General features: G+C 40.1%; 2 protein-coding genes across 2 annotated transcripts; one reads left to right on the top strand and one right to left on the bottom strand.

Moving 5' to 3' along the window:
- The first annotated feature begins 14,544 nt into the window (after positions 1–14,544).
- LOC137914705 (protein unc-13 homolog C) lies at positions 14,545–79,392 on the top strand. The gene is made up of 33 exons (XM_068758203.1): positions 14,545–18,586; positions 22,849–22,871; positions 23,480–23,526; positions 25,166–25,244; positions 27,376–27,381; positions 27,687–27,758; positions 31,679–31,898; positions 33,163–33,390; positions 35,287–35,428; positions 37,435–37,604; positions 38,768–38,883; positions 39,151–39,314; positions 41,050–41,206; positions 41,494–41,562; positions 45,917–46,006; positions 46,876–47,004; positions 51,326–51,459; positions 53,376–53,461; positions 62,962–63,088; positions 64,063–64,159; positions 64,676–64,819; positions 65,032–65,109; positions 66,885–66,962; positions 67,720–67,746; positions 69,493–69,581; positions 69,776–69,913; positions 71,060–71,183; positions 71,565–71,624; positions 72,476–72,556; positions 74,234–74,381; positions 76,484–76,576; positions 77,989–78,148; positions 79,107–79,392. Exons 1-33 carry the CDS (start codon positions 14,548–14,550, stop codon positions 79,390–79,392), a joined length of 7,701 nt encoding a protein of 2,566 aa, XP_068614304.1. The 5' UTR covers positions 14,545–14,547.
- Positions 79,393–100,185: 20,793 nt separating this feature from the next.
- Positions 100,186–132,875, bottom strand: LOC137914709 (immunoglobulin superfamily DCC subclass member 4-like). The gene is made up of 20 exons (XM_068758206.1): positions 132,809–132,875; positions 120,609–120,920; positions 114,598–114,739; positions 112,831–112,964; positions 110,058–110,192; positions 109,202–109,354; positions 107,659–108,069; positions 107,412–107,576; positions 106,565–106,702; positions 106,105–106,287; positions 105,450–105,662; positions 104,879–104,980; positions 104,585–104,771; positions 104,318–104,445; positions 103,563–103,733; positions 103,261–103,395; positions 102,129–102,231; positions 101,719–101,950; positions 101,484–101,612; positions 100,186–100,722 (listed from the first exon to the last, which is right to left on the bottom strand). The coding sequence occupies exons 1-20, from the start codon at positions 132,873–132,875 to the stop codon at positions 100,186–100,188; spliced, it is 3,777 nt and encodes a 1,258-aa protein (XP_068614307.1).
- Between the last annotated feature and the right edge of the window lie 1,842 nt (positions 132,876–134,717).

Below are 134,717 nucleotides of genomic sequence, written 5' to 3'. Positions count from 1 at the left end.
ATCTTTCAAAATAAAAAAAACAAAATCAATTCAATAAAGGTCCTTTAAGTACAAAGTAACTTGTTCCATTTGTGGTCGTGGCTGTGCATGTTTCGGTAATTCGTTTTAGAGTTGTTTGTTGAGAACTCAGCAAAGGAAGATGATTTGATATATTTCATTAGAGATTTATCTCTAATAAAATATATGGCTCCATCCATCAGTGGTTTTAATTAGATGCAAAGATCTTCTGAATTGAATTGAATTTACTACAGCCAGTTAAATTAATAATAAAAGTATGGAATTGGAATGGTGGAGGTATTTTAAAAAGGAAAATACCATCACAGGGTAATTATTGCCTATAATGAACTGGCGTCTCATCCCAAGTGTGCCGTGCCTCTCTCACCTGTAGCAAAATGTACATTTTATCTTCATACATTAATGTGTTTACATGTGTTTCTTTATCATAAGTGGGTCGGTGTTTCACTCAGTGTGGGTTTCTAGATTGATGTCATGCAGGTGTATCTTGCACCTGTATTCATCTTTGCGATGTCCTTGGAGTCGGGTGTTATTTCCCACTGCAGCAGTGACTTCTTTATGAAGGTTACAAGGGCAATGTATACGGTCACGCATGTCTTGATCATTGAGCCACAGACATTCCTGCAGTCAGTCCAGGTGGTGCTGACTGTGTTCTGCCTCGCATTAGAGTCTTGGTTGACTGTGATTGCTCTATCAACCAGTTGCAGGGGCTTTTTATGCTTTGCCGACTGAACTCAGCTGCTATGATGCCGAAGGAAAGATTTCTAATTTAAACGTTTCAATATTTCTTCGTGAATCTTCTTCATGTATTGAATGGGGGTGGCAACAACTATGAGTAATTGTACAATCCTATTTTATAACCACAAAAAAACATTGTGAATACATTGTTCCTCTAACAAATCCACTTGTGATTGAAGATGACAGGTAGCTCCGTTCCGTCTTCCTTCGACTCCCCACAGTAACAACTTCACCCAGTCACTGAGCTGCTGGTTTAAAAAAGGTGCCTTTTCCTGGGGTTTTCTCTAAATAACTGCAGAATGTGCTGTATTGTCATAACAAAAGGAGAGAAAAGATTTATAACACAACTAAAAGATATATCACAAACTCTGTGATAATTGCTCTCGGGGGGGGATTTAACTCTGTGTGTGCTTGCGCATGTGTGTGCATGTGTTTGTAATAGAGGAACCGAGAGAGCAGATGTAAGTAACTCAAAGCAGAGCAACATTTATCACCAAGACAGAAACATAATTAGCCGCATGTTGTAGCAAGAGCTTATTGACATACGCATATACATTTACAGCTTCATCTTAGGGTATATGTTACTGAGGAACACATCCTTTATCTTCTCGATGCTTGAAAAATGTATGTTGTTTCTCTCTGAAATATTGTACTGTGTGTGTCTTTCTGTGCACGTGAAGGGTGTGAGTGTGTGTGTGTGTGTGCTAATTGGCCTCTACACTTAAATCTGGCTCGTTTCTGCAAAGTCAGGTAGTTATGTCTAGAGAGGAGTAAACGCCGCACTTCGGGCATGAGGTGTAGATGTTTAAGGTTATAAGGTTATAAGTCATATGAGTAAATTATCAAATCTAAATAAAATTGTCTAGTGTTTTGTAAAAACTTTAACCAAACTTAAAGGAACCAACATTCAAGAAGAGATCTCATGGGGTTCTTCTTTTTGTTTTTCTTTGAGACAAATTATTTTTGCTATTGTTTTTAATATATTATCCTCCAATTGTCATGATATCATCTTATCTTTTTGGAGGATTTAGGAGGAACAGTGTAGACCAAATTAATTTCATTATTAAATGTCACTATATTCATAAGTGTTTAAGACTAAATATGTTTTCTGAGTCACCTCAGGACATGTTGACTGTATCACAAACACATGTCTCTCTTTCTTCCCTGATTTCTCAATCAATCTCTTTCTCACTTTAACAGATTTCTCATCTCAACATGCAGTTATAATGGCCGGTGCCACATCAGGCAATGCCAGGTGCTTTGGGAGCCCCAGCACATTGTGTGGCGCTTTTATCTCGCTGCACTGCATGCTTTGTGCTGGTGCTATCTATCTTCTGCAGCCTGCTGCGAGACTAAACAGTAAATAGGAAGAACTGTGCTGACACAGCCATGTCGCCGACGCTCTACCGTAGGAGGCCTTTGCGGCGCTACGTGCTAATTTTAATGATAATCAGCTATCCTTTCATTATTGACTCAGCAAACATCCACTCCCAAGCAACTCTGCATGAGTGCGTATGACACACACAAAAAAAAGATGAAAATATGGGATGGATGAATGCTATGGAGATGTTTACCTCTTATGAGGGTTTTGTTCATTCTCAGAATTATGACCAGTCTGTCCATGTTAGGGTTATACATCTATGTGTGTGTGTGTGTTTTGCAGTGACTCATCAATGAGTAAGAATTAGGAATAGCTAACAGTAATGGAAATTAGCAGGTTGTCAGGTCTGGACTACTGGCTGGTCTCTGCTGTGGACATAAATGTGTTTGCACATTCCCAATGTGGGACTTCCTGATTCGGGGGGGGAGCAAAGGTGAAAATGGTCAAATAAGAGCTGAGGGTTTTATTTTTAGATCATATCAATTCAAATAAATTTATTTTGCCAAACCATCAAAATACATTGTATTAGACTGATGCTGTATATTCTGATAGTCAGAAAATACCCCCACTGCCATCAGTATCACAAAAGAAACAACACGAAACACACAATCCAACCAAAAAACAAACTATGTGTTGCATATTTATAAATGAACAATTTTTGGATATATGCATCTTTATTTGAACTGAAAATTAGATTACATGAGCCACATAATCATTTACATCCATTGAACATTAAGGTTTTGACGTTAGCTGGTTGTCTTATATAAGCATGAAGGCAAGCTGCAGCTTTAAGGAGTTACGTCCTGAACTGTTTCCTAATGAGGAGTAGTGATTTTCTGGCATGCACGTTGGTTACCTGGAAGTCTCTGCCTTAAATGTCTCATTTGTAATTAAAGCACGAATCAGACAGGGGAACACAGATGCTCTGCTGCCATTAACAAGAGCTGGACCACTAGTATAATATTATGTCTTTAATGACAGGGAAGTCTTACATGGAGAAAATGTTACTGAGAAGGACACCGTCCAACATTTAAAACATCAGATGACAGTCTATCTGAAGGGTTTTTGAATAAATCCACAATTTTGCCAGCTTTCTTATCTTTGTAATTATACATTATCAAACATTGACGCCAAAGAGTTAAACAATATATCAACTTTCCTGGTATAATAATCAAAAAAACAACTATGAGCCCCATGGAGGTTACACTTTTATTTAGCATTGTGCATTATAGCCTGATAAATCACCTTCAATTTGAAACTGATTGTTAATCACAGTTAGATATGGTTTAAACAGCAGCAGTGATTGTGACAATTTTGCCGAGAGACATCTTGAGCTGCATGAATAATATCAGCTGTGAAATCTCCACTCAAAAAAATCCAGGGTTTCAGAGGAACAAGACAGTTTTGTCATCTGGGCCATGAAATGCTATTTACCACAATAAGCTCTCAGCTCATTGAGATTTTAAGTGTAGAGCCTCTCTCACTAAAAAACCAAAAAACCTTTACCCGTCACCATCATCAGCTAAGATGGCAATTACCCAAAGTAGCACGAAAGCACAGACCTGCAGGTGAAAATTATTTTGCCACATTGCAGCATAATCCAGTAAGTAGCACTTTGAGTAAAACATGTCATGTCATTATGAACCCCAAAAGCATCTTTCATGAATGGATTATTTTATGAGTAGTATTTTGTACATCATCATCATCGTCATCACATCTTTATCATCCCCCTGACACATAATTATGGTGAGTTGCAATGATCAGTGATCAGTATGCACATCTGCCTGCCTGCCTGTCTGTACATACTTAATAACATTAGTATATGAGTAAATGATCAAATCTAAATAAAATTGTCTAGTGCTTTGTAAAAACTTTATAGTAATAACATAGTTTTTAGGGTTTTCCATGAATGACTGTGGGGTGAATTTAAAGATTGCTTTTGTTCTCCACATTGTATGTCCAAAATTATATATACTATGCTTGGCTCACCAAAGGAATGTCGGATGTGTCGAAATCATGTGTACTCCAAATCCAACACTTTTGGTCTTTTTCTGATGAATGTCAGAAACCCCAACAATTCAAAGTGCCTCTAAGGACAAATTGTAACAAGTCTTATAAAGAGTCTTGGATCACCATCTGCCAGAGTTATCAGTGTAAAATGACAACACATTATCATCTCCACTGGGTTTAATCCAGTGGAAAAAATACCTGAAATTCATTCGGTGGTTAAAGAAACAGGTGTATCTACAAAGAGAAAAATGTCTATAACAGGAGAAGTCGTGAGACTTTTTATTAAAATAAAATAACATCTCATTCTCATAGTAAACAGGATGGCCCCTCCCTGCACACAGACCACATACTGGAGGGCAACATGCAGGCTGGAATGTCATTGTGCAGTCAGACAGTGTCAATATAATTTAAAACACGCACACTACATCCAAGGGCTTGTTTGCTTCAACAGAGAGAGAGAGAGAGTGAGAGAGAGAGAGAGATGTGTGGGTGACTGACGACCAATCAATGTCAGAGATGTTGACAGCAGGGCACAAGCCATGGGCGAAGAGATGGTATCAACACTGCAGCAGAGATCCAGGGCAACAAAATGAAAAAATAAATAAATAAGAAAACTAAGCTTCAGCTTCACTTGCTGGTATGTCGAAGAAACATTTTTAAACTTACATTTTTATTATTATTATTATTATTATTATTATTATTATTAGTAGTAGTAGTAGTACTGTTGTTATTGTTGATGCAATATATTATATTGCTATTTATGTATATATACACAGCCATGGGAGCTCAGGGGCACCATATCCAAATTCCACTTCGGGCAGCAATTTTGATGGTGACCCAGCAATTAAAATCTAGTAAATATTAATTTAAAGGTATTGTAAGAAATCTTTACTTAAACTATCAAAAGTAAAATGAAATGAAACTAATGGAAATGTTTCACAACTCCTGTGGCGTACACTTAAAAGGTCATATTTTAAGTGTAATATGTGTCTAAAAGCTGCTCAAAACTACTTTGTGTCCAGTGGAAGACGGCTGCACACCCTGGGGATGTGTGTGTGTGTGTATTCTCATCATGATTATCTTTAACAGGCTCATGGCCCATAAAAAAAGGAACACATACAACAACACAAATGACAATTATAAAAGGCCCATATACCAGCGCTTCCACAGAGCTGACTGGTACCCCACAGCACTGACACTGGGGGACACAAGAGTCCAGACAAGAGAGTTCTTACAGTCATTTAAACGGCACATGAATCTGTACAGCAGAGTCCTCATTAGAGCATGAAACGAGTTCACATGAGCTTGACAGAAAAGCAGGCTAGCACTGCTGGACCGGGGCTTTTTCAGCAACATTCTAAAAGCCTTTGAGCTTTTGCAGTGTGCCCTTCATATATTTGCACCACAAAGGGGCCGTGTACAAAGGTGTACAGTGTGTCCTAAGCAGTTTGATTTTAACATTCTCGGTGCACATGTAAAACATTCGCACCAAGGTATTCCTTGGTATTCCTTGGTGCCAATAGGCTTGTGCATACAGACTGCAGCATTGACGATTAATGTCATCATCATCACAAAGCTGCTCCGTCAGAAAGTGACCCAAATATCTTTGTTTTACTACAAACAGTCAGCTTTTGCCCAGACAAATGAAAGTCAGGAAAACAAAGGTCCTTGTCTGCTTTCATTCGACAGACTAGTACAACACTCTATTCTGCATTATATTTAACATCATATTTGAGTCGAAAATCAGAGCATACATTTAGCAGCTGCTGAAAGCCAGCGCTGCTTGGAGAAAGGATGGCGAGATCATCGCCGTACATGAAATGATTGATCAGAGTGTTACCAATCACACATCCTGTTCTACAATTATTCAGTCTCTGGGACAACTCATCCATGTACAGGCATGTGTGATATATAGAAATTGTTAACCTCCGTTGGATTTTCTCTGATTCACCAGGTGCTAATGAAAGAGTTAACCCTCTGCTATAATTATGAAGACAGCATAAATTGATGCCAGCTGGGTGTCAACAGCTGCATGATCTGAATACACTCCTTTAATTCTGTCTCTCTTCTCAACACAAATGAAAATATGTTTTGCTGCAAGCAGATGGTCATGTGCTAGACTGAATACTGCATCAGCCCTTGGCTATTTAATGAAATATTTTTTTTTTAGCTACTAAAAGGCTATATAATGGCCAGCTGCCTTTTTCATTAGTGCCAACTTTTACTTGTTGCTGCCTCCAGAGGACAAAGGTCTATTAAAGTTATGCAAAGTAATGTTTGAATTATGTGCTATTTCTGTCAAGCACTGCAGCTGCACGCCTGTGTAGACAGGTGTACATAGGTTGAAAAACAAAATATCTTTGGGAAATTCTTTATTATACTATAATACAAATTTGAATTGTCATTTCATCATATTATTGAAATAAAGCAACATCAGATAACAACACGTTAAAATGGTGTACAAAATTGCAAGTACAATTGGATCATTTAAACAGGCATACAGATGTTGCTTATATAAAAAGATTGGTACAAGATTTTATCCTTGAAGTACATCACTAAAAATAGCTACTAAAATACAGCTTTATTCATGATGTCCGTGGAATATATATATACTTTTACCCTTTCCAGAAATATCAAATGCAAATGTCAAATGCAGCATATTGAGTAAACGACCATGTAAAAGCCACTAGAGTTAACCCACTAAATGTCATGATAATGTCATTTATGGTACAAAGAATGGTGGTATGTGTTAAAGTAGCAGCCATCGATCAATAGAATCACTCCTTTGTATATTCATCACATATGCAGATTTTACTTAGAAATAGAGACAATGATAATTATAAGACAGTGACAGCATTAAAGAAAAACTTGTTAATAGAGGTGCATCGGTAGCTAATCGTTTTTGGAGAACTCTTCACATATTGCCAGTAACTTTCTTTCAGAACAGATGATGGTGCATTGCCAATTAGCTGGAATGATGGTTTTCTAAGGTGTGTCTGATAATCCCCAGGGGTCATTGAAGCGGTTTCGTTCATCAGCTATACAATGACAGGTCATATTTTGGTCTTGGGTGTCTTACATTTTCTGTAATGAAATATCTAAAAATGACGTTTGGTTCAGATCGGGGGAAAAAAATGAGAGCATTTAAGAGTTTAAGGTCCTTGGTGAGAAAAAGTGAGGAAAGTTTATTAGAATGGATCAAGTGTTATTAAAAACGCATTGATAAACTGATCAGATATCCTTGATTCTGTGGCTGTGCAAAGCCTGGAGCTATTAAAGAAATAACACCATGCATTTGTTTGTGCCTGCTGTACTTGGCCTGGGTGATCTTTTTCTTATAATTTCATGAAAATAATTGAAAACTGTTTTTAGCAGCACATTGGAGGTTTGAGACTAAGAATAAATGCTCATTAAATGTGCTTATAAGGGTGGACATATATTATTTGGGGCTACTGGTTGGCAACTCAGATAATTTTATAGTAAATTTAAATTCAATGCTACCTATTTTCATTTAAAACTTTAATAAAGATGAAAAATTAATAATCACATACAATGGCTTTGTTGAACATGTATTCATGTCTAAAATAAAATCACATTATAAGTGATGATCATTGCAGAAAGAAAACCAGACAAAGTGGCGGATGATATATATAGGCTACAAGGTTTTGAGCACTTATAGGGATGGGAAGAGAATGGAAGATGGGGAAAGATGGGGATAGATATGTAAACAGACCTCAGGAGTCTTGGCTGGTATTCCCTTGGCAGGTAAAGGTAACAGCAAAAACAAGAACAAGGATCTGCTGCAGAGAATGAGTGTAAATTAGACTGAAATAGCAAAATGGACAAATGGAGAGTGGTGGAGAAAAGAAAATGCAGCATGAGGCTTTTCTAAAACAGTATAAGTGTTTCACAAATTAAAAACGCTATAATAATTCCTATGCATGCATAATTTGCTGAATTAAACACGTCTTAAATTACATTAGGCGTAACTAAATCATGTCCAAAAGGATGAAATGAAAGAGAAATTCCTCAGCTATTTTACCTGAACATAAATGCGTACACTGAAATAATTGGACGGAATTATTTGGGTCAGGCTTTTCCTAACACAGGCCAGCTTCCAACGTTGCAGTTGCTTTTATCACCAGCAAGGGGCGAGCGGGACGCAACATCAGTAGCTGCACCCATCTGCGCACACACCCGCAGAGAGAGAGAGAGAGAGAGAGAGAGAGAGAGAGGGGGCGCTGTCGTTGGAATTTAACACACACATCAGAATGTAAAGACAAGGTTTTCAATATTTACATCCCTGCTCACCACAGACGCTGAGGGAGATGAAATGCTGTTATGAGACTCTCTACCTGCCGTGTTTTCATTCTGTTCGTCTTCATTTGTCTCTGCCAAAATGAAATTAAAGCCTCAATTAACGAAATGTCACACAAGGACAGGCAACAATTTCCCGTCATCCACTTAGCCTGCAATATTGCAATGAGGCAAAGTCATATTTTCTCAGATCTGCGGCTGCACCCACAGCGTGGACTGCTGTGATGTACAGATTACAATGATCCTCTGGAAGGCTGCCTCAGATTATAAAGTGTGTTTAACGGTTGGAGATAAAACTGTGCTCCTTGTTCCCCACGGGCATGGCAATAATCCCGGGCACGCGCATAAAGCAGAGACGCACAGTGCACACGCACTAGCCTTTATGAAAATTAGGTCTAAGACTAAGTGGTCATTATGGGTGCTCGAGTTTTATTGGTCTATATATAGGCGAATATAAAGTTTTTGGATTGATACACCTTAAAAATAAAAGTTATACATGCGTACGGAGAGAGAGAGAGAGAGAGATCAGAAACAAGGGAGGAGAGATAGTTTTGAATAAAGGAGAGACAGAAATCCTTCTTCAATCGGAGAACATTGCCTCAGTCCCGGCAGCGGAGCGACCACCGCCCGTCTGCATCCCAATTTGGACGAGACGCCCCGGCCGTGACCGTGTCTGCGACCAGGGGAGTCAGTGTGCGTGTGTGCGCGCACACGTGTGTGTCTGTGTCTGCCCAATCGTGGTGCGAATCAAACCCGTGCAACTCGCGGCTTTAAAGGCAGCATCTTCCACCACAACGCGCACATTGACGCGAGAGGCGGGTCCAGAAGGCGGCATGGAGGAGAGGCGTGTGCGTGTCTGCGCGGAGACAGTGCACTTGGATGTGGCGTCTGACGGACGCGGAGAGTTCCTGTGAGCTCTGGTATTAGCAGGCAGGCGGCTGCGCACCAAGCCGCTGCCCCCCCCCCCCCCCCCCCCCGCCCTCCCCAGCTGTTCTCCTCGCTGAAACCGGGGAATCGACTCCTCAAGGTTCGCTGTGATCCACTATCGGCGTCCTGGATTAGGATTTGACAAAGGTATGTGCGGCGGCGGCCAATTCTGGGGGTCTGGATGCGTTTTTGCGCGGATTGGCGAGTGTTTGACTTCATCTTGTAGCGTGTTTTTATTGTTGCATCCCTGCCCTCTTTTTTTTTTGTGGCCCTGCCAGTGGATGAATGAAAGGTTATTTGGGACTAACGCAAATACATTCGATCGTTTGTCGATGCAGCTTGGGTGAAAAACGTGTACAAATGGAAAGGTGGTGATGTTTGTGAGTCCTTTTGTTGTTGCTGCGGGGTTTTTTTCTGTCCAAAACACATCCGATAGAAATACTATCTATTCTACAAATGTGCTACAGCTTTCATTCAAACCTTCCCCATGTTGTTTTGCGTGAGGCTCAACGTGAGCGCATGCGGGCGATGCTGTTATTTCACCATGAGCAAAAGGGGCGAGAATGGTTCCCGCCATGCCGCGCAAAGAAATAGTAATATTGTGATTTATGAGGGCTATAAAATCAAAATGTTGTGATGCTGCCTGGATTCTGCAGGAATATATTTCAATGGTGGGAAATACACATCGTGGGTGAAAGGAGGATGCTGAGCTTGGGCATGATGGCATTACGATCTGAAGATGCACACACCCTCACATCCCCCCCCCCCCCCCACCCCCATACACACACACACACACACTGGCACGCTTCAATCTTTTCTCAGAATACACGCTTAAAAACGACCATTAACGGAGGAAGGCATGTCGCGCATGTGTGTGCGCGCACCACTGCTCACACAGACGCCCAGGCATGCACACACCCACGTGCACAAATTCACACCATTTCCATAATCATGTGTTTTAGAGCTATGACGTAACACATTAACATCGCTCAAAGGATTACACTATATTCTTTAGCGTCACACAGACTGTGTAGAGAATGAACGCGGCGCGTAGTTTCATTGCTTTGCGCCTAAATAACCTCAAACTGGTTTAACTTGCGTTTCCATTAGAGAGGGCAGATTGCGCGTTTGTGAGAAACAGGTTAGCGTGCCGCTAACTGACACTCATTTTCATTAAAAGGAGAGTGGAGTAGATTTTTAGAGTTCTAATCTCTAATCCAATGCAGTAGGAAAATGGAGAAACTAGTCCCTGGGCATTTTATTCGACTACAGGGGGGGCAGCACCTCAGCGCAGGGGGGAGTAGGTGTGGCTGAGGTGCTCCCTGTCTCTGGAGGTGTCTCTGGTCTGACTCATAGATGGGAGGGCCAAATAAATATACACACGGGAATTCCAAGATTTTCTTTTGACACAACCCCTTTTGGGAAGTCTTCCTGTCCGGGAAAGTTGATTATTATTTATTTTACAACATCCCAGCCATACAGATGTTGAAGTTTCAAATGGAGATACTGAAGTGGTTGGATTGGTTATGACTATGAGGAATGATTTATGTTGCACTTCATCCTGTATTATGCTACCTAGCAATAGTGATCTTGCTGCAGATCTGAATAATCTAACACAATCGCAATACAGATGTGTGTAATTTCTGGGAGTAAAATTATGGAATTGATTAAATGAGGAAATACAGATGTGCAATTCTATGTTAGTTTTCAAGAAGACTTTAAAATCTAAAATGATCAAATGTTACAATGATATTTGATGACATTTTATTTAAGATATCATGTGTTTTGTAATGATGTAGTACTGATGTTTTATTACAAATTACTCCTATGATGATATAGGATAGGCAAAAATAAGCCTGGGGGCTTCAGCCTATTCCTTTTTTGGTTGTTGTCTGATAAATTATGTTGTAAATATGATTTTATTTACCGGTAGTTTTTTTTAAGCCAAAATAAAGTATTCATTCATTCAACACGAAATGTCAATGTCACATGCTCTTGTACTTTTAATTTGTAGTAAATCTTTCAGTGGCTCTGCTCACATAATCATTTCTTTGGAAGTCCTGTGGTTATTGTGATATAACATACAAATGGCATTTGGTGATCTAGTTATTTTTGATGCTTTTCTCCTAATTCTTGCATCATTATGCTCTAATGGGACAATATAGACAATCCCTCGTGGGCGTTATTATGTCATTTGCATATCAACATTAACTGTGGAAAAGGATGAATGCTTAATTTGTCAAACCTTAACATGCAGATGTCAGGATGTTGGCTTTATAAGAAGAGAGGCACCTCCCTCATTGGCAATAAGGACTAATTATACACCAGCCTCTCTTTTATTGTGATTTGTTCAGACAGTGTGCAGACGCAAAAACTACTCAGCCATTGTCAATGTATTGTCTACAGTAGATGTCTGTTGGTACACCCGCGGTGTGGATAAGCAGACAGGAGCAACTGACATGGGAGATAACCAATAAACTGCTGCAAATGAGTGCAAGAACAGTCCATATTTTACCTGCTGAATAAAAACTATACCTAACATAATCAATAGTTATGTTTAATATGTATATTTAGAATATTTTCCCACCTTCGCTGTCTCAAGGCATTGCATTCCAGCCATTGTCATCTAGGTTTTACATAATGTGGAAAATAATTTGGTTATATTCAACCTTTGTCAACATTTGATGCTAACCTTTTAGAAATTATGTTAACAACAGAAGACACATTCAGTCTATTCATTCCGTAGCATCTGTCCTTCATGTTTTGTTTCTGAAACTTCAATCAAAGAATCTCAAGCATTTCAATTAAAAAAAATATTTCTGGCTCTTTCTTCATTTGTAGGACTCTTGACTACAACATACACGCTGTTATATTGGGATGCCATGCCATACCATTGAAAAATAAAATCTAACATAGAAATGGCTCATTCACTTGTACATCATGTTGGAAAAAACAAATGATCCACTGCTCTCCAACAACTACAGATGCCCTTAAGCAAGGCAATTAACCCTCAGCGGCTCAGTGATTAACACCAGTTGACTGTGATCATGTTGTTGTACAGTTCAGTTTTTGCTTGGAGACAGGAATTGAAACAATCATATATGAGACAAATGCCTGTGAAAGTAGTTGAATCAATGTCAGGACATATTTAAAAATCAACTCCTGTGATGTAATGATGGGCGAGGGCGATTTGGGTTGTGATCCATCAATTACAAAAAGTCAGTCTACAAGTCATACATCTTCTCAGTCGATAAAATATGCTATAGTCCTTTTTTTAATCTATCTACATTTCTATTGTTTTTCTGTTAATATTATTATTTTCTAATATTTAATATTTAACTTTTATGACTGAAAATCATAGTGGCCTGTGTTTGGATTGTGTTTAAGAATGTTTTTACATTTACATAACTATCAAAGATTAAATGCATTCTTAAATACAAAAAAAATGAAATAAATAAGCTCACCAATAGAGATACGTACTATTTCAAAATACTGTTTACAATGGTTTAGCAGATTAACAATTTTAATTAAAATAATTACTGTAAATGTTTGACAGCATCAAAGCCATTAACTTAATTAAAATTTTGAAATCACAAACATTATCCTCCATTTCAATTATCTATAAATTAAATGTGCTATTTTGTCTTCTCTTTGAATCTAATTTTTGAAAAATGCTAGATTTAGCCTCTTCATAAGATGTTTAATCAAATTCCATCTGTTTTTTGTAAATCCATATTTTTTTTATGAAACAATGTTTATGTATAATTGTGATTCTGCCAATTTGGTGCTCTATTTTGTTCACATATACCCTGAAAAGTTTATTGGATTATTGAAGTACCGTATTTTCACGACCTTATGACGCACCTGGTGATTCGCCGCAGTCTCATTAACAGCTGATTTTTCGGTATTTCAAACATACAAAGGGCGCGCGGATCAAAAGGCGCCGGCATGATAGGTGCGCAAAATAAAGCAGGAGAAAAACTGAGCTTGGTACTCACATCTTTAATCGTCATCAATCAAACAAGCATACTGGTGCGCGTTTTAAAAAATAGAGCCGGAGCAAAACAGAGTCATTAATCAAACCCATCAAAGTCCTCATCCTCCGTTTCTGTAGTGAACAGCTGCGCTAGGTCTCCGTCAAACATGCCGGCCTCTTTCTTCACTGTCAGTCTCTTTTCGTGCCGTGCGGCGGCTTCTGTGAAGGCTCGAACAACAATGCTAGCAGACAGTTAGCCGAAGCAGCTACAATCCAGTCACACGGTGGCGCTGCGCTGCCTTCCACTCTGAGTGGAACTGTGTTCTCCTTCTGTCGTCCAGCGCTCCCACGCAGCCCGCAGTTTAACGTTGAACGGCTGGAGTTCTTTGGTTAATCCACCGGGGATGACGATGATAAGCTAGCTTGCTAGTTAGCCCGTTAGCGCGTTAGCTAGCTTCACTCCGGTTTAGACCGTATCGGTGAGATCGCAGGAACCGAGTTGCTGCAGGTCGTCTTCTTGCTTCCTCCTCTTCCTCCATTGATCCATTAATGCTGGATTCTCTCCCCGCTGCTCTATTCCCGTGTTCTGCTGCGGGACCGGCAGCCTCGGCACCCACTTCCGTCAACACGCCATAATAGTTTACTGTGGTGATGCGCGTTGGAGCGTATCACTCCGCCAGGCGCCTGACTGAGTCCGCCTTACAACAACAAATAGGCCGCGCGGACCAATGGACGCGCTGCACATTTTGAAAAAAATCTAAGACTTTTAGGTGCGTCCTATGGGTGTGAAAATACGGTAATTAGAATAATTGGCTATCAACTGGTGTAGAGGCTGGATGTGACACATCCAATTGCTCACCTCTCAGTCATTTGAAACACATGATTGTATAAATAATTCAACTATAACTTGCTTAGTGAACTCCTTTGTTGGTTGGTTTGTATGATTGTATTCTATTCATATTTATGTTTAAACAGCATTTATACTGCTAGATAATCATTTTTTTTTTTTCTTTGTCTTTCAGAGAAATGTTCCTTTTCTCGAGGATGACCACTGGATTTACAAGTATTAGCAAAACTCTAAGTGGACTGGGGTTTTTGCCATCGTGAGCTGATCTGTCTGTCAGGGACAAGTTTTCATCCAACTTCATTCACTTGATGATAAAAATAGTCAGGATTGCCATCCATGGTTTCTGCCCTAATAAAGACTGTATCATTCTACATTAAAAAGATTTGCAAAGGAATGTTTACAAAGAAATTGGCAAACCCAATAAAGAAGAAAGAGAGAAGCGAAAATAAAGAGCCTAAATTGACCACTGATCTGCAAGCAAACAATCTAACTCTCTCGACAACGCTGAAGACCACAGTTAAAAAGATTTCCAAATGCGCTTCGGCACGTAACATATCACTCGAGGAAGACGACGGAAAGAACGACTGTTCCTCCCTGTCACCCACTTTTAGTTATCGAGTAGCTATTGCAAATGGACTCCCAAAAAGCTCTCTGTTTTTGAATAATAATGAAAGCATCTTTCCTGAGGTTCTCTCAATTGACAGTAGTTACTCTGACTCTCTGAGTGAGACAAAACTGGTCAGGCGACTGGATGAGCATAAATCTTACACAATGCCAGTAAGACGAAACCGGAAGAGCTTAATCAGTTTGGCTCCTTCTGATGGAAGTTCTGAGGGTGAAAGAGTGGAACGTTCTAGTCTACACACACTTAGACTAGGTGCTTTACGCAAATTAAGAAAATGGAAAAAGAGTCAGGAATGTGTTTCTTCAGATTCCGAAGTTAGCAATTGGAGGAAAACCTTAGGCATCCGGAGCAAGTCCTTGGACCGTGCTGGAAGGCAGCAAAAGAGCACAACCCTGGAACCTGGATCCTCTTCTACGGGTTGCATCAGTCAGACCCAGGATGTTATGGAGATGATCTTTAAGGAGCTTCAAGGAATTAGTCAGATAGAGACAGAATTGTCAGAGCTCCGTGGCCATGTAAATGCTCTAAAAAGCTCCATTGATGAGATCTCCAGCAGTGTGGAAGTAGTCCAGAGTGAGATTGAACAACTTCGTTCAGGATTTGTCCAGTCGAGGAGGGAAACACGAGACATTCATGATTACATCAAACAAGTTAGCCATCAGGCTAATAATTCAACCTTGCGGTTTCTCAATGTTCCTGAAGATAAGTCAGAGAAAACAGAGAGCCTTATATATAAAATATTAAAAGACAAAATGGGTTTTATTGATGCCCATAAAACAATAAAAATTGAACTTGCTCATAGATTAGGCCAACAAAGAGAATGTTCTAATGCTAAGCCCCGCCCTATTATTGTTATTTTTGCAACACCCCAAGAGAGGGATATAGTCTTGAAAAAATGCTATAAACTTAAAGGAACAGGCATAACAGTCTCTACTGATAGTTTAACACATGATGGAAAGGAGAGAAAAGACAAAACATTGTCTTCCTCACAGACCTATGAAAGCATGGATATAAAGGTCCCAGGAAAGGATAAACCAATGGAGGGTGATGACTGGGACTCAATGGATAGTGATAAGGAATTAGATGAGTTAAGCAGAAATAAATATGCAATGGTGATTTCAAAACCGGTTCACAAGAGCAAATCAGAGAAGAGGAGATCCCATGACCACAGCCGGTCAGGAGAAGAAGCAGGCTACTCAGGAGCAGTTCACTATGCTGATGACTCTTACTATGACCCAGACAAGCATGCAAAAGCTTACTACTCTGATCTGACCCCTGGTTGGCTGTCTCAGAGTGACTATTCCACCCCAAAACTCAGCCGCTCTGAGTCTGACTGCTCAAAACTTTGCCAGTCATATTCAGAGGACTTTTCAGAGAGTCAATACTTTACACGGGCTAATGGGTGTTCCCTGCTGTCCTCCTCAGATCAGGAACTGTGGCAGAGAAAGCAAGAAGATATGGCCTCATCCTGGTATGCGAGCCCCAGTCACCCACTTGACCATGGGAATCAAACCTATGAACACAATGAGGTTGAGACGACAGAAACTATTGATAGTGGGGTGAGCAATGGTCTTGTTTGCATGTCTGGGGACAGAAGTCACCACAGTGGCTCCCAGCTCTCTCTGCAAGGTGACTTGTCACCCTGGAAAGACTGGCATAATCTTGATCAGGGTGCTGATTCTGGCTTGGAAGCATCCATAGAGGTTAGCAGTCCCTTTGACCCATCAACCATCCCTGGATTTCCAGAAAACATTACTAAATGTCAGGAAGTTGATTTACAATTTGAAGGAGATGAGGAATTTATGATGCTTGACAGGGAATCTCCCCTACCAGCCATAACCACCCACATTATTCCACCTATCACAGAACGGGAGTCTGTCATCAAGACATCATCTGCACAACGGCAGTCGAAAGAAGGATGTAAAGTGGTCACAAAAGAAAGCATGAAAATATCAGCTAAAGATGCAGTGAAAGCAGCTCCAAAAGTGCCACATAAACAAACTAAATTAGCTCATAAAGAAGAAACCACCAAAATACTACCAAAGGAAGAACTGAAGATTTCTGCTAAGGCTTCGTCTAAAGTGACCTCTAAAGCAGCTCCTAAGGAATCACCCAAAGAACTTCAGAAGTCATTGGCTAAACATTCCTCTCAAGCCTTGCCTAAAGACATGTCTAAACTCACAGATAAAGATATGACAAAGACCATTGTTAAAGAGGTATCCAAAGTGACATCTAAGGTAGCTTCTAGTGAGGGTGCTAAAGAACCTCATAAAGTCATTGGAAAAGATAGTCCAACAAAAATTCCTAATGAATGCTCTACGGAGTTAATTAAAGAGAGTCCCAAAGTAACACCATTTGAGAGCCCTGTCTCAACTCCTAAAGATTCTCCTAAAGAATCCCCTAAAGTCATTACAAAAGAACCCCTTCAAGCTCCATTAAAAGAAGGTGTTATAATTTCTCAAAAAAATGTTACAAAAGAAGCAGCAAAACTACCCCCAAAAGAAGTACCTAAAGTAGCATCTAAGGAGACAGATAAAGTACCCACTAAAGAAGTTTCTAAGATTCCATCAAAAGAAGTCATGAAGGCACCCCTTAAAGAAAGTATGAAGGTGAGCTCTAAAGAAATGGCTAAAGTCCCTCCTCCACAAGCCCCTAAAGAAACACCCAAAGTAGCCTCTAAAGATGTCGATAAGGAGCGCTTCAAAGCAGCTGCTAAAGAAAAATTTCCAGAACTGGATGTAAATCATAGTTTTCAACCAACACAGAATAAAACTTCTTCTATGTATCGCAGTCAGAGTGAGATTCGAACAGACAAGGTAGAGGAGGTTCCAAAGTCTTGGAGTAGTAGGCTCAGCATAGATCTTAGTGAGAAGTCCTTTGGGTTTGGCTTTGGGTCAACACTACAGAGAGCAAAGTCAGCTCTGGAAGTTGTTTGGAAGTCTGGTCCCCAGAGTACCTCTGCTCCTCCTCCTGAAGAACCCACCAACTCCTCCTCTTCCTCATTTATGGGGCGTTTCCGTACCCTATCAAGTTCTACTGCAAATAACGCTGGTAGTACTATTGACTCAGAGGTCTGCGCAGAGACTGTACTCTCCAAGGCAGAGGAAGAAAAAACAAGTGAAGAGGCAGAAGCTGGGGAACAAACAGTTGACAATGAGACTCACTATGTTGAAGTAATGGAGCAGGTACTAGCTAACTTGGAGAACAAAACTAGTGCAAATGAGGAAGAGGAAACAGATAAGCCTGCACAGGAGTTTAAGACTTCTCAGGACTATGATGCGTCTGATGATCTTGAGGCCTCTCAAGACATTGACGATTCTCAGGATTTTGAAACCACAGAGAACAATGAGGAAAGTAAACAGAATCGTGTTTTGGAGTATGATTGCAGCTTGGGCGGGCAGTATGATTACAGTAAGGACCTCGAAACCCAAGTCACAGAGGACACTACTGAATATGATGCAATGGTGGAGTATGTAGATGTAGAGGAGCCAGATGAGGACAATGATATGTCAGAGGAGACGGAGGAGGGTGACGACGATTTAGAGGAGGGAGATGCAATAAGTGAGGAGCTCACTGAAGTTTTTGAAATTTTGGCGCAAGAACAGGAGGATGAAAACAAAAATGTTCCGGAGGAGAAGCTCACAGAGCCCCCCCCACCCAAGAAACGTGTTCGGCCCACATTCAAGGAAGCAGCACTGCGGGCCTACAGGAAACAGATGGCTGAACTGGAGCAGCAGATCCTGGCTGGGGGTATGGCGCTTCTTTTAGTCTGTCACACTGTCATTTGCTATTGTACAAGGTTTTACACTAAAATGACAGGGCAGGTCATATAGTCAATGTGTGCATGAATCATATATGAAAAAAGACAGTAAATATATTTGCAATACTGGAAATTTAAGAACCATATGCTTTTATTCTACATTATAAATACTTTTTAACATCTCAGTTACAACTGTGCACTGTTGGTCTTGGATATGGTTGGATTCTGTTGATATCAAGATATGTTTGTGAATTTACTTGAATGTTGTGCACATTTAAATGTTTTCTGAATAAGTTATAATATGATTTGGAAAATGATGTGCATTATGCTGAAGTATGGTAAATACATCTCTACGTTAAATATTGGATTAATGTGTTAAATATGTCGTTGGCGGAGGTGTGACCACAAACCCTTATTCCTGTGGTTGGTCTGTGCAAAGGTCCATGACTCATAAACATAGAGAGGAACAGATGTACAGAGAGTTCAGTTTAATGAGCAAATTATGGGCTATGATTGCCTTAAACAAAAATACAATCCTTTTGGTGTTAGTGCAGTGTGACATTTGCCCTGTAGTTAAACTGGTGCTTCATAGTCATAGATGTTAGCACTACTTGGGCTCTGGTCATTCAGGCACTTCCCAGCAGACCCATTGTGTCCTGGGATGATTATAGAGGATTCTGGGATCAGTGTACCAGACACCAATAATCTGTTTATGATGCTACCTTGTTAACCATGATCTCTCTAAAGGTGGATCGCAGTGATAACAGGCGGCATTGACTGTGTATTGGTGTTTACATGGCTCAATGTTAGATTCTCTTGAAGCACAGTGCCTGACACGATACAGCTGTTAAACATATTTCCTGGAGATTTACAATTTATCATTGAAAGTTAACAGACGTCAACAATGACATGGGGATGGGCCTCCAATTTTCCATACATTCTTTACAATGATTTCAATCATGAAAAAGTTATCATGGCCCAATTAAAGTAAATATAAACATGGTGTCTGTATGTTGAGGATTCACTTTAAAATCACAATGTCCGTATAGATTTTAAAGCATAGTTTAATGGAGGAAAAGCCTTCTTCCAAGCAGAATAAAAAAACTAACCCGGGGATTTCCAGTCCTAGTTAAAATAAAAAAAAAGCTTTTGACCTACATACAGTGTGGTACTCCAGTGAGATAGTCACTGGCATTCAGGAAATACAGGACTCAGGAAATTGGCAAATGTTTGCACAAACCTGTTCAGAGATCAAATTCAACAAACACCCTGCAAAGTACATATTTATTTGTGTTATTTACTGGAACTCATACATAAGGAGAACTTTGCCCTCTCCTGTCTGGATTTATGTGACCATACCAGCCTTTAAGACCAAGAAACAACGTCTTACAAAAGGTATTATTAGGCAAGACAGAAAAAGGAGGGAACACATCTTCAAATTGCATAGACCATGGATCATTCAGTTCACTCTCAAGTGATTTGAACCTGTGACCTTCTTGCTATGAAGCAACAGTGCTCACTACTGTAACATCGTGTTACCCGCACAAATCTACATACTTTATACAACTCCCACCTCTCATTTACGTTATGCCTTCATCTCTATTAGCTGTTCTGTGTCCATCAGGCTCACGCTCTGAACGTGCTCACTGCTTCGTGTTGGAGCGGTGAAGGGAGTCCCAGTAGTACTGCCACTCTTGCCAGGTCTGTCTTCGACTGGCTACCGCGGCGTCTTTATTCAGATGTTAATTCATACCCAAGGGCATTCTATAACCAGGTCAGCCTTGCCTGGAATATTTATAGAGGTCTGCTGCTCGTGAAGTTTGCTGTTTATTCCAGCGGGAGCGATGGAGGTAGACCGTCTTTATGCTTAGTGTACTGTTTCTCCAGAAAGCGTAGATTATAAAAATAATACCAGAATAATATGGATTAAATTATTTGTAAGTTAAATTCTCAACATCATTAAAGTGTAAATGTTGTTTGATAATGGCAGATGAGCCATTTTACCCTCCGCTCTATTCCTGGTTCTTGCCCAGAGGGATTTTATTTTTACTCTGAAACTGAACTACATAAACTTCCTGACATCAGAACGCACCACCTCACCCATTTAGTCATAGCTGGAAAAAAGGGGCTGAGGGGAAGAGTGGGTGATAACATTTAGTGTAGTTGATATGTTGGGTTAGGGTTAGGGTTAGGGTCATTTAGTATTGTCTGAGTCATCAGAGGAGCAAGCGGTTAAAGAATTGGTCACACAGGCTCGCAGAATATTAACATCTCACTCCGAGTTACCACATTTCATACACTGGAGGGCTGTAACATTTTGCAGCACAAATCTCCTCTTTGTCCTCTTGTTTAATCACAAACCTGCTAACCTGTAAATAATATGTGTTATTATTAACAAAGCCTCTGTGAATTTGCTGAATATATGCTCAAATGAAAAGTATTTATTTCACAAAAAAACTCCCTGTCTTGATGAATTTTACAAGTTATATGTTATAAACTGTACAAATACTCAATGATCCTGATAGCAAGACCTAAACAATCAGTAATATCAATTATTGCATTGTTACAAACGAAAGTAAATGGTGTATTCTGTTAACATCCAACACTAATACACATACATAAAATGAATCAAATAAAAAAACAAGCACATTAAAAATATAACAGCACATCAGAATAATCAGTAGTTTATTTATAGTATTTTGGTTTTTGTTATTTTAGTTTGTTGAAATACAAACATAAAAAAGTTATTTAAATTAAAAGTATATAGTATATATAAACTAACTGTCAGCTGATGACCAGCTCTGTTCCAATCTGAACGACCTAAACCAGCCTTGGACACATATTTCTGTTTTGCTAGAAATTAATTGATAATCACAGGAATATGAAAGCTGACTTTTGATCAGACAAATTGTCACTATTTCTATCATGGTTTATGTTTCAGTTATTAAATTAATGAAAAGGTTCTTTGGCGACGCAATTGCTTTTGTGATGACGGTACAAATGTAAATGTAATAAAAAAATAAAATAAAATGCACTTCTGCTTTTCTGCTTTGGCATTTTATTCTGCCATCAAAACAAACATGTGTCGATGTAATAATTTTCATTTACTGAGTAAAGCGTTATTAATTTCTTGGGTAACTTGATCAACTTAATCAACTCACTGGTGTGATGATGATACCTGTGATCACAACATTAAAAAAATCTATTGAAACAAGAGCCAGGTGACATCTGTACTGATGTCTTTATTTTATATATATTATCTTCACTGAAACAACAGATATTTTTCTCTCACTGTATGAGCATGTTTCTGCTAATGTATTTCTGAATGTCCACATAATAGCACATGTTCCTGTCTTTTTTGCTCAAGAGTCTGGTCTTACTATCAGCTCTGTGCAGACTTTTCTCCTCCAGTGAGATCTGTGTAGGATTTACTGCTGTTGTTGATATCGCTATACTTTGTCTTCAGTGCACCCATGCAGTGTAGTTTCCTACCAATCAGTTACACGTTAGCACACAGATTTAAGGCACCTGTGAATTTAGGTTTATATCAGCGGCCAAAAGCTCATCGCTATCCACTGGCTTTATCTAGAGCAGCTGCAGACCCATTGGCAGATGCGTGGCCTATCTTGTGTAACTGTGAACCTGAAGGCAGCTTAGCTGATCTCTGTCCAAGTTACCCACTTGTGGCACCTCTTTGATTGCTGTATCTCTGCATGTGTGCAGCGTTTGTTGTAACCTCACCCAGTGACAATTTATCCTCTCAGCAGTGACACAAGCACTTTTCGGCTTCATGTTGACTGCAATGCCTCTTCAAAGCTTTTAAAATATCAGTGCCTCTATGAGAACCACCATCATGAATAGATGCACTTGTGGTGAACACTAATGGCACTCTAGTGTCTGAGTAATAGTATCTGCCAAACACTGTCTTCTCAGTCAGCGCGTATGTCTGGAATTATTGATATTTTAGTGCTTATTAATTAATGTTTTCATGGTCGGATTTTTTAACTGGTGTCAAATTTCAAGTATACTGAAACAAAATTACATTAAAATTGCTGCTTCAGCTTTCCTTCCACATTACTCTTCTGGTCATTTAGACGTCCTGCCTGATGCACATGTTGACTCTTTCTCCATGTCACCTTAAAATATTTGTCAAAACAGACAGTGATAATAGATGAGTGACTGCTCCTTCCAGTGAGAAACTAATACATTTCCCAACTCACCACCCTTCTGTCATCTTTTTTCTTTCTTTCAGACAGCACTGCTTTGGATACACAGGTTTTAAGTCATTATTTCTAATCCTCCATGTGAATATTTGTGGAATCATTGCATGTGCATGTGTTTTTTAATGTATTTTGTACAATGTGATTTGATGGTGTTGTGCATTTTGTTTCCCTCTGAGTGTATCTGTGAGTCTGTCTTTACGCTGTAAGATAAAAGAAGTGGTAAATGTTATAGATATGAATGCCGTATCTGCCTTTGAGTCATCACAATATGTGTTGGTTGTCCTTTTACTGCTCCCTTTTTTTCTAAGAAAATGATTTGTGTTTCAATTTTGGTCAGTGAAGTGGGACGGGGGGTGTTACATAATAGTCAGATGTGGCCTGTAGCACCAAAAGCAGCAAAACTCCCAGTCTTGAGCCCACAAATTACATTGATGTGGAATAATTTGGACTTTTGCCTGTGGTACTTCCCTCTCTTCTCTCTGCACTGCACTTCCCCTCTTCTGTCATTCATGTTATCCTGAACTGATCTCCAAATGTACTATTTTCCCATTATGTTATATATAAATGTAATTTGTTTAAATCTGCTTCTACTTTGTTTTCACTTGTTTGCTTTTACCTTCTACTTTCATGTTTTACATCCTGTTTTTCATCTCTCTGCAGCCTCGAAGCGTTTTGGATCCCAAAGTGCTCGGCTTGCAGACTGGAGGGTGGGTGGTGGCTCATGTCCTGATCTGATCATTGCACAATTACACATGTCTTTGCAGTGGTGCTGTTTTGTACTTCCACACTGAGACTCATGTACGGTAGTTTAAATATCACAGATATCGCAGATCAGGGGCATGCAACCCCCAAGAAAGATCATGTGCCTTGTTTTGTGTCTTGGCAAAAAGACAAAACGAACCTAGAAAATGCCTGATATCCTTGCAACATCTGCAAACATGTAAACTAATGTAGAACTAGAAAAAGACAATCAGACATTGCAGACCCTCGCCTCCAATAGACTATTCGATCTTGTGGCCAAACCTGCGCTAGCTTGCTGCTCCGGAATGGGAAAAGATACAACTACAACTGTAACATATATGAAACTAGAATGAACTATGCGTGTGCACACCAAATATGAAGTCTCTAGCTCCGAAATTGAGGTCAGGATGGACTCGTGAAAAATACCGATTTTAGAATGAAAATTAGCTCTCAGATCCAGATTGTGATCCGGATCTGGCCGAAATTAGTCATGGTCATAGACCTTTAAGGAGACTTATGTGTGATTTTTTTCAGATCCATACCACCATATAAGAAAAATGTCAAAAAGTGCCCTATCTCGCAATGTTAAAGAATCCTTTAAAAAATTCTAGAATCTGGATCCAGATCCGGATCAACGCCATTCTCGGGGAGGACCGAGCCACGGACAGAACCTTGCTTGTGTAAAAAGTTCAAGTTGATTGGGTTACTAGTTTTTGAGTTATGCGCATGGAGAGACAAACAAACAGACAAGCAAACAAACAAACGGACCCAATTGCAATACCCTCACCTCCTCTTCAGCGAGGGTAATAAATGGTAAACATATGAATACAAGATTGATAAAGTGAATTTGTGTCACATGGGAAAGAGCTAAAAATCCTATTTAGCACCATTTACCCTAGCATGCCTATGTAGTCATCTGCAGCATGCAGGCAGTGAGAGGCAAGGGCCATAGAGCGAGGCAGGAGCCATCGCAGCTTGTCACGTTGAGTATCTTTCGGGTCATACCACCAATGTTGCTGAGAGGCCTGACAGGAAAGTTCGAGGAGCTTTATCTTTGTAGAGGCATTGGAGGTCTGATGTCATGTTGAGGTCATTAGAGAGGCTTTGAGTGACAACGGAGGTGATGCCACTGAGAGCCCTTTTGGGAAAGGAACAAGCCTTGGAATGCAATGAGAGGGCTGTGGAGCATGCACAAGGGAGTTTGAGGTTGGAGAGAGAGTTAGAAAACTGGAAATGATGCGTTGCAGAAAAGAACTCCTTCTGAAGTGTCTATTTTTGAGGCATGAGCTCTCCTATTAAGAATACACGCATAATATGGACTTGGTATCATGTGCATCAATTAAAAGCAACAGTGGAGCAGAACCCAAAGGCAGATGCCATGGGTCAGTGAGAGGCTTTGGGAATAGCAGATGGCGAGAGGGATCACATGGGGCTCCAGAGTGTGGGTTTTCAGCATCATGAAGAGGAAGGGGTGAGACAAGTTAGAAAGGAAGCGTGATCCATGGCCGACTGTGTAAATCAAACCCCCCTTTCACTGCAGTAATGTCTCTCCCAGCATAGCATTATTATGATATTAACCCTCCTTATATCTGTCTGCTTCTCCAGGGCTGGCAGCATTCTTTATGGTATTGACAGCATGCCAGATTTACGCCGCAAGAGGACAGTGCCTCTTGTCCGGGACCTGGTGAGTCATCTTCCTCAATAAGGTTACGTGTGATTCATGTGAAGTTTGAAATCCCAGTGACTGCATGTTATATCACACGTGCTCTGTGTGAGTATAGATCTCAGCTGGAGACAATACAAAGTTTATTGTGAGCGGGATAAAATGGGTTAGGGCTACATGATGACTGGGTTTGTTTCTTTTCATTAGCTAATACTGCAAGACAGGCCCATATATAACCTCAATATTGTTTTACTTGACATTCAGGCAAAAATAATGGTTATTAAGAGAGAATTTTATTTATGATTTTAATTCCATGCTTTTTAAGACAGCATCACACTGATGCTCACCCATTTTTTTAATTTATTGGAACATAATGTGTCATAACAATCCCATGGAGAGGCCCGTTGCAGTACAGCCCACTTTAGCACTATGCCACATGGTTCGGCTTTGTGAAAGATACAGACCATGAGGATAAATATAGTTTGATTTGAAATGTTAGTCCATTATATGCCTCATATTATGTGTTTGTCTTGTGAATGTTTGTCTCTCGTCTTTGTGTATTTTAAAGTAAAGGATGAAAAAATATACCCAAACTCTTAAAACCAACATGTTTAATATCTGTGTAATAACATGCTGACTTAGCTTGATGTCATACACCTAGATACTGATGATTGTTTATATCACGATGAACAACATGAGTTGATGCTTTATTTGTCCATATCTCTCATGAAATTAATAACCAACAATGTCTTGGTAAGTATGGGCTGTCGTTTATTATGTATTTGGATTTTGCGTGCATACTTGCCATTTCTACATAGACCCATAACAGCTATGGGTCATATTTTTCAGTGAGTTGTCAGATTTCAGCCTCGCCAGTGCTTGGGCCCTTTTCTTCTTTCCCTCTTTGTTGATCGGCAGATGTTGAAAATTTGTAGTTAACTTGAAATGTTGACAACTCTACCCAAAAATATATCTGAAAGACTTCATTGACTTCTGATTTAACTGTGTGAGGCTTTTAAATCATGTAAAAGTGACAATGAGTAAGCCTTTTACACGTGGGATGAAGTCAGCAGTCAGTAAACTAATTGGTGCCATGGCTCTCCTTTGTCAATGTTCCCCAATTGCTGTGTGATTGCTTCAGGGCAGCAACAGCGCTTGATTGGAACGGACAGCAGGGTTCCCCCATACTATGGTGGGATACAACATTCTAGACCAAGAAAAAGAACTAACGTAGGAAATGGATTCACAAAGCATTTAACATTTAACACTATATATTGAGGCTTGACAGATACGATCTGGACACACAGGTTCTTATTGTAATGCCCGTAGCATCCTCAGCAGTGCTGGTGCATGTTGATAAACTGACATCAACGCTCACCGTTCATGGCGAGGTCACGCGCCCTCCTACATTCCCCATGGCTTCCATGGATCTTTACCATAGCTGGGCTGTGCAGACAAGAGGGTCGTGGTAAAGACTAATCCAATATCGTCAGCTGTCCATGTCTGCATTTCTCTGTTATGTAACTTCCTCCAGTATGAGATAAATGTTTAACAATCTCCAGTCAGACAAACTCAGTGGATATAATACAAAAACTAATTTACATTTGTGTATATGTGCTCTCTGTGTGTGTGTTACTAGTGTGTGCTTGAGTGGGACTTGGATGAGTGTGATACCAGTTAATGTTTGAGTAAGTGTTTTTTTTTTTAGTGTGTGAGTAGATTTATGTAGGTTTTCAAAGTATGTCTGAGAGGTTTGGTGTCGTGCAGTTCAGCTGGCTTCACAGGCGTGTGTGTGTCTTGTGTTTCCCTGTTTGCGTTGCTGTAATGTGCAGAGCAGACAGCAGAAAATATGGTCAAAGCTTCATCCAATAGAAATCTGAATATGCCAAGCATGACTGCAGTTTAGAAACGTCCAATGCATGAGGGGATAAAGACTCATGCAACGGCCGTGCAATCTCTCTTGATGAATAGTTGAACCTCTCTAGCTTTGTGCCCCAACCAAGCAGTCCTGCATGGCAGTTGAGACACCTGTGCGCTCACTATGGATAATAAATACAAGTCCTCTCCTGTTGTGCTTTACATATTTGCCCCCCTTTTAATTCATTTACTTTATTTCTGTCACCCTCTAACAATTGGCTGCTGGAAATCACAGGCTTTGGTAAGATTACAAACTTTTAGCTTTTCTGCACAAGCTAAGAACAACAGACTCATTATTTGTCTTTAGTCACATCCATTATTGAAATTTAAATGTCTAGCTTTGAGTTTATTTCTTTATTTAATCTATTTAATCTCTTCCAAGAGTTTTCCCTTCCTTTTACAATATATTATTACACAGTCACAAGCTGTTTAACTACTTAGACATTTTTAAATCTATTAAGATGCTGCATACATTTGTAGAAAGATTTAATGAGTTGGTGAATTTTCCCCTTCATTGTCTCATTTCCTTTCCTTTTCTTCTCTCAGACGCTCACTGCTCGAAAGGCAGGCATCTCGTTCGCTCTGGTGAACAGGTCCACGCTGAATAATGAGGACCTGGTGAGTATTACCATTCCTGCAATGCCTGTTTGGAAAATCATTTCATCGTTTGTTGTGCAGTCTAAGTGAGTAATGAGGGGCGGTGTGGCCGTTGGGCAGTGTTCAGAGGGAAGGGTTGGACTCAGACAGTTTTATAACTGTGCTGTGGTGCATCAATTATACTTCAGGACCAGGTATCACATTGCAGGAACACGTGGCATTAAAATTAAATTGAGTTCATTTTATTCTGATAAAAAAACTTTTGTTTAGTCACAAGCATTGCGTCTCAAGTAAGACGGAAGTACAGAGGCCCAAACAAAAGGAAGAAAGTCTCAGTCAGTGATGAGATACACTTTAGTGTTGACCTCCAAATTTTCCTCTGCATTAATTGATTGCAATTATTCCATCCCAGAGGGAAGAGAGCCTTAAAGTGGGCAAACAGCAGGACAGAAAAGTTTCTCAGCCAGACAAACAAGGAGACAACATCAAACCCATGAATAATAAGGGCCTGTCCTAACCTGCAAGAGGAGTACATTTGAGTATAGGATTGTTTGTGTACTGATTTGTGATTTGTGTCCATATAACTTATCCATTTCACAATTTGACTAGGTCTCTATGGTCTAGCTGTCCAGATGCTCTAAAATACAGTCTTGATTGCTTACTCATGGTCATGGTGCTGATTAAAAGGGATAAAGGGATGAAGAGTGCATCACGCCATTTCTCCCTCATCTGGGAGAAATTACGTGATGCCCTGTGATTAATGTGGAAGTTGATTCAGAAATTGCACCACAACAGAAAGTAAATAATTTAACTTTATGAATAGTCTAATGTTCTTATTTGGAACAAACAAGCACGGGTTTATTGCATGCATATATGAGTGGAGCCGATTTCTGAGTTCTGAGCTCGGCTGCAGCTTGTGTGGTCTTGGTAAGTAGGACGAGCAGCTGTCAGAGTTTTATCTGCTGCATTAAGTCCAGGAGAGTGCTTTCCAGTAAGGATGGTGAGAGCAGTCAGTATGAACATCTGCTGCTGAAAATCGCAGATGAGTTAGGGGAAGAGAGCAGAGAGGAAGAAAAAGTGAAGGGAATGGTGGGAAAGGGAGCGGGTGAGGAGAAGATCAGAACTGAGAATGTTTTGTCATTGTGACCAGATGGACCTGATGTCACTGATCTTCCCTTCTCTTTCTGGAGTAATGTTTAATCCTTCCTCCATCCTCTTCGTCTGTGATCTGTTTGCAGTCTGTTCCATTTTCCTCTCTTTTTTAGTTAAATTAATATTAATCTGATTAAAATTCTGTCATCAGTCATTCCTGATGTATGGAAGAGTCCATCCCCATGCTATGCTCCGTTTGCCTCGTGTTTCCCACGTGTCTGCTTTTCAGAGCATAAAGAACATGATGTGTGGGCCAGCTAATCGCCCCTGTGTCTGTTCAATGTTCTGCGTTGCGTGTGATCTGAGCGCCAGAGCGTTTTAACGTGATGATGATGTGACAGTCAACATAAACTTACCTGCTTAGACAAAGACAATGGAGAAGAAGATGAGAGCCAAGCTCTGACATAGAGTCAAGCTGTATCTGGACACAGGATGTGATGTGTTGTTCCAAGTCAGCTCAGATATCATCAGGCAAATTAGCAGCGGCAAAATATACTAAGGCTCTGTATTGATTTTTAGATGCTTGCTTATTCAAATCATCTCGATTGGTTCTGTGAATCCTGCCAGAGAGTGTTTGGTCATGTATTTTGCAGAAAATCACCACAATACACTGTTATGGATGAAATGGTATAAATGTTCAAGCTAAATATGATAGTTGGAGGAGGATGGCAGTGTCAGTGAAGGGGCAGGCAAGGGCAATAGGTGGTAAATTGGAGAGGAGGGGTGAGAGGAGGAAAGGTTACGTTTTTCTCTCAGGCAGAGGCCGTGACTGCAGCTGTCAATCAGTCCTAAGAGAGCCTAACACATGATGAGACACAGAGATGGAGGGAAAACTAAAGAACAGGGTCAACCTGTGTTAGTAAATTAGATAAATAGTGAAATCCTGGTCATGCAATGATCAAATACTTAGTGTCATTTCTAAAACATTAAATCAGCTTGTAGAATAGAGAATGGGAAGCTATATTCTTACCAGCCATGTCAATTCACAACAAAACTAGAAAAGCCCTCAGAGAGCGCAGACCTCTGCCGAACAGCTCATTCTCTTCGTAATTGCCTTTACACCATCCATCCGCATGGTGGTCTGGATCATCATCAAAATGTTATAAATTGTTCACTGTATCTTTATACACCAACGAAAAGTTAAATTGAATATGGGTTGATGTGTATCCGTAAATGGAGTTTTCAATGTTAAAAAGTTATATTTTTTACTGACCTCATTCTGGATCCGATCTGGATGAAATTCGGTGGAAAGATAGAGGTCCCATCCCTACATGACTGTCATATTCCATAGAAATCGGTCAATAATCAACCAAGATATTGAGGAACAAATTCTGAAGCTCCATTGACTGCAATGTTAATGAAAATTTCAACGTGATCCATAATCAAGGATCTCTTCTGGATCATCACCAAAATGGAATCATCTGTTCCCGGTAACATTCCCAACATTTCCTAAAAATGTCATCAAGATCCGTCTGTAATCGTTTGAGTTATCTTGCTAAAAGTCAGACAAACAAATGAGCAAACCAACGCCGGCGAAAACATAACCTCCTTGGCGGAGGTAATAAAAGATTGTGAGGACTGAGAGATTTCCCACACTCATCTCCTTCAGGCTGTTCAGTATTAAATCATTTGAGGAGCAAGCTTCAAGGTGTAACCCCCGTCTGGCGCACATGTAAATTATGGATAAATCGTTCTTCATCTATTCCCTTTTAACGTTAAAACGTAAATCTCTGTCTCCCTTTGCGTTTCATTAAATCTCCTCCAGGATTGAACAAACCTTCCTGCTGCCTCAACAAATGTTTCACAATGTTAGACAGCCTTGTTAACGTGTCGTCGGGTTTCTTTTAATCACACTTGCAAAAGTTCGCACATTTGGAATTCTCTCTGCTCGTACGTTTGAGTGTGCTTTGTGGCAAAGTCGGAGCTACTCCTCATGTCAACACAAAAGGGGGAGCTGAAAGCAGAGCAGGGGAGGAGAGGGCTGGACCAGAGTGGAGAGGAAGTACCACTTTGAGATTTATTTAATCACCATACATCTCCTCTCTGTCACTTTGTCTCCTCCTTGCACTCTTGCTTTCAATCTGGATAATGCTCACTTTTGAAAACCTTATTTACAATAGCCATTGATTCCACCCTGAAGAATTGGCAAGTCTCAGCTTATTTTCAGTCCTTGCAGATGGCAAGGCTTGCAGCAGTAAAGCATTCAGCTTGAAAAGCTTTCTGTTGCACAGCAATCAGTCCACACAGGTTTCATGCAGACTTGGTCTGGTGGAGTTTTAGACAGTAAACAAGTCAATGGGTACAAAGCCACTGGGTGCTAAGGATGCTGTTAATCTAAGTTTAATGAGATGTAAGGGTGAGCTGACCTCTCCATTAATGGTAAGAGGATTAGAAAATGATTAAAAAAAAGAACCCCATATAATTATCCATTGTTCTAATGTAATCTGTTACAGCCCTTTAATGAAAGAAGCTGAGGAATACGTATGGAAGGTAGCTGTAGGCTCGCCAGCTCATACACATATTTACTGGGGTTTTTGTTTGGCTTAGGGTTTAAAACTAAACCAGATGTTACTATGTTACCAAGCAAACGTGTTCCCCAGGCAGGTAAATGTTTCCCTCTTTTTTAACACCAATTTCAAGATACATTCAAACTTTTTGAAAGCGATTGTTTCGTTTGACTTTTGAGGCTGGTTTTTCAGCAGCATCAGCCATGTTTTCTGTCTTCTCACATTCCCATCACATTTCCACAAGCCTTACTATTCTGTTCTCTATGTTCACTTTCTTTTCAGAAACTGCACGTCTTCAAGAAGACTCTCCAGGCCTTGATTTACCCTATTTCATCAACCACACCTCATAACTTTGAGGTGTGGACAGCGACTGCGCCCACCTACTGTCATGAGTGCGAGGGGCTGCTGTGGGGCATTGCCCGCCAGGGCATGCGCTGCTCAGAGTGTGGTGTTAAATGTCACGATAAGTGCCAGGACCTGCTCAATGCAGATTGTTTACAAAGTAAGGAACATAATTCTCACCATAATGCTTTTCTATGCAGATCACTTATATCATTATTATCTTCAATGGCTTCCATTGGATTGACATTGCATTCAAAGTACGTTGTATTAATTATCATCTCTTACATCTTGTGAGTCTTGACTGATGAGTGCTGTCTAATAATCAAATAATTTATAAAATGCTTAAAATCAGTTCAATCTAAAACCATGGTATGCCGGGTAAGTGAGCGTGATGCTAGCGTGGCACCTGCTTTTATCTTAGGTTTATCTCGAGCTTTTACGTCTTTAGAAATACCAGTACTGAACGGAAGCCCAGGTAAGGTCGCCTGCTTGACATTCCCTCCAACAGCAACGCTGTGCTTGTTGCAGGGCCGTCAACGAGTCACCTTTCACACATGTTTTGCACTGTTAATCCCGGAACATCTCTAAGGAGTGGAACAACAGATGTACGATAAGGTTGGATTTTGAGAGCCACAGAGTCGACATGTTTCCTTCGAGCCATACCCTCTGTGCAGGTTCGGGGGACTTAAGGATGATGCCATATAAGGCCCTGATCAGGAAGCATAGCCTTGCTGGAGACAAACTTCACATATTTGCCGCGGCTGATTACAGCTTCCCAGTTGGGCTCACAGTTCTGATTTTGTGGCTCTCCTCTTCATCTTCACCACTGATGTCGCAAATCTTTTCCTTTCCTACTTTGCGGCTTTGGACTACATGTTGTGTCTCCTAGATCAATTGCCTGGTTTAATGCCTCCATTGCAGTTCACTTTCATCTGTCATTACATGTAAATGCTGTTATGGAAATTTGTGTGTCACTGTTCTTGTCCTTACATTCACTGCTTCAAATCACATGGTGCATTCGCGCTGCACACTCATCACAGCTTCCAATCAGCTGTTTCAATCATGCACAACCCTGTAGTAACAGTAAAGACTAATTGGAAGAATGCAACATGCAGACTATTTAAGTGGATTAGCTACAGTATGGCTATTATAAAAGCCAATACTCTATGGTTCCAGCTGTGATTTGTCTTTATCACGTTTCAATCTGCACTTAAGAACACATTCTGGTTGCATGATACCGATCAGATACAGAAAATGTGTGTCTTTTGCTTTACAAACATATACATACAGATACTAATGCATTGATAAATATGGTCCACCTAGACATAGGAGGCATTCTGACATTGAATAGATCAGCTAATTTGTTTTTTTTAACATCAGGCTATTAAACAAGCAGAAAATTGGGACTGAACATTTTGTTTCAGGGGCAGTGGAGAAGAGCTCCAAGCATGGAGCAGAGGACAAGACCCAGAATATAATCATGGCTATGAAAGAGCGCATGAAGATAAGGGAGAAGAACCGTCCAGAGGTGTTTGAGGTGATCCAAGAGATGTTTCATATCAACAAAGAAGACTTCAACAGCCATTTGAAGATAGCCAAGCAGGCCGTTTTGGACGGGACCTCCAAATGGTCTGCCAAAATCAATATCACAGGTCAGCCTGGCTCCCCTTGTCATATCAGAAAGTTAATTCTTCAAATGAACCAGTAAAATCTTAATTATGAAACTGTCCATCAAAGAGTGTTTTAATTATGATGGTATTTTATTAGCTCCTATTCACAATGTAGTTATCAGTCAATGGAACGGTAATGATTTCCTTCAAACTAGTATCACTAGTTTGAAGGCAATACCTCTCCTCCTCCTCCTACTAATTCTACTACTACTACTACTAATAATAATTATTATAATGGTGGTGATGATGCCTAATCATTATCTTTAAACACATTTCATTATTAAAATGTTCTTCTTTATGCTTTACAAACTGTTTACTGTCATTAATCACGGCAAATTACTTTTTCCTAGTTAACCAAGAGAAATAATTCAGGAAATCCACTTTGTAACCTAACCCCCCCCCCAACTCCAAGCCATCCCTTTGGTAACTGGTGCAGGCCCAGCTCATTTATTGCACACCTTGCATTTCTCACAGTGTCAATGCACCAGTGAAAATTGAAACGTGTGGGAGGGAGACAAAATAGAAAGGTGATTGGATAGGGAGGGGAAGTGTGCGAAAAGGGAAAAGACAACATAAAAAAGACAGAGCAGGGAAAGGGAGTGAGAGAGACATTAAAAACACCCAAGGTTGCTTCAGTTCATATTGCCAGCGTCTTATTGAATGCTCAGTTTTCAAATGTATTTGACACCTTATTATTTATTCACCATTCAATAAATGACTGACTGGAATGGCCTTTTCACCACCCTGTCAGTGACCATGAGTTATTCTGTATTTTGTTAATGTTCTTCGATCTTACATTATTATCAGCTAATTTGAGCAACAACAAAAAAAAAAAAGACTGCTAATGCAGTACTTGCCTTTCGGTATGATAAAGAGCTTTATCATACCGAAAGGCAAGTACTGGATTAAAAAGCTACCACAACAAGTGGCCTGTGAATGCCCACAAGAAATCTGCAGTGGACGGAGGGGCAAATATCTCACCATCAACCTTTTTTGACAGCGACTTCTTTAATATATTCATGTTGCTGTGGTTACAGTTATGATTGTTTACTCGCTGTTTATTTCTGTACATTGAACATTGATTTGAAGTGGCATCCAGGAGTGAAGGTTTACTGCACAAGGATACAAGCAGCACTTTGGTGACCTGTCTAAACGTACTTTGTTGTCTCAGACTTCTGTTTTACCACAGTAGGCGTTTTGCTTTGAACACTCCTGCAGCAAGCAGGCCATGACTCTTCAGACCTCCATATCCTGCAAACCTACCTGTGTCAGCATTGAACTGAGGATATATATGTTCCTTGAATTATTGAGAGAGTCACTTATGCATATTTAATGCCACAGTGTCGTTTTTCCCTTTTATGGCACTGTGAAATACTACTGCCTCTCATTCTCTGCATCTACCTCTGCGTGGAAATAAGATTCTGAATAACAGACCCGTCTTTGAAGTGAAGCCTTAGCTCGTATAGGAATACTCAAATAGGTGGCAGCATCACAGAGATGAGACCTGTTTGTGGCCTAGATGCAAGAATATGTAAATCACACCTATATTGAATATGGTACATGCACGCCAAGATAAATAATAATTTGAGCTCATTGCCTCCAATGCATGCAACAATTTTGCAAATTGGCTGACAGAGGCCACAACATGATTTCATTAAATATTTGTGAATACGATCTGAGAAAGATTTAGATCTAATCTGAAATCAAATCTCATCCATCAATTGTGCTAATGACTTCTAAAGGAATAAAATTACAATGAATAATACATTTATTGATTGATAATCATCATTCATTCCAGCACCAGTAAAATCAAAGCTCTAAATTGCATTTGGTATGCACATGACTTTGTATGTTTCTCCATTCCTGTCTTTCCTGCAGTCATGAGTGCACAGGGCTTACAGGCCAAGGATAAAACGGGCTCCAGCGACCCTTACGTCACCGTCCAGGTGGGGAAGACCAAACGCAGAACGAAAACTATCTTCGGCAACCTCAACCCAATTTGGGATGAAAAGTTCAATTTGTGAGTGTGCTCTTTTAATTCCCCCCCCAGCAACTAGATAATCCCCAAAAAGATTGAGAATCATCTGTCAGTGAATAAATTAAATATATATATATATATATATATATTTTTAATTCTGTCTAACTTAATAGCTTAGGAACTTACTCTCATTTAGGATATGTTGCCCACCAGCTGCAGCACAAAGATTTTGGAAATTCAGACTCTGATAAGAACAGCTTTACAATGACATCCATCAGCACACACAACACAGGTCTTACATCTTTAAAGCCTTCTGTGCTTAACTGCTTTAGAAGTACGTGACTTCTCATTTTTTAAGGACTTCTGCATTGTGCTGACGAGGCTTATGTGTCTTTTTCTTTAGTACAAGCTGTTCTCCTTTGTCAGCTTGGATGTGCAATAACCACTCAATGTACTGGTTACCTCTCAGCCTCTGGCACTGTTCAGCTACAATGATAGTACAAGTAGTCTTACTTTTAAAGCAGTTGGTATTTCATCCCATAGTCCTCTGATGAAATGCAGTACACTTGCAATATCATAAATAATGTGAAGTGATTTTTTTAAAGAGATTACATTGGATGTTTATGCATGTAAATTTGAAGAACCCTGCACAAGGATTGTTTTATGTCAATAGCCTTTACACATATTTGTTAGTGGTTGTTTGGCTTCATCTTGTTTGCATCAGGAGCAAACGAATACCAACTTTCAAATACTTAATACGCTGTCTTATGCCATATATAGTTTTTCTCGGTGCATCTGTGAGAACCCCCCCCCCCCCCCCACACACGCATCTAATACAGATATATAACTTGAATCAGGCACTGTATTTTTTTTTTTTGAAACCCTATATCTCTCTGGAAGGATAGATCACTAAAATAAAAGACACTGTTAAAGGCTCAATGAGAGTTTAACATGTTTACATAGACTAGACGATGATGCCATTTTTTTGACGAATGCAGAAACAATTTTTCCAAGTTTATCCAGTGGAAACTGTCCATATCTTAAGCACCATTAATCTTAGAAACCATGTTTGGTTTTCTTCAGAAATTACACATTTGAGAAAATTCTCTTTAACTGTTGTATAAATACTTTTCCTTTACAATTACAGGAGTCATGTTTTGCATGATATGCACACTGTATATGTACGTTTGTGTGTGTGTGTGTCTCTGTCGTCAGTTACAAACAAGACTCCACATCTGTTATGAGGCTCCAGTGGTGGCTGTAATAAAACTCCTGTCCTATTAGTCCCAGACTTGTAGATTAATAGAGCGATGCATTACTGTGTGCTTAGCTAAGAGAAAAGTCCAGGACAAGAGCAGCAGCAGCAGCAATCACTGCTTCCCTGGAAAGAGATTACTGTAGTTAAAAATAAATTACGACGTTTTTTTTCTCTCTCTCAAGCTTTTACACCTAAACTGTAATTAGAATAAGAAGTAATCTGTTGGTTTTGATTCCAGAGCCAAACTGCCTGACCCCATCCGGAGATAAAAGGTCTACCCACCTATGTCCTATTTAGCAGAGTCATTATTATAAAATGTCTGTAAGCTGCACCGATGCAAGCATCAACAAAGCTTTCACAGAAATAAAATCATCGCCATGAACCGTACGCAGTCTTCCCTGTGACATATTCAGCTCTTCCCTAGTGGTTCGAGCTTCCATTGGGAAAGACAGAAGTCTAGAGAAGCAGACTAAAGGTCATGCAGTATCTTGAGGTAATTGTTCCTTGCAGGCAGCCACCTCCTCTCCACAAATTGCACTTACTCATACATCCATGAACGTGCACAAAGATACTTGATTTCGGGCAAGAATTGTTCTCTGTATATCGCTTAGAAAATGGTCAGGGAGTGCTTCTGTGTGGCTGAACTTGTGTTTATGCTGCACATTTCACCGTCATTCTGCACAGTACAATACACCGAGCTGATGAGCGGTCTTTCAATATGCTGTTGCTCCTGCTGTTTACTTGCTGTGATTGTTCTGGCCTGGCAAACTCATAATCTCTCAAATTGCAGTGAATGTCACAATGCCACTGACCGCATCAAGGTCCGCGTGTGGGATGAGGACGATGACATCAAATCGCGGGTAAAGCAGCACTTCAAACGCGAATCAGATGATTTCCTGGGCCAGACCATCATCGAGGTTCGGACTCTGAGTGGAGAAATGGACGTTTGGTACAATCTAGGTACATCATGTTAAACTCACAGTGTTCGTACAGAATATTACAGTGGGAGGGGCTATTACAGATAATAATACTGTATAGAGAACACATTTTATGATTGACCACTGCATTTTTGAAGCAGATTTTTTGAGCTTGATTTCATTTTTTTATATAACAGATATCACAGTGACACTGGTAGAAGAAGAAGATGCATTGTTTGAGTGTTTTAGCATACTAATTCTCAACACTTCATTCCACAGGAATCTTTTATTTTGTTGTCAAATATATAATGTATGTAATTATTTAGATCAATTATGATTATGACACATTTTAAAAGACTTACATAACATATAGAGTACATACTAAAGTAACGATCAGTCACACCATTCATTTCTTCCCATGCACATTCTCATTGCACTGGAAAACAGTGCTGATAAATGGATGGTCTGATAGCATGTGAAATCATCATTACTGACCATGCATTTAAAATCCATAAAGATCTGTGGTTCGGTTGCTGCAATTTATTTTTCCACATATCACTGGTTTGTCCGTACTACACGAGGGAGGGCTTTGCGGCAATAGTCACCTTCTGTCCACCATTTCTGCTCTATTCCTTTTTAAATATCCGTAATGAATGTTTAAACAGATACTACATCGGTCAGGGTACCCACTCCTCCAGCTGCTTCACCCTTCAAGCCTCTTCAGCTTCTCTTCAATCCGTGCTTTTTGTGCATACAGCACTAGTCTCTAACTTTGCATGTTATTATTTTTCACTTGATTCTTATGACAATGATGATGAGACTCCCACTCATTTTAGACACTAGAGATTAATTTACATGAGTGCGCAGACAGAGTCAACAGTGGAATCATTCCGACCTGCCACATAGTTGCTTGCCTGCAGTTTTGCCAAGCAGTTTTAAAATCTGTTCCATATGTGGCATAAGGAAAGACATGACCATGGTGGAGAATTATTCTTATTTATTGATATGTGCAATTTTCACCATCCATACTCAGTCCTCATGCACCTGGCATTCTATTTTTTCCCCCCAAAACCATTATAGTTTCTGTGGATTGTGGTTGTCTGCTCAACATGGATCTAACTAAAGGAAGATGTACATTGTAACTGGTAATTTAATAATCAGCTCATTGGAAGTTCTAGAAGAATCCATCTAGTTTACATGTTACAGATAAACGGACCGACAAGTCTGCAGTATCTGGTGCCATCCGAATGAAGATCAGCGTGGAGATGAAAGGGGAAGAGAATGTGGTTCCACCTCACGGCCAATACACGTGTTTACACGAGGTAAACGTCATGACATGATTCAGCAACAGGAAAAATGTGTTTCGTCACGCAATTGCTATAGAAAACATGAACTGTGAACTGGTGGCACTTTCAATGACAATAGTAACAACATAACAAAACAAATAAACGTTTATATTGGGATCAGAAATGACTGCCGCCATGATAAGGCTTTCCTCTTGCTGCCATGTAATGTCATTCTTTATTGCTTGTTTTGACAATGTGCTCCATCACCACAAGTTGTTCCGTTATCTTTGGTGCCACTTGCAGAATCTGTTCCACTACCTGACAGAGGTGAAGAACAGCGGGGTAGTGAAGATCCCGCAGGTGAAAGGGGACGAGGCGTGGAAGGTCTACTTTGACGACGTGTCTCAGGAGATAGTGGATGAGTTTGCCATGCGATATGGAGTGGAGTCCATCTATCAGGCTATGACGTTAGTACCACCCTGATCTATGACCTTTTACTTCACCAATCTGTCAATGTCCCATTCAGCAGCACGGAGAAGACGCGTCGATGAGAGGAGAGTAGGTGGAGACGTGGAGTAGTAAAAGATGTCTCCCCAGCAGCACCAGGGCAACCGAGCCCCTAAGTTAGACTGATAAATGACTATTTGTTGAGCAGTCCCTCTCTCACTGTGTATTTAGCTGTTGTTTTTGTACATCATATGTTAAATACACTGGGATTTTACTGGTATATGTAACATAAATCAAAGCCTATATGTTGGTAAATGAGGCCACATGGGTCCCGCAAATAAAGCAACAGAGAGAAATGTTATAGCTTCTATGGTTTTACTGAGAATTTGGACAAATTTAGCAACACAAAGTACTCATTACTTGTACTGATACGTCAGGGCCTGTTTCAAGGGCCTGTTTCAAGGGCCTGTAGCACAATGAGAAGAATGGATCCTCCAATTAGTCCTTAAAGGTTAGTTTACTTTATACTTGCTTCTGGTTTTCTTTCAGTTTTATTCACCACCAGCCCCCAAGCATGTTTGATCCTTCAACCTCTACTCTTCCATTTATTGCATACCATTGATCATGCTTCAACCTTACATGCTCCAGAGCAGCTCCTTTAATAACCCTTAGTTGTTCTGGAGGGCAAGGGACATCAGTGTGTTTCTGTTGAGTCCTGTAAAGCTTGTCGTAGCACATAAGGAGCAGAAGAAAACAAAACACAAGTGTTCCAGACATATTGTTTTTGGTGCTGCTGGTGAATGTGGTGTTATTTCTCACGGGCAGGGAGGTACTGCAGCATATGAGGGAATGCAGGGTTCTTTAAGTGCAGACGAGTGAAGCAGTAACTGGGTTTTTCAATATCCTCAGGTTGATTTAATTATTCAGTGCTGAACGTTCATTCAGGTTGGCATTTCCTATATCAGGAGTTGCATAAATCACCAAAGCTGTGACGTCTCTTTCTCCTTCATGTGGCTTCCCAACGTTCAACAACCTCTTCATCATGTTACATTTTCTTCATCTCACTCTATCACCACTCCCACCCAACTTTTTTCCACGTAATCCCAACTATTTGAAGCTGTAAAATGTTAATTTGAGAAATGTATCTTTTCAGCTTTTAAAACCAAAGAAGATAAATATTTGGACAAGCAACGGCTTCTTTAAAAAGAAAATTATCAGGCGATCCTGCGCTAAAAGCAGCATGGAAATTAATTTTGATGCCAAAATCTATCTTGCTGCCTGACTCTCTTGGCTCGCCTAACCCAGAGTGCTCCTTGGTAATTTGGAGGCTGAAAGCAGAGTAATTATATAGGCCACCCAATGAGAACATGTTTCTGCTTCTACTTATAAGTGTGTGTTGGTGTGTGTAGGCTAAATAACTCAGCGCCTTCTCTAGCACTTGAGTTTTACAGAGCAATGAATGAGTTTCCTCTAAATTAAAAATATTTCCTATACCGCTGGTCCTCACTTAACCCCCTACCATGCTCATATATGTGCTTCTTTGAATGCCCTTCTTGTTCACGATGTATATATATTTTTTTATTTTTGTGACTTCTTAAAGTTGCTGAAGAGTTTGTTGATGACTCTTTGATGCCAGGCCTCAGATTGCCGCTACTTTATTTTTTATTGTCATCCTTGGCGGGGAAAAAAACATCTTAACGCAGCACAAAATGATTCCAGCACAGATCCTTCTGCTGTGTTAATTCCTTTTTGTAGGCACTTCTCCTGTTTGTCTGCCAAATACATGTGTCCCGGAGTGCCAGCAGTGATGAGCAATCTGCTCGCTAATATCAATGCCTACTTCGCCCACACCACCACGACCACCACGACCACAGCCTCGGCTTCTGACCGATTTGCTGCATCTAACTTTGGGGTAAGTTCCTCACTGTTATTACAGATGAGACAACAACATATAGTAAATACATAGGCTTTAAATGACATCACTGCTTTTTTTAATGGCCGTGGTCTTGAAATCAACAAAATCTCAGCGTCCTTTCAAATTGAGAGCTCGATCAACTCATGTCATCAACTCAGGCACAAAATAAAAGTGTGTGTAGGACATCACCACCAACCACTGTCATGGAAAGGAGAGAAAGATGAATCCGTACCACACAGTGCTGGAAATTGTTAAACTGAACTAAAGCATTCTCACCCTGACAGAGAGAAAAATTTGTCAAATTACTGGACCAGCTGCACAACTCCCTGAGGATAGACCTCTCGAAGTATCGGGTACGTATGAAGCTGTTGCTTGTGTTGTGGTTCTTGAAGCCATTTTTACTTTACTTACTGTTCGAAACAAATCATTCAACATCAACGTCACATTTCCTCAGGACTTGTATCCCTGTTTTACACACAGCAGCAACACATGCCTCTGCTTTGAGAACCCCTCTTGTGATTTATTGGACTCATCCTGCAGTCTGTGTGATTTGATAAACCCGATTAAATACATAATTTGTTTTCTCTGTCTTTCCGCAGCGAGACATTCTTACTTTGATGCTAATGCCAAATGTGTATCTATTGCCCTCCTACTGCTAGTATGGACTGTATCCTCTTCTTCATAAGATTCATCTGTTGCGGTTTCTGCATCTGTGTTTGATGTAATCTGCTGTCTGTCACCATTTGATGCATCAGTAGGATTCATGTCGTCTGAGTCATTTTCCGTGTTTTCCATGATATGTTGTTTTGCTGTCTGTGCATAATAGTGTGTCAAACAAAAACAAACATAAAATATAGTAATTACAAAACAATAATGCTGAAAAAAAAAGGAAATTCTGCACACAATACTAAATTGACCCTCCAAAAGCGAAAATAAATTGAGAGAAAAATCTAAATCATTGGTTTCAAACTACCGGTACTTAATCTGATCAACACTCATCCACGCATTTGCAATCTGATGCATGTATTTAATACAAACATTCACGGCGCGATTAGCATGCCCACAGCTGCACACAATCCAGCTTCTTTCCCACATCTTCCCAAATGTGCAAGCATTTACACTGCTGTTCACCACAGGGATGCACCTGGGCAGCTGCACACAAACACATATCTTCACACTACTCCCTTAACTGCTGACAGGAAACAATGAACTGTAACAGAAAAATGGTCCTCTCACCTTAAATGGGACACAAAACGCAACGCCTCATTGAGTGGGTGACTTCTTTCATTTTTTTTTTTTTTTACTCACTGTGAGAACCCACATGTGATTTCAAATACAAATGCTGATAATAGCAAATCCAGCCTGGCTGCCTACAGTTAGCAGATAACAACATATAAGAGAAATGCACGAGGGAAACAGAATAAAGTAGAAAATAGGGAGGGAGAGAAAGAGAGGGATGACTTGTGGAAAAAAGACAGATGGAAGAAATGATCAGATAGTGGATTACAGGAAATTACTTGGACAAAATGACAGTTGAAGAGAAAGAGATGAATTTGGAAGAAACAAGTAAAAGGGGGCCTGGTCATTGGGGTGTGGAAAAAATGAGAGACGATAAAGAGAGGGACGAGCGAAGGATTGACTAACTGTCTTTTGAGGACACATTCACTGAGAGTAGTCACAGAGTCACAATGGCTTCACCTGCCAGCACTGGTCTGCAAACCATTTCTTCAGATACACACACACACACACACACACACTTCCTATACGCTCTCTCTTTGTCCATGGCTCACTTTTTCCAGCTGTCCCACAGAGCCAACCTGACACTTTCTGGCAGTAATAAAATTCAGATCTGGTTATGCCACTCACTGCATGGATTTCCCTGACATTCTGAGAGTGATTGCTTTTGCTGCATATATTTCTTTTCCATTAGGCTTTATTCTAGCAGCCCTGATACACGGTAACACTGCGTACATGCAAACTGTCCCAGCAGGGATTTCACTGTTTCTCTGGGGTTCATCTAAAATCTGAGCTTATTAGCGCTTTGCCACAATGGATGTGGACAGTTGGCTGTTTGTTCAGCAAGCTCCCCTGGGAGTTATGTGCTATTCTCTTAAAATGGCACTCTGTGCAGTTTACAGCGGGTTTAAGGAGAAAAGATTCTGTGCACTGCGCACAGCTGGCTTGATTCTATGCACTGCAGTAGTTTCTGCTCCCACCTGCAGAACTAAAGAAGGAAGAGAGTAAATTAATTGTGGCTCTGTAAAGCAGGACCAGTTTACATATTTATATGTTTTCCGTGTCAAACTGTTCATGGAGCAGATAAAGCATCACATTAACAAAGCAATAGATCCTGCATCAAGGATAATATCCATAGCGCTGTGCATCACCAGCACCATGTTGAGACATCACAGTTTTCTATAGACACATATGACCAACCTCTTTTATCCTTTCACAGCAGACAAATATAAATCTCCTGTTTCTGGAGGAAGAAACTGTTAAAGCTGCATCTCATAGAAGATGATCTCCTTCTAGAATAACTGAAAAATTCCTAACCCAACCTTTGAAGTCTGCAACAATATAAGAATCCAAACACAGGAGACAATTTGATGTCACCTTTCAAAGTGCTTTAGATAAATGTCTGAGTCAGATGCAAAGAAACAATGTGAAAGGCACAGATCTCCGCTTTTTTGAATCTCGATGTCTCTTCAGCCAAACATGAAGAGAGCACTGCTCTGTTTGCCAAAATCCCTTTGGGTGTTTTACAATAAAATAAATAAAAAAAAAGCAAACTTTGTGTAGCATTAAACTCTTCTCACTGTTCTTCAAATATTATTTCAGTTTTGGAAAAAGATAAAGACTTATTATAATTTGACTCACTGAGAGCAAATAAAACGTCATCAAGGCTTCTCCATTGCATCACATCTAAAAGTGTCTTTCTCATGAGCAGACAGTTGGTATAATTTTGATTTGCTTGTTATTAAAGAAAATATAATTGAACAAATGACTGTTTTCTTCAGGGTCTTGCTCCAATATGTGGTTGCTTCTTGTGTGGTAGATGCCCCACCCTTCCACCCAGTTTCATGATCATGTAGCTTGTTTTAATTATTCAAAATAATTGATGTTCACAGACGTAAAAAAAAAAAAATGTCTTGAATGATCAGACTAAATAAGAAAGAGCTTGATGTCAACATTAGCTTTGGTGTCTCTCTCATGCCCTCCCTCACTACGTCCATGTATCTTCTCCTGGGTTGACATCTAGCCCTGTTCCCTAGCAGTTTCATCTACAGATATAGTCACTTGACCAGCTCCTTCCTGTTCAATGAAAATGATGGTCTTGTCCTCGTCCATAGGTCCCACATCAGCTAAATGACTAAAACTAACATTCAAAGGCAAACTAGAGCAAAGGTAATAAACGATGAACAAATCAAAGTCACTCACTCCTATATTTCTGCTAAAGCGAAGTGCTGTTGCCGTTCCAGGATAGTGATTTCAGTAAATGTACAGCTGGCAGCATTCAAGGCTGTGGTAGAACCTATTGAATCCACGTTTCTACAGTACTTTCAACAGTACATGCAACAGCTATATGTGAGGGTATAATTGTAAAAGAAATGTCACTGTCAGCAAGCACAGGAAAGGTAGAAATGGGTGGCACTGATGGGCCAAGTGTTATTGACAGATTCTGGTGGTGGTTCAGCAGCTGCAAGAATGTAATTGAAAGATTAATTTTAAATTGATTTGGACTGGCAGAGACAGGATGCTCAGTCTGATTTTAAAATGTTGAGTCTTTGCAATATAACAACGACAAAAAAGTAGTCTAATGGTGCAAACTGAAAAATTGATTTTGTTTCATTTTTCTTTCCACCATCTGAAGCCAAATATGTCTGACTTTTCCATATTAGTGTGAGCTGGGTTCATGTCAGATTTCCGTGCCTGGGGGTTGTTTTGTTTGTGTGTTCAGGAAGCCAAACATCCACCTCTACACTGCTGCTATTTATCACAGCAGCCCTGTAAAGCAGTGAGACGCCAACCATATATGTTGGGTTTGACTTTGATAGCAGTATCCAATCGATCTAGAACAGAAAAAATCCATTGCACATTTTTATCTAATTTATTTGTGTTTTCTTTCAAAGCTGAACTTCTTTAATCATGTATCAATCCAATAATATGTATACCGCTCTCGTCCAAAAGAGGATTGCATATTTCCGTCACATCACGTGAGGATTGCTTCTGCCGACGGCTCGGCCCCTTATTCTTAGGTAGATCATGTGTTGTCAAGATTCAGCTGCATTTCCTAAATCTTGGTTGCATATTTATTGACAAGGTGTAGGAAAGATAGAACGCAAACAACATTTCATTAGAGCACTGAGGGGTTAGAAGAAGTAGGGTAATGTATGGCACTGTGATGCCTATCCTCAGGGCTGTCGAGGCTTTATATGCTCCCCGTCATGGTGCTCTGCCCTGCCTGATGACTTCATGGCCCCAAAACAGAGGTTTTCATCAGCAGAGACCTTCTCTGTCCACTTTATGATTAGACAGACAGTCATTTTGTTATGATTGCTGGGCGTTACTTTGTCATCAATTTATATGTTTTGCCCCTAAGCGGTGTGATGCGGTGGGTGGGTGGGTGTGGCGACATGAACGGGTCCTTTTCATGCGATGTTCTCTCCTCTCACATTTTTTTCTCCTTCCCTTTCTGTCTCAATCTAGGATAATTTCCCAGCAGGAAACCCGGAGCGTCTCCAAGACCTGAAGTCCACCGTTGATCTGCTGACCAGCATCACTTTCTTCAGAATGAAGGTAGCATGTGTGTTTGTGTGTGTGTGTGTGTGCAAGAGAGAGAGAGAGAGAGACCGAGCAAGAGAGTATAATAAATAAATAACAGTTAAAGTTGTCTCTTACACGTCATTTAGGTGAAATCAATTCAAACTCATAATTCCTGAAGACCTTCTACACCGCTGAACGTTCATATCTGAATGATTTACTCAGACTGCAGCCTGATTGGGGGGGAGGGGGGGGGGGGGGGGGGGACGTGACGTGTGTTGACCTGTATACTACAGCAAGGCTCAATGTTTAAAGGGCTTCCAGCTTTGTCTTGTTTCCTCTCCTTCCTCCCCTCTTCCCAAACAGTATGCCAAGTCTTGACGTGTCTCCTGCTTTATGAACAGCTCAACTCCATTCAGGCTCTCGTTCGGTGAGAGTGGAGGGGTGGGGGGGGTGGGGGGGCTGCAATGCCGGAGCACTGAGGCATAGCCAAGATGGCAGCTGTGAACAAAGGAATGAAAACTGTCACTTCATGTTATCAAAGCTTTCACTCTCTGCCATGCCCATGCTGAGCCTTGCTGTGTATGTGCACCGCTGCTCGAGACACCGGTGCTACAGTAATACTTTATAATGTGCGGCTCACACACCTAGAAGTCAGTCTTGCCACATGCCAATTGGGATATACATAATAGATGTAAGAAGGCTGCTCTTCTTTTCACAAGGCCTTAAAAGCCCTCGGTTGAAGGATACTACAGAATGCATTTAAGGCCGAGCTAACTTAACTGTGCATAACATGATGTCACTATAGATTAATTTATGTAGCATAAACTTAGATGATACCTTCTGGAACACCCAATTCTGCAATCACACACTTTGATCATTGATATGTATCTGTATTTGTGCAGGTACAAGAGCTCCAAAGTCCCCCGAGAGCCAGCATGGTGGTGAAGGACTGTGTGAAAGCGTGCCTGGACTCCACATACAAATATATTTTTGATAACTGTCATGAACTATACAACCAACTCCTCGACCAGGTAATTACATTTATGCACAGTTATTTTAAGTAGCAGCAAAACATGTCAATGACAGTTTTGTTTTGTATTAATTAATGTTGTTAATGTTAACAATGAACTGTGTCCATCATACCAATATTGTTACAGAATATATCACTGATGAGGAATTTCATTGGCTTTTAAGAATTGCTCGTGGTTTAACAGAAGAGATTTCAAAACCAGATCACATGGTTTGCTCTGACAAAGGCAGAACATCCACCCTAAACACCTCCCTAAGACGCGCGGTAGCGGTCGGGCCTCAAATCAGATCAAGGTTTCCTCTGAACTTAATCCAGATAATCCAGACTTTTATTAATGTCTTAACACATTAGACTTCCACTGCTAAAGCAGATTCATATTCCACATGCAGTGATCTCTGTATTCTTCACACAGATTTAGTGATGAACACTCTGGGAAATTTGGGGCTTTGACCTTCATGTGCTTTTGAGGTTTTATCATGGAGCCTTGAAGTGCAGACAAATCATGCTAAGTTTCAGTTTGGCTGAATTACAGGCGAGATGTTCTGTTCTATAGCTGTGCATGAGGTCATTTCTGTTCAGATGAAGGACACAGTAGCATTCTGTGCAGGCTTTATGGAATCAGTGTGTGTGCCACAAATGATCTGAATCCACACCTTGCTGTCATTCACTCTGGTTTGTGAGCATAGCAACTTGTTGATAATTAAGTAATTAGACATTCACATTCATGGTCCAATCACTTTACCTCTTCCCCTTCCAAAACATCTTAAACAAGACAAATCGAGACAAAAACTGCTACAAGGGTTTCACATCTGGCGTCTTGTCCTAAAGAATGATTTGTGCTAGTTTGTTGGCACCTGTCTTGGTGCTTATCACTCATGATGAGGCAGTTTCTACCCTAAAAGCCTTACCTGGCAGGGGCTGAAGGACCATCTGGACATATAAATGTGGAAGAGCTCAATAATAATGCAAAATGCAGTTGTAAAACTGCATTTTATTGTCAACCTTGTTATAGAGTGGAATTTGTCTGCCACCTGTTCCTTTACTGTTTCTTCCATTATGGTTGTTGTTGCTATAGCTTCCATGCACATGAAAACCATATCGCAGAGTAAACAAACACTCAAAAAGGATATGTATATATATATATATATATATATAACCCATAATTCCGAACAAGAGGATCTATATTTGCAGCTATACACAGGATCATAATAGAATAATACAATTAGGTTGGTGCATTTATTGTTCTTGTTCTTAGGAAACACATTCTCAGTCAGTATTAGTCATGAACATTAAAGGAGATCAAAAGGATCTGCATTTGTAACTGATGGTCTATAAAATATCATTAATATTAAATAGAACTGGAAAAGCACTTGGAGAGCGCAGACCAGACCAGCTTTGGTCTTTATGTGAGACAATAGCGTGAAAACACAAATTCACTCCAGCATGTCTGGGGATCAATAGATTGTATATCATGACATGACATATACTGCATGTCTTACAAACCTTGCTTCAATGACTCCACCATTCTGCAATTAAGTACCACATAAAAGCAGCCAAGAATGAGGCAGCATTTACCTGATGAAAAGCTCAACCTAAACTCTTTTGAGGTTTTTTTTTTTTTTTGCCATCAAGTGTGCAGGAGAATCATGTGGGACCACAAAAATTACAGGTCAGCTCAGGAAACGCATGTCTACAATGCAATTTAACTTTTTCACAGAACTTTTTATCACTTGGTTCTTATCACTTGTTAGAGCTTCTTATCCCATATCGTAGGCTACTTGCATTGGCCTCACCAATCAGACATCAGACAGCGCTTACTGGATGTTTTACAGTTTACTTTCAAAGGAAAACGGCCTTCAGACGATAACGTATTTCTTGATAACGTTTCAATCCACTCAAAAGTGGAATAATGAGCTTCCTTTCCTTAAACAGCTGTAGGGGTTCGTAAGCAATTATCAAACTATAGAGATAGACACTCTCGCTAATTACAAATCTGTCCACCGCAGTTTCAGAATTGACAGCCTCTCCATCAATGCCTCCTTCACGGTAGAAGAAACAGACATCGGCTTTACTAAAAAAAAATCTCCTTGTGAATACAAATTATGGTGCTTGTAGGTAGCCTTTGACTTAGATGATAGAACACGTTGCTTATCCCAATTTGTCCACTTCTAACTAAGAGCAACTGAGTGCTGTGACACAGGAGCTGAGATAGTGGCTAAACAGTCAGTGAAATACCTCGGCCTAAATGAGGCATCTTGCATAACATACCATCACAGCTCTGATTCTGTAAACTGACCTGGGGGGGAAAGAAGAGAGAGAGAGAGAGATACACACATTGACTTTAAATCCTAACAGTTTCTTAAGTACAGTAACTTACAGCTAGATAAGTTTGAACTGCAAGATGAAGGGTGATTGAAAAGATGCTAAACGGAAGCAGGAAGATGGAACAGGGGGAAAGAACAATGAACCATTATTTCCTTTCAGGAATTTGTGCATGACAAACAGAATCGCCTTGTGACATGCACCTGATCTCTTGAAAGTAAAGTATGTATATTTTAACATGCATAAATTAATTATGAAAATATGAATGCATAAGTAGTCAGATGGTAAGAAGGAATCCGGATTGAAGAGGAGAGTTGGAGAGCATAGCCAGACATGCACAGATATGCCACAAGAATAAACCACTTATTACTGAACATGCAATTCAAATTGATTTGATACATCCCTCGTGACATTATCACACATTTGCCAGCCATTCCCAAACGGTTGCGTTTAACTATATGAACATATATGAAGAAAACCTCTCAGTCAGAAACACTAGAATGCATTTTTCATTGAGGTGACTGATCTGGATGCAGTTGTTTGCTTGTGCTGATTTCTATGACACAGGGATTGTAAGAGCCAAACACTAAACATTAACCAGAAGCTACTCTCCAGAGGAGTGAAAGGCCACTTAATTATTTCTGAGAATGCCCCCCCCACAGCCTGGCGCATTAGCTGCAGTGCAACTGCACTGTGCTCTTGCTTCACTCCAGTCTTCACCTCCTCGTAGAGCAGAGAGTGAAGCCCCTGGGTTTGTTGTTGACTGTAAAAAGACAGCAGTGTTTAACAATGTGTTTGTACTTCCTTAATATGAATGCAGATGAGAAATGGGCCGACACTGAGTCCACATCGTGTTTTAGTGGGATGAATGCTGCATCAACTGTTGCAGAGATGTAATAATTCAGTAAACACACACTTAAAACATTTATATGACTGCATATTGATCAATCATACACACACAGATACACAATGCATGAACAAATCTTTTTTGCATAGATGGCTAACCTCTTGCAGAGATATTAGTCTCGTTATTCATGCTTTCATTCAGTAGAATTTTACTGAATTTTATCCCTCCCTTAATGACCCAGCATAAACTATGAGTTAGTGACCTGGAATAATTGCAGGCCTATTTCTTCACTACTTTGATGTGAACTTCACTGGCGACCACTTGTTAACCTCTCAATATTTCGAACATCATGATTAATTGATCAGGCAAATCTGTCGATAGTGGTACTTGCCTTAATTTATAATCACACTGACCAATCACCCTTCCTTGCCAACCCTAGTAGCTCATACAATAGATGATTTATTCTTTCTGTACTTGCGTGAACACAGGCTAATGCTCATTCAGCACAACGTTTTCATATTGGAATCCAATAAGTTCCTCATGTTTTGCTGCATGTGATCTGTTTTCATGGCCGTGGCACACAGGATGATAGACCTCACTGCAGCAACAAAGCCACATGATTAAACTAGTGCACCCTCGGTTGATGCGATTGAATCTCACAGAATCATCTGTAAACCCTGTATTTTCTTGTTTCTCTGAGATTAAAGTCTGAGCTCCTCATGTCCCAATGTCTGATAGACATGCAGCAGCATTACTTCCCTCATATCACCAGCTATGTTAGTGCCAGTTGATTATTATAGGAATTAATTACATTTTACGGGACTGTGGTTCATTGGCTCATGCAACAGATTAGCTCATGTTGCGTTTCAATTTTCCAAGCTCTCACTACAACATTCTCTCTGCATGCCATGCAAAATTCAATACACTTAAGGTTGTTAAATTATTCAGCTGAAATTATTCACTAAATGATTTGAACATGTTTCATTTTTAAAGCCAATTTCTTTTCATCAAACACTGTTTACTTTTGGCAGAGTGTGCAAATATGAGAAATATGAGGTAATATGTGCATTACCTCATTCTCCCCCGACAACTTCATTATGTCTGATCAAACTGTCCTCTGTCTCAAACCATCCTTTGGTTTTTGTCTCCATAGAGCCGGAAACAGGACATACCTCGAGAAGAGCAGGGTCCGTCAATAAAGAACTTGGATTTCTGGCCCAAACTCATCACTCTCATGGTGTCTGTAATCGATGAGGATCGGACAGCGTATACCCCAGTCATTAACCAGTAAGTCCCTCCATGCCACATTTCCCAGTATTGATTAATTAAATTTAAGGGTATAAATACCCAAACTGAAAACACAATCAACTTGATGTGTTTTCAGCATGAGATGCTGAGTTTTCTGCTAATAACCAAGGAGGTTATGCTTGTTTGTCTGTTAGCAACATAACTCAAAACATTCTGGATGGAGCTTGATGAACTTTTGAGGAAATGTTGGGAATGCTACCAGGAACAGATAATTACATTTTGGTGATGATCCAGAAGAGATCCTGGATCACTTTAAATTGTTTGTTAACATTGCAGTCAATGGAGCTTCAAAATTTGTTCTTCAATATCTCAGATGTTAGATTGTTAGATGTTTATGGAATTTGACACAGACACATAGAGGTCCTCACCCTATCTGACCACCAATCTCACCTGGACTGGATTCAGAATGAGTTCAGGAAAGAATTATTCATCTCACAGAATTAAATAAATAATGGTCAGAAATCTTTCTAAAGAACATCCCATAATATTAAAAAGCATTGTCTTATTGTGGAGAGAGGGTGAGTGCAACGTTGTGTAAGACAGCTGTGAGGCGGCCAGAGAAGCCAGCAGTGGGAAACTGCTTTGTTTGTATGGTGAGCCGAGTCTCGATAGATGAAAAACGAATGCAGTATATATTGTGGATTATATAACAGATGAGATATGTATTTATAGAGAACAGGGGTGGGGGGTGGTGATAGCATTGAAGGAAGTCCAAAATGCATGCATATATTCATATGTCCAATGATTTGGTTAATAGAGTCAAATTAATTATGCATTCTGAAATCAGAGCCTGTGGAAGTTGCTTCATAAGAAATAAGATGAAACATACATCATCCCCTTTCTGTTTATCCTATTTATATTCTTGCCACACTGTTTTTTTCTTCGTCCTTCCTTCAGCAGATTTGCATTGCTTATTAAGGTTCCGTTTCTGCTTTCTTTTCTCTCCCACGCTATCTAATGACAGAGTTACTTTATTCATGGCCATTTCCTTCATTCCCCAGCATGATTCAGAGTGACAGCAACTCCTGTGCTTTTTCATGATGAACTCAGAATGGAAAATTGACTGTGGAAAAGGCAATATTTGTTTATTGCAAACAAATATTCTGGAATGCAACCTAGAAATTGCTAAGCCAATAAACTGATCTACAGAATTTATTTTATATTTGCAAATATAAAATTGGATGTGACTGTTTTTTGTGTGTGTGTGTAACGGGTAAGAAGCTTTAGAGATTATTTCCAGAAATACTCATCATGTGCATTGTAAATCAAATAACCTGATGTATTTCACCTCATAGAAGTGGATTGGAAAGCATCCACATGCATGCACAGTAGGTGCAGATGTTTCATTCATTTGTTTTTATTAACACGGGGTACATGAGGCTGGAGAAAGATTTTGAGAGCGATAGAAATTAAAGACACCACAATTTATATTACTGACTGTATACTGTATATTGAAACTGTTCTGGAAATGGTGTCCTTCAAAAGCAAAATAAATATGACCTTTCTGGGACTCCATCGTATATAAATGTCATCCCATCACTGTCTGAAGATGTGAATAATTAAACCATTAGAATAGCACAATTAAGCTTTGACTTAAGCAATTTTTATTCAAAATAGTAGATTACTCGCCAAACACTGTCTCGGCTTTGCTGTGTCATTTCCTCCTGGACTTCTCATTTTCATTCCTCTCTGGTTGACTCTTCACATTGTTGCAAATCGTACAGGTTTAGAAAAGACATGGAATTATTAAATCCTGATATTCACCGAATGTGGCTTTTTGCACATTTTTGAATTCTTTATTACAGATTCAGGCTGGGCCAAGACATCAGGCCACCCAGTCAAGCGTGTTATTAAACAGTAATCAGTCTGACTGGAATCCGTTTTCATTCTACCAGGTTTCCACAGGAGCTGAGTGCCGGCAAGATCAGCGCTGAGATCATGTGGAGCCTATTTGCCCTGGATATGAAGTATGCAATGGAAGGTCAGTAATGCTGCTGGTCAGGCAAACGCTGCAGATAAATGGCATGAATTAATTGGTAAGGAATGATAGGGGTACACTAAATGAAAAGGAACACAACCTCTTCACTAAATTAGCACTTAGATCCATCAGGCTGTCTCTGTCCTCTGTAATTACAAATGTTATTATGAATGAAACATTGTCAGTAGTTTCTGTAAATGGTTTTCACAATAATATGTGGGAGGATTTTTACTGTGAATACCAACACATTTTGCAATATCATTCATTTGGCGCGCATGTGTTTCAGTGTTTGTGTATATTTACTTGTATGTGTGTAAAGTTTTATATGGTATGCAAATGGTTTCATTTTAATTTATATTCTAAATCCATAAGAGTGTAAAAACATCAATCCAGTGCAGGCATTTTGTCCATAATTTAAATAGAAACTATATCTTAAAGTCATTTTTAAGCATCTTACATTATTCAATAGTTTAGCATAATGCAAGTAAGTCTTTCTACCAAGACCGCAGGGGTTCACAGCGATAAAGCAATAAATACATGTCAGATCAGCTCTGCTTATAGGAAGACAGCTATGCCTCCACCTGTTTTATATTTCAGCCCCCACCCCCTGTATCCTTTGATCTCCTCCCAAAAGGCAACAGATGCATCCTGGTTGGAGGCTTCTGGTCTAAACACAGAGGATACCAGTGTGATCTGGAAAGCAAAAGCTACTTCATGCATCTGGGGCTGTGAAATGAATGGTAGTTTGTGGGTTAACTTCTCAATTGTTATCTGTTAAGCCCCGGCCCCACCCACCATCACACACACACACAGGAAGAAGAAAACATTTTGCACCCCCCCCCCCCCCCCCCCCGGCCCTCCTTTACAACTATAAATATTATAATCTGTCTATAAATTTCTTACAAGTACATCTCTGTATAACATTTCACCCCACTGTCTGAGAATCAGCCCTGTACCTGAAGTTTTCCAGTCAGGCATCAACAAATCAGGAGCTTTGTTACCCGGAAATCACACAATATGACAATATTAATGCAGGAAGCACGCATTGCTTAGATTTGCTATATTTTACTTGCTTTTCTGATGATCACATTCAGACTCTGAACAAAATGCATCTATTCTGTTGTGCTTGCATTTGCATTTCCATTGAGAGGAGAAGGCTGTGTCCCCTGGATAATATTTCATCTCACACATATCTCCCCATTCTAAGTTAACCCCGTGAGTGACCTCTGCAGTGAGATTAGACATGTCTTTGATACTTTGAGTGATGAAAGAAGCGAGGTAGAGGGAGTCATAAGTAACTGACTGAGGTCAGAATGCTCTTAAAACTGTGTGAATCAAAAGGCGGCGAAACACCTTATGAGCCTCTCTGTCATTCATCCTCTTTACTGCAGTACATACTTTCTTCAAAAGTCATCTTTAGTTGGCACGGCAACCAGGTGCCATGCGACATCACGTGACACTGCGAGCCGAGACGCAACCACGGCCACATAAGAGGCATAAAGATTCTGTGGTATAAAGGGGCTTTAAATGTGATGTCCTTCAGTGATATTCAGTTTATTATAAATGTGCCCATCCATCAGCCTTTACTGTGTCAACACTGATATGTGTGTGAGAAATGATGGATTCATTTTTCAATGGTGATATAATGAAGCGCAAGACAGCAAGAACCTCTGAAATATATGGACTGTTACTTTCATTATGATTCCATATGTATCATTTTAAAGTTTTTTGTATTCTTGTAAAATTAACTGTGAAAGATTGAAGCTCATAAGGAAAAACAAAGGCAGCAAGCAAGACTACCAGTGGCCTCTATCCTGCAATAAGCGACGATGTTCTTGTTATATATTTTCATATTCCATGATATAAAAAGAGAAGCTGTGACTGTGTGTGTGTGTGTGTGTGTATAACCAGAGTCAGGGGCCTGCAACCACCTACATTGTTACTGCCTGCTGTCAAAGCAGGTTTGTACAGCGTGTCTGTTTGTGTGTATGTCAGTGCCTCAGGAAATCATTGTGACAAAAGGAGGCAAGAATTATGGCTGCACTCATTCACATACACTCTATTTCTTGTTGAGCCTGAACTGTCTTCCTCTGCTCCACCACCTTTTGTCAATACATCACTGCCCAGCCACAGTGACATGTGCCAGGAGGAGGACATGGCTGTCCATGTCTTTCAGAGGAACGCTGTAAGATTTATTGCACATTTTTGCGGATCCTACTGTCTGCTTGCGATATAGGTTTTAATAGTTCGACGTGGGCCATTAGTTGAATGGAGAATTTGACAGCTCATGAACCATAGAACATTGCTCATTGTAAACCTCATAATGTGTTTTATAGAATAGATTGTAAAGCCATGAAAAAACAGATGGCACCAGCAGCAAAAACAGAAGTAGAATCTACTTCTGTTTTTCATTATGGCTTTACAATCTATTAAAATGTATTTTCCGAGTATGTGAATGTAGCGTATGTTTGATGCCAAAACTAATGCTAATGGCCATATTTAAGCTAGAGCTAGACACAAATGTGTGAAGCAAAAAAAATCTGCACGGTCTTTCTGCTATGGCAGGTCGACTCAAACTGAACCTACTCGGGTAGACTCCGCCTTCGTTTGCGTGTCTTCGGTTCACCTCGGCGCCACTTTGAAAATCTGTTCGACTTCCGAGCCATTTTAAAATCCATTTTTTGGTTGAAAACCGAATTGTTTGAAATCCAAGGTTCCATTGTAATTTGATATTTAAAAAAAAACTCATAGATAAGCCTGCTTACTCATATTGATATTATTAATAGGAAAGCATCGCGAAAGGCCACCAAAACATTCCGTGTGTATGCAAGCTCACATTTTCTAATTTGTACACAGATAAAACGAATGACAATGAGCTGGTAGATTGACTGGTTGAGTCCATGCTGCTGACTGTTATTCTCATTCGGATAAATGGAAGTAAGCCACAGTGACCTGTTTACAGAACTGGCGAGGTTGCTGACAGAGAGACTCTGAAGGCGGCGAGCGAGAATGTTTTGCTTTGTCTGTTGGAGTTCCTCTCTTTGAGTGTCTGTATGTCAATGAGTCTTTGCCTGGGCTTTCCTGCAGCCAATATTTTTTGCAGCCATTCATTTGTGTCCTGCAAGCAATGAAAAATGAATGAGAATAAAAGAGGAATCTTCATATCAATGTCTGTTTGTGTGTATTTGCATTACTTAATAGGTCTTTGATGCATCTTGCTTGGAGGCCCCTGGTGGCATTGTTGGTGCGGAAATGGATGTGGCTAATTTTAGAATCTCTATGAGAATCTCTGGATGTGTGAAAGGGAGAGAACGAAAGATAACAAAGAGAGGCAGGAGGGGAAGACAAATGGTGAGAGGATAAAATAAGACAGAGAAGAGGGATGAGAGTTTGAAGGAGTGACTCACACTCGCCATCACATGATTAACATACAAAAATTACAAGCACTAGATCAAATTATATTTGTGCACATTTATCAATTATCAAACCTGATTTATTATTGGTTCAGATTTTAATGTGATTTGTTTTCAGTGTTTGCTAACACACAAAATGATGATTTTTTTAAATCTAAAATGCATGAAGCTCATTTTTTTGTATTAAAGCAAATGTTGTTGAGGTTGCACCATTCCCTGTCACAATGGTAATAAAAGGCACAGGAATTATAGCCAGAATCCAGGAAAGTCATAACTTTGGTTCCAAAAGCCAATTCAAACAAGTAAACATGGTAAAATATAAGGAAAGAAAAACAAAGGAATGTTTTTGGTCACGTATAATCACTCTGTCTTCCTCCTGCCTTGGCCTATTAATTTAAGTCATCCTGTGTGTGCATCTCGTGATGTGTCATTTTAATGTGCTGATTTATGGTTTCTGTAAAATACTATGTGGGAAGCTTTTCTTTCTCCAATTTATTCCATCCAAAATAGTAAATATTTGTATTGATGAAAAGCTTGTTTCTTTTCCTGTTATCGTTCAGGATAGAATATTTTTTTTAACGGAAATAATAAAAAAACAACACTTATTGGCAAATATAGCAGAGATGAAGGGAGAACGTTAACAATATATGATGTCTATTTTGTGTGTAATAGAGGTCAAGTCAACATCTCTTAGGTATTTTAACATTGACGTGGTTTTGCAGTTTAAAACCCAATAAAGTTGTGGATCCACAATGACTGAGTGACATAAATACCATTCCGGGGTTAATATCAATAAGTTACAGATTAATAGCAACACAAGCAACTAAGAAGGAACAATTTATTTATTTTATATGAAGATGATAAAATCCAATTCTTCTTCCAGAGCAGTCATACAGTATATTCTTCACATGCGTTGTACAGCGTCTAAAAAGCTGTGGTCTCTAAAGCATGTCATTGAAGAGCCACTGCTCCTGCAGCCCATTGCTCATCTGGTCTGTTAGAACAACTGCACTGCATATAATATTTTAATTGAAGTTGAATTAATGCACCTTTTCCAAGGAAGTTTATTTCCATACAAAAAAAACCTCAGAGTTGAAGGTTTAACAGTCTCTATTCTATTTTTCTTTTTTTTGCGGTATCCAGCAGAGTCCTGCACACTAAGTCCTGATCTCTGTGCCACAACCTTCAGCATATGCCTTTTATGTCCATTGAGTTCATGATGCTCTAAGTGAGTTGTGCAGGTGGTGCATTTCAAATGCATTTGTAGCAATTTGGTCAGTCTTCTCAAAAAGGATAATCTTTTGATCTACAAGGTTTTATCCAAACTTTCCCCACTGTTGGACATTCCGCTGTGGGTTCAAATGTACAATTGCAATCCTTTGGCATTTCTTAATACACCGGTCAAGTAGATTGTCTCACCTGATGACATTTGATATCTTATTTTACTTTTGTTTTGTTTTTAAATATGAAAATACATTTATTTATTGAGCATAAAAGGTATACTTGCACTGGTGATTCACCACACTGAACCAGAGTGTCCTAATGCATTATACCATATATCGCTCTGTAAGCTCTGATGTCCTTGCAGGGTTTGACACAACTGGGTCAGAAGCCAAGGCAAAGGAATTATGTCACTTACTGGCCTTTTTCTACCATTCCAGTCTTCAAGCTGCTTGTCTCTAGAAAACCTGTGAACCACATGCTTCTTTAGATATATTACCTGGATAAAAATTGCAGGATGCAACTGCTGTGGTGTGCCGCAGCAGTTCATAATAGCCATGGCATATACAGCAATGATCTGGGCTTCCTTGCAGGCAGTCCAACTGATGATGTGGTTGGTCTGCCTAATACTCATTATTTGTTATCTGGTGTCGTTTTGACTTTCTTGAATGAATCTGTATTCAATTCATCTTCTATGATATCTGCGAGTATCTTCCATGTTGCTGAAAGGCATCCTGCTGGATGGTCTCTTGTGTGGATTACCTGTCATTCAGACTGCCCCTATTGTAGCTCAGTGCTTCGAGACTCATATATGTGATGCGTTGCTGGATGTGTGCCTTTGTTATGTTGAAGGTCTGCTGCTATATCTACATCCCAAAGAGCAGGCTGCTCTCTGAACTGCTATCCAAACTAGCATATATTTCAATGCAGAATATTTACCATTGCTGTCCTGAAGTAAAACTCCATCAATTACATTATTTTAGTATTTAGTAAATGTTTGGCAAATGGCGATGTGATTTTGTGTAGGAATTGGGATACTTTGGTATTGGTTCAAAAATCAGTTTTCCCATGCTGATCTAACAAAATCAATTAAAATGTGAGAATTACATCATGTCACATGCCTGAAAATAAAAGGAGGCAGGATAATAAAGTTAATGTTCTCTGGTGAGAAAAGTAAGGCAAGGCCAATGCTTTGAAGATGATACGGACAGCTTGGTCAACAGTTAGCAAAACCTGAAAAAAAACACTGGTTTTTACCTGTTCCATGCATCATTTTGTTAAGAAATTATAGATGAAGCACTATTACTCACTAGGAATAAACTTTCAGCACCAATACCACCAGCAAGCTCAACAAAAGTTAAAAGACATGTAGCTCTATAATTGGTGTTAATTGGGACAGTACAGATGCAGCATATAAGAGGATAATCATCAAATACAAATAGTTCATGTAGTAAGTGGCATAAGCCGCCACAGTCGCAGTTTGTTAAATTTTTTTGACAAGCCATGCGACATCATAAACAGGCCTGATTTGCATGAACAGCATGAATAAATATGACTTGACTTACCTTCCAGAATGATAGATTGATTATTGAAAATGATGTGACATATCACCCTCGCAAAATAATTACTGTCATGGGAGCGAAGTTCTTTAGCAATGATGAATTCAGCAAATTAAATTGCTTCGGAACGCAAATGTCTGTCAACACCAACATCTAAAAGGAATAAAGCAGCAGGGCTTTCCCCCCCCCCACTATTCTTTAAAAGGTATTCTCTATTCAAACAATCTCACTGGACCCACTGAGTGGAAAATGTGTGTAAAGTAGGGCATTCCATCATTGCATGAACCTTGTGACTCTTAAACTGAAAAGCTTTGGAAGATGAACCCTTTTAAAGAATATATCGAACCTTTGTATACTGACATATTTTTGGCTTCATACCAAATACTCTGATGCTCGAAAGAAAAATGGCTAACCAATCTATTCAGTAAATAACAACAGTTACACATAAAGTCCTTTGCGTAAAATACATCTGCCATTAGCCATTGATAATGGTGTATACGACCCCATAGTCTGCCAAGACATGCAGTAGAGCTATAAACGTCTAGGAAAGGCTTCATGTCTTCAGAACCTTAACCTTCATGTCATTATCCAGAAGTCATTTAAATTTTTAGGCAGGATATTCTAACTCGCATATGAAACATTGATGACATCCAATAGATGTTTTATCAATTTCATGTAAGCCCTGTTGGATAACAATGATTGTATCAGCTCATGTTAATCATGGATACCCCCCAGCATCAACAAGTAGAAACAGGTATACACACATTAAAAACACAAATAGATACACACACACACACACCATTCAAACACAAATAGATACAGCAGCAAGCTGGTAGGTGAGATAAGTGCAGCATAAACAAAACAGCTGCTGACCTTTACTTTTCTGTCTCCCAACTGACCTCCAATGACTTCATTTACTATGGGTGAGTGTGATATTGGGGGAATGTGGGTGTATAGTCAAAGCTCAGAGCAGGAGTTTGACAAACTGTAATTGTGTGTGTGTCCACCCTATATATGTGTGTAGACTGCCTTCCAGTACAGAGCATAGAGTTGCAGAATATGCAGCTCTTCTTGGGTTTCTCCTTGAGTTAAACCTTGACTCAATTTTCACTATTAAAGGGGACATGTTTACACTATGGTGATTTTGAATCTGCCACAAATTCAAGATGCTACATTTTATGTCTTAAGACATTTTAGAATATTTGAAGTCAATCCTAATTCATGCTCATAACGACCTGTTCTTATCATTTAAGGATCACATTTTTTGATGTGCAGGTTAAAAAATTGAAGCACGTTGTTTATTCTACAATATAAGGAGAAACATTCCATTGTGCATATGTTAATTTTGGAAAAGTAAATATTTTCCAATGTAGGCGGCAGACATTGCACTAATCATTATCTTAAGCACTGAGGGTTTTATCAGGATTAAGGAATGACAGTCAGGGTGCAATGTGGGGATTTAAATATGTCTTTGAAGTGAATGTATGCATCTCAGTGTACAATGTTTTAGAACTTGTGTATTAATTTCTGATTTACCATTTGCAACTTCTTTAAAATGTGAAGGCCCTGCTTCTTTTGGCCTTTGTAACATTTAGCATGGTGTGCCCTGCTATTCCCAAATTGAAGGAGAGTATACAGCATTTGCTAGTTGGTCGTTGCAGTCAACAATGCTTTGTTGTGCGAACACCATCTTGTTATTGAAAGGAAAGGCTTATGGGCTTAAAGCATTTAGGTTAGGTTCATGGGAAGCTCATTGACATGGTTCATTGATCTCAATATTTGCTGTTGCTAGCAAATGGGATGTGTGGCTTCCAGGTCCGAAGTCAGACAACCACCACCTTCCACATTGCTTCTCACCACAGTCATTATCAACCACAAGAATATCTTGCCAGGAAACAAAAGCCATTAAAACATTTCTACTGCCCATCAATGCTGACATGTTTGGCTGCACTAGCGGTACAGAAGGTGTTTGAAATGATTCGGGTTTTGCCACGAAGACGTGGAACAAAGTACGGTTATCTGCAAAATATGTTGCTAAAACGTAGCACCAAAGGTAGCTTTACCACAAATTTGTTTCACAACCTGAAATGCAATCCACTTCCGGTTTGAAATAAAAGGTTCACTGAACTTAACATGATTATTTTTTCCCCACTTTTTGCATGTGAATTTCCAATCCAACAGAAGGGTATTCTTCAATCATTATATTAATCTCATTTTATGCATCAAGGGGTTGATTTTAACATTTACTGTATATAGTGATTTGGAGGAGAAATCAGAATATCGATATATATATTGTGTATCGCGATAAAGCCTAAAAATATTGAGATGTTGGTTTTATCGTGCAGCCCTACTGCCTTCTATCATAAACATAGTCCCTGAAACCACAGAAGGTGCTGTACCTCTAACACCATAGTGCAGCCTGGCAACAGTGCTAACATTGCACCACTGTGTTGCCCCAGCTTTACTACATTTTCTGCTAATTAGCAATGACACCAGCTCACTAAATAGTTGTAGTAATATACACTTCACCTGACAAGTTATACTGTACATAGTCAGCATGCTGACATTTAATGAATATTTTAGCATCACTGTAACAACATTTATCCTCACAAATCTACTAGTATGGCTTGTAGAATATTAAAAAGGAGAAAATATTGCAGTGATAGTTTCCCTCGTTTATTTTTATGACTGCCATCGCACTCATGATTTCCAAAACGACCACAATTATTTTCTGTTTCCTCTCCCTCCTTTTAATTGCTATTGTTTCATATACAGGAATTCAGCAAAGACAATTTAGTTTGGACAGTACTACCAGTATAGGTGTTGTTCTTTCTCCCATGGCCTTTTCTTTCTATCCATATGTCAGTCCTCAGTCCTTCTCACATACCATCTCCATTAGTATCCTCCTGGGAAGCCCCTGGAAATATTTGGAATTGTCTAGAATTAAATGCACTGAATGACTCAGCAGCCTTTGTTGTATACAATTACTCAAGGACTTTCAAAAGGGAGCTGGACTCATTTTTATTTACTTATTCTTTTGTAGTTCAAGGCTGCAGGTAATTTAGCCTGTTAAGATAATAACAACCCGTTCCACCCAGGCCTTTTTATTATTATGACAGTGTATTAATACATTTTATATTCTGTTCATTTGTATTAATTTTTTTGTACATTGTAAAATAAAAATGTGATGTTGTCTTGCTGCTCTAACATGTAATGTGCTGTGCCTGAATTATCTGTAGGAGTTAAAATATCTGTTTAGGAATTGGATATCCTGTATATGATAACAATCATGTTTTAATCTGAATTACAGAGCATGAAAAACACCGTCTATGCAAAAGTACTGAATACATGAATCTGCACTTCAAAGTCAAATGGTTCCATAATGAATACGTCCGTGATCTGCCAGCCTTCAAAGATGCTTCACCTGAGTATTCCCTGTAAGTGCTCTCCAGTGTAAAATATTTTGTAAAAACAATTATCTCAGTGATACATAAACCACAGGAAGAAATGTTCTGCAATGGTGTCATGGCCCAGTCTGTTTCTGGTTTACATAATCTAAACTGTCAGTTTATTCCCACTAGCCTTTAAACAGGTTGAACATAAACTGTTCTGAATGACATATTTATAGCCTCAAAGCATGTTTCCTTTTTTTTTTTTTTTACATTTCCTGTTTTGTGCATAACTGTTTAAAAACAGGGATATATTCACATGCAGGGAGAACAGGGCCGTCTCCCACTCTGCCGGTCTATCACAGGAATAACTCACCCTCCCCCTTCACCAAAACTGTCAGACAATCATGATCTCTCGCAGGATTGATTCATCCAGAGGCATACACATCATACAAATGTACACTTAAACATGCACAGTCTTTCTGTCCCCCGCCATGTCCGCATTATGTGTTGAGCTTCAGCGCCTATAACAGAGTAGTAAGTGTCTGTTGCTTTGAGGACAACATCAAGCAATCTTTTAAACTTTTAAATGGCAAAGTGCAGCGAAGAGCAGAATTGTTATTCCACTAAGAAATATACTTCTTTATCCAACTCATCCATCCAACTTGTCCCGGCTGCTCCTGTCTTCTGTCTGAGCCTTTCAGCTTCATTTGTCCACAATTCAAATCTGATATCAATGTCTGCGTAAACTGCAGGCTTGGCCAAAACCGAATTGGAATCCGTTTGGTATTTTCAGGATAGGCCTACCTATTTAAGAGGAACAATTCAGTTTGCATTGATCTTTCCTGAATAAAGTGGTTCCCCTAAAACATTTTGATGGATCAATAACCTTGGGTGGAATTGCTCTTATATAGTATTTCCGACACTTCTGGTGCTAAAAATAGATCTGATGGGCCACAATGAAATAGATACAAACTATTCTGCATTCACTCCTTCAATAATAGGATAATTTTGTTTTTTAGGTGGTTTGAGCCATTTGTCATCCAGTGGCTCGATGAGAATGAGGATGTGGCCATGGATTTCCTCAATGGAGCGCTGGAAAGGGACAAAAAAGATGGAGTGAGTATATGTGAAGAATTCAATGCTATCTGTAATTACTCAATGTTTATTTTATTTTACAATTATCAGCTTTCTTATTCAAACCTGTTAAGATTATATTGTTCATTTACTAATTTTGCTAAAGACATCACCAATTAATAGGAATCAAATTCCAGTTAGACATTTTTGAATAACCAGGAAACAAGCTTGAATGGAAAACAGGTTGTACCTTAAAGGTGATAAAGTCATATTATACAGTCAGTAAATGTTAATGGCCAATACATGAAACATTTTTACAGACAGATGTTGAATTCAAGTGTAATCTGAATGCAGAAACATGACAAATGCAGACACGTTCATACAAGACACCAAATGAAGAGTAGGATTAAAAAGAATATTAGAGAGAAGTTTAGAAGCCTGGACGGTTCTGTTGTTTTTATTTCTTTTAAATTGTCATCCATCTGTCAATTATGACTCCCACCCGGCTGTCACTTTCCACACTCACGTGTTTCTCTGCCTGTCTCTTTCTTGCAACAGTTTCAGCAAAATTCAGAACACGCCCTCTTTTCCTGTTCGGTTGTGGATGTGTTCACGCAACTAAACCAGAGCTTTGAAATTATCAAGAAGCTGGAGTGTCCAAACCCACATGCCCTGGCTCACTTCATGTGCCGCTTTGCAAAGGTCAGGCTCTTTGGAAAGACCCCACAGCCAACCCTAAATACTGATTTTGGGTGTACTAATTCACAATTAGAGTTTGCCATTGAAATATGTATTCTGTTTATTTCTCTTCTTATTAGGTTTTCACTTCATGTTGTCAGCAAATCCGAGAAATTCGGTAATATAGAACACAAAGAAAACTGCAATGATAAAACTGACTCTCTCTTTACCTGCAGACTATCAACAAGGTTTTGCTGCAGTATGCTGCAATCATATCCAAGGACTTTCCTTTGTATTTGAGCAAGGAAAATGTGGTAAGTTCCCACTCAGTCTGAAAATCATTATACCAAAGGTTACATTTGTTCAAATGCATTCATGTTAAACTTTTCAAGGCTCTCTCAGCGCTTTGCATTCAGATCATTGGCAAACATTTAAATAGCAGAAGTTTGTTCAGTGCTAGGACCTGTAATGCAATCAAAAGTGTCCATTAATCATCTCTCAGTGCAGAGCTGATAGTCGCTGGGAATTCTAGAGCTCTCTCTCCATGGTTTAATGTCAAGAACTTTTAAATGCACATGCCTTTCAACTAGCCCAATAATCCTCTTCCTTATTTTCAATTGAGATTGGCAAGAAATTACAAGAAGGCAGATGTTTCTTTACTGTGACAACCTCATCAGGTTGACCAGAAACCATTAGAAATGCCTCTCCTGAAGACAGCTTTGTACAGACAGATGGTGAAAAGAAGCAAAATTTGAGCAGATGGAATTGCACAACAGCAAGATTATATTATTATACAGTTAGTATTCAGTTCTATCAACTCATAATTTTGAAATGTTTTTTTATCGCAGCAGAAGCAGAACATGTTTGACATCTAGGCATTGACCATATCACTCCCTGCACACGTTTTCATAGAGGTATTGGGGAGTGAAGCGTAAATTTACTGAACCCTGAGACTCGATCCTGGTGGATGCTGGAGAGATTGTGGGTCAGAAAGTGCAGGGAGGATTGCTGATGCACAGTAGCAGCAACCCTGACAGGCAGAGGTACAGATGGGAAGTTGTTGCATCTTAAATAGTCGACCAGATTGTGTTTTATGGAGATTGAAGAGGAGAAGAACGCCATGTGGCTGTTTCTGTGCAGAACCGCAGTTCAGATTGTTTACCGTAAAAGATTGGAATTAATACATTTCATGGCTTACATCCTACCCAGCCTCACCAGGAAAATGCAGTTTTTACATTTATGGGAAAATAAACAATATTAAAAAGGATAACAAAAGACAAATTAAACACCAATATGATTTTTTTGTAGGAGGAATGTTAATTTTGTGAATCCGCAGACATTTGACCCACTGGACCATGTATAGGTCAGAAAGCCTGTCTTTGCAAATATAGTAGGAGTATAAATACATTTTTGCTATTGCTAATATTTTACTTTTTTAATCCACATTTTTTATCTTTTATAAAACGTATTTTATAACTTTGTTATTTTTTGTCCAATTTTGTAAAATCTGACCACTCCTATGCAAATAACTTCATAAATCTCTCACTATGTGTTGCTGCATGGACACTTTTGGTTGCTTTGTAAATTTAGACATCTATCATCTCTCTCTCCATGCCGGATTAAGAGTTAAAATCTATTCATCATTGTGGGGTGATACATGCTTGTCTGCTGTTTTTTAGCAGGGTATATTATACAAGATATCTGACTCACTGAAAACTTTGAGGAATAATTTGCATCTCTATTACAAGCAGTGTGATTAATGGCTCATCTGTTAAACCTGCTCTGGAGTGGAGAATCGATAGTGTCTGACACATTCAGTGCAGACTCTCCTGCTCTTCCTCTGGTCTCATGTGCTGCGTCATCGCATGGATGATGTGTCGTGAGACCAAAACAGATGGTTTTTCACCATTTGTACCTGTTTAATATTCTTGCATTAACTAGTTTCAAGTTTAAAATCTGTTATATTCGGTAGCTGAGTGAAGAAGGACGAAGTTTAATGTAGCAGGTGTCACCTTTAAATATACATTTAATTAATTTATGTTCTTATCACAATTCTACTCGGTACAACGGTCTCCTTTTACTTTTACAGCCCTGCATCCTCCTCAACAACATTCAGCAGCTCCGTGTCCAGCTGGAGAAGATGTTTGAGTCCATGGGCGGCAAACAGGTCAAATACCAAACTATACTTTTCTATTATGTCTTATGTCTAATTTCGAGCCAGTTCACTTTCAGTAGAGATTTACGATCCTTATTTAAAATATAATGTTTGAATTATTCAACTTCTTTGCTGCATCCTTCTTCTTCCATCACCGGGAAGGTTAAAGGCCGTGAACACAATGGGCTGACGGGATTGTCTTGCTAAAGAACGCTTTCAGCAGCATTGATGTCAGTTAATGCGAAGACATCAACCTCCATCCTCAGCAGGCTGCTGTGAAATATATGCGAGTCATTATGTTGTAAATGATAGTTTCAGACATTTATTTGACGGGAAAGTGAATTGACCTCAACAGTGACATGCTGGAATCCCTCCCTCAGTTCTGTACTTCACCATCTCATAGACTAATCTCACATCTAATTACGATTACCAATGTCATCTTTTCAACTTTTACCTTCACCCGTAGCTCCTCAATGAATTTCTTTGGACTCTCTTATTACTCGGCCGCCTCAAATCCTCCTTGTGTGTCCTGTGTCTTGCCTTTTTGTAAATACTAAGCTAGAAGTAATCTGTGTGTTCGGTTTGAAGCACCATTGGATTTTCTTCCTGCCGACCTGTCGGTCTAACTTGAGAAGCAGCGGTGTTGGTTTCTCAAATCTTACAAGCACGTTCCTCTCGAGTATCTAACGCCTGTCTTGCCTTGCATTTTGTCTTCTGTCATTGTGTCTTCTGTTTCCCCTCGTATCCCTTCTGTGCTCTCTGTCTCCAGGAGGAGGGGGTTGTGTCCTTCTGTAAGGTGTGTGCAATAGGACTCCTCAACACCCCTTCCCACCATTGACTGAATGATCCTCAAATAAATCCTCCCTGCTACTCCCCCCCCCATGCTCCTATGCCTTTCACCCAACCCCCCACCCCTCAAACCCCTCTAGCAGCATGTGCCACAGAGCATACTGAATCTGAATTACCCATCATGCCACTGGGCAGGCTGCTCAAGCTCACCATCCCTTGTGCTCTGGGATAGTGGCTGAATCCAACCGATCCCATACTTATTTTTAGCTTGCTTTCTCGCTCTCTGTCATTCCTCTATCCATGGCTAATTTAGAAGAGCGATATTTATTTAATTGTATTGCTCCACCTCTGTCACCTAAAGTAAATAGCCAAGTCAGAGTATCACCAAGACTCCGGCTGTGGTTTTGATCATCTTTATCATTCCCCCAGGCTGCAGCCCCAAAATGCTTCACATGGGATTTTTCAGGATGTGTCCAATGAGCTTCTCAAACTTTTACAAATCTGTCCAGCTGCGCTCTCAGCTGAGGTTGGTCTATACATCCTCACCAATCAGCAAATCTCAACCTGGGTCACTCCCAGGCCATTATCATTATGTGATGGACGGCGACACCATGTGTCTTTACATCATCCCAGCATTTAAATTATTCATGGTCTCTGTTAATGAATGATCAGATTTAAGTTAAATAAATAATATCTATATCGTAACACTAAAGTTAAAGCAATGTTTTCTGAAAGAAAATGATGCCGCTTGAGTATATTTCAGGTGTAACTTTTGCATTAGTTTTTTTAATTTGCGCATTACAGAATATGTCCCCAACAACAATTAACAAATGCAGACAGATGCACAGCATTATACAAATATCACATAACATGCTTTTTCTTAGAACATTCCGAAACCTACATTTCAAACTGGCACTTAGTAATAATAATAATAATACATTTTATTTATATAGCGCTTTTCTAGACACTCAAAATTTACAGAAAGTACATAAGATAAAAACAGCAAAGCAATACAGACATTAAAATATGAACATGAAAATAAATGAGATAAAATATAAAAATTAAAATTAGACATTAAAAGCAAAGTTAAAAAACTTAGGGTCTGACTTTATTGCAAGTCATGTCTGAATTTCCTATTACATTGTACTGCAGATATTATATAGTCAGTGGATTTAAGGGGCTTGCCTTTTAGCAAAACTGGAGCGTCTCTTCTTCATCAAAGAAAAACTAAAAATATTGCACATGATTTTTCATAGTGAAACCAACTATTAGTATTTCCCCCTGCAGTGAACATTTTCCTCCTGAGCATAAATAGTCAGATGATTACACTGTCAGAATATCTGTTTTATAGCATGACTTGTAAAAGAGATGAGATGTTACACGGTTGAAGCTTCCAGGCAGCACACTGTCTCTGTTGTAATTTGTGTAGCATGCAGAGGACAAAAAGGTTCCCTTTCGAGAGACAAATAGATTGTTGCCTTTTTAGTGACACCATGTCTTTCGTCTCTGCAAAAAAAATAAAAAATCATTGTGGTGCTTGGAGGTGAGCACCCCATTTGCATTTAGAATGTCGCTTGGCACAGATGGCAGGCAGAATGAGTGGGAGGCCACCAGCGATGCCGGCTACTCCTCTGTACCTGTCAGTTCCCCTCAACAGCGGCATTTCTGTTGGGGCAGAGTTTTTAAGGTCTAGTCAATGCGGACTAGCATATTGGGTAAAATGATGTGGTAACTGTCTGCCTCCCACTAACAGCTGGATGCAGAAGCCAGCGAGCTGCTGAAGGAGCTGCAGAATAAACTCAACACAGTTCTGGATGAGCTCAGTGGAGTGTTTGGCTCCAGGTGAGTATTTTTGTATGTGTGGAATTATTGAGGTTCATTTGCCCATAAATTTATTTTTCTGTAATAGAAATTTTCCAAGACTGATTAGATAGAATTAGGTCTAATAGAACGAATCAGCATATCAGAAGTCCCCCGGCAGTCCAGTCTACAATATTCTAATAGGATTTTAAGATTTTTTATTTTTCATCACACAGTTTTAAACCTGTGATTGAGGACTGTGTGAAGCAGATGAACCAGGAGCTAGTTCAGATGAAAGGTTCAGCGAAAGGGAGCAACGCTGCCATGGACGCAGAGACGGTCCTCCGGCCTCTTATGGACCTTCTGGATAAAAAGTGGGTATTAGTGGGAAATCATGCAAGATGGTTGTCAAACTAGTTTAAAAAGAGCCATTCTCTGTAAACGTACTCTTACTGATGTGATGAATGGTGCCATAACTGTGGATGCTAGGATTGCTAAAGAGCTCCAAACAGACAGACAGTCCACGAAAATATAAATTATTCTTAAAAATCAACCTTTTTGGTTTGCTATACTCAGTCACAGGCAATCTCACTTTGTCACTCACGGTGATTGACGATCGGACAGCCTCAATGTCACATGTCAAATTTCATAAAGGGGCTTCAGGAGTTTTGTGAAGGCAGATCAAAACGCGGTGTGTAGAAAATGTAAATAATGAATATAGAATAAATATTAGATGTTTAGTTTCATGCATGCTGTAGCGCTATGGTGCCTAATCCTATTGATTAAAACTGATTTATCAAGAAAATATATATAGCTTTGCAATATATATTTGCAGCAGAGCTCCTCTGGCATGTAAACATATTTTAAACACAAAAAAAGAACCCGATAAACAAGCAGAACGCCAGGATATTACATTATACCCTCCCACTGCAGAGATAATGAGTAGGGGAGAAGAAGATCCAACACTTGTGTAGTTTGTGAATAGCACACTTTGCTATGTAGTCAGCCAAGTCATATTCTAAAGTGATTTCTACTTTCGAACATAACCACATGAAATAAACAGAAAATATTCCCCACTCCGCTCTGTATTTGCTGCCTCGTTCTCTTCCTCCTGACAGGAAACAAGGCCAACCTGTAACCCAGGCTTTGCTGAGAATAAAAGAGCATGTCTATCTGCTCCCTGATTTCTTGAAATAAAACATTCAGCTGGCTTTGGGAACGACTCCCAACCATTTGGTAATGTGACATTGAGGGCAATGGAGTATTACAGCGAATCCTCTTAATGATATGGAAATAGCAAATCCTTCGTCCTGCCTTGCCTCCTGATACCCTGCTAGCACAAAAGGATGAGATTAAAGAGTAAAGCTGCAGCATTATTCCAAGAATCAACAGTGGGATTTTTTTCTATAATAATTTTATTAATGATAATATCGTCAATTGGAGCCTTCAGTTACTTTGGCTTAGTTTCAGACTTCTAACTGTTGACCTGATTTATTTATTTTTTCCTTTCCAATTTGCAGCTTGATGCTGTTTGCCAAGATCTGTGAGAAAACTGTTCTGAAACGAGTCCTAAAAGAGCTATGGAAAATCGTACTAAACACAATTGAGAGGACAATTGTCCTGCCTCCACTGAATGACCAGAGTGTGAGTCTGATTAATTGTCTGTCTTTTTTCCCCTTTCCTGTCGCTTTCCATCACCCAGCTTCCCTTCCACCTCCCTCCTGTTCTCCATGTGTCTCTCCCTCTCATTTCCTCCATCTGTTCTTTCCCTTGTAGCACAAATCACTTTACAAGAGATTAAACAACATAGCGTTGCAAAATCTTCACACATAGAATTTTTTTTCATTGTGCTAATTCTTATATAAGGATCAGGAAGACATTTTTTGATCACAGGAGTACTCAATTTCTTTGTTTGTCACCAGTCGCATTTGCAGCTAAAGCACACACAGATATGTGTTCACCTTTATCCTCTTTATCTGTTGCTTTGCATGTTCGTATAATGGAACATACCTTTTTCCCTAACAGCAAGGAGCTCAGATGATCTTCAACGCAGCCAAGGACTTGGGACAGCTTTCCAAGCTGAAGGTACAGATGGCAGTTCTGGATGCATAAACTGAATAATGTCTGAACACTATAATGTTGGATTCCAAGGGGATCGCTCAATGTCAACGCACGCACTGTCATTTTTGTAAAAGGTTATTCCTACACCTCTACTGAGAGCCCTAATTATGATGAACATGGATTACAGCATGTGCAGTGCAAAAAGTAAATTTAGGATGTTATAGATTACACAGGTTTGTCATGGTCAATTATGGTTCGAACTCACTTCAGAGTCTACACTCTACGATATATAATTATTATACACTATATAATATATGTACTATAAAATTTTGCATTATTTTTTACAATTATACAGCACAACCCGACCGGTGTTGTAACTGCTAACTGCTATTGTAATTTGGATGGGTGGCGTAGTAGGTAGCGCTGTCGCCTCAGTAAGAATGTTCTGGGTCTTTTTTCAGATGTTTCAGGCTCAGAGAGGCCAGACGCATGACAATTATTTTCATGTGCCTTTTCATATAATATCTGCAGTAGAGGTTTTATTCTCATGATTTTAGTTCATTCTGAACCTCTTTTCTTACAACATCAATGCAATGGCTTCTATACCCAGAAAGGGAGATGCTTGGGAATTAATGCAATTTCATATATTGCAATTGCTTCCCAACTTTGAATAATTTAAAGTCAAATTGACCAAAAACATTTTCTTTTCATGATTAACATAGATTTTCAGAGTTGGTGCATGACGGCAAGGCTCAAATTTATCCAAGACTGTTGTTTAAAGTGGTTCTCTATTGTAAGATATTGTAATTCTTTTCATCTGAATGCGACTTTTTTACCAACTTTAGACTGCTTGACTTTATCTGCTATAACTCTAGGAGCATGTCATTCGAGAGGAAGCCAGAAGTCTGACTCCACGACAGTGTGCGGCCATGGACCTTGTTCTCCCAACCATCAAGGTGAGTTTTATGTTGATTATCCTGTCGGCTGTACAGCAAGAGTTGAAACCTGACCTTTCAGAAAGACAAGAGTGGCACATAAGGTATAGCAGAGATTTGCAAGTAAAATGAAATGGAAAGTTTGTAAATCAAGGACACTGTGAAATGGATTGCACTGGCTTCGATGCTGGTTGGTCGACCAGGTCACGAAGTGCTTTGCAAGCACTTTTCTGTGTCACAACATGCAATATATTGCAGGAACGGCAGAAGCTATATCTTCCAGGGCTGAAAATGTAAGTCCACACACAAGTACAAAAAGCTACAGGCCCTCAAATGGCTTACACCAACACACTTCATAGAGCCTGGTGTAACACAAGCATAGAGTTATGCATAATTAAGTGTATGGATGCTTTGGCATAAAGCGACCCATGAGCTGAGTGCAGGAGTTTCCTCAGCTTGTTCATGTAATTAAATCTGACCTGTTGGCCATGTTTGTCACATTGGTGAATTTATTTAGAAACATATAGGCAACAACTCCAGCAAAATAAACTTACTATACTACAATAATCTCTTACTCTGAAGATGCATGCTACAGTAAAAGACAAAGTTAGTATTTTTTTTGCACATTACACAGCTTGAACACAGTGCACAGATTTTGGCCAAGAGTACATTTAGTTACCTAGACTGAACTTTAAATCTCTGAGATAATGGGTAGGCTCATGGGTACGGTACATTCCCTACCATATATGGGCGTTCACATGAGGCAAAGCTGGCCTGCTGTCATTTTCAGATATTTTTATGAGGCACAACGTATTACTTTCTTTCAACTCCGAACTGAGTTAAGAAGGAGAAATTCAGCACTTTGTTTTCCTCCATATTCATCGTAGCTGTTAAAGATAATGTGATTTACTGTTAGTGGAATGCTTTTGATACAAGCAACCATTTCACACCTTTTTCATATGATCTGATATTGGTATTACACGCCGTTTACACAAACAGTATAAAGTAGTCGTTTGTGCAGATTTCATCAGCCCATCTTCACCCAAAGCAAAAGATGCAAACCGCACATAAGCTTCAAGGACAATGAAATGAAATGATGATTGAATTTGAAAAAAAAGGCCTGAAGAGATAGAATGTAGAATACTCTAAAATGTGTGATCAAAAATCCATTGCCCTTTTGAGTATTCTGCTAAAAGCAGAAAACAGACCAACAAACCAATCTGCATGATTGTTGTATAATTTACACATACCATTGTTTGATGGCAACTATTTCAACTCGGATTAAAACTAAAGAGTCACGATGTATTCTACAGAACCCCTCTCTTACTCCAGCAACGATTCAGTGTTGTTGAGAAGAGAGGGCCTACATTAGACCCTATCGTTGTTTAACTGCAACGCCTCCTTTCTTAGTCAGATCTGTCCGTGGTCACCCTCCATTAACCATCCAATCATGGGCTTCAGGGGTAAATGCGTGGTAATTACCGTAGTTAGAAAAGTAGCTATTACTGTTCTCTCCCGTCCCCTTTGTGTCTGCACTTTGTAAAATGCATACGTTCAATACTGTCCTTGGCTGCTTTTTCAGTTAACTGTAAGCAGGTCTTGGAAACACTTTGCCACTGTGTTCAACGATGCTCCAATGTTTCTTGGTAATTTGGACAATTAGAAATCTGAGCCGCTCTTTTATTTCATTAAATGCAGCAATACTTCCATGCTGGAGGAAACGGATTGAAGAAAACTTTCCTTGAAAAGAGCCCCGACATGAAGTCTCTCAAATATGCTCTCAGCCTTTACACTCAACCTACAGATGCCTTGATCAAGAAGTATATATGCACCCAAACCTCACAAGGTAAGGAGTTCAAACAGATGAACCTCAACCTCAACCTTTCATTGCAGGAAGTGGTACTGCTTGGACATTCAAATGCCAAAAACAATAAAGATGTTTCTGTGACTGGAAAACATGTCTCCAATGAATCGGTTCAGGCTAGAATAGAACTATGTGATGGAAAGAGACACAACCAAGTCAGAATAATTTAAGGTTTTTATAATGTGGTTAGAAAGTTTGTGAAAAGAAACCTTTTTAAAGCTAGTTAAAGTTAAAACTACAAGATTTACAGTGAAGTGGATCTTTCTTTTACGTTGTCTCAGTCATTTGTCTCTATATGGAACAAGCTCTTTCACTGGTGCTTTCTGTTAGAAGGCAGAAACAACTTCAGGTATCCAGTAGAATCCAGTCCAATGAAGTGTTGAAGCTTTGAGCTCCTGGTTGCCTCAGTGTGTTCAGCATTGTGGAACAGAACATTACAGAACCAGGCTGATGATGGGAGAACGCTATTGAGCCAGGAAGTCAGTGGACCCAACCGGTGATTAGGACTGGCAGCAATGCACAGAGTTTCAATATGTGCTATTCTGAGACATTTCTCCTCTTCACATCCCATCCCGTCCTTCCCCTTTTTGAGTTCACACTATGTTGTCACTCTCTGACTAAGGTAATGTAATGTGATGTCTATAAGTGGGACTAGTGAGGTGTTTGATGTGCATTAGGTCGGTAAACAGTGCGGGGATGCTTGATGTTGCACATTGGAGACTGATCCATTAATCACCAACCCCATGTGCTCTGCGCCAGCAACACATTTAGCCCACACACTAGTCTATTCCAGCTCAGTGGGCTCTCTGAAGACCACATGTGCCTTTTTGTCTGTTAGAGTCACTGAGAGGAGGAAGATGATTTCCGCTTCAGTGGAAATCTAATACTAAAACAAACATATTGCTTCACACAGCAGGTTTTCTGTCACCTTCCACTTTTAATGAAGTCTGCTGTTAATTTGCCCTTGGTGTGGATTAAAGGCAACGCCATAGTCTTTTCAAAGCAAAGCAAATCAAGTAGAATAAAGTCACTGGAATAATCTAAAACTCTACAATCATGAATGCATTGCCTTATCTGCTGCTTTTTCCTCACTATATCCGCTGAACTTTCTCGCTGCACCATTTTTTTTATGGACTTCAGCCTTCCCTCATCTTATCCTTATACACCATTCATCACATTCACACACTGGTCTCACACTGACACCCCATCTGCTGTGTGAATACCTGTTTGTTTATTTCATTAAGGCACAAATCAACTAACTTTCTCTGACACAAACATGTAGACTCTTTCTTGCTGATGGCTGCGGCTTTCGCTCTGCTAATTTTTTAGTGGTTCAGGACTTAATTCTCCAGCATCAATTTGTTGTGTCCTCCCCTCCCCAACCTCTCAGGGCATCATTAGAATAAATCAGAGGCTCGTTTATTCATTACCAGCTGTAATGGGCACTGCATGTTTGTCATTTATTGATTTGATATTGGATCAACATGCCCCTTCATCAACCAGACTGTTTCTTTCCTCCCAGTGTTCAACAAATGTTTTTTTTTTTTTTTTACCAGACTTGGTGAAACACAAGACATTATTTAGGGGCACTCATAATAGGTAGGACCATGTGTGATGCAAAAGCGAGTCTCATGGTGAGCAATCAGTTTGTCATGTTTCCCAGCGACTACATGTCCCTCTGTGATTGAAACTGTAATACTGATGCACATGCCCAAAAGGATAGTTCGTCTTTTACACGTGCTTTTGTTACACGTGCTCTATTGTCCTCTGTACCTCCTCTCTGATTTTTTGTTGTTGTTTTTTTAAGTGAGTTTTTCAATCCATCAGTTTCTTCCATGGCCTTCAATCCAAACAGATTAGTTCACATCTCGTCTTTTCCCCTTGTTCTCTGCTGGCTACTAGAGTGTTAAAATCATGTCTTAGATTGAGTTTTTTTAAGCTTTCATATATGGATACAGTTTTGGGTAATTGACCTGCAGCCTCTCTTACTCTCCCTGGTTCCCTCAAGTGTCAGTCCTCCATTCTCTCTCATTTCCATTTGGCCTGACTCTAATTCTCCTGTTGTTGTTTTGGTACTTGTCCAGACCAGACATCCAATGGATCGGTGGGGGAGGTGTCGATGCAAGTGAATCTCATCTCTCATCCTGGCACTGGAGAGCACAAAGTCAGCGTGAAGGGTGAGGTTTTTCTTTACTCAGAATGCTCTTTTGACATTTCAATCCAAAAACGGATTAATACTCTTTGTCAGCTCCTGGTGTTGACTTCAATTGTCTGACTGTTAATTTCAACTGCATTTATTAATTAAAGTTTTGAATTTGCTTTGAAAAGAATTGCCACAACCACGTCTGGGGTTATACTGCAGTCTTTTTTGTCTATAGTTGCTGAGCATATGAAAACGTCTAACCCTCATGATTTATTTACCTGGATAGTCTGTATTTTTCATGGTGCCAAGATAAGTCCCTTGACTTTTCCTCGAGTCCCTTCAGCAGGTCAGCATTCACTGAGCAATTCGAGAAATCCAAATAGTTTTCTCCTTTCTGCAAATGCTTGAACTTTTAGTAAGGTTAAAAATACGATGAAATTCGAATTATTTTGTTGTTCTTTTTCTATCGCAAATACAAATTGTAAATGTATTCATCAAAATGGATTGGTGGATAACATTTTTATTATTACTTTCCTGACTTTTCATCGAGACATGTCTGTGTAGGTTCTCAGTTATCCAACAAACCTTCTTGATTTTATCTAGTGTCACAAATGGGTTGATCATTTGGGTGAAATGTTTCTTTGCCCAATGTATCCATTAACAGACAAAAACACACTCCAAAGTGGTACCAGATGCTCATATATATTTTACTCACTAAATAAAAAAGCGCCCCTAGGCTCACTGAAAGAATGGACTTATCATACACTGATGTGTTTGTTTGGCACAGGTCGAGGGATATGACTTCTTCAGATGGGAGAAAGGAAGCTATAGTGCAATTACCATTTAATGCTTTGTTTTGTGTTTATATTTTTTGCAAGTTGGAGAAAAATATACATAACAGCCATGACATCTGTTCTTCCTCCCGCGGTAACACCATATGCACTGCAGCTGGTAATCAGTTGTAATCAGCCAGCAGCAGTAACCTTACAATATGATTACCAGTTCCTATGGCAATTATATATTGATGTTTCTATTAAAGGGGACCCATTACAGCAGATTGAAGGGCTTTAGTGTCTTTGCAATTAGTTTTCCACATCATCTTTATTTATGCTGATTAACATTTTTATTTTTACACATTTTGCAAAATTACTTTTGGCAGCCACCAAAGAAGATAAGAAAAAAAGAAGCTTCTTCTCTGATGTGTCTATACATTAAAAAAGATTTCTGAATAAAATAATACAACCCAATGAAAATATTTTTTTATTTGGTTAATTGGCACTCACATCAAATTGCTTTCTTAATAAAGCTTCTGATAAGTTTAAACAGTTCAACAATTTTGGATAGTAAACAATTATTAGCCAGTTTTCTGCAAGAATAAGACACAAACATTTTGAAATGTAAAAATAATAATAATGTTTTGTGTTTTTTTTCCCCGGCATTTCTCAGTGGTCGCAGTGAACAACCTCATCTGGCAAACCAACGCTATGTTCCGGCCATTTGTAGAGGTCAATGCCCTCGGGCCACACCTTGCTGATAAAAAACGCAAATTCAGCACCAAGACCAAGAATAACAATTGGTCACCAAAGTACAATGAAACATTCCAATAGTGAGTATTCCTGCTTTGAGATGGTGTTCTAAAACAAATATATTATTAACAGCATGTTACCACCCTGCATATTGCTTATATGCTGTATGCATCATATTAATGTACATCTTGTATACTGCTGTTTCTTAGAATTAGTATTCAATGCACACCACATGTAAGCCTTTAGCGTCTTACAGTACCACAGCAATAATACTTTGAAGTAACAGGGCTTCCAACTGTTCTCAGTAGTGAATACAATGCAATTGCTTCAGCTGCACTTCTACCTCCTCCACTGGAACAGTTCAAAGAGGGCAAGTGATTCCTATACACTCTATACACTCTTCAATTCAGTCTATGGGCTGTCATTCCTTCAGCCAAGTCAAGAAAGTAACAGAAGGTTGTATTAGATTTGCAACACCAATGACTATCTAGGTCTAGGCCCTGTGCTGGATACATACGGTCAGTTTTATTTTGTGCAAAGTTAGAAAAGGCAAATTTTTTAATAGAAGCAATAATTTCACTTGTAAAACATGACTGAATTGTCCAAACACAGCTTTAGATCCGGAATAATATAGAATGTCACTCAGTTCTCTTCCTGAGTGACTTATTATATTCAGCTGTGAACAAAGCTGAATGTCAACATACAAAGACAATTATTTTGCATACATGTTCAAGGCTTTCATATTAATAATAATAATAATACATTTTATTTATATAGCGCTTTTCTGAAAACTCAGACGCTTTATTATATATATATATATATATTATACTTTGGGTGTTTCAAGAGTTGTTACAATTACAAATATGAAAGTGAAACTTACAGACCGTATCAGAATTATTTGTATGACCCTTCAGATTTAATCATGACATTTTCTGAATACTGAGGTACTGCAGTAATATAAAGCAAAACATCTCAATTGCTTTTTGATCATGTGAACATATCTGAACATTCCTGATCTTTCTGTGACATTTCTCCTAGTGTTCTGAGTAACGAACATGGTCCAGAGGCCTATGAGCTGCACGTCTCAGTAAAGGACTACTGCTTTGCCCGCGAGGATCGTATCATCGGCATGACGGTCATCCAGCTCCGAGAGCTGGCAGACAAGGGCAGCTGCTCCGCCTGCTACCCCCTGATGAAGAGTATCTCCATGGATGAAACTGGCCTCACCATCATGAGGATACTCTCTCAAAGGACCAACGATGAGGTGGCCAAAGAGTTTGTGCGTCTCAAGACGGATACACGCTCAGCAGAGGAAGTGTCGTAATGTGGACCAAAAATGCAGTGTTAAGAGTTGTGTTGTCTTAAATGGAAAAATGGCAAAACGAAAAGAGACAAGGCAGTAGAAATTTTCTGGACAGAAGCCTGGTAATGAGATTGTCCCAAAAGCCCAAATGTGGCAAGGCAGCAAGATAGAGGAGGGAAGGAGGGGGGGAGAGAGGGTTGTGTTTGTTTGTTTGTTTTTGTGCATGTGTGTAAAACATATGTTGGAATGTTCATTTTAAAACTACAGTATGTAAAAGTGTTTACCTACCGTATGCTTACTATTAAGTACTATATTCTAAAAGTTATGTTCATGAGACATGAAATACATTTTGTACAACATTTAGTCTTTTTGGACAGAGCTTTGTTCCAATAAAGTGCCAAACCAGTATAAAAAAAAGAACAGAACCAACGTATATGGATTATGGTGAACTTAGTATGTCTGAAATTTGCTCGATTATTTTGTCCGGTGTAAGTCCTTTCTGACCGTGTGGCGTTTTGATTGTTGCAACGTCATTCATTTTGCACCCTCGTTTTTTGGCTTCTCGCGTTCTTCCGCTTCTTCGACTCATTCCTGTCTCTCCCATGATTCCACAGCGACAACCGAGCAGGGTCTTGTCCTTGCCTTCAAACTGTTTGTATTTTAAGTCAACCTGACAATAGACCATGTTTTTTATGGCGATGACTGCTATGTAGACCTTCATAGGTGTTTGTAATTTTATAACCATGACAACAGTGACGACAGCCTACAGTGCTAACAGTCTTAGCTGAAAGGATGGAATGTTTTCTTTTTATTCATTCACATCAGCTTCCGGCCTTTCTGAAAGACCACTGTGAACATGAGCTTTGGAAGGCAATCTTACATAACATTGCGGACAGTTTGATATTGTTTCATATTTTTCCGATAACTTTGTTCCTGAAAAACTGCCAAAGTTAACATATTTGTACAAAAGTAATCCATTACATGTATGAAGACATATACATACATGTGATCTATTAATTTTTTCAATGCTTGAGATTTGATTATTGATAAGGGGGTACTAAGATTTTATATTATTTTCCTGTGAAGCTGTTAACAATATGAAAGTTGCACGTTACTTTACACATTAAGTTATATCAGCTTCTGTCATTGGAGTTATATTTCTTCATAAAGGAAAGAGTCTAACATTTGGTAAATATGCAACATTCCTATGTATTGCACTGATGGCGAATTGTATGTCATGTAAATATATTTAGTGAGATATTGTACAAAAGTCTACTTTTCTTCAATGTGCATAAAGTATGTGCAAATGTGTTAACATTTCTGGGTCATTTTGAGCAGTTTTCCCATCAGCTCATTGCACTCAATTCCTTCATTTGGTGCACTTGAAAACAGTTTGCACAATTTTGTAAATTAGGCTCGTTTTATCAAACACATTTAACATAATTCACAAAACCACACATCCAAACTGCAAAATAACTTAAGATCCTGCAAACCAAACTACATATATCATTATCAGAATCAAACGTTTGCACCAAATGGCACGTAATTCATTCGTTGTCTACTCTAACCAACTACAAACTGTTGGGCATGACTAAAAAAACGCTCTCATCTTGAGCCAACTGTGCCATTGCACTAAAATGTGTCAAATTTTAGAAAATCTTTTTTTATTTGTCCTCCACCAAACAAGTCAGTGCAACATCTGCAAAGCAGAAGTATTTACATTCGAGTGAACAAAAAAGCTTCATTAACAAAATTAAGGCAAGAAATGTGCAAAAAAGTATCGATATAAAAAAAGAGTCATTAAAAATAATTAGGCAACATCTTGTTGCACAGCGGGGTCTGGCTACAACGCCTCATCCACAGCACATGCAATAGCTTCCCTTGCAGACATCGAGGGAAGCCGTGAGTCTTATCCATCCCTGAATTGCACCCACTTCAATTTCATCACATTCCTCTTCCATTGCCTGCATTAGAGGCATGTGCACATAGGGCTGCCAGTCATATACCTGGACAGGCTGAAAAAAACTCTTCTATGGGGTTCAGAAATGGTGAGTATGGTGTGAGGGATTTCATGAGAAATGGTGGATTGTCAGGAAACCAGGTTTGGACTGAGGCCACACAATGAATGTTCACTTTGTCCCATACTACAACGGAACAGTTTCTTTGATGCTCTGCATCATTCATGTGCTTTGGTGGCATGATAATATTATGGAGTCTGTCCAGAAATCTGAGAATATGCACTGTGTTGTTTGATCTAAGGCTGGCATGATGGTGGAGGACACCAGGCGTACTGGAGACGGCAGCACACAGTGCGATGTTCCCATGATCTGCAAAGGCCTCTTGGCCAATGATGTTTCGTCCCCTTCTTCTGGTCTTTGCAAGGTGGAACCCAGCATCATCTATAAAGATGAACTCATGTGGGCTTGCATGATCATCCATTTCCAGTTCTCTGTGAAAACAAAGAACAAAAATCTGTTAATATGGTGTTATCCAGTACACTGAGAAACAACACTGCTTGTTATGTACTGTAGTAGTTAATATTGTACTTACATCTGAGCTCTTTGTGTCCTTCCGAGATTCTCTCAAAAGGCACCTTATTAAAGTTGTTTTAATCTGATTTAGTTGCGCTTTAGGTTGGGAGCTAACGTGGACAAGCGGAAAATGGTGTCGTCTTGGATGTGGCTTTGAATTTCCCATAGTCCGCTTTTATTATTCTCCAAAATACCGGTAAGTGAAAGTGATCAATGGCAGCTTCCTATAAACCAGTGAATGTTTGGCCCCTTCCTCCCTCCATGGTTGAGTATCTCAGTCCTTTGGAAAAACCCAAAAAAGAGAATAAAACAAAAAATGTAGGGCTTGGACAATGCAAGCTAAAGATATTTCCCCCACAGTTGAGTAAATTACATTTATTGTTTGACATCAGCCATGAATTAAGTAAACAGGCTATCTGCACTCTAGTCTAAATGTCAGTGCACGACAGAAGTGAGAGTGAAATTACTCAAGTTTGGCTGCACACTCTGTCGAGCCGCTCACAGTATTAGCCCATGGTTGATGAAATAATTAACAAAGGTTGTTCTGATTTCATTTGAAAGTTGTTATCTTCTTTGGCCATGAACTCCTCTACCAGCTCTACCCCGACTTCTCACTCTGCCTCCCCTTTCATTCTCACCCTCCCTCTGCCTCTTCTTCCCTGCAGCATCTTCCATTGTTGCTCACCTGTGGTCTTTTTTAGTGCTTACTTCCTGATTGAAGTGGCAACAATTAACCACAGAGGTGTTTGAACAGGTGGCACAAATATTGGCCAATTAGCTCATGCAGAGTCAATTTGAATGACAAACATGTGACTTATGCAAGGAACTGAGTTCAGCACATTTAGAAAGTGTCATTTTGAATTGCGAATTGTGTGTGAAGCAGAAAATGTGTTTAGAGTTTTGGAGATTAACCCTAAGGCTGCCAAAACTTTTATTATAATTATTGCCAATTCATTCACACATGGGCCTTCAGTGTGGGCATCAAGGTAGATATAAATGGGGTTGGTGAGTCTGGTTACATCAACCTCTGTATGCCACTGCATCAGTCATTATGGGTAATGCATTCATGAATACTACATTTGCCAGTTTTGATGTATTAGATTCAAAGTGTTGAGTAAAAATGAAATAAATTGATTAATAAAGAGATAGAGTGTGCCCCTTTAAAAGTTCAATAGATTTTCGAATAGGTGTTTTGGACGAGTAACTGTGTTAATCTCACTGGTCTTGTGGATAGGAGGGCTAAAACCCATGCAGACAACATCAATATGTGCTGGGGGGGTTTGTGCAGTGTTTGCCATTTGATCCTTATTTTTCTTTTATTTGGGGGAAAAATCTCAAGACATTTAAAGTATATCTGACATGTATGCTATGTGGAGTCGCCATCTGCTATTTAGTCTAATATGACTGGATCTATGACTCAAAACAATTAAAGAAAACAGAAAAGACAGGCAAGGTGATTTGAATCATGGGTCTCTGCAGTGGTTTTTATTTTCATTAGATTTCATCTGCTTGCAATTTCACTGAAGCTTGAAACAGAAATGGTCAGGGCTTGACCCACATTTTCTATTTATATGGGAAGGCAAGATTTTGGATCCTGCCTAGCACCCTGGAGAAATAGCCTGCACTTTGTCCAACAAATCTCCCAGGAAGGCGCCGTCCGAAGTGTTGCTTCCAGGTTACAATGTAGGAAGTTAATTGGCCTCAACAATATTAAAATCACGACAGTGTCTTTATGTTTCGTAAAAAAAAAAAAAAAAAATACAACACTTGGCATTTTTTGTGTTTCTTTTATGTACTTCGATATAATCGAATATAGAGCCTGAAGGTGAAAAATGATGTGTTGTTTGCTTTTTGGAACACTGCACCAACATTGATTTCACCCTGACGTATGAAACAAACAAGAGCAAATGGCTCTCCCAAGAATGCTGCAAGACACTGTACACCGTTGGGAAGAAACATCATTCATCCACAGTACAATAATTTATTTAATTTACTTGGAAATAAAGTAAATCAATATAACCATTTTGTAAATGCAATTCCTGTAAATCTGTGTGGCTAACAATTGAATCTCAAACAGCACAATGAGGGCACACCGACATGCTGACAGTCTCTGAGCAGCTTCGAAGCCTCTCCGCTCAGGCGATGACATTTACTCAATCGATGTCTGATCGAGAATGTTCTGAGACAACCCAAACAGATGTCTTGTGTCACGAAGCCAGCTCAGATGAGCTAAGATTGTTATGCAGTCAGCTCCCAGGGGCCTTAAGCACCACCGTAAAGCTGCTACACCATTCCACATCATTTGGGGAAAAAAAACAATAGACAGATGAGTAATAATTTCTGATTTGTGTATTCAAGATCCATCAGAGGGTTATGAAATCACACTAATTTAATACAGCATAATTTTTTTTAATCTACTTTTCCAATCGCTGCATAAATTTGGCCTTTTCTTGGGGCAGCTGCTATCATTTGTCCGTATCCTCCCTACCGAGAACCTGACCAGTTATGGCCAAATGAGATTGTAGGGTCTCTGGAGAGAGGAGAATCAATATGGCATTGACTACCTACTTTATAGAGCTCCTCCCAGGCTCTGTCATGCAAAGTCATTGTGATTTCCATGAATACATTTATTTGGGTTAGGGGTCAGGTCAGCATCACTAATTTACACTTCCCTGTTGAGTCAGTGGCTATGTTTGCATAGAAACTTTTGATGTGTTGTAATTAAAGAGGAGGTTGTTGTTGTTGAGATGCAAAATTTGCTAATGAAGAAATGCAAACAAATTCAGAAAGAAGCTGCCCATATTTAATAGAGCATTCTTTAACTTTTGGGGCATTTATTAGAGCTGAAAACATTGAGCATTAGACTGTCAGGCAAAAAGAGGTCCAGAGTTCACATCCACTTGAAGACTTTTCTGTGTGGAGCTTGCATGCTCTCCCTATGTCTGTGCACGTTCACTCCAGGTTGTCCATTGCCCTCCAACCACAAAAAAACATGTACAAAAACATAAATTGGGTACTCAAACGAATGAAAAGGCAAGTTAAAGTATGTATTGTGTCAAAAAATACAAGATTAGATCAAATGTTAATGGTATGCTCTGTCTCTGGCACCACATACGGCTCACATTAAGTGACTTTGTAATCCTTGGTGCCTTGATTTAGTTGTCCATTTCATGCAGCCGGGTAGAACAAAACAATTCCATAATCACTTAAAAACAATTTTACTGCCTCTACCTCTGATATATCACTTGTTATATCTGCAATAAAAAATAATGATTACGGCAATGTGTTCTGTATTCATAAGTTAGTCAGCTGGAGAGAGGCTCCTGAAAATCTGATGGTGTTAAGGAATCCAGTTAGATGTGAGCACATAAGACAAAGTGGTGGCCATGCATCAGCCAAGCAGGGGAGTTTCATAATATGGCCGACATACCTGCTATCCTTTCCTTATAGAGATTAATGATACTGGCATCCATTTCACCCTATGAAAGAACATGAACTACAGCATGCTGCAAATCACTAAGTCTTTCCATGAATTGGGGATCGGCTCAATGAGCTGTGATCCCTAAATCACTTGCCTGTTTGGCTGGGACAACATGAAATTGGTGTATACACAGAACTAAATAAATGTAGTTGTAGGGGGTTATAGTTAACCATCAGTTAACATCAGGTGAGACTTAATGAATGTTGAACTCAACGCATTTTGGCTGAATGGCTCTCAACCCATAGAGTTCCCTCAAGGATAGGCAATGCAGTTTGGGCTTCCTGGCAGTTTTGTGCTTGATAAACCCGAACGTACCTACAGTATAATATCCATTATTTCTCCCAAGGCAGCTACAGTACTAAAGTTTGCTTCACTTGACAAGCCTTAAAGGAGCAACAAATACATACCCTGACAGAGTGGTGAAGACAGACGGAAGGGTTCCAAGGATAATAAAAACTTGGATGGAAGACGTTGCAGGTACAGCCTTTGTATTAGGGCTCGTTCAAGGTGAGCCCTCACCGGATGTTCCAGCATTCTCGAGATCCTTTGGTGTGCCAATATCCCAGCGAATGTTAAGCAGAGGGATTAAGATGAAACAAAGCTTTAACAATCTCATCTTGGAAATTAGGGCAATGCTCCATCAAAAGTAATTTTGGAATATAACAGATAAAACTTACATATATAACAGATAAAAGTTGGCCCTCCCAAGTTTTTTTTTCCCCGTCTCTCAAGAACACAGGAGATAAACATTATTATCAGTGAAAGGTAACGCTGTTAGGCTCGATTCCTTGAGGATTGCAGGTGGGAGGTAGTAAGTATATTTGTTGCAAGCAAAGCACTAAGGCACAGTAGAGGTACTTCTCATTCATAAAATATGGTGCTTTCATATTATGACCAATATTATTTCCAGGTGAAGAGTAGACATCATGCTCCCCAGAGCTGTGGTGGCTGATCAAATCCAATGCATCAGTCACCCTGAAATGAAATTTAGTGAAAAGCATGAACTAAAATGCAATCATTATGAAGACAATGCATAGCCAGTACGGCCTTTAAATAGAAAACAGTATTGCACAGTGTCTGATAAAATGTATTATGATGGAAAGCAGGGATGTTTCCCTTCTGCCAGAGGGATTTTAGTTTCTTTAGAGTCATGCTTCTGATGATCTGGATTTTATAGCTCACAGATGATAGCTCAGTCAGATCTTATTTTCCTTAGTTATCATGCTGTGAGAGGCAGAAGAATCACGACTGTAAGCCTTGAGATAGAGGATGAATGATGTTCAATAGGTTGATCATGCTGATCAACTAATGCTGTCCCATGTGGAATATTAATCTATTTTGTTGGTAGATATTCTCCCTAAAACATTTAAAAACTATTTTTTCCCCCACATTGTTTAGCATTTGAGGACCCTGAGAAAAAACATTTAAATAATGCACATGTCTTGTTGGATGTCAGTTTAGGGTTTAATTTAATTTAAATTAACTGTTGGTAATCTACTGAATTCCCTTAGAGTTTAGAATATTATTGCAAATGCAAAAATAATTATTGTTTATACCTTATATTCTAATCAGTCTTTTTGAGAGCGTCACTTTTCTACTGCTGCATTTTCCAGGAGTATTGGAATAAATTTTTAGTTTTTGATGTTGATACTCATATATTGAAGAAAAACACACAAACTGTTCTTTTAGTTTGGTAAATATTGCATTTTCTTTCTTTCTACGACAGCATAATTTTTTCTGATCTGAGTTTCCCATTATTTTACCAACTGCCACCATCAATCAGAATGATTTATAATTTTTATGAACTGCTCCATGGACTGTGAATTGTAGATTACAGGTAACACATAACAGCCCTCATCCTGCTCCTGTACTAAATATGCAAGCAAAGGGACTCGTTGATGCAAAGGAGGATTGGAAGAAAGTAGAGGCAGTCGGTCCTCCAGCCAAGGATCATGCACCTGTCATACACATTGGCCGTGATGACACGAGTTTAATACACGTTGTGTTTAAAACCCACATATGATTAATTGAGAAACTAAAGAGAGCCCCTTTGTGCCTTTTGCACACAGCAATTCAGTGAGTTGGATATGCCTTAAATGCCCCTATGATAGTATAAATAAGGCCCCAAAGTTTAGACTGATGTGAGTGTCAGCAGTTTTGGAAATGTTTTCTTATTACCAAATGGTTCAGTCAAAGTTCATTATGCTATATAAGTTATAAGAAAAGGGAATTACAAAGCAAAAGCTATACAGCCTGAGAAGGACACAAATGTTTTTTACCAAATATAATGACAATCTATCTAAATGATATCAAGATTTCTCACTCAAAATGGTAATTTTAAGCTGAAGGGAAAGGCTCTTCAAACCTTTTTACCAAAAATACAGTGAATTCAATACAAAAATAAATGTTTTGTGTTATGAACTTAACTTAAATGGGAATGCTGTAGATTGTAGAATGTGTGGTTGGCATTATGTAATGCTACATGCCCGTTTAGACACTTAAACAGCTTTGGTGGAAAGTGAGGAAAACAACACCTCTGACCATCTGCCGCAGGGCTCTCCTCCCTACTCTACAAGCTGGACAGAGTTAGGAGCAGACTGAGACCTAATGTTCAAACTGAGACATTGCCAGCATCCAACTTGGCAGTGCATCTCTGTCCAGTTATTGGACCGGTCTGAGAACCTGACTGAATCACAAACACTGTTCTCCCAAAGAAAATCACACACCATCCCCACTGCTACTTCGATACACAGCCACAGATAATATAATCTTGCTTAAGACGATACACAAACGTAGACATATACAAAGTAAGAAAAGCCATCACAACATATGCTATCGAGCAAACGTGTGCCTGGAAAATTTTAATGAGGTGTGAAAGGTGCCACTATTACAGTGACTATGATTAATAACACGACTGCTTCTGTGCAGCAACTGTGGATGAGTTCATAGTTCATACACATAATATATTGTTCCGTTCTACGAAGTTAGAAAAGACAAATAGGTCCACTTGTTATCTAATTTAACATGTTGGACAACCCTCAGGCTGCACTGAACTGTATGTAGCATTACAGACATTCTACACACGTAATCCAAGATGCCACATTCTAGCCTTGACAGAAACTAACAGAGGGGAGGGCAATGGTAATCAACAGCAAAATAGTTGTTTGTTACATAAATTGTCAAGATGTCATAAATACATAGCCCGTAAACCAAGACATAATCTCTTGTAATACTATGCTCACATTTTATCCCCGTCAGCCAAACATACATTTAACAGCTTGTTTCTGACATAACATGAGGCAGGAGGCAGAGCAGCATTTACCTCTCAGCCAGGCTACAGGTTGGCCAGGGGGCCCCAGATTCATTCTGTCAACTGAGGCCCGAAGAGGTAATTGCATACGAACAGATGGCCTTGCTGGAGAACTGTCCTCCCACAAGCCTTCCTTCTTTCAGACCAACTACCTGCAGTGCACCAAGCTCTCACTGCACTCAAAGCATTACAACCGATAGCATACTGCTGGCTAGTCAGCCGAGGAGAAGATACAAGGATGTAGTGAGGGAGGAGGACGATGCAAAGGACAGGGTGAAGTGGAGAAGGTTGAAGGTTGCAGGGGTACCACACAACATGTACTGAGTTCTGCAGCAAGCAATGCAGATATTTACTGTTGGTAAGGCTCCAACATATTTATTTCGATGGATTGTAGGAAAATCTCCTGGCTTTGTACTAGTAGTAGTAGTAGCATACTGCTGGCTCGAAAAAAAGGGCTTAAAGGTCCAAATGCGATTAATTTATCATGGAAACATTGAAATAATTTACTTTGTTTTTAAAGAAACAATATACCGGTACTTTTTGACAGCGGTAGTATGAAGGAAAGTGAATACATTGCATGGTAGTTGGTATTTTTATAAGTGTTTTCATGGACTCTAGGGATAAACATGAAGTGGGATGCATGCTTACTGTGCAAGCCATTTGTTTTGTTTTCTTTAGGTAGGTGATTTATGACACACATACACCATCGGACATCTTTTGTGTGTTGCAGTGCTGGGAGAAGTGCAAAGATGTTGCAGCTCAGCCTTTTTATGCATTCTGGAAGAATGCCATGCAGGGCTACCACACAAGTGATGTTCTGAGTTCTGCAGCAAGCTATTGCAGCTATTTACTGTTTGTAAGGCTCCAACATATATATTTAGGTGGATTGTAGGGAGATCTCCTGGCTTTGACCTGTGATGATTTGTCAGATCTTTGTGATATACAGTACGTGCCACTGAGTGATCCAGTGACCAGATTCGAGATGCAGGCACTTCCTTTTAATCCTAAACTGCAAAATGAAATTGTGCATCATCACCTGATAACTACACCCAGATTACTGTACCGCTGACAGAAATACGCGTTTTCTGTCAACCAGTCTCACTAATTACAGCGGTGTCTGTGCCAGATAAACGTTACGTTTGACTGCTTTGTGTCATGCTCCAGTTCAATATCCCATCCATCAGGCTTGAGATGGCAGCTGTGGCGCCCTGCGGCTACAGTGGCAGCGGAAGCAATCCTTGTGTAGCATCTGATGACCATAATATCTCACCTTCTGCCTCTAGGGTGGTGTTACACAACTAGCACAGTAAAGTGACCAAATATGTGTTTTAGCTGCTGATTCTTGCTCCCTAGTTGTGGCTACAGACCTGCTTTTATTCTGTTTAGGGGCAGGATGAGGAGCTGAATCCACTGAGACACTCAGAGCTGTAATTAGGCTCAGCCACATTAGTTAGGGAGCGAGGGCAGGGCAAGTTTAAATATAGAATACACTCAAGTTACACAATAAAGCCCATACTAAGTCCATGGGGACACATGTGCAGTTTGTCCATAAGCAGGTCATACAATGACATCTCCACACCCATTTGGCCGACTGTCAAAGCCATGCTGGATAGAGTGAGAGGAGAATCCAGCTGGTAGCCGTCTTCTTCTCCAGTGGTTTTCTCTGCAATGAATAATTAAAAAAAAGCCTTTACACTGTTTTGCTTCATCCAATCAACACTCCGGACCTCAAAATTATTAGGGATAATTTATGTAATATATATGTCACAATAAAATGTTTAGTACTTTACATAAATGTGTTGTGTAGAAAGAGGGGGGAGCATGAAAGAATCTATAAATCTGTGCAATTTCGACACCTTTCACTCGGTTGCCATTTTGGCCTCATGGCTGGAAGGGGTGGAGCTTACAAGACGATTAAGGAGGAAGCACTATTAGAACAGAGAACAGCAGCCACAACATATAAGCAAAAGTACCAGCAAAGAACCTTTTTGGATGAAATGTGGCATAGACTAATTTTAAATCAAGATTTAAAAAAAATATCTCAAATCAATGTTGTAAATGCGTAGTGACTAATGACTGAAAGTAGTTTTCTTCAAGAGCTGAGTCACAATCATGATCTACGGCTTACAAAGGCCTCTGAATTGCCTTTTAACATGGAACAAATATGTGGGGATTATTTTCTGTAAACCTGAGTAGCGTGGATATATATATATATATATATTATATAATATATAATTCAATTTACAGCTTGATATACAATATGGCAAACTGTACAGCAGCAAACTTTGGAAAAACAGTATCAGTTCCTTGAACGAGCAACCATTGTACTTGGGCTTTTACCATGCTGACTGATATTGATGGAATAACACGAGGTGACCAATAAGCAAACGCTTGATACTGACTGGAACTTCAGCCATCACCCCGAGCACAGCTTCTTCGTCAGAGCGGTTATGATGAAACTGAAGCAACAGCCCATGTAAGATACATAAAAAATTATTTGTAATGACGTTCTTGGCGTGACATGGCTGGCATTTGAAGGAATCTAGATAATGGCCAAGTGCTGTATGCTGTGCATTGCTCAATGCTCATTCGGAGAGCTGAAAAGTGGGTCACCCAGCCCACTGAGAGTCAGTTTGTACCATTCACTGATGTGGAAATAAGACTCCAGCCTGACGTCAGGCCCAGCAGGGCTGCACTACCAGACATTGCCACAGTCGGCACGAGCTCACTCTCCATCTTTGTTTTTAATGCAAGACAACAAAGTGGTGACACAATAATGCGTTGTGTCATCTAAGACAAAGGTTATTGATCAGCAAATTTCTGCTGTATTAATTGGATAGGGTGATTTGTGTTTTAAGCATTGAGGCTATTCACACGCCAGACATAACATAACATGCCAGACGGGCCTCCTGTCAGTTCATTACCAGATTCTAGATATCCCCTTATCAGCAATGGACCTGCGTGATTCGGGTGAGAGCGAATTGAGTGATAAGGCTGGTAAAATATTGGAAGTTGAATCCTCGAGACAGCAAAGATATATCTTATCCTCTGACTTGTCTGGAAAAAGGAATCAAGAATAAGAGTCACACAGCATAGCTGTAATGCAGAAAATGGGTTTCCAGTGAGCTTTGCAGCGACTCCTGTCGTGGCCAGCCATGAGTGAAAGGAGAGCAGCAAGAACAGCCTGGCGGAGAGAAGACGATAGAGCTAACAGTCTGAAGCGATTACTGACGACTGCTTTTCCTGCCAGCCAGGCACCTTTTATAGCTACCTCATGAGGCATATTAAAGTTTCCTGTAAAGTACAAAGGATTTAATATAATTCCATGAGATATGCACCCAAATGAAACGGCTAACTTCCTCCAGATTCATTCTCCTCTCAAATCCCCCTTTCCCTGACTTCATTCACGTATCTTCTGCCTTATCCTCCTTCATTCTCTTTCTCCCCAGGCTGTGTCTGTTTTGGGGAATATTTAATTGGCAGGTTGAAAGCTGCAGAAGGCTTGACACTGAATAACATCTCAGCTGTTAACTGTGTGGGGAGCAACGCGTTACACAAGGAAAGTGCTACAATAACGCAAACCTTTCTTTTTTAAAGTGCATAACAATTATAATGCGTAGCAAACACTGTTTGGGTAATTGTATTACATGAACCAGGTCAAGCGATGCATTACCATCTGGCTCCACCTTCTGTGAATGACAGTATCATTGTGTGGCCGATAAAATATCTACAGAATTGCTGGATGATAAAAATGACGATATTTTCACCCGGTGGGAGACCAGCATGTGAGCGACGCTCCGGTGGGAATGTATCCATGTTTGAGGCGCTGCCATCCAGCCATGAATCGCAGAGCCATTTTGGAGACTTGGCATAAAGCGTCTTTCTTCTGTGACCATTTATTGTTGATGAAAACAGTTCCTGCCATTAATGGCACATTGTCGCCATCCACTTTCATCATCCCAGGGTTGAGTCTGTTGGATGTTATTCCTTCAGACTGCTTTGTGGTTTTTGGTGAAAGTATTGCATTACTCATACATGGACTGATTACTCTCCACTGACAGTAATATCGTTAATGTAATTTAGTACGATGAAAGCAATTCAAATGGAAGAAAATATGATTTTTGTCTAGATTACATTTTGAAAAGAACTCCGCTAACACTGTTTGTAATTATGATTAGGTTATAGTTATAGAAACAAAGACACTGGCCTTGACAACCACAATGGTGGTCAAAATACTACTTCACTTTTCATATAAAGAAAGACACATTGCTCAGGTATACCCATGGCAGATAGACCCAAGCTAAGACAGCAAAGATGGAATGACTTCTCCCTGAAGGTCATACAGCTGACCTGGAGCTGCTGTCCCCATTACAAGTTAAAGTAAGATTAGCAATAGAAAAGAGAACGCCATCTGTACAGGTGAGAAGGTGAAATCTAACAAACATCTAAGAGACATCTGATGAAATAAGTTTCCATGGTTGAAATGTCATGCTGTGAATATTCTCTACTTATAAATCGACAGTTTTTTGACGGAGCTCCTCTTCCTGATCATGACCTTTTCTTTTATGTACTGTGGCCATCTAGGCAGTAGAGCAAAACCGTTCCATGAGCAGCGCTGATATACAAATACTTGCCTGTTCGGGACTTATTCTGCTATAAGTATTGAACAGTTGGGGAGCTCAAACAGTTCACCTGAGAAGCAAACAGAGCTTGATTTGTAGGTGGAGGCTGCAGCAGTGTGGCGGCAGAGGCAAGGAGGAGGCACAATGAATGTGTTGACTGGAGAACTGTTATTCCCCCACAGGCTCCACCTGACTCTCCCGGCTACGCTTTCATGCCTCTCCAGTGACATATGAGGGATGCTAAAGTAGACCACTACACAGGGACCACACTGTTGCAGGAGGATAAAAAGAGTGTACAGCAACACATGGTGCAGTAAGTATGAGAATGCATTCAGGCATGTTTATTTATCTGCTCCCCTGTGAGCGTGTCTTTCCATCTGTGCCTATATGTCTACGCAAACCTCCACAGAAGAGCCTTGCTCTCTGATTAGCAGTGATAAGTGGCTGAAGATAGTGAGCCTGACCCCGCTATTGCTTGGTGAAGGCTTTTATATGGCTCAGCAGGGGATTGTGCCACGTGATGTCACCTCACTGCTCCTGTCTTAGCGCTGTGACCTTTTTATTTCCGTCATTTTCTGTCTTTTTTCAGTCAACCTGTCTTTCCTGTGCTCACATAGAATAGAATAGAATAGAATAGCACTTTATTGTCATTACACACGGTGATGCAATGAAATTAACGCCCCACACACACATACGCATTAAGGGACCTAACGCCCCCCCTCCACACACACACACATACGCATTAAGGGACCTAACGCCCCCCCCTCCACACACACACACACACACACACAATATCATTGGTATGTGGTAGGTCAGTAGAGTGGCACAATTATGAAGCCAATGCAGATTTTGTTCTCGACAAATATAGAGTGACTGTGCTGCTTGATGAGGATCATTGGGTAGAATAACACTGCCCCCTAGTGGTGTGCAGAAGAACAAAATGACTATATTTTACAGAGGATCTGGTGGAGCAACATGATGCAATCACCTTTTCTCTTCATTCTTCTGTCCCTATTGAGGAAATCCTGGTGACATCTCACTGGTGCAATTTCATGTAGTGTATGTTTACCATGAGTGTAAACAGTCTATTTTTAGAATTACCAAATTAAATAACTACATTAAAGTCTATTTAACACCACAACACTGTTCAAAGCAGTGTAGACACGTGAAGTGCTGCTAAATTGTCAATCTAAATACCATAAACTCGTGGAAGCAATACTTGGAGACATTTCTAAATTTGTATCTACAGGTAGGTGAAAATGTGCTGTTTAAATAACACATTAATTAACTTTTCGATTAGTTCTACACATAGATCTACACAAATATATTTTTTGTGTGATTGTTGATAACGACTTTTTTTTGCTGGCATCTATGGGGCTTCTCCACGAGCGTCATTCAGTAGCACTCCATGTAAAACAAGGCAAAGCTGCCTGACGCGACGTCTACAACTTCCACGTCATATTGCCTTGCTTTGTTTACCGATTAAAGACGAGCATACCAGCAGAACGCTCTTCATTGGTGATGCTGAGTGTCTGCTGCAGCTTCAGCGCTGTGTTTTGGAACACGACGGGACTGCGTGTCCGCTTAACCAATGAGAGGTCAGTGCGAATATGTGAATTTTATGTGAATAAAAGTGACAGGAAAAGCAGAGGCTTAAACTGTTAGCAAAAACAGGCTGATATTGTATGTTCAAATAAAAATGAAAAAGAAATCACACATTTTGCGGTTCTTTCTTTGATTTTTATTTACAGGAGAGCAGTTTCCACAGACATCTTGAGAGAAGCTGAGTTTTTACTCATATGTATGGTAACACAGTGGAAATATTTCTACAGACCACAAGTACTACCTATTCTGTGATGAGTCCTAAACAATGATTCAATGACAAATCATGTGCCACGATCACCACGACTAACAGTGAGTAATCCATCTATTCTTTTACAGTTTAAGAAAATTGCACTTCTAGTAATGTAAAGATGATAGTCGAAAGTCATTAATGGCGCACAAAAAAGTGATAATCCATTAAGTGCTCCTAAAATGTGCATCTACAGTAGCATCTTCTGACATCAATGAGGATTTTGTTGAATCACAATGATTAAAAAAAAGGTACCAATGTAGCTGCGGGGAATCGCTGGTATGGCACAACCACAGATTTGAGTCTGTGCTTACACATTCTGTAAAAAATAGAAGAGCACAACAATGTGACATCACTGGACAGAGCAGTTCACCAGAAAGCACCAGAAAGTACAGAGAAAAGCCAGAGAGACACAACATACAGTGATTTGTACAAAATAAAATATGCATACAAGTTTTTTTTAGCTACTTTGCAAAAGGACAAAATGGGGTTTGTTTGACACAAAATGAATCTGAGTCAGAAATGCTGCCATGAGATTTGACTCCTGAGTAGAGAAGAGATACCGGGAACTGAAATTTCAAAATGGCTGCCTGCACCGAGAAGAAGTATCATCTTGGGGAGGACGTTCCTTTACCCCTTCTCCCTGCCTAAAACTTCAGTTTCCTGGATTGAGATGGTGGTATGTTACATAAAAATGACTCTTAAATGGTAATGGTATTGACTCTCAGGCTGTTAATCAGCAGAAACGGATACATTTTTGCTTTTTCCCTTGCAATTTTTGCTTGAAACATGAGCACAAGTTGAATGAATCCTTGTTTAAAGATATTTAAAACCTTGGTCGACTCTCCATTTGCAAAATAACAACTGAAAAGTCAATTACAATTACTTCCACTGATGTGTCCCATTATTTGTTTTCCAGTTCACCAATAAATGACTTAATCCAGGTCACTGCAATGAGTAAAAACTTACATGTAATTATAATGAAATAGCCTGTATTCAGTGAAAAACTTGACTATTACTGTATATATATATATATATTTGCCCCAGTCATTACAAAATGTGTAGTATCAAAAACAAAATCAGAGTCAAATTAACGAGTTACCAAGATGAGGTATAGTGTTATATAAAATCCTTTCAAAGGACGATGATGAAATAAACACAATTAGACCATGAGCAATTCTCAAAAACAAATAATTAAAGGAAAATAGATTTCCATAAAAAACATAACCAAATGAGAAAAACCCACCAACAAGTGCTTAAAATAGTGGTTAAGGGTTAATAGAGCTCCTATAAGGAGTGTGTTGATCCTTTACACTGGAGGCAGTTTTGAGTTAATTTTCCTCTCAGATCATCTGACAGCTGCAAACACCATTTAAATCCACTACTGCTGCAAGTCTTACAACACAAGTAAATTCATGATTCAACTGAAATACATGTAGGGGGAAAATAAGACTTAAACGATCATTTAACTGTTTTTTACAGTGTGGTCGTATATGCAGTATCTACCCCACTGCCTACCAGCAATGTGGCACATCAAGGTTGTTTCATTCAATCAAATAAGCATCGCCTCATTAATCAAGACTGATTATGTGACCTATAAACATATAACATGTAAATATAATTTTTGGACACAGGCTTGTGTAATAAAACTATAGATAGGAAGTGATTCTGATATTCCATGACCGAGGACGGTGCGTCACTCAGCGAAAGTAAAGTGATGCACTGAAGACAAAAAAGTCACAAAAATAAACTGTATACTTGGTGACTATCTGACAAATTACATTGATACTGCATTGGAAAGAAAGAGCCCAGGTATTCCTGTGGATGAAACCACTTAGAGCAGTCTGGGTCGTGAGCACATCTCTCTTTAAAGGAGTATGAGGAATGGTGGCTGAGTTAAAGTAATAGAGGATAGACTGATAAGTCTTAGAGACCAAAGTGGAATGCTTTGGGCAAGTCGATGCTTTCTTCTGGACACACAACATTTAGAGACTTGAACTGTATTATTAGTAGAGTAACTACACTACTTTCGGTAGTTACGTTACTAAGGACAAGGATCATCAAACCAAAGGGCAGAAAGCCTCGAGTGCACAATACATTATTACAATTATTTTTTTCATCACGAAACATTCAGTTTTGCCGAGAAGCCCAGTACAATGAGCACCAAAAGATTACTTCAACCTGTTGAGAATGTTTTTTTAATTACTGTTTCTGCACCCGATAGTTATCAAATGTAACCCTCATGTCTCATTCAATCTGACTCAGGTTTACTGCAAACGCTTTAACGTCCGTCTCTGTATGACTGCTAGTGCAGTGAAAACATGTCAATCATGTTAAATACTGTAAAGCAAAAACACTTAAAGTTCCAAACATGAATTTTGTTGCAGAGAACAATCTGATGCAGAAAAACAAAAATTATATAAATTATTAGAAAATTGCAATTCTTTTGTAGAGATGTAAAACATGTTTTACTAATGTACTTTTTTTTTTTTGATGAGTTAAACTGGTTTTTCACACATTTGACAGGGAAATAATTGATGAGTTGCCTTATGCCTTATGCAAACAGGACAATCTTTGAAGGTGACCATTATTGACATGATAATTGTCATCATCCCAATCATACAGAACTAAGCTGTGACAAAACAATGGCGGCAGAGTAACATCCCCTTTACATGGCAAATGAGATTATAGCATTAGAGATACTTGTCAATGTGTAGCACATAATGGAAAAATCAAACGGAAAAAACAGCTTTTTTTTTCTCATCAGTAAAAACCTGCTACGCTGCTGTTAATGCTTCTGTTGCCTGCAAACACTTGTGATGTTCAAAGATTGGTGAAATAGTGATTACTCACAGAGCTTGATAAGTTAAGGATCAATATCAGTACCTCATCCATCATTTCACCCAAGTCAAATATTTGGATTGTTTGTCAGTACGATTACATAAACAGTTGTGGAAGGATGCATCTGGGCATTACACATCTATGACTTTTCATTTTATTTTATTTGACATAAAATTACAGCATAGGTCATTCAATTTTTTGTAATCTAATTATGCAATAAAATGCTCTTCTGTGATTTTTGCAAAAGATTTTGTGGGTATGTGAGGAGAGCATTTGAAGGATTGCTCATCTATAATTCAACCTGTGGTCCACCCAAAAGGGTCTGTAGAAAGGAGGAAGGCAGCAGTAGCACTGATATGACTGCAGGTAGCATAAGTTTCACATTGTAGGAGCTTTTGTAGCAGATTATAGAAGCTTGACTGGAACAAGGGTCCAAAACTGCAGCTCGGTAAAGCCGTTTGATTAAGGTGCTCTGCGATTTTCTGTAAGGGTTCGATAGCATCATTGAGTGGCAACGTTTTTTTTTAATACAAATCTGGGAGTAAAGCAAGACAAATTTCTTTGAGATAGTAAATGAAAGTACAGTCAGTGTCAGGTGATTATTTCTGCACATACCAAAGGCCGTAAAATCAGACAAGTTAAGAAAGAGATATTAAAAAGGTGCCAGTTACACAAAAAGTAATAAGATCCACATTGGAAATCATCCTGGAAAAGGTGAGGTAGTGCTGTTGACAAAGAGAAGGTGTGCACCTCTTCTCCTTTCACACCGTTAAAACCAACAGTGACTCAATCAGCTTCACATTTCAGTCAATTATGATCTAAAGGAATATGTTGAACAGCTAAGAGCCAGTGTGTGAGCGTGAGAGAGAGAGAGAGAGAGACTCCTTTCCTGTCTGAAATGCAACTTTCAAAAAATCAGCTTATTTATATAGAAGAGTAAAGAACTGCATTTTTTTCTCAAACTGGAATCAGATAGGAGAGTCAAGTTTGGCAATAATAATTTGGCAATAATTAAAAATATGGCAAGCGTTTTAATCTGAAACGCTTGTACTGAGTTTAAAACGCCAATTTATGGCACAATGCCACACTGGTGTAAACCAGAGGCCTGATCTACAGATGGGTTGTTGTAACGTTTTCAGGAACATGCAAATACTTTCTTTCCAAAGTGACATCCACTGTCTGGCATGGAGCAAAAACACATTTCTCTTTTTAACTGGGTTTCCCTGGGTCATCAAATCACCCCACGTGTTTCTGTATATAAAAATAATACTTCACATGTACCAAATATGCATATTAACATGTTTTAAATTTAAAGTGTTTTTTTCCATCGTGTTGCCATGTGTGTGTTTTTTTTTTGTATCCATACTGAATATAATCATCCATAGAAATGTACAGAGATTATAAATTCACCTATACCGGTAATAACTAGGCACCTGAGACCTCAACACCACAGTCAGGAAATGTGTGTGCATAAATATGTGTTTACAGGTGACTGCAAAGTACCACAGAATCTGCTATTGTTTAGCTGTGTATGTTTCAAAGTGTCTGGTGTGTGTGTGTGTTTGTGAGCAAGTGTGTATATGTGTGAACCCTGAGACAGCAGAAGTCTGGAGATATACCGTACACAGGTGTTCTGCACTCTCAGAGTGTGCAGATACTCATTAAGGCTTATTCCTCAGTGCCACTTAGTAAAGTCGGATTCAAAGACCAGAGAGAAGCACTGAGCAGCACTTCTGATCCTCCCATGCATGATGATAGCCAGCCTCTGTCATGCACAGATTATCCCAGGATTCCTCTGGTCTTGAGTGGAACAGAGCCAATGCACGGCTTAGTGGGAATAGCATCCTTCAATCAACGCCCGTCTGTTTGGTTACTTTAAATTGTTGTCTTTCCTATTGGGCAGCAAGGAAAACCCAGAGGAAAATGTGGCTGCAATTCAAGAGAACACATACCCATTTAGCATATCAATAAAAATATACTGTATATATATATATATTGTGTATATACACAGGTATGAATTAATGGAGTCAAAGTACCAACAAGTCTTACAAAAGAAGAGAAATTAATCCAATAATGAAATGCATAAAATTATGAAGTCTTTGTGGGGATGTAAAGGAAAGAAAATGACGATTAATGTATTTGTGTGTGCGACAGGATCAAGGCCCTACATGCAGAGGCTATGGGCATAGATAGCTGTGTGCTGCAGCGGTAGAGTGGACGAGGCCAGAGCTAACAAAGGGGGCAGGGGGCAGCCCAACAGACATGGCCTTCCGTGGGGCTGTAGGGCAGAGTCTGGACTCCCCATTTTCTAGATGCTGTGACCTCAGCACAGAATACACAGCTCTTGGGGAGTGGAAGCCATTGGCAAGTCCTCTGTCCTGCTGTGCCTCCGAGTTTGAGTTTGACTTCTGTCCCATGTCTTCTAACTCCCCATTGTGATTGGCCACCAACTTTATTGCGGGAAGGCTCAACAGGCTTTGGGCCAGCGGCAGTTTTTCAAGCGTGTCCGCCTCTCCTGGTGGGCTCGGCTGGCTCAAAGGAGAATATATCTCCTTTAATAATGAGGGTCCTCTGGTGGTGTTCGACTCCTTCTCCTTCTCACTGCACTTCTCCACTTTCTCCCTCCCCGAGTCTGACAGCTCCAAATGAACAATGACCTCGGCCTCGACACGGTTACTGCACAGAGAGGATGAACACAGATGATCTTCTGAATCCTGCAAGCAAAACATGTTCTCTGTTAGTTTCGGTTCTGTGAGTTTATCTGTTCAGTTAGAGAACAGTCAATAGTCGCTGCTCGTTATACATACAAGTGGATCCTGATAAGCACCGACGTCAGCAGGGTTGCAACTCTGTGTTTTAAGACCCTCTGTTTAAAATAGAAATTGCCACGACACATGTTATGCTGTTAATTTTTCAATAGGCCAAAAGTAGTTTTTTTCTCCTTTGATGACAATGAAATAATTATTCGGTGTTTTATATAAATTCTAAAATAAGATTAAATTATTGAATGTCCGGCTATAACTAGTTTTCCACCCACAGTAGTTTGTGTGACAACGCGCTTATTATTAAATAAAAAGTGGCAATAATGTCCTTATTGCTAACTGAAATCAATTTGCTTTGCTAAGTGCAGCCCTTTATCTTGTCAGGCTAATAATAAACACAGTCAGTCATCTTCTGCACATGTTCCTTAAACAATGGTCAACCTGTTTCAGTGCTGTTACAAGAGGCAGAACAAACTGAGAACCAATTACGCCTTCATCGTGCTCAAACGCAACGTCAGGGTAGGATGAAGACACGCCACGCCTGACAGAGTTTCTGCTGTCAGCTGTGATTTAAGTATTTTTAAGCAGAATCCACATCGACCAACCAGAAACGAGGTCCCTGATTTTGATAAAAGTATTTCTGAAACCAAGTACTGGTTCAACTGCTGTTGAAATAGATTAAAAGCGATCGTGAAATGAATTTGTGCATTTACCGTGCCGTGGTCAGTTAAAAGCATGTTGAGAGCTCCACTAATGAGTGATGGGCCGTCTTCCGTTACGGTGTCTCTGTATCTCGTGATTCTGTTAGCCCAGTTGTGGCTCACTGAGCCGTTCCAAGCAGCCTGAAGGAATAACAACACAGTGGAGGCACCAAAATTACTACTATTATGCCTTTGCGATAGAGTAAATATATCAGAGTAGCCAAAGCCCATCTGGCAACGTTTTGACCTTGGATTCAGCTGCAGGGGCATCCTCCCCTTCCCCCAGATTAGCAGTCGTTATCAAGCTCCGCTCGTCTGAGGCCTCTTCTAGTGGCTGACCCGACTCTTGATTATTTGGGGGCATCAGTGTCTCGAGCTCATGGCTATCGCTGTTCTCTGGCACAATAGAGGGAGCTGGACTGCCTCCTCTTCTGTAATGAGGAGTCACAGCTGTGGTGTCAAGGCCCCCAGACACCTCCCTATTTGGAGCAGAGATGAGAGACAATATTAAGAGTTGGACACTATAGAAGAATGAATGCTAATACAGATTATTTGATGTTTTCCCGGTGTTTCATCTGTGACAGTTATTCCCAGTGAGAATGATGAATACAATGTCTTCATTGCTGTATGGAAGCTAGAAGTCTGGCTGTGTCTTACCTGGATTTGCCATTACGAAAGCTTAGACACATGCATAGAAGAATGCATATCAGTCCCAGACACACTCCGACTATAATCCCAGTCACTGCATGTATGTCCAGCTCTGTTAAAAGATATCAATATGAGACACCATCCAATGGGACTTCATTGATATGCATGCATGCCGGGTATCTTGGCAGTCTGGACAAAGTGCGGAGAGGAAACAGATGGCAGGAGCTCTCACCTACCCACCAGCCACATCAATTCCATTCACACTGCAACTGGCAACACTATGTCACCCTGTGTGTAACAAATAAACCTGTCACTCTGTTTTTATTAAAAATTTGGATAAAAAAAAAACACGTGAAACTGCAATTAATATTCAGATATTCCAAAGTATTTGTCAAATGCACCTCACAAAATATACATTTAGGTGACTGAATGGACAGAAGCACAATGAAAATAAGAAGTAGATCACTGCATAACACATGAAAAAAACAACAAAAAGTCTTAGCTTTAGAGATAAATAAAATGTTTAAACTTCAATGATTGATTTAATTACTGGCGGGGCTGTTTCTACAGATGTTATAATGATTGGGAAGCTTGACATTACTGCAGAGCACAGCTCTGTAGTCATGAGTCTCTCTGTTTGAAGACAAAATGGGGATTTAATAACCACATTTATATCATCCTGATAATGCAGGCAAATAGGAGAAGCAAAAAATAAATAAATAAGTGTCCTGCAGTGGGATTATTTCCCTGCTGGCAGGGACAAATTGCCCACTTTGGAAGGAAAGCCAGATTGTGTATTAAGAATTAGTGTGAAAACACATCTGTATTTGAATTTCTGTCAACCCTAACCCTAATCCTAATCCTGATTCTGATTCATGCATACCTGCCCTGCTTGGTTTTTTGGGATTTTCGTCTGTTTGCCTACTCCTCTGGATTTGTCTGATTGCCTTGTTTGTGAACTCTATCCTGATTGGTCCGCTGCTGTGGACTGACCACCTGTTAAATATTAAATGTCTGGATTCCCTACTCCTGTCGTGCTTTCGGGTTCTCCCTGTCGGTGACCTGACACTTTTCTTGACTACAGGTATTACTACCAACATTTAGTATTTATTCTCACTTTTAGGACCATCCATGAACTTACCATACTTTTGAGCGGGGGTGTGAACAGCCTTTACTGATGAATAAGGCCCTGGGCCCACATCAGTGGAGGCCCCTATCTTAAAAAAGTAACGGATGCCACTAGACAAACCCTGGATCTCCACACTGGTAATGCTACCTATAAAAAAACATAGAGAGCAAGAGAGACAAAGAAATGTTTGACAAGGACTATTTAGTTACATTTATCACACAATCTGATAAAGACAAATTTAATCAAGCGACCATAAAACATAAAAACTCATGAATTCAATGTTCAGTGAGGAGGTCGTGCTAACAGACACCCACCGTCTTGAGAGAAGTCTTCCCACAAATGCTCTGGTTGGCTGAGGTTGCCACTGTACAAGATGCTATAAGTGATGATGATACCATTGGGCTCCAGCGGAGGGCGCCAGCTGACAAACACGGAGGATGAGTCCAGAGCACTCAGCTGCAGCTCCTCTGGAGGTGTGGAGGGCCCTGAAGGAGAGAGGAGGATTGGGTCAGTAATTAGAGGGCAACAATTAGGTCTAACAGCTGCAGGATGGCCATCGTCTCCGTGGGGAGTCTGATGTAGTGTAAATAACACCTTGTGTCCATCTGCACCTGGGTACAGCAGCGAGGGGCGAAGCAGGGCAACGGGTGAATGGACTGCAGCTCAGGTGGTGACGCATGGCAGGAGAGTGTTTTGGGCTTACAGGTGATAATATTGCTAAGAAAGTTTGCCAACTCACCTCTTGCCACCCTCACTTGGCTAACATACAGAGCTGATGCCATCAATGTGAACTAATTCCCAAGTAATTAGTTAATTAGTAACTAATGACTGTACAGTGAACTAAATGAATTTGACAGAACTGAATGAGTGATCCTTCAGGTTCTCATCTTTCCACCTTTATTCAAACAAAAAATCTTCAGTGACCCTACGCCGTCTTCCAGAAACATGATAACACTCAAAAGCTTACATGCACAAATAAAGAACATTCAGACAATTAAATCATTGAGCCTCAAACCCACATAAAAAACCCACAATTGACTACAAAGAACGGGTCATAGACCAGACTCACGGTCGGACAGAGTGGACTCCTCCACTGTGCCACTAAATGGCCCCACCACATCGACACCGTTAGACTGCACCGCCAGCTCATAGCGGGTGAAGGGCTTTAGTGCCCCCAGGAGAATCTCCTGAGCGGTACTGTAACAAAACAAACACAGGAGCCGGAGCGTGTTTAAGTGTTAACCATGAACTATGACATTACGTTTTGAGTACTTCAAGGTCAGCCTTTCCTCAGCATTTCCAAGACATGATTACATTTCAAGTTGTAGTTTCTGACCTAGTGTAATAGGAGACCAAGGATGCATTGGTGGTCCCAGCTGGGCTGCAGCGAACCGTGTAGTTGATGATTCGTACGTTACTGAATCTCGGTTTCTCCCAACGCAGCCAGATGGAGGTGGAGCCGTTGGCCATGGCTTGGATGCTGCTTGGGGGCAATGGAGGCAGGCGCATGGGTGGCGACAGCGCTGAACAAACAAACATATATGGCATGATAAATCGAATTTGCTATTATAACAAGAAAAATATGGGATATTTTTTCACGCTATCCTCACTCATTTCTATCTGAACTTACTCCTGCCATAGGCTTTCTCCGTTCTTCCCTTCCACAAAGCAGCGGCGCCATCAGTCTGCTTGTTGAATGCCCAAAGCCTCACCTCGTACTTTCGGTCAGAGACTGAAAAACAAGAAAAAAAAAATACAAATGTATTAATTCCACTCATTTTATAAAGATAAGCTAGAAGTAAACCAAATGCAGCCTCTTAATGAAACACGATAATTAAGTATTGACATTAGATCGTGGTAATGAACTAAATTAATTAAAGCAACGCAACGCCCCTCCAAATGTCCTAACTGTATCTTCAAAACCACAAATCCTTGAGATGGCAATTCGACAATTAATCCTTAGGCCAAACCAGATTGCTCGTGGCCGCAGTATATGAATGAAGCGCACCAGTGATTCGGTTAGTCAGAACTGAAGAAAGCCTTACAGAACTTTAAGATTTTCATTTGCAAATGCAGCCGACTTGTTTTGATTAATTATTTCTCTATAGCAAAGTGGGACGTGATCTGGTTCAATATTTCGTCGAAGGAGGACATATAAAAGCTTAGATGTATAATTAATTTGACCTCCGTCAACGACTTACCCAACCCAGTGAGCAGATGATGCCTGGCCTTCTTACGCAGTCTGATCGTATGGGTGTGTGTTGCCCTTTCTCCATTGGATGATTCGTCAGTCTCCGCCTCACTACAAGACAGCTTGTAGCCGGAGACCAACGTGTGATTGGGTGAAGGATGCCACGTCACATTGAGTGTGTTCACTCGGGCTCTGACTTTCAGCTCGTTTGGGGCAAAGATCACTGAAACATTTTGTAAAGTGAAAAGAAAATGAACAAATAATTCCACTCCAACCACGGCCCTTGAGTTTGGAGCTACTGACTCCCATGCCAATTTCTTCACACTCAGAGGCAAACCACTCCATGAATGCTGGAGATCACATGGCGATGAAACCAACAGAAGCATGCCAGAAAAGAGAAGAGCTATTTTTAAAATTCCAAGCTTCCAAAACTGAACTCTTTTTTTTTTTCACTTTGACTGTGCCCTTAGTCCAAACATATCACGTACAGGATAAGAGCAGGGAGATCCTTGCAAAAACCCAACACGCACTTAGAATGTGTTTGACTGAGCAAAACTTTGTTGAAATGTCTGCATGGATTGAACTAAATGACCTGAGCAAACAAAAATGGCAATTCTGGAAACAGCAGATACTAGAAACAGGTAGCTCTTGTGCTTCTCCCTTACCCATGCTGTGGTCACTGTGGTTGTAATGTGCCAGTGTTTGATGCTGGGCCCACTCAGAGGGAATCCCAAAACCGACACCAGTCCCAGCTGCTATCCTCATCCTGTACATTTGGTTGGGCTGCAACTCTCTTAGTGTGAATTGAGTCTCATTGGCCCCAACTTCAACTGAGAAAACACTGTCAGCTGTAGGAACATGCAAGACACACATGAATAACTCCATGGGTCTTAGGCTCTGCAAGTAGACTTTACACTGTCTCAATATATTTAACCTTTTCATAATGTCTGGCATTCATTTCAGAAAATTAATAGGAAGTCAAATAGTGTATTATTTCTTGTCCATTTTGAGTAGATAACTCTTGTGAAGAAAATTTATATGAACCAGAAATGGGTCGATGCCCTGAATTACATTCCATAATATGCACTAATGTTTTTGCTTTCAGTGCCAGCAGGGGTCACTCACACTGATCCAGAGCACCATATTCAATGCGGTATCGGGTGACAGCTCCTCGACTGTGCTGCGAGGACAATGGATGCCACATCAGCCTGATGTCCGTGGGGGAGGTGCTGGCTATAGACAGCTGAGGAGGTGCACTTGGCACTGCAACAGGGAATAAAGGTGATATACATTTAAGACAAATCCTAAAGTGCAGCACAATACCTAGCCTAGTGCCATTTACACGCTTCATGAAAATCGGATACTGACACAGACGTCGCTTTACGTATATCTTCTGCATTCATTATGTACATAATTATGGACAGACACAACAAAGAATTAAACAGAGAAGTGATCTAATGACTAACAGGCTGCTGGATCTTTACTTTTGCATCTCTCACTTTGAATTTAAAAGGTACATCATAATCTCCTCCGACCGTTGTCAAAACAGTTGAAACTTCATTGCCCTCCTGCAGTTGTATTATTGGTTTCTTAAAGGGCATGTTGTTAGCCTAATAGCATAATTACCTGTCTTAGGTAATGCCTATTGACAATGGGCAATTATGCTATGAGGCTAATGATATGGAAGCACAATGGACGATCGACTATACAAGGACTACCGTTTATGAACATAGGAGATTAAATGTGACTGAAGATTTTAGATCAAAACTTGACCTGATTGACCCACTAATACCTTATTTTAAACTGATATGGATGGATGGATGGACTTTGTGAATAAATTATATATATTACTCATTAGCCTTCCAGAATCCAGCAGGGGTTAGGTGGTTGGCAAAATAACAACTGCTTTATAAGAGCGTAAGCATCGTAAGCCTGGCCTTATTTTACCTAAGCATTAGTTTTTATTACTCACCATCCTCCAACATCTCTACGGTAACAGGCAGAGATGGCCGACTGGCACCCATGGGAGAGTAAGCCACCACAAAGAATGTGTACGCAGTATGTGGGAGGAGCTCTTTGACGTGATACTCTGTGGTGTCATTGTTCATTGCAAACTGGTACTCCACATTATCAGATCCTGAGAAAGATGGGAAATCACAAATTAAAATGTGAGGTTTTTTTAGAAAAATGTGTATATCCACAGCAACACAGAGACACACCTGCTGCACGATTGCAGTGCAAAGAGTAACCAATAATTTGGTCCGAGTTGTATTCAGGCTTCTCCCAGGTTAGCAGGGCAGTTGTGCTGGAGTAGGGCACGGCAGACAGGCGGCGAGGAGGGCTGGGCAGACCTTCCCTTACGATAACCGTCAGCTTAGCGGTGGCACAAGCTGTGCCCAGACCATTATCTGCTATACACTGGTAGTAGCCTGCGTCCTCCATTCCCAGCTGATTGATGAGCAGGACTCCAGGGCTTTGGCTCTTCACCCGTCTGAATGGCTTAATGGGTTGGCCGTTCTTAAGCCAGTGCAACAGCGGCGGAGGCTCCCCAGAACTGTTGCACACAAACCTGGCTGTGTTTCCCCGGGAGAGAGACACCGTCTCTGGAGGCTGCAGGATCACAGGGGGAGCTGTTGGAAGTAGGAAACAAAAATGTGACTGAGAGGAGAAGCGCACCTCACCTCTCACCCATAGCCAGCTGGGATAGGCTCCAGCAACACCTGTGACCCGCAAAGTGGGAAAGCAGCTGTAGATGAGACGATCATCTACCGGTACAAGACAATTGATGGATGGATGGATGGATGATACAATTTAAATGTCAGTCCAAAGACTTGGAATTACACTTTTTTTTCAAGGGGAGATAAAAAATAACTTTGAGAGCAAAAGGTCAAAAATGACAAGAGTGTAGGCGTTGAGATCCTGAGATGAATCCTACACTCCTATAATGCACCTCGTCGGTTACAGGTTTAATCAGTCGCTTTGCTGCTATGCTCCGATCAGAATGAATATTCTCATAACTATTAGTTCAACCTCCACAACATATAGTCATTTGTGCACATCATAGTTGCAATTTCTACTTCCTCTGAGCCAATTGCAGAGGCTTTTGGACATGTATGGGTTGCTTTCATACAATCATCTGCTCTTTTCTAACTTTATCATTTGCTTATGTCATGTCAGTCAAAATGAACTATGCTTATGGATGCTGAATAGTCGTTCCCAATAAAACTAATAGTCTTCATTTCATTGCTTGAGTCATTACATACAAAATTGCTGAACTAGTTATCAAATTCTGTCAAGCAAATTTGAGATCTTTCTTTATGTGCAAATGGCCGTGCTAGCAGCCATGGATGCAGCATGTGGTGAAATCACAGTCATGCAGAGGGTGGATTCACCGATAGATAGATAGATAGATAGATAGACATTTTATTTTTCTAATGTTACTTAGCATCAATTGAGTAACTGGATATTGGTTTTATTTTTATTTGTATTGTGAAATTTGTATTGTTAAATGTCGATGATTTATGTACCAAGGACTTTCAACGGAAACAAGACCGCAAGGGCTTTTTTGAAATGCTCCTCTTAGACAGGATGTTTGACCTTATTTGTACTGTAATACATGCTACTGTGACTGTACTTGTACTTTAACATTCTATCTAATAAATATATTCATCATCATCATCACAGACACAGACAGACCGACCAATCGATAGATCAATCGATCATCTCAACTAAAATGTCTGGTATATAGTACATAAATCCTACCAGGCACAATCAGCTCAGCAGTGGCAACAACAAATTCTCTTGTCTTGGGTTTGTTAGCCCGGCAGACATAGATGCCAGAGTGGTGATGCCTTGTGTCTTTGATGACCAAGTTTGTTGTGAGGATGGCCACGTCAGTAGAAATGGGTTTTCCATCTAATCAAAGGAGAAAGAAACAAACACCAGCAGGAAAGTTTCAGTTCATACAAATGTGAAAAATAGAGGTTGGTATTGAATTGGGGGGAGAACCGGCACTTTAATGAGACAGGGATTGAACTTGCAATTCCACAAAATGACCTGCAGGAGACTTTTTAGACTGGCATGACTTGGCTGCCAACATTGGCACAATACCAACATGTATAACATCAGTCTCTAGTCATTGTAAAGACATTTATTTCATATATCTGCAGTTTTATACTGTTGTTATATCTTCTTAACATAATGATCATCATCTACAAAGTGAAATATTTACAATATTTCATCAAATGCCACACATAAGATATGGTCGCTAACTGAGCCACGATAGCCACTTTGTGTATGACCTAAATAAAGCATATACAGTCAAAATGAATAGCCTTCAAAACAATCTTCTGTATAGTTAAATGTTAATAGTGACACAAATTCAGAGTCTCATGATGTCATTTGCATCAATATTATTAGTGTGTGTGAAACAATACATTTATACTTGGATTTATACACACTATTGGTATGAAAGTCTGATTGTAAAAAGTTCATGCCCCCCCCCCCCCCCCCCCCGAGTATGATATTAATAGAGAGAAAGTGTGACAGACCTAGCAGAAAAGAAAAACACCAACAAGATGCAAACCACTAATATACTTGAGTGAGTATCTGTGTTTACCTTGCCTGCTCCAGGACACGAGTGGCTTTGGCTGGCCTTGTGCCATGCACTCCATCACAGCGGGACGGCCGACCATGACTGTGGCATTTTGAGGCGGTGCAACGATTCTAACTTTCTCGAGGGATTCAGTAGAGCCTATAACAACAAATGCATACTTTGGTTTCAAGGACCAGCAAATACGAGATACAATTAATGTAGACAGTGGTTGGGAGGTTTGCATTTGCTCTCAAATGGGAAGTCATCCGCCTTTGTCGAGGTCCAAAAAGTTACCTATAGTTAGATATACCGGTACCTCCCAGAACAAAATCGATTTAATTGACATTTAAAGAAAAACATCCAGACATCTCTAAATTTGCATTCTAATTAAATTATTTTCAGTCCTTAAAAATGCTGTTCCTTTGCCATTATTTTAAGACAAACCTAGATTGAAAATAAGAAAAAACTATCTTAAAAAAGAAGTCAAATATCACATCTCACTTTTATGTGTTCATTTATATGCACTGACTGCCCTTCCAAGACTCAATTTAATAAATGGCTTTATTCTTTGTCAGTTGGCAGTGCAATTCTCAAATAGGCATGTTAATGTTCATTGTTAACTCTTGAATGGTATTTAATTATAATAATGTGAACCTACTTTGCCTCAATTGGAAGAGTTCCTGTACCTTGGTAAGGGAAGGACAGCATGAGATTATATTATAAATCAGTCTATAGGTATAGTATACCCGTATTATTGATTTGGAAATCCAGTTTCAAAATGTCTGGAAAGACTGGAAAGCTGATGCCAAATCACACAGAATGTGTCCCTTCGTCGATCAATCATTAATTTGCTTCTTTTTCTTTTCATATGAAGGAAGAAGCGCCGTCAGTGATGATGGACATAAAATGTTTCCCCACTTATCCCTCTCTGATAGCTTTTCATTTCCAGACCGGTATCTGCCTTGTGTGTGCTGGAAGTACAACAACAAGGCTGTCCTCAAAGAATGAGTCTCTCTGCATGGTAAAATCTAATCATCTGCTTGTTGTGCTGTGAGGGAATGAGAGTGGACCGATGAAGACTGGCCATACTGTGTTTCCAGAGGATGCATTTTCCATGTCCTTGCCTTAGCATTGTGTGTGCATGTGTGTTTCTTCCTCAATGCCACACAATGGCATTATGTAAACACATTATGGATAACTCACTGAGATTATGTACAGCAGCCCTTGTTAATGCATGAAGTTTTAAGTGGGTCACTCTTCCTGTGTGAGGGATGTGCATCAGGGTGCTTTATCATAGTAGTTTCACTTTTATGAGGACATGAATGTAGGTGTATTGCAAAGATAAAGAAGCGGAAACTTGAAACAGACATTTTAAACAGCAGAATGTTTCAAATTTGCTGTATCTTCTCAAGGTAAATTTCTTGACTTTGATCACTTCGAGCAGTTAACGCTGGGACTGGGTGTTGCCATATTTTACTGAATTGATGTGCATGGTTTTTAGTTGATTAATTTCTTCGTACCTGAATTTGAAGAGTTCAATTAATAAATAAAATAGAGCCTGAAAAACGACCTCTCTGACACAATGTCCTGTTTTTTTGTGCCGGGTAAGTACAAAGATAATTAAGTGACTGCTGCAAACAGCCATGTCTAAAAGTATTTCCTGACAAAACTGACTTAGTTTCTTATGAGTGTACTCGGCTGTGTACAGGAAATAAAAATGAAAGTTCAATGACTGTAACCGTAAAGTGTTTCATGTCAGTCAACATAGAAAGAATCAAGGGAATGAAAGCTTTTTGATGAATCTCAGCAAATTAAGTCTGAAGGACAGACAATGTACGGTGCGCATTTGTCTCTAATGTACAACTCCACCTTAAAGTGCTTTGCGCGTATAATGAGGAATGGCGAGAGAAAGGGATAGATAGAAGTTATTGAATTCTTTAAATAATATATATATACAGTAATGCTCTGCTTTCGTGTTTAATATATTTATTATTATTAATTTCACACGAGTGCTTTGACATACAAGCGTTACGATATACAAGCGAGCCTGCAAGTAATATTTTGCTCTGAGATGCGAGCGCGCTTCACTCGTTCAGTGGTTTTTGCTGTATCTGTTAATATTCTTTATAGTGAGTGATGGGTCCAAAGAAAGCGAGTAGCAAGGAAGACAGTGAGAAGAAAAAACGAATGATGATGATGGAGATGAAGCATGAAATCATCGATCAACGTGACCATGGTGTCTGCATTCGTGATTTGCCACGTCAATACGAGCAGAACACATCGACGACTATGTACAATCCTCAAACAGAAGGATGCTATCAAGAGCACAAAGACTTCCCAAAGCAGAACTACCGACCTTAAATGTCCTCAAATATCGACAGTGCGCCTTATGCATTAATTTACGGTGACTCTGACTTACAACGGGCTTCCAGAAATGTAAAAATATGTGTTTATCGACAAGAAATCGCTGCTACAACAAGCGCATACATGCATTTTTTTTTTGATTCATTCAATGTAATGTCTCAACGACAAAATCATTTAGCGACGGGGTCTTATGAATGTTATCCGTTGTTAAGTGAGGACCACCTGTAATCAATATACAGTAGGTACAAAAACAGGACGCAATACAAATCTGAATTTATAAGAGAGGGTGCCATTTTCTAGCACTTCAGATCGAATAGATCGAATCAAGAATTCACTCCTTCAACTCATATCGTATTTTTTTTATTTGTCTTGCAGGTCCCAGCAGGGCCTGTCTGCTTAATCTAGCAATACAAAGCACTGCAACAGACCTCACCTGCCATGACAGTGAGCTCGGCTTCATGACTGATGTCCTTCCTGGCAGAGTTGAACGCGACACAGCGGTAAGCACCCTCATCTTCCTTGGTCACCTCCAGAATCTGGAGCACCCCATTAGGAAGGGTAATGAACCTGTTGCAAAGGGAGAAAATGAGAGTAAAGGTGGCCAAGAGACCGATGGAGAAATATGATGACAGAGCTAAGAAGAAAACAACAAGTGAACAATTTGTGAATGTGATCTCTTTGGGTCACAAACTCACAGCTTTGTACTAGCTTTATTATAGCCTGTTCAGCACAGTAGCTTGTTCAGATGGGTGGGTGAGACACCCCCAACAGAGATGGGAAATGAGAGAATAAGCACAACCAGGCAGGGAAAGAACAGGAAAAGAGATAATGAGAGGGAAAATAAATGACAGCACAATGTAAAAGTAGATATATTATAAAGAAGCCAGTAGAGAGGGGGTGGGGAAGGGGTTGTGTTAGCCGTCCCTTAGACCATCTTTGTGAGAGGCCATTAACAGTGCCTTTGGTGGGCGAACCACATCCCACCAATAAGACCTTATGAGCAATGAGCTGTTTGTGGGTCTTGCAGGGCTGCAGCAGCTATTAGCACTTAGTCAATAAGGTTGAAAAGAAAAAAAAAAATATATATATATATATATATTCCAAGACCAGCAAAGCCACAGAGAAATGTCAATATCACTAAGTGGCCCAGAAAATAAGCCCATTTGTGAGAGACAATTTACAGAGAGTGAAAATAAGTCCATATCTGAAATGACAACATTGTCTTTTTATCCATAAGATCGCAAAAGGTCCAGTCAGGGACCACAGCCTGATTTGTTAAAACGAAGGTTATTTCAGTTTGTGACACCCAAAATATCTTCTTTGACATTACTTCTGACCTTTGATTAAGATACTGCATCTGAATGTTTGTTCCATCCTGTAAAGTACAGGAAATTAATATTGGACTGTGGCACGGTGGCATAATCGGTAGCCCTGTTGAAGGTAATGAGTTTGAATCCTAACTGTGCGGGGATTGAATGTTCTCCTGGTGTCTGCATGGTTTCTCCAGGTTCTCTGGTTTCCTCCCACCTCCAAAAACATGCAATTTAGTTGAATAGATTGCTCCAAACATCTTTCTACCGATAGAGTCCCTATCTCTCCTCTGGACATGTCCAAACCATTGAAGAGATAAGGCCCTCTCTGACCTTATCCCCAAAGCGTCTAACCTTCACTGTCCCTCTTATTGTCTCATTTCTAATCCTATCCAACCTGGTCACTCCCAAGGAGAACCTCAGCATCTTCATCTCCGCCACTTCCAGCTCTGCCTCCTGTCTTTTCCTCAGAGCCACTGTCTCTGAGCCGTCCATCCTCGCTGACACTATCACAGAGCACACCTGATACTTTCCTCCACCCGTTCCAGCCTGCCTGCACACGATTCTTCACTTCCTCTTCACATTTTCCATCAATGTTGACCTTAGATACTCAAAGTCCTCTACCTTCATTACGTCTATTCTTAATAAATGTTATTATGTATGTAATAGACATAAATCCAATATTATAATCCAAAAACATATAAATAATGAGATATAAAGAGCATCAATAAAAAATAACCATCATTTGATATTAATGGATTTAAGTAATGAAATTGTCAAACAAATCTTAGTTATCACATCATTTGTTCATTGATATGAGACAAGGAAGACAGACGAGTAAATATGAGAAAAAGAAGATGAAAGATGACAACAATGCTCTGAAGGATCACCTTGTTTCTTCAGGGACAGCCACTTTATCCTTCTCCCAAGTAATTATGGGTGCAGGCACTCCTTCAGTCTGGCACTCAAAGCGGGCCGCTCTACCCATGGGCACTGTCTGAGCTGACGGCTGCTGATGGAACTCAGACAGACCTGGGGGGATAGAGGTCATGGAGGTCATGAGATTTTATCAAAGCAGAAAAAAGAAATTGTGAGTCAACGCTGCTGTCCACCAGGAGATGTTGGGGCTATTCATGCTTCCATCTGCTGACGAGCTTTATGAAGATGCTGATATCTTTTTTCCACAAAACTTGCTCTGCCCACAGATCAAGAACTACGTACTGGCGACTGGCTTGCTAACCGTGGTGTTATTGTGCTTGATTGGCCAGCTAACTCACCTGACCCAGACCCCATCGAGAATCTATGAGTTATTACTGAGAGGAAAATGAGATGTCATTGCCGACAGTACCTACGAGCTGAAGGCTGCGATCAAAGCAACCTGGGCATCCATAATACATCAGCAGTGCCATCAATGACAAAGTAACAGTAAAAGCAATTCATGCAAAAAGAGTCCTGAGCAAGTACCGAGTGCATAAATTAACACACTTTTTATAATTTATAATAGAACTGTATTATAAATCCTTTTTTAGCTGATCTTGTAAAATATTACAATTATTTGGAGGTACCACAATTCTTTTTGATTTTGAGATGCACATCTATAATGCTATAATTTCTTTGATGTTTTAAAACATGACAGGCAAATACCTGCCTATTACCAAAATAAATGGGAATTTACAAATAAAAGACTCTAGTGTGACACCATCTGTAAAGTTTCAGAGTCACCTTCATTATACCAGCAATGGAGGGATATATAGCTCAGAGCTGAACCATCTGTGGTAGAAGTAGGACAGAAGAACACTCACATGCTGCTTGTACTTTTTTTCATATTACTGAAGCTTATTAAAGTTGCAATTTAACAGCTGTTTTTCACAGATCAATCAAATGCCCTTGAATGTCCTGATTTGGAGATTTAATCAGGCTTGGCTAGATTAATTCTTTTTCAAGATCAACGCTCCAATTTTCACAACTCTCTCTCACACTCTCACACACGCACACACGAGTACACAGTCTGTAGATTATACCGAACACCAGGAGGCAGCAGTGAGCACTGGCTGGGGGCCTCCAACCTCTGACACCAAGAGCACAACTGGCTGGCTGCACCAGCAACTTTGCCTCTAGCTCTGTCTGAGTTCCATGTTGGGGGAGGATCCAAGAGGAACGCAGAGAAAGCAGACACAGAAGCAACCAAAGGAGGGGGGGGGGGCAGAAAAGTACATTACACATAAGAGTACTAATATTAAAATCATAATCTAGATTATGTTTTCTTCATGCTCCAGTTCTTGACGGTTCTCAATGATACTTTAAGCAAAGTCATTATAATTGAACAATAATAAAGTTATTCTGTGTAAACTGATTTATTGTAAATAGTTATCAATAAATGCTGTATGTTTGAAGAAATAGAAATTGCTTTCATGAAGTTCAGTTAAAAATGAAATGTGATTTGATGTGCAGCAAAACATAAATTATAGTTAAAAGGCAAGAAGGAACAAATGTGTCCTCTTAGTGAAGGGATGATCTTAGAGGAACAAACTGGTTTTGGTCAGCCGACCTGTCATGGCTCTTATTAAGCTTTGGTGTTCGACATTCAAGTTATAAATGTGCAGCTCAGAAGCTGAAACAGACAAAGAAAGAAACTAGGAAAACTTTAACATGACTTTTAAGGTCTTCTATTCCTCTTGCAGACAACAAGCTAATTAACCTGTGATGAGCCTTTTGTTCGATATTTGCATTCTGTATTCCAATGTATTTTCAGGTCACATTGATTTTTTTGCACTATGCTCATTCAAAAATACTGTATAGTTCTAATGGTATTCGTGCAGTATGAATGCATACAGGATGCGCTTGTTCAAGGACAGCGTTGACTCGTTCCAGAGATGAGACATTTATCCAGCATTTCATTAAATTTTACATAAATGTGAGAGTCCTCACAAGACCTGCACTTTGCCCAAGATTTGACTTGAGCTACTCCTGTGCAAATTAACCCTGAAAGCTTTTGTATTTTTATTACTGAATACTTTATTTGCATTTCTCGAGTATGGACAAAGCCGAGAAGCGCTTCAAAACCATGAATCTTGCTTTTTATATAGTACAGTGCATATATATACTGTATATGCACTATACTATAATCATGTATATTTGTTTGTTATTATGGTGACCATTAATGTACCGGTACTTGTAATTTTTATTTTGCCAATCTATCAAACTAGTTTATTCAGGACTAAAGTGGGACACTGTCTGCAGGTAGCATGGCTAAAACACTTCATAATAGCGGCGAGAAGGTGGAACGTCATTTGACTTTAAACAAACACAACCATGAAGGGAACATCGGCGTGCAAACACTTCACACTACTACACAACATGGCTTCGGGTTTAACTTCAAACCAAAATGACAGGAAAGTGTTTTGAAACTAAAGATTTAAAAAGCCTGAGAAACAGGGTGTTCCATCCAGGATTACCCCGAACACACCAACTGGTGGTCATGGCAACAACCGGAGCATCTGCGTTTTTCCTATTACACTGAGAACAAAGTTTCTCATTGAACATGCAGAGAAAAAAAACTAACTTCCTCGCTTGTAGTAGCAAAAACAAACAAACTAACAGGTGACAAACAGACAAATTTGCTGACTGTTGCATAGCTGGCTTTGCAACACGAGTTCATAATTAACCCTTAACACTTCCACTCATTAAGCAGCATGATGCTCTTGTGTAACACTATCAGAGTGTGTGAACTCATGCCAGACTGTCTGCCTGTGTGTAGGTGTGTATATGTGTGTAAACTTGCAGTTATTTTTACGTCAGTGTTTACTGTTGTGTGTCCTGTCTGTACATAGACAGCTTGAACTGGATCACTTTGTGCACTTATGTGTTTGAGTGAACAGGGCTCAGTTGCAGTCGAGCACATTAGTGTGACTTAATGCAAACAAGCACGGCAGGTTTTTGGAGCAGGAACTCTGTGCAATGACGTGCATGATGGATCAATGATGACTGGCTCAGCTTCCACCTCAGATCTAATAAAGCATAAGTCATCATCCTGTTAGCAGGATTCCGTGAGGGTCCCCTACAATGAAATTCCATGGCAGGTCCATCTGGCAATGTGCCGAACACACCCTCTGTGATGTTTCAGAGTTGACATTGTTCTGCCTGGATCTGTAACGGTACAATGGAATGCCCCCCCCCCCTCAAAAAAAAAACAAATAGCCACAGTAATAAGCAGGCTACTACACTTACTCCTACAGTACAGGGTCAAAAACATCCAATAGCTTTCAAATAAAATAAATAATTGTGTATTAAACACATTTTTAGGAATTTCCTTAAAAGAAAAGCTCAAAGCAACTTTTGTCCTACTCAAGAAATCCCTTCCTTCTCATTCCCTCTCTCCTCTGCTCTTGACTTTATCCCGAGTTTTCCTCTGTCTTTGTCCGTCCCTCTATCTATGCCCCACACTTTGGCCCCACAGCTATCAGATTGCATCTTTTCCCCCTCCCCCTGTGCAAGCAGATAATTCCACCCATGACCTTTTTGCTGCCCAGCTTTCAGGCTGACTAACAGAACACTGTTAAATCTTGTATGTATATTTACAGGAAACGGGATTCGGCTGTTGATGTCATTTACTGACATGTTGTAAAACTGCAATGAAGGGAGAAATAAAATGTAATTTTAGAGAATATGATCACTTACACTTTATGTACATAAAATTATAAACATCAGAGCATTCTAGGAAGGTGAAAGAGATGTGTGTTTAAATATTAAATCGTATATATATTAAAGATAAAACTGATCAGTTTTATATTTTACATTTACAAGCGCACAGGATTAAAGTGTAAAATAATCATATATCCTTAAAGCATCTACCAGCTTTTAAAAATGTACATATAGAAGAGATACACAATATGAAATTCTGATTTATCCTTGAAAGTATGCTGCACAATTCTGTCAATTCTTAAATATCAAGTTCTCTCCTGGTTCTCTGGCTTCCTCCCACCACCAAAAACATATACGTTAGATGAACTGGTTACACTAAATTGCCCATAGGTGTGAGTGTGTGTGTGTGTGTGAATGTTTCACTGTCTAGATTAGAAACAAAGGCAAATTAAGTACAAAAATTGTGCGTATTGTGTGCAAACTATCTGTCCCCAACTGTCGACAAACAAGAATGCACTGTTGTGTTTTGTAAATACTGTACCATGCATCTTATTAGTATGGATTAGGGTGAGCATGCTTAATGATTATGACATCAACCAAAGCTGGTAGGAATCAGGAAAATTACATTCACTTCATAATTCGACCAGTTATCCAAGGTTAAATGCTCAATTACAAGCTTCCTTTTCCAGAATATTAATTTACCTTTGGATCTGCTTGTCAATATGCACGCTCGACATTTGCTTTTGCCATTTTGCCCAGACAAAAACGAGACTGAAGCACTGAAGTCTTACTTACATATTTTACCAGCATTAAAGATGGAGCGCTGCCTTTCTCCTTGTTCTATGCATTTGCATGCTTTTAGACAAGGTCGTGTTCAATGTGCATTGTGTACAGTACTGCAAAAGGCACACTGTAGCAGGTGGATTTCATAATGGTTTCACAGATGTGATCTCTTGCATGGTAGCCTCCAACCACATTTCTCCCAGTGTACCCACAGTAGAAAATACAAACCTCCATTCAATGTCGAGGCAGTTTGGTTTCAACCTCCTGTGTTTATTTAATCTATTTTACAGCCTCTTACCACTTATTGCATTCAAAAAACCACACACAAATGCACACACACACACACACACAGAAGCAGAAGGTCATTCTTAATGGTTTCTGAAGCCCTTCTTTTCACCATCACCACAAACTCCCTTCATTTATTTCCACCTCCCCACCATTCATTTACCCCCCCACCCCTCTCCCCTTTATCTCTTATTGTTCCTCAAACAACAGACCCTCATAAATAGACATGTGACAGCTGACAAGGGCAGGGGCATCCACAATGGATAGTCTCATCTTACATAAAGCTAATGACTAAATGAAGACGACCACTTAAGCGCTTGAGATACAGCGGCCCCCTTGAAGCAATGATTTAACAGCCTGCCTTTCATCCCCCCAAATACACATCTTCTTATTCATTTCTTCATTCACCGCCACCAGTCCTCCTCTACCCTGTGCGTTTTACAGTATGTTGTTGAAAGCTGTACCTGTAGCTGAGACACTTGGCACTCAACTGAAGCATAAGTATCCCATTATCTGAAGCAGAGGGGAACTAAGATAATCTCTTCCCATGCATAGAAATTCCTTTGGCAAATCTAGCAAATAACAAATCAATCTCTCTGAAAAGAAATCTTTTTTCTATACACTTTCCATTATATAGGTTATACTGAAATGTCCGTCTGTTAACATTTTGCCACAAAATAACACCTGCAACAGTTTTTTTAGGATTATAAGACTCTCTGTTTTGTCCCTTCTTTATATGAACTACCTCACGAAGAGCAAAAAAAACGAAGAATCAGCTGGACTTGTTCAAGTTTAGTTGAGGACATTTCAACTCTCATCTAAGAGTCTTCTTCAGTTCTAGATGATACTCATGTTGGAGTAGAAGAAAGCAAAGGACTGAAACCACTAAGACAATAAGACTCTTCAGGAGTCAGCATGGTGAAGGTGAAGGTGAAGGTGAAGGGATGCCCCCCCCCCCCCCCAATGTGAGTAGTTTTGCTGAGCTGCACCCAGGTGTGGCTGGGGCATTGTGGATTTTGGAGACAGAGGTCAATGCTGCATTGTATGTTGCTGATAGATGGTGTCTTTATCCTCCTCCTCTGTTCAGAGATTCTCCATTTTGGCAAAAAATGGCTTCTTTAACTCCTCTCTCAAGTCTGCAGTAGTGTTTTAGATGAATATGCAAAAATGTTACAAAATTATATTCACTTACTTGCTACGAAAACATTGACAGTCCGGCTGGTCAAAGCTCCAAGAGCGCTGGCGCTGACGCAGCTGTAGCTGCCCTCCACACCCTGGGGTGCGTGTCCATACTTCGAGGTGGGCAGCAGGAGGAGGGATCCATTTGCCAAATACTGCAAGTCACCCCCCTCCAGAAGCAGGGGCTGGCCATCCTGAAGCCAGGTCACATTGAAAGGTGCATCACTGGCCCCAAGGTTGCAGTCCAGCAAAAGGGGCAAACCTGGCTCCAGGAATACATGGCTGGGGCCTGCCCCACAGCTCAGCTCCACAGAAACAGGCTTTTCTGTGTTGGACAAACAAACAAACAAAAAAGTTTGTTAAGTCTGTAGTCTAAACAACAGTGTTCAAAGAATGCAAACATCTGTCATGGCTGATCATTACTTCCAGAGGGTCCCGTCTTCCAATAACTTGCATGATCATTCATGGAAACATACACCAGGAAGGTTTTCTTCCCCAAATTGTTCCATTTCTGACATACAGTCAGATAACAATGCAAATGTTTCTTTGACATTGTGAGTTAAATGGTTGTCTTCTTGGTTCTTGCAATGTTAAAGAAAAAACAAATCGTGGTCCTTCCTCTTTATCTGTACAAAATCCAAAATCCAATAGTTCCTTGCGTGGAATAGCAGCAACTGTTTCATGCACTTTCATCTAAAGTAAGACACCTGGGTTCAACAAATCCAAACAAAAATAGTTTGTGTAAGCAGTATTTTCACTTTTTACTGCATTCGGAAGTCTAATTTGTCTGCAGTAACCTTTTTATTGCTTTGTGAACACTATTAAAACTGAGCTATGAATCAAATGTTGTACATTTATCCCTCATTGGCCCAGGTATTCATACTTATGTGTCATTGATCATATTTGGTTATATTTGCCTTCCATATCAATTTCAGCCTTTGGTAATTTGTCATTTCACAGCATAGCGTCAATATAATCGACAGCGCTGGCAGCCCAGATGGATAGAGTACATTCCCTAGGCAGGGTGATTTAGGGTCAGAGAAGAGACAAGACTGTGGATCAGGAGTAAGAAGGTGAGGTACACAAATAAAATGGTTGCTGTGGCACAAAGGGGAAGTTGCTATTTAAGCAAAGTCAAGCTAAAACTTTAGGATTTTGACATAAAACACAATTTACATACTGTATGTGTATTTTCTTTAACCTAAGTGTAGGTTATTATTCATCCAGGTGTTTTCATACACTCACAATTTCCTTTATCGCATACCTTTTTATTGCTGTCTCACCTAGTAGCTATTCTTTCTTTGTTTTACCTCTATCTTATAAGAGTAAACAGTGCGCAGAATAATTTGATTAATGTTCTTGAAAAAAGAAGAGGAAGGAGAGAGAGAGACTGCACAAGAGAGTAATCTTAGGAGGAAAGCAAAGAGCAAATGGGGATGAAAGACAAAGAACTGTTGTCAATTACAACGATTGTCCATGCATCTGTTTTCTTGTCGATGAGTCTCGTCTACAGCCGCCTGATCCGCCTGAGTGTTGCTGTAGCTGACTACACCCCGGACACGTCGTCAGCTCATTGTGGGCCACGCCGATTATCACAAGCAAATATAATACATCAGACGAACCTCACTATGATCCCTACTGGTTCACACTCATATGACCACATGCACTGCACACACACACACACACACACACACACACACACAAAGGTTTCAGCTTTTCTTTCTGCAGCACTGGATTAATTACGTTAATAGAAAAAAAAAACTCATCCTTAATTAAAAGAGGCTTGACGAGCGACCACGTCCTGATGAAAAGGCTACGCAGTGCTGAGAAAGGCCGCACAGCACTTAGCGCGCACACACACACACACACACACAGACCTCACAACATAAACAGCAAACACATATCAAAAACCCAGAAACAAACAGAGGTGCAGACACAAAACAAAAACATTAAAACACACTCACACTCTTGTTGGAACAGAAACAGCCACGTTGAGCGCACAAGTATTCACTGACACTGCTCAGATCAGTAGCTTCCATTTCAACAAATGAGGTCTCATTAAGTCATTAAAGCATTAATAGCTATTTCTCAGTTTACTGCTGCCGAGCGCGGAAAAGGTTCCACAAAGCCACACAAAGACACATGCACATATACACAATCACTGTCAGTACTTCATGAGGGCGCAATGTGGTGAAGAGGGGCGATCTGAGAAGAAGCCGTTTTGCTATTTTACTGTACAAATGGGAGTTGGTGGGAAGGAGAGGGTGCAACATTGCGATATATAACTGGCTTTGCGATCCAGTGATGGGACTGTGCCAAGCAGTTCACGGCTTATTCTCAGTAGAGAAACCACAATGGCTTCTGAAGAGAAAGGGGCGCATGAATAATGTGCAACGGCAAGAAGGAGACAAACGATTCAAAGAAGGAAATAGATCACACATAAATGATTCAATGCGATGTTCGTCATCCAGTCACAATATTACATTCTTAACTAGATTCATATGGATTTAACAGTAAGATGAACAATACATTGATGACTTGATGGATTGCAATACAACAGGTGAATAAATAAGACTTAAATAGATCAGTGACACTAATAAGCCAGGAGCACAGTGACAAAGAAACTGGCATAAAAAGCAGAGAAAAGGAGAGGAGAGAAGATAAATAATTGAAATTTGACAAATGTTATCTTGCGCTTATTTTTCTTTTTAATATTATTATTTTTACCTCCGCCTAGGCGGACAACATTGCAGACAATGGAGCTTCAAAACAATTTCCTCAATATCTCGGTTGATTATTGACCAATGTTTCTGGAATTTGACACGGGCATGTAGGGTGGGGACCTCTATCTCACCACCGAATTTCATCCGGCTCGGATCGAGATTGCGGATACAGTCGCAATTCTTTGAAAAATGGAGGTGCACATTGTGTTTAGCAGGATTAAGGAAAAAAATCTGGATGGATCTTGATTTAAAAAAAAGAAAGAAAAGATGGGTCTTGGGCTAACTTACATCCCATCAAAATTTTGACAACGATCCAGATACTTGTATGGATCGTTCTCAAAATACGAGATAAAAAAGGGAAAGGGAGGATGAAATACAAAGAAAGACACCCTGAATAACAGAATCAAAATAGAGGGCTGAGCTGAGCCGATGCGATTAGAGAAGCCCTGAGACCCAGCTCAAAGGAAACAGTGAAATGTGATTACAGAGGCTTTTCTGAAGAGGAAACACTAAAGCACTCAAAATCAGCCAGATTGCCTTGTACCTGCTAAATTGACACCAAAGCAGTGTATAATTGCTACGAGTCCTGCATGATGTTAGCAGTGTATTATATTGTAAGGGTAGGTGGAATTCATCTCAGGAAAATCACTATGTGCCAAAACCAAATACAGACTGAGTGGACAGGGGCAGATGGTCTGACTGATAGCACTTGGCAGGATTCAATTGTGTGTGTGTGTGCGCGCAAGGGGGGGGGGGGGGGGGTTAGGTCCGTATACTAAAAACCTAACCTCAAATCAAGCTTTACAAGAGCTTGCCTGCTATTTCAGCTGCTTTTGTTTGCTAATTCAATTACCTTACATTGACAGAAACAAGGTGAAATAAAAATAGGCTAATTACTTGTGTCCAAAACTATCCAGCGTGAAAATAAATCATTACTTTGTATCCACAGTCCTGATGGTTAGGAGTAGGTCTATAGCAATAAAGCCAGAAGTTAGATAAGAGCTCTACAGTTTGTCACCCAGGTACTGAGAAACAGAAACTTTGACTAACAGATGTGCCTCAGTTGTCAAAATATGAAATATTTTTGTCAAGGTTTGGTTTGTTTGTTGTTTGTTTGTTTGTTGATCTAAACATCATAAAGCACCATCAGGAAGGAGGGATCACCATTTAGTAAACCGTGGTGCAAATCTGGGTTGCGAGATGCTTCAACCCAGTCTGTGAAAGCTTTCGGTAAAAATAGCAAAAAATGAAATGAATTAAATAAAAATAGAAATACAGTGAGCCTATTTTTACCTTTTATTATCAAAGGGATTTTAAGCTTCTCCATAGAGACACTTAGGATCTGACTTCTGGTTCCCTCTGGAGATAGGATGCTAAAATAGGATGTTAACGTGCTGCTATGCACTCCATATTTAACAAAACCAATGTGGAGGCATACAATTTGCATGACAGATGACAACATAAAAAAGTCAGTTGACAATGAATACAGTCTTTTTGGCTGACTTGACAGACGAGTATTACTGTATTATTATTACATTATAAGCTTGCTGCCTCCATTCGCACAAAGTCTATCAAGGTAGACAAATGGAGAACTATTAAGTGCTATTGTGAAACTCCACATGAACTTATAGGAGCTTGCAAGGTAAAAATGAACACACACACACACACTCTCTCTCAGTCCCTGGCAGTGTAATCACAAACACAAGCGTTCACAGAGAATACAGTGACTTTCAGAAAACATTAAAGCAAGGCTTTGTAGATGACAAAGTGATAAAGGGGGAAATTTATGCCACACCGTCATCCGAAAGACATCTAGCTGATGATGCAGCTCTTCAAAATGCATCCTGCACATCTTTCACGATTCGACCAACCACATTGTATTAGCGACAATGCTCAGCTTTTGGACAACATCGGATTTAGGCATGTTGAGGCCATTCCTGGGATGGGATGCTTGCACTTTACAACACACACACACAGGAGGAGGAGACATATATCTGGCCATAAATGGAACGCTGTGACAGGGAGGAATCAGCCAGCAGAATGGTCAGAATGTTGCATGATGGTGCTCCCCGGGCGCTGGGAAAAGAAAAGACAGTGCCATATGATCCATTAGACTACAGCCTTGCTGAAGAGTTGCGTTTTATCACAATATTCATAAACTCACAGCCGCATCAACTTTTTCAGAGCATCCTCATCTCTTTGGCGTCATTATAAAGAAGGGAGAAAGCCCATACTTCACAGCAAATCTTGGGAGGAAATACAATGCATGTGAATGAACATATGAATCTGAGTTGTGACATTTCAATGTTAAAATGTTTGTGCTTCTATCTTTCGCTCTGCCTGAAAGACTCCTTTTCAGATCTCCTAGTATTTGTCATACTGAAATATTTTGTCTGTATTTTAGTATTTTAGTTTTTTCAACCTGTAGCGATATAGAGGTTCTTGTTTAGTTCGTTTATCTGTTATTTCATAAAGTGATTTATTCAGTCTATTAGAGTCCATATTTGCAGGACTCTAACTGTCCAGACCTCAGCAAGAGAAGACGGTTGGCTTGCTGGACAACATATAGCTGCACTGCTATTCTATGAAATAACTTTTTTTTAAAGCATTATACAAATCGAACAATCCTTAAGAGTTAAATTGGTCTGCTGGAAAATTACAGCAGTGGGCCCAACATGTGACCGAGCCCACAGTGCAGCTCCCTGTGACTCACGCCACAGTCCGAGCAGCTGCCGCGTCAGGTGTTAACCATTACAGCCATTTTTCCTCCCAAGACGATACAGCAGGGCTCTTCTTACACCCAAGTCGTTTTAACCACTATCACACAAGCATACACTTCTATTCCAAGAAATGTGACTTAATACATTAAACTAAAATAAATGTGTTAGTGTTGCAAAAAAGCATTTAATTTGTGTGATCTTTGGTGATGCGATTTCTTTATCATGCATGTTTTAGGATCAAACTGCAACCATGAGGGATTGTATATTAATGCACTATTGTATATTAATTACATTCAGCTAATTGTGAGGGGGCCTTTGTGCAGATTAGGGGGTATAGACCTATATAAATAAAATGCCCGACCCCAACCTTATTTTCCGCCCGCCCAACACCTAATAAATCAGGCTTGATAAATCTGTTATTACCACAAGCTTGACTGCCTCTTGAAGATTCATATACGTAGGAGATCTATTATCAGGTCATTGCTTTTGTTCCTGACAACCGTGTCAAGCTTCCTTCAGAACCCAGTTGAGCAGCATGTTGCAGGAAAGTGTACAATGAAAAAGAAAGACTGTGGTGATACAAATATGGCCCCTGCGTCCCGCTGAATGCAAGCAAGAAGGAGAATGGGACCAGAACAGAGAATGAGGGAAAGAGAATGCAAGAGGGGGGCTTACCAGTACACCCCCCCCCCCCCCCCCCCCCCCCCGCTCTGTGAAAAGTGCTCAATCATCCCAGTCCAGCCTCCACCAATCACAGGGCAGTGTGCCTGAATGCAGGGACTCCCAGCAGCATGGGGCCTCAGCATCGCCATGTCAACTGGCCAACAGGCCCACTTACATAAGTCAACAAAAGCAAGCAGTAAAGCCAACGTGGGAAAGACAACGCAGCTCGAAATCAGACTTCATTCACAGATCAGCCAAATGAACATACAGGAATTCAGAATGGATACAAATGCCGGCCAATCTGCACATGCATGGAAAAGTGCCTCTCCCATATTAATCCACTTTGATTTTTGAAGCGAACCTCTCATACACTCTCTGCGTTCGAGTGGCTCCCATCAGGCCGCAGGCTGCGCTGTCCACGCTGCGGAGCCCAGAGGAGGAGGACCGCATTTGTCCCAGACAGCAGTCCAGCTCTTGAACGCCGACCCCTCCCTGCCCAAGCAGTGTAGCGACGGTGTGTCCTCTCACTGACTTCATAACACATAGCAGGGCCGCTGTGTAGTCCTGTTCCAGCCCCCGAACTGACCTCATAATGCACATAGCATTATGTGTGGATGCTTGTTGTGATTTTTGGGGATGGAGTTCAATGCTGCATTGCAGGTGCAACCATACACTTGTGAATACAAGCTTGTTGAGTGGCTGTTTGGTCTCCTCAATGCAAAAGTCCCTGCATTATCAATGAATCTCTGAACAGAGGAGGAGGATTAAGGCACCATCTATCAGCAACATACAATGTAGTATTGACCTCTGTCCCCAAAATCCACAACACCCCAGCCACACCTGGGTGCAGCTCAGCAAAACAGCTCACCTGAGGGTGGGGAGGGACAACGGCTCTCTTGTGATTGGTATCGACTCCTAATGAGCCTTATCGTCATAGTGGTTTCGGTCATCTGTTGTTTTCTGCTCCAACAGGAGTATAAGTATCTGGACTTTCTACCCGTCAACTGAAGAAGTCTCTTGGATGAGCGGTGAAACGTGAAATGAGTATTCATTAGACTCAGTGGGACTCAATCCCACAAGAGAAAGGCAAAAAGCCATTAATTTAAGAGCAACCCCAAACATATTGTAAAGATTAACTGGATTTATATATTAAAGTCTTCACAATGTCTAAATATACTTATTTAGACATCCTTATATACTATATTCATTGTCTTAAGACAATCCTTTCCAAGGTCCTGGACACAGGAAATCACGGAAATTAAATATGAATTAAATAACTCATTAGATCACAAGCTTGTATTTACAGGCAGACTCTGAGCTATTCATGGCTGTCCAGAGTCACGAACAAAATACATTCAACACAATACTTTAAAAATCCCAAAAGAGCAAAGCATTTTCGTTCATAGCAGACATAATTGAGTTCAAGACCTCCTCTCCTTGTGGGGCATGAAGACAGCATATCTGGTAGCATGAATTGGTACTCAAAAGGCCCCTTAAAGAAATCAACATATTCCCTGCACAAATATACCCAGCTGAAACTCAGCCCAGGGCATCTTTAAATAATATGCATCCTAATTTAGCATAGACTCTCTGGGGAGAAGATCAAGATGCACTCACAAATCGCAGCTGACACGCCCACACGCATACACAAGCACAGAGGGGTGAATGCACCTCAGCAAACACAATCACACACATGCACACACACACACCAGATACTTAATTTACTGCTAATGTGTACTTAGAAATTCTCCACATGAGCTCCTGTACAAATTCAATGTTTAATATTATGTTGCTGCCGTTGTGCAGGGACAGCTGGCCCTGCAGGGTAGACAAAACAAAATGGACATGCTTGAAATGTAACAGAGTTCAGGACGAGACCGAGATGACGACTCCTCTGGGACCTAAAGATGGACACTGACTCCATTTTCCTGCAGTGGCAGAAGAACCAGCTGAATCATCAGCTCCATAAGGCTGCCAGTTTCTCCTGTGCTTGCTCCTAAATCTGTTTGTCCAGCATACAATATTAAAGTATGTTTGCCACTGACAAATTCTTCTGTGTGGTGGATTTTTTATTGGCGGAAACAAATCATTGCATGACTCCAACCTCCAAAGATGAGCCTAAATGTTTCTAAATATCCTGAAGAAAAAGACAAGGCCAGGATATTAGATTTTTAGACTAATAAAATATGCTTTTTGGTAAAAATAAAGAAATAAATAAAAGGATCCATTCTACTGTTGTTTTATTACTGCTGCAAATATTGCAGATTTTTTGCCACAAGAACAGCTGCTTATGGATTTCTCAGGAAATGTATTTGTTTAATGTCACAAACTTTTTTTATTTCATTCTCAGGAGTTCATGACACCACCTTGTCTGAATTGTACAAAAAAAATGGTCATTTACTAACAAGCAGATTTAACACGAGGTCTGCTCTGCATTGCATTAATCCAGCATTTTAGAACCTGAGCTTGATGATATCATAGATTTAAACAGAGAAATTGAAAAGAATTGTAAGAAATGAGGGGCGAAGTAACCATTAAATGTCACACAATTCAATGCAGCACAGAGGAGACAATCAAGGTGAATTACAGTTGGTTTCACAGTACAGAACGTGACCCTCTTCTGGGACAGAGATAACCAACTGTCTGCGCTTCAAACGGGACTTTACGCATTTTGTGATTAAAAAGTGTCTCACAACGTTTCCCAGACTTATCCTTTTGAACTGACTCAATGTTTCAGAATATATTCCTCTGACAGTGTTCCAAACTCCAAATGTTAACGCCTTGTGTCATTTTTTTTAGCTAGAGAATGGACTTCACCCCAGAGTACCCTGGTGCAACATGTGGAATAAATGGTTGACTCCAAAAAAAAAAAAAAAAGAAATTCACTCCCACCAACAAACGCAGGGTCAATCAAGCAGTATGATCCCTGCTAGTGGGCTAATTTTCCTCAAGTGGAATAGGTAGCGGCAATAACCACATCGTGGGAATCACAGGTATCATTTATTTCACAATCAAATAAACAACTCGAATCCTCACTACAGCTGAAACCAAAAAGAGGAAAACAAAGGTGAGCTTCAAATGAGAGGAACGCTGCTTGACCTAATTTTACGCATCCTCATTTTTGCTTTGCTGAACTGCGTCATGATCGATTCAGATGTTCTCAAACCAGCTCTTTGCTGTTTGTCCCCTTTCATTTGCTTCTAAAAGCAACACTGTTGTCGTTAGTCTGTATGAGGGAGCGTGACGAGCATCAAGCAGGTGAAAGAACATGAATGTGGTGGAAAGCCAGGAGAATGATGTGAGTGAACAGGAATGACATCCAGTGAGTTTCGATACTTCCTGCTGCAAATATTGTGAGCGAGGACTCAGATCCGATTTGCGGCCTGTTTGTGTAAATAATTTTCTGTAGACATTGCTTTAATTTATGAATGATAAAGATGTCTTTATTGTTTTAAATGGTGCTGACCCACTTTCATTTGTTCAATATGGGCTCTTTGTCTCTGAACGAAGAAACAGGCCAGTCCCAGAATCACCCCAAGCCCCCACCCACTAGCCTTGTTCCCAAAACACCCATTGCCCACTTCCTGAACCCAACAGCGTGCACACAGTTAGACGCGACCACATCGAGCCAACCTAACTGATTGTGTGAATTGCACTTTCGTTACTTGTAAAAACGTCAAAAATACCCTTTGATCATTTTAAAGCGTTATGTTGCTGAGTTGCTGCAGAGTTTGGAGTCCGAACCCTTGTTGAAGACAGGTCTTGAATATTTAACCAGAGTTCAGCCTGTGAGTTGTTTGATGGTTCTTTTAGTGTTCTTAGAAATGTGATATTTTTATCAACTGAAAATGCTTTCAGACAGCGACCATGTGTCAAAACCACTCGCCATGCACTTAAACTTCAATAATTCTTACTGTGTAAATAAAAGGAATTCCTATTTTCTCTTGATGCAGAGCACCTCCAACCTTTTACCGTACCTAAAGAGATGTTATCATAATGTGATGTGAGCACACTCTCCAGTGAAGAGGATCTTAAGAGGAGTAATTCCTTTTGCTGTCCCTACATGAGTCTGCGGGTCACAGTAATCCAACTACCGAGTAAGCACATTTCTGATTAATTCATTCATGCTACTGAAATGTTTCATGACAACACTAATCCTTGTGCACAATATTGCCTTATCTCCAGTCCTGGGTACCAAACACGGAATATCGTGTAATACTAGAGTTACAGCTACAGCAGGACACCCAGGATGTGCAGGCAATTTCCAGACAAATACACTGTTGAAAGAGACAAAAGTCAATATTTGCGAAGAATTTGTTTTCTGCATGTTAAGTAAATGCTTATATCTGCTGTAGACAACACTCGTGGACATATTAGACAGTTGAATACATTTTTTATTTTATTTTTTACCAGAAGATCTAGGGTTAAATTAAAAGTGGAAAACAGGAAAATGTATTTCCACCAGTTTCTCAACTAACAAAACATTTACAATCAAATATTGTGGCCTTCACAGATATTCAATGGTACAATAGGGACTAAAATCGAAGTAAAATTTCGCAGCTGGTGTTGCCATTTCTTCTTTTAAATGACCACCGCTCCCAAAGACTGATCACTCACATTTGACATTTGGGACCAGCATAGCGTGATGCGCTTGGAGGGGTTCCCTGCCTCTCACCCATAACAGATGGGATTGGCTCCAGCAACACCCGTGACCCGCAAGGTGGATAACGTGGCTGCAGATTAGATGCCTACAAGCGAATGGGTGGTTGGAGAGACCAGAATAAACATGGATCCATTGTCTGTAACCACTTATCCTGGGAAGGGATGCAGGGAAGCTGGAAGCTGTCCGAGTTGACATTGGGTGGGAGACAGGATACACCCTAGACCAGATGTCAGTTCAACTATTGACAGTCTCAGTGATGCCCAAGTTGCAGACAGTTCACCTGTATTGCATTTTTTAAATGACTCGAGCCGTGATAGTGGCTTTTTTTATTTTCTCTGGTAATTCAGAACTGTGCCACAGAAGAGGGTCATACTGTCTGGAGAAATATAGGCATTCTGTAATGTGTTCCTGTGCGCTGTCTCTCTCTCTCTCTGTGTGTGTGTGTGTGTGTTTGTTTGCCATGGTTCTCTGAGGCTGAGTCACAGCTAAACATAAACAGCTTCTTAATGTGGTGATTCTTTATTCAAACACTGCACAGATCTGACCATTCTCTAAACATCAAATTCATATTATAAATGAAAAGATGTACGCAACACTGCGGTTGTCCAACTCGGCTCCATTAAATCAGTATCCAGTTACCTTCTTCTGCATTTGATTGTTAAAGTAATTGCATACGGCCTTGCTGTAAGGTTCTGCTTTCATTCCATATAACATTTTTATTTATGCATGTTGGAGAGGGATGAAAGTCGCATATGATAGGCTTATCCTTTATATATATATATATATATATATATATATATATATATGAAGTGAATGACCTCCACTGACATTCTGCGCAGGTCTTTGTCGTGTAAATCTTGCACCCACTCACCCACCTGTGTGGGCAGACTTTCCTCCCGACTCTCAGAGCCGCTATGTGATGTGTGGGAAATACAACTGTTGGCGCATCTCGCGCTGCAGCTCAGACATACTCGTCACCGGGTTCATCGAGTTCCTCCACAGAGTTACTTTCCTTCGACGATTTTTTTTATTTTTTCATTTTTTTGGCTTGTTCCTCACAATTATCTCACACCACTCTGAGCCGGCGAAACCGCAAACTGCTCTCAGCAATTAAAATATAAAGGAGAAAAAAGTTGTCTTCGTGGCAGACAATCAATCCATCAATTCTGCTCTGCTCGCATGAGTCTCACAAAAGTCTTCAGCATGAGACCTCCCGGTTCTTAGCCCCAAACCGTCCCGAGAGAGACACGCACAACTACCACAGCCTCACGCGCACACGACAGGCCACGTGAGGTGAGCGCAGACTATACGAAGCGAGCAAGGTGCGCGTTCACCCTGTCGCTCTTTTCATCACAACTCATTTAACGCCATGCGTGATTGCGGATCGGCGCGTTATGCATTTCTGCCTCGCACGCGCAGCAGATGATGAAAGGGAGCGCGTTACCTTGCTCTGATGGACCGCAAAACAGCGACAGAAGACAGAACACCCAAATTGTATTCTCCACCGCCATGTACAGTCTTTGGTTTCCAACAGTGGGGTCCGGCGCGTCCGTCCGTGCGAGCCAGCTACAGCGCCGTGCACACGCTGGAAGCCGCTATTGTCTCCGCCGGTGCGTAAAGGCGTCCCTGTGAGCGCCGAGGTCTCCTGCCTTTGTTAGCGGTACGGGTCGCGTTAGTCTGGGAAGAGCCGTCGAGTCTCTCGGCGCTTCAACGCCATGTTGCGAACGAGTGTTAAGTGTGTGTTGGCTATTAGTCCACACACACACGCACACACACGTGCGCGCGCACTTTCGCGCACAGCACACTCACATTCACCAGACAGGCTGGCTGGGTCGTCGCCGGGGTCCTGGAAAGCTGTCGGTGATTTTAACACACACACACAGACCCCTCGTTCCTCATTTACGTCCAAATCCGTGCTTCACACCAACAATTATTGAGATTAATTCCGAGAGGATGTGCCGCTGAAACACGCGCAACACCAAATGTTTCCAAACAGATGAGTTACCCTGCGCTCGTTTTCATTCTGTCAGAACAAAACAAAGTGTGGACAATGCTCTGTCTAAGAACTGGGATGAGTGCCAACGTGTTGCCTTGGATGAACCCGGTGTCTGGGACCCTTGCTGTGCCTGTGGACGCTGAGACACACGTTTCAGTGGATGCATAATATTGCTTTTTCTTTTTAAATTGCACCATTGCTTGTGCATACAGTCGGACGTGTTTGCTTTTGGTATTTTGAAAAATATATATCCTTAGGGGATATGATCATTCACTCCCTCAGCAGAGCAGACAAGAGGAGAACGAGGGGTGGGTGGAAGGAAAAACGAAGGTGGCGTTCGCGGTGTTCATCCCAATCAATCAACCATCTCGCCTCCTGCATTGAGTGCTGAGGGACCCACTGGCTTTTGCACATAACGGGAGCCAGCTGGAGTCCAGCCTTGACAGATCAGACAAAGACCCGCCTCGTGCAGCAGCCTCAGCATCACCATCGCCACATTCACCAAAGCAAGAGAGAAACGCACAAAGAAGCGGATCCGTTGGACACATGCACATCAGTGACTTGAAGCGCTACCCTGTAAATGAGCATCAATGCTTTCTTTGAACTTAGAAAGATATTTTCAATCCCGAATGAAATTGGGCTGTCCAGCAGTTGGCACAGTGCAGTGCAATTAAACTGAAATAAAATGAGGAGTAAAAGAGGATTCCAATAATGTGAACATCTCTGGTATAGTACATGTTTAAATCTTGCAAATCAGTCAAATATATCCTGAGAATGAAAAAAAAGGTGGTTGAACTGATTTGAGCTGACCAAATGAAATGAGAAGCATTCCCCAGGTGTCTGATTAAAGTGCATGTCTGGGCCATGCGATTGTATAATTGCAATAGAACATTAATATCATTGCTGTGTCCTCGGTAATTGTGGCCAAGCAGTAATTTAACTGATTCTGTTTTCCTCCCCAACTCCTGACATATAATGAACACAAACGACCAGCTGCTGCTCACAAATCACTCGACACAAGCGCAATCTGAACGTGCAAATGATCTGTAAGAATTTTCGCTATAAATTACGCTTTCAATTATTGACAATTCATTCTCTGGTGGAGTTTTGGCTGCGAGCCAGAGAGCCTGGGGTGAAACGACGTCCCATCAGACTCTCAGAAGCTGATGTAGTGGTCGGTGCAACCTACTCTAGAACATGTTCTTAATTATGGGTAACCTGATTCACCCAAGCCGCAATCCAGCGTGCTGCAGCAACAGTTGAAACCCCATCTGCAATTTGTCCTTCTAGACTGACGAAACCTGCCGTGGATGGTGGTTAATATTGATGTCTCTAAATAAATATTGTTGTCTCAATA

Source organism: Brachionichthys hirsutus, unplaced genomic scaffold (assembly GCF_040956055.1).
Source record: "Brachionichthys hirsutus isolate HB-005 unplaced genomic scaffold, CSIRO-AGI_Bhir_v1 contig_190, whole genome shotgun sequence".
In the NCBI taxonomy this organism is placed as follows: Eukaryota; Metazoa; Chordata; class Actinopteri; order Lophiiformes; family Brachionichthyidae; genus Brachionichthys; species Brachionichthys hirsutus.
This window is presented reverse-complemented; position numbering and strand designations above follow the sequence as displayed.

What these genes read in the sequence shown, in the direction of transcription:
- LOC137914705 (XM_068758203.1), top strand. Translation starts at nt 14,548, where the DNA reads ATGGTTTCTGCCCTAATAAAGACTGTATCATTCTACATTAAAAAGATT. An exon ending in TCCATCTATCAGGCTATGAC is followed by an intron (nt 39,315 to 41,049) that starts GTTAGTACCACC and finishes TCCTTTTTGTAG; the next exon opens with GCACTTCTCCTGTTTGTCTG. An exon ending in TATGAAGTATGCAATGGAAG is followed by an intron (nt 53,462 to 62,961) that starts GTCAGTAATGCT and finishes TCTGAATTACAG; the next exon opens with AGCATGAAAAACACCGTCTA.
- LOC137914709 (XM_068758206.1), bottom strand. Translation starts at nt 132,875, where the DNA reads ATGGCGGTGGAGAATACAATTTGGGTGTTCTGTCTTCTGTCGCTGTTT. An exon ending in GCACTGCAATCGTGCAGCAG is followed by an intron (nt 107,577 to 107,658) that starts GTGTGTCTCTGT and finishes CATCTTTCTCAG; the next exon opens with GATCTGATAATGTGGAGTAC. An exon ending in TCATCTGCTCACTGGGTTGG is followed by an intron (nt 104,981 to 105,449) that starts GTAAGTCGTTGA and finishes CTTGTTTTTCAG; the next exon opens with TCTCTGACCGAAAGTACGAG.